Source organism: Primulina tabacum, chromosome 7, assembly GCF_025594145.1.
Source record: "Primulina tabacum isolate GXHZ01 chromosome 7, ASM2559414v2, whole genome shotgun sequence".
NCBI lineage: Eukaryota > Viridiplantae > Streptophyta > Magnoliopsida > Lamiales > Gesneriaceae > Primulina > Primulina tabacum.
In genome coordinates this window covers 20,281,510-20,418,472 of record NC_134556.1, presented here as the reverse complement: position 1 = coordinate 20,418,472, position 136,963 = coordinate 20,281,510, and the positions used below count along the sequence as shown (strand labels likewise).

Below are 136,963 nucleotides of genomic sequence, written 5' to 3'. Positions count from 1 at the left end.
CGAAGAATCTTCTTCCTTCAGCTCAAATACTTGTGGAAGATTAGATTCAGATGAAATTTCTACATGATTTGAATCACTCTCCAAACCTTTATTGTTTGAGTTGTCATCATTCCCCCACCGCCACACCGCCGCCGCCCCCCACACAGGTGCCCGGACCACTCATGCGAACTGGGTGTACTTTGGGGCCCCCCACACAGGTGTATTTTACCTGATTGGTCATTAATTGATCGACAAAAATCGCTTCGTCCTCTTGGTTGATTTCGGACACTAGTTTCATTAGAAGCTCAATCTGTTCATCGATGAAACACAAAGAGTTGACCATCTTCTTCCACTGGGCTATGATTTCATCTAAATGTGCACTACGCTCTTCTTGTTGTTCAAATGGTTGGTTTACAAAATCGGGGCAAAATTGTGGAGGATATTGGTGACTCCAACCCTGCAGTGAAGGATCACAATGCCAGTGGTAGTCGAAATCTGCCATATCATTTAACAAGTGCATCGCACTGTTGTATTCTCTATTAAATAAGTGACTACCAGTTGCCAAAGCCCCATAATTTACCCAACTTCTTGTTGCCTCATCCAAACCAAAATAGAAAAATTGAATAAGAGTGTAGTTTGACAAATCATGAAACCGAAAGTTGTTTGCTAGATCATTGAATCTCCCCCAAGCAGCATAGAATGGTTCTGAGTATTGTTGGGCAAAATTCGTGAACACTCCCCGATGATCCATCTTGAAGTACCTCGCAATAAAATAAAAATAAATCAAATAAAATAGAAAAAATTCGAAAAAATGTCTAGTCTCAAATAAGTAATTTATTCTAATATTAAATAAATTAATCCCCGACAACGGCGCCAAAAACTTGACCGACGATTTCGGTTGGGAATAAATCTAGCAAGCGGACTAGGACAAATTATAATAATGGATGATGAGTCCAATATCGATCCCACAGAGACTAATATTAATTACTAGAATTTATATCACTTAACTTAAGCTAGACAAAATAAATAAAAAGATGATATGTGGATTATTAATCTAAACTTTAAATAAATAATTGCAATTAAAAACTACGAATTCAGATATCAAAGGAGAGATTCAAATTCAAATTCAAATAAATAACTAAGACACACAACGTTACCAAATTCTACTATGTTGACACGTGTTTAAATTCAATTAATTATTTAATTCTTGACAATCACGGTGAAATCCCCAAATTTATTTATTAAATGATTCCTCGAGTTAATAAACCTATTTAAGTCTAACAGTCCAATTATTTCTAATTGAATTTAATTAGATTTAAATGCATTAAATCTTCGTGGAATTTCAGTTTTCACCTAAAACCGCACACTGAAACCGAATACTATTTCTAGTCAGTTTAACCATGTGTTGATGACGTCTTTGTTGCTATATTTAATCAATCATCTTCCGATTCGTGATTAATCAACATACATGTAAATAGTTGATCAGGCTATTAACAAGAAATATTAAACTAACATCAATCAATAATTAAAATATAGAAAAATAATATAATGAAAATAAAACAAATATCAAATAAAGTATTGTTTGGTCCTATTGTGGTCTTAGCCTAAAGAAAATTATTCCATTAATTCAAAATAGAAGTGAAAAGTCATATTAAGTTCATAGAAGAAAACAAAAGAAAGAAATAAATAAGAGGAATTCTCTGTGATTTAGGCGTGTGTGAGGAATTCCTCCAGCTTTTGTCACAGTAGCTTCTGTTCCTTTCTTCCGCGGTCTTCTGCGCTTCTTTCTTCCTGTACGTTCGTTCTTTCTTCCTCATCCTTCTACGATGCCTTCTTCCGTCTCTTCACTCTATACGCTTCTCTCTTCTCTCCTCTCTTCTCTCCCTTCCGCGCTGGTTTTTTTTCTTTTGTTTGCGCCTCTCCTCTTCTGCTCACGTACTCTGCTTTTTATAATTCTTCATGGGCCTAATCCTCCAATTTCTTTTTAAGCCCATCTCAACTTAACCCTTGTAAATAAGATTGTAGATTTTATTTTCAAATATGAGACTCAATCTTTATCAAAACTTCAATAATATCAAGATAATAAATATAAGAATATTTATTTCTTTTCCTTTGGTATTTCTTTCTTTGAAGTCTTGTAGATTTATTTTATTTCCAAATTTAATCATTTTTCCTCTTTTATTTAAATCTACAATTATTATTCAATTAAGCATATGATAGGGATAAAAAGTCTAGATAAGGACAAATATTATCAAATCAAATCCCTAAAATCTTTGTAAGATTTGGCCTTATCATCTATCATCGCATAGCATCATATAATCTTATTTTTGTTTTGTAATATTTTTCTTAGACATAAACCCGAGTCTTTCGATTTATAACTTAATAGATAAATCGTGAAGCGTTTTAAACCCCAATAATTTCAAAAATAATATTTCCTTCCAAAACTTTAAACATAAGCTTTTCATATCTAAAATACCCCTGTGAACCACGAACTATCCCCATGAACCACGGTTTGAGCCTATTCCCTTTCCCTAGCAAAACCGAACCCTAACCTCCATCAAATTGTTCGCCTCACCCAAACCATGAGGCTGACTTGCGCACCATCCCCCAGCCGTCCGCAGCCAGACCATGCCAGAACCCCCGCCAGACCATGCCAGACCCTCCTTGACCCCTACCTGACCCAGCCATGACCAGCGCACCATCCCCCAGCTGTCCGTAGCCAAGCTAAGCGCACCATGCGCGAGAAACCCTAGGGCTCGCGGCTTTCACTCTCTTCGAGCCATCGTTTCATCCCCTAGGAATCTTCCTAGCCATCTTTCCCTAAGCCACGCGTAGGGCCCTGGCCGAGCCCTAGTGCGGTTCCTTCCTAGCTGTCCCATGACCACAAGGAAACTCATGAGGAAACCCTAGGTTCAACCTCCTCACCATTCACGGCCCTCGCGCTACTGTCCAGACCTCTTTGCACGTTTAAAAAACTCCTTTTTACAATCCTTTAACATTCCCTAACGGTAGTGTGTTCTTTAGAAATCATAACACGTCACATATATGCGTATAAACGTCAAAACTTTGAAAATAATTGTCAAAACGTTTAATAATCTGATAGACATAGTTTTCATGCTTTCAAGTATGAAACACACATATTATGATTTGAATGGTGAAAAAAAAATTAAAGCGTGCCTTTGCATTGATAACGCTCGAATATTCAATCGTTGGCGCATGTTGCGAAGAAGAGCAAAAGGGCGACGAAAAAACCTTGGATTTTGCTCTCGAAATTTTGAAAATCTTAGTGTGCGTGTTTTGTGTAATTTGAGGCCACTAGAAGTCTTTAGAACCCTAGTGTTGATCTTATGAGTTTCGAAAATCATTCGTTACAAAGTTGGGGTTTCATGGTTTTTTATTTGAAAATAATTAGGCCCATCGATCCTTGTGAAATTAGGCCCAATAAGGCCTTTTTAATTATAAAATAAAAGTTTACAAAAATAGTTTCCAAAAATAATAACTTTCAGCCCTTTAAAAGTTTTTTGTTTGACTAAAAATGACTTCCTAGATAAAATAGGGCTCGAATCGTAAAATAATTTGGATTCCAGCATTTTTAGAAAATTTTCATTCTATTTAATCATTTATCAAGCCTTAAAAATATATATTTCCATAGTCTTCAAATACCGAAATGGAATTGGGACCATATTGCTATGGAGTTTGTGGCTCATTTACCTCGTTCGCATATGGGCTGCGATGTTATTTGGTTATTATTGATCGACTTTCGAAATCTGCATATTTTATTTCCGTATGAGCGGACTTATCCTTAAGAGAATTGCCCGTTTATACATCAAGAATATTGTGAGACTGCACGGTGTTCAAGTCTCAATTGTATCTGATCGTGATCATAGATTAGCTTCTAAATTCTGGGGTAGTTTCCAAGAAGCGATGGGTACGCGTTTGGCTATGACTACTGCATATCATCCTCAAAATGATGGCCAGAGTGAGCATACAATTCAAACGTTAGAAGATATGTTACGTGCAATTGTGATGTATTTCAGAATGTGATGGCAAGATGCCTTACCATTAGTGGAATTTTCTTACAATAATAGCTTTCAAACGATTATTTGTATAACACCGTTTGAAGTCCTATACGGGAGACAATGTAGATCACTGTTGTTTTGGGATGAAATTCGTGAAAAAAAATTGACTGGACCTGAAAAGATACAGGAAATGAACGATAAAGTTCAAGTTATTCGACGGCGAATGAAAGCTTCTCAGGATCGTCAAATGAGTTATGCGAATAAACGAAGACGACCATAAAAATTCCTGAAAGGTGATAAGTGTTTTTGAAAATATTTCCCTTTAGGGGCACTGTTCGATTTGGCATGCGTGGGAACATATCTCCTCGATATGTTGGTCCATACGCGATCCTTGATCGAGTTGGGAATCTTGCTTATCCATTGGCATTGCCGCCATCTTTATCTGTCATTCACGATGTATTTCATGTTTCTATGCTGAGGAAATATGAACCAGATCCTTCACATGTGCTTCAACCTCATGAAGTTGAACTTGATCCTTCTCTTTCCTATGTGGAACAACCTGTTTGTATTATGGAATGAAAGGAGAAGATATTGTGTAATAAATCGATTCCTTTAGTTCGAGTACAATGGACACAACATGGTATGGAAGAATCAACGTGGGAATTGGAGAGCAAGATGCAAGAATCTTATCCACACCTGTTTGATTCTATTCCTTCTGTTCCATTGTATTCAATGTATAATGATCCATTTAATGATTTTAGTTTTGATATATATTATAACTGGTGATAGATATATTATATGTTTACCGATGTTATGTACATTGAGATTTGAGGACGAAATCTTTTAAGTGGGGGAGAAATGTGAGGCCGTGTATTGTATTATCGTAAATCTTATGTTGATTATCGATAACTCATGAAATTATCATTTGATTACGTATATGATGTATATCATGACAAGAAAATGAGAAAATAGGTTGTGAGGATGAAAGATTGTATTAGAAATTGAATTGTGCTTGAAAAGTATGCTAAACTGCGACAGAAAAGTAACACATGTTATGGTTTTTAACATAATTAAGTGAGTATTAGTCCAAATGACATGAGACAAATTTAATTGGAAAGCTAATACACAGTACTAAAACTTTCATGTCTTGAGATTTGTCCAAATCCAATTGGAAATTGGGGCAAAATCATCCCGAAGTGTATCGTGTGCATTGCCGTTTCTGCACTAACACATTGTGGGAGAATGTGCATATCTCTCGCATCCGATATCCAAATTGAGTGAGATCAGTGGAAAATGAAAGCAAAGAATAGATCTACAACTTTTATGTTTACCACTTGTGCTAATTCTGAACCTAAAATAGCGTTTTGGACAGAACAAGACGCGCACCTGCGCAGACCCGCGTGCACGGGCAGAACACATGCGCGAGTTCCGGTGCGCACCGCCCTCTTGCACACGATTTAAGAATTATAAGGATGAGTTTTTTCGACAGAAATCTCTTCCTTCCCTTTAAAGTTTCGAGAGGAAAGTTGGAGACCAAGGTTCTATCGTCCGAATCTATATCGAAGCATTGCCCAAACTTGAAACAAATTATATATTCGGAATCCTCGCATCGAGAGCTTTCTTTTGAGGTACGATTCTTCTTGTTTAAGCACCTTTATTTGTTGAAGTGGTGGAATAACATGTATTTGAAGTCGAGATCCATATATGTGATAGAATAACCGACAAAAAACTCGTATTTGAAGTTGGAATTGAATTATGTTATGACTTTGATTTGAAATGAATTTTCAAAGTTTCAAAAGATATTTGAAACTTATATTGTTGAATTTGAAAGAAATTATTGATTGAAATGAACGTGTTATTGATGTAGATAGATTATTATACTGATATCTTCAAGCTACATCAACTGGAAACGAAGAATTGAGGTATGTTGCGACCGGGTAACATACGACTGGTATCTGTATCATATGATATATGTTTGATTGATATGATTGAGAATATATGTCTATATGCATTATTTGTTGAGTTGATGTGGCATACCTGACATACACGTTGAGCTATGATCCTTGGATACCTGGATATGATTGGATTTGATTCTGGGGTTTGTGAACACGATGCTATTTTTGGCATTACGTGGCCCTTAAAGCATAGTCATTTGTGGCCCCAATGATTGATTGAGATTTGGGATTTGATGGCGTTTTGTCGACGCTATCATACAAGTATCCCTGATTGAGGCCGGTGTGCCAGCTCGAGCATTGATTTGATAGCGATTCGATTGATTTTGATATATGCTCATTGGATGGGCATTTGACTAGATATATCCTCGAGATACTTGCATTGCATAGCATATATCATTGCTTAAATACTTGTGGTATATATTGTGGTTGTTTCAGACTGAGCTTTGCTCACCCCAGAGGGGGCTGTTGTTGTCTTTGTATGTGGACAATGACATGTACTCCAGGATATCAGGAGACCGGAGAGGGTGCTTCTGGAGAAGTCATAGTTTGAGTTGAGGTTTAGTGGTCTATCCCAGTATATATATATATGTATCCATATATCGGGGCATGTCCCGAGAATATGATTGTTTGTATTTGGGTTTGATTATGTGTGGGCATATTTTATGATGTGAGAAAAAATACTATTTTTAGTATTCAAATAAGATGTTTTGGACTAATTGTAAAGAAAAATTAAACTCATTTTCTGCTGTAATTAATTAAATCTAATCAAATGACATTGTAATAACGTTTTGGAGTTAAGAGCCCACACAATCTCTAACATGATGTGGAACTTTTTCAGTGTATGTTTGGATAACTGATAGGACGTCGACTCATTTGGTTTCACAACAACACTAGTGTTGTCGTAGTACGCAAGACTGAATCAACCCCGTTTGAAATAATGCCCAACTCTTGGATGAAATACCTCATCCAAACAACTTCTTTTGTTGCAGTTATGTATTCGGTCTCAGTGGTTGAATCCGTAGTGGTGTCTTGTTTAGAACTTTTCCTAGAGTCAGAACCACATTTGAGCTTGAATACAAATCCAGTTGTTGTTTTTGAATCATCCACATCTTATTGGAAATCAAAATCAATATAGCATTCCAATTTTAATCTTCTGCCCTGTATACCATGAACAAATTCTTAGTCCTTCACAAATACTTAAGAATTTTTTTCATGGCTTTCCAATGTAGTAGATCGTGGTTCGACTGATATCTGCTTGCAACACTCAGTGCAAAGGCTATATCAGGTTGAGTAGATATTATACCATATTTAATAATACCAAAAGCATAATCATATGGGATGCATGTCATGGATTTTATCTCCTCTTCAGTCTTAGGGCACATAGACTTGGATAGAATCACACCATGACATATCTGTAGATATCATCTCTTGGACTTCTCCATAGAGAATCTCCTCATTATGGTATCAATATAATTGGATAGGTTAAGCTCTAGCATTGTAATAGCCCGAGAATTGTAGGTTGATAACATGAAATTATGAAAGTGTGACATTGAGGAGAACCTCCCCCGCACCCTATCTTTTACCGCACTCGCGGTGTGGTGGCAGAAAGTTAAGAGTTTGATTTCGAGAGTACACTGCACCCGCGCCTCTGGTTCTACCGTACCTGCGGTGGGGAGAGAGTAGGGTAGGATAATGGTACAGTAAGGTCACCGCACCTGCGGTCCAAGAAGCAGCGCAACCGCGGTCGATTATTCTGAATTTCTGAATTGTGGTGCCGTGAGCTGAGCGCGCCCACGGTGCAAAGGTGGCGCACACCGCGGTGCGACGTGTTTGACGAAAATTTAACCATGTGTCACTTGCCATGCAATTTAATGAGTTGTCCTTCATTCTTCATTCCTCAACAGAAAGAACCGAGAGAAGCTTAAGACAATTCCTTCAAATGCATTCTAGCTTAGAATTTGAATTATGCAAGATTTATCTATCCAAATTTCAATCCAAGCATAGATTCTTGCTCCTCTCATCAAGTGCTATCAAAGGATGTAAGTATTGTTAGATTTCAGCACGATTCAGATTTCAGATGTTAGGGAAATTATGATATCATGGTTTATGATGTGTTATTATGTTTATGGTGAATGTATATTCACAATCGGATCGAAGAAATGATATAGTATGTGAATATTGTGAATTTCAGCATGTCTTGAGTTGGGTATATGCAGATTTCAGTATGATAGATTGTGTTCTTGAGAATTAGGAGTTATTGTGATGATATGGTATTGACTATTCAGGGTTGAGAGTTGATTATTGTTGATCGGTATTGCAAGTTTATGCCGTTATGCCATCGAATTGTATCGAGATTGATTATTGATTTGTATATGTGTTGATTTGAGTTAGAGATTGATAGAATACATCTTAAATGTACCATTTCAGAGTTGATACTGACAGATTCGGCATCGAGACTTCGATTATGACAAAGATTGTGCAACGAAAGGTATAATTCACGTGAATTCGGGAAGATACACTCGAATTAGATTTGATTTGAGTTTCCCAAAATCACATACTAGATTATTGTTTATATCTTGTTATGTTTATGCTTTGTTTATAGATGTATATTCAAGCAATAAGATAGAAGAGTCATTGGCAGATTTGCCAAATTTCTAGATGTTCGGTGTTATCGGCGCATAGGAGCAGATTTACTCCGATTGTAGACATTCGATATAGACAGGATCGAAGTCTAGGAATAAGACGTACCGTCACCCCAATTGGGAGGGTAGGTGGCAGACTGTGACGTCTTATTCACACCGGGATCCCTAGAGTTAGATACGAGTCGAGTCCAAGATCTGAATTGATTTCAGTTGCATGCTTATATTGATTTGGTTTCATAGATTATGGAACCTATTACTATTGATTTTATTCATAATGGTATGTTTCATGATTTATATTGTGTATATGCATGTATACCATGTTTATACTGAGATTTGTTCTCACCGGAGTTTTCGGCGTTGTTGTGTCTGTATGTGTGCATAACGACAGGTGGGACAGGATCTGGGTCGCTACAGAGATGAGAGATCGAGATAGCGTGGAGATTACGGGCCAAGAAGAAGGACTAGTGATGTAATACTAGACATGTATTAGATCCTAAACAATAGTAGAATACTTGTAGTTGAACATGTGAATGTTATTTGGAGTTCAATAATATGACAACATTGTGTATGGTATATGATTTATATACATTAGTTTATAATGTTTAAAAGAAATTTTTTTTATGACCCACAATTTCTAGCAAAGATCCAATTAATCCCAAAAGGAATTGAGTTAGACCCGGGTCCCCACAACAGGTGGTATCAGAGCGATAGATCCTTTAGACTGAGATAGAGTAGAATGAGCGGGGTAGATTGAAATTTCTTCCTGCTTTTGTGGTGCTAGTATGATTTATTGCTTCTTATTACATGTTGTCTCGTTATCTGAGTTGATTTACCGCATGTATTCGGCCCAAGACTGAATCAGAACCGATTCTGGATCAAGGGTATATGATCAGAGGAGGGCGAGACAGATTATATAGATTGTATACTAATCTGTTTGATAATCAGAAATGCCGCCTCGATGAGTACCGCAACCAGTAGCAAGGTCGAGCACCAGAACAGGGCAGTAACATCCAATGATCCGACGGACGTGACCGCTACATCGATGGAGACTTTACTTAAGAGGTTTCAGTCATTTAGACGACCGACACTGAAAAGTACAGAGAATGCTATCGATTATGAAAGTTGGCTCGATGACATCGAGATGTTATTTGATTCCCTTGAGTTACACCGATGATCGACGAGTTGAAATTGATTGCGACATCAACTGCAAGAAGTTGCAAAGAACTGGTGGCTTACCACGAAGAGAGCATTGGAGCATCGTGGCACCGCAGACTACAGGGAATGTGTTCAAGACTGAGTTTTATCAGCAATTTTTCCCCGTTGTCCTACCGAAAAGACAAATGGTGCTGAATTTTGCCAATTTGAGACAGGGACAGTCTGAACATTGAGGAGTATGTTTCTAAGTTCTCTGTATTGCTCCGATTTGCTCCTCATGTCGCAGAAAATGACGAAGCCGTTGCGGATCATTTTAATAATGGTCTGAATCCAGAAATCTATACCTTGGTGATATCGGTAGGCCCAATAAGTTTGCTGTAGCATTGAACCGGCCAAGGGGCAGAAGCTGGATTGCTTAGGCAACGAAGCACTTCCTAAGTCGCTCCTACTCCGAGACCGCCACAACCTTATTTCAACCCCCTCCAGATTCGAGAGCGGTGGTAGCAGCAGGAAGGAAGAAGCCAGTTGAAAGCAAAGGGCAAACAGTTTAAGAGATCAGGGAGCAGTTCGTCGAGCTCCAGTGGGTCTCGACAGAGAGGTCCTGGCCAGAGTAGAGTATACAGGTGTATTGCAGTTCTTGTGGAGGTAGACATGCCACTAAGCAGTGTCAGGGTGTGATGGGTCGCGTAATATTTGCAGAGAGCAGGGACACTTCGCCAGAGTCTGTCCACAGAGAAAGGGAACACAGCAAGCTCAAGTGTAGAGCATCTAGTTCAGTAGTCTAAGCCTGAGCGGAAAGCATCAATCTGTCCATTCTTTTCAGCCGCCACCCTGCACAGACCGCAGTCCCGAGGCAGAGGTAGGCAGACAGGAGCCAGCCTCCCAGACAGCAGGCTCGAGTATTTGCACTTACCTGAAGAACAGGCCCCAAGATGCACCAGATGATGTGATTGCAGGTAACTGTTTTCTTTGCGATTATCCTGCCTATGTATTGATAGACACGGGTGGCATCTCATACTTTCATATCTGAGCGTTTTGCATTGTTGCTTCATTGCCTGTCGAGTCAGTTATCTGCTGTAGTGTCTATTTCTTCTCCGTTGGAAGTGGTCTTATATTGTGACTTCAGTTAGACATTGTATACTACAGTTTGAGGGTCACGAGATTGATTTAGATTGTATTGTGCTTGGGTTAGCTGATTTTGATTGTATTGTTGGGATTGATATGTTAACCAAGTACCGAGCCACTGTAGACTGTTTCCAGAAGATTTCAGGTTCAGACCAGAGATGGCTGATGAGTGGAAATTCTACGGTAAGGGTTCCAGATCTCGGATTCCCTTAGTATCTGTTTTGACGATGACTAGATTATTGCAGAAAGGAGCAGAGGGGTTCCTTATATATTCAGTAGATCTACTGAAACCGAGTCCGTCATTGGCAGATCTGCCAGTGGTACGTGAGTTTGCGGATGTATTCCCAGACGAGATTCCAGGGTTACCTCCACCCCGAGAGTTGATTTCACATTGATCTTATACCAGGTACAGTCCCTATATCTCGAGCTCCCTATCGAATGGCGCCTATTGAATTGAAAGAATTGAAAGAACAGCTCGAAGATTTATTGGCCAAGGGTTACATCAGACCGAGTGTATCTCCTTGGGGTGCTCTGGTATTATTTGTTCGAAAGAAAGACGGTTCGATGAGATTGTGTATTGATTACCGACAACTGAACAAGGCAACAGTGAAGAACAAATATCCATTGCCTCGTATCGACGACTTATTTGATCAGTTGCAGGGATCCTCTATCTATTCCAAGATCGATCTGAGATCTGGATATCACCAGCTGAGAGTCCGAATGTTGATATACCGAAGACAGCGTTCCGAACCAGGTATGGACATTACGAATTTATTGTCATGCCTTTTGGTTTAACGAATGCTCCAGCGGTGTTTATGAGTTTGATGAACCGTTTTTCAGAAGTATCTAGATGAGTTTGTTATTGTTTTTATTGATGATATTTTGGTATATTCCAAAGTGAGATTGATCATGCCGAGCATTTAAGAATTGTGTTGCAGACATTGAGACAGAGAGAAATTGTATGCTAAACTGTCAAATGTGAGTTTTGGTTGAGACAGGTTGTCTTTTTGGGTCATATCATATCTGAGACGTATTTCTATGGATCCGAGTAAAGTTGAAGCTGTGATCAGTTGGCCTAGACCGACTTCTGTACCAGAGATACGCAGTTTCATGGGTTACAGGATATATCGACGATCATTAAAGATTTCTCCAGTATCGCGAAACCGATTACCCAGTTGACACAGAAGAATGCGCCATTTGTGTGGTCTGAAGCTTGTGAGTCTAGCTTCTTGGAGTTGAAGAAACGACTGACTAGTGCTCCAGTGTTGACGATACCTTCAGGTACTGGTGATTTCGTCGTATATTGTGATGCATCTCACAGGGGGCTAGGATGTGTTCTTATGCAGCGAGGACATGTGATTGCATATGCCTCGAGACAGTTGAAGCCACACGAGATTCGTTATCCAATTCATGATCTTGAATTGGCGGCCATCGTATTTGCTCTGAAGATATGGCGACACTCTCTATGGCGAGAAGTTTGAAATCTACTCTGATCAAAAGCCTGAAGTATCTGTTTTCTCAGTCAGAGTTAACATGAGACAGCGTAGATGGCTCGATTTGTTAAAGGACTTTGATTGCGAGATCAAATACTATCCAGGAAAGTCGAATGCAGCAGCGGATGCCTTGAGTCGAAAGGTATGTTCCCTATCCTTATCGACGATAGGTGTTTCGAATATGATTGAAGATTGTTGTTTGTCTGGATTAGCATTTGATACAGATAGTAGACCACTACGACTTGCTACGATTCAAGTTGAGCCAGATTTGATTTTGAGAATTAAAGCAGCACAAAGAATTGATCGAATATTCAGAAGTCGATTCAGATGGTCAGATCAGGATATCAGTCAATATCAGGTACATGATCATTTGTATGTGAATAACCGTCTTGTAGTGCCAGATGTTTCAGATTTGAAACAACAGATATTGTCAGAAGCGCACTGTAGTCGGTTCAGTATTCATCCTGGTGGCAGGAAGATGTACAACGATCTGAAGACACAATTTGGTGGAAACAGATGAAGTCAGATATTGCAGAGTTTGTGTCTAAGTGCTTGAATTGCCAACAGGTGAAGGCCGAGAGGAAGAAGCCCGGAGGTTTACTTCAGAGTTTATCTATTCCTGAATGGAAATGGATCACATTTCCATGGATTTGTTACGAAGTTACCACGATCATCCCGGGGCTGTGATGCGATTTGGGTCATTATTGACAGATTGACCAAATCAGCTTGTTTTATTCCGTACAGAATGACGTACCGACATGATCAGATGGCCGAGATATATATCAGAGAGGTAGTCAGACTGCATGGTGTGCCGAAGTCGATCGTATCAGATCGTGATCCACGATTCACTTCTCATTTCTGGCACAGTCTGCAGCAGGCTTTAGGTACGACATTGCATCTAAGCACTGCTTATCATCCCCAGACAGACGGACAGTCAGAGCGGACTATCCAAACATTAGAGGATATGTTGAGAGCTGTAGTGCTAGATTTTGGCACTAGTTGGCAAGATTCACTACCACTTTGTGAATTCTCGTACAACAACAGCTATCAGACGAGTATCGAGATGGCACCGTTTGAGGCGTTATATGGCAAGAAGTGCAGATCTCCTCTGTATTGGGATGATGTATCTGAGGTACCAGAACTTGGGCCTGATATGTTCGTGAAATGACTGAGAAGGTGAAGATCATTCAAAGAGAATGAAGACGGCACAGGATAGACAAGCCAAGTATGCGAACATCAGACGTAGACCGTTAGTATTTGAAAGAGACAGAGTATTCTTGAAGATTTTCCGTTCAGAGGCGTTGTCAGATTTGGCAAACGCGGGAAGTTATCTCCTAGATACATCGGTCCGTACGAGATTCGAGAAGATTGGCGATCGAGCATATCGACTTGCTTTCCTTCTTTATATGGGATACATGACGTTTTTCATGTATCGATGCTGCGTAGATACATGCCTGATGCTTCTCATGTCATTCAGCCTGATGAGGCCGAGCTTGACGATACACTGAGTTATTTTGAGCAACCATTACAGATTTTGGATCGAAAAGAAAAGCAGCTCAGAACGAAGACTATTCCGCTAGTGAAAGTCCAGTGGAGTCGTCATGGCATTGAAGAAGCGACTTGGGAGACAGAATCAGAGATGAGACAAGATATCCCGAGCTATTTTCATGATGTGAGTATTTATTCAGTTTTGATGATATTGTTTCTGTTATATACTTTGTATTGATTGCCTGTGAGTTCGAGACGAACTCATATCTAAGAGGGGGAGAAATATAATGCCCGAGAATTGTAGGTTGATAACATGAAATTATGAAAGTGTGACATTGAGGAGAACCTCCCCCGGCCCTATCTTTTACCGCACTCGCGGTGTGGTGGCAGAAAGTTAAGAGTTTGATTTCGAGAGTACACTGCACCCGCGCCTCTGGTTCTACCGCACCTGCGGTGGGGAGACAGTAGGGTAGGATAATGGTACAGTAAGATCACCGCACCTGCGGTCCAAGAAGCAGCGCAACCGCGGTCGATTATTCTGAATTTCTGATTGTGGTGCCGTGAGCTGAGCGCGCCCACGGTGCAAAGGTGGCGCACCCGCGGTGCGACGTGTTTGACGAAAATTTAACCATGTGTCACTTGCCATGCAATTTAATGAGTTGTCCTTCATTCTTCATTCCTCAACAGAAAGAACCGAGAGAAGCTTCAGACAATTCCTTCAAGTGCATTCTAGCTTAGAATTTGAATTGTGCAAGATTTATCTATCCAAATTTCAATCCAAGCATAGATTCTTGCTCCTCTCATCAAGTGCTATCAAAGGATGTAAGTATTGTTAGATTTCAGCACGATTCAGATTTCAGATGTTAGGGAAATTATGATATCATGGTTATGATGTGTTATTATGTTTATGGTGAATGTATATTCACAATCGGATCGAAGAAATGATATAGTATGTGAATATTGTGAATTTCAGCATGTCTTGAGTTGGGTATATGCAGATTTTAGTATGATAGATTGTGTTCTTGAGAATTAGGAGTTATTGTGATGATATGGTATTGACTATTCAGGGTTGAGAGTTGATTATTGTTGATCGGTATTGCAAGTTTATGCCGTTATGCCGTCGAATTGTATCGAGATGATTATTGATTGTATATGTGTTGATTTGAGTTAGAGATGATAGAATACATCTTAAATGTACAATTTCAGAGTTGATATGACAGTTCGGCATCGAGACTCTCGTCATGACAAAGACTGTGCAACGAAAGGTTAATTCATGTGAATTCGGGAAGATACACTCGAATTAGATTGATTTGAGTTTCCCAAAATCACATACTAGATTATTGTTATATCTTGTTATGTTATGCTTTGTTTATAGATGTATATTCAAGCAATAGATAGGAGAGTCATTGGCAGATTTGCCAAATTTCTAGATTGTTCGGTGTTATCGGCGCATAGGAGCAGATTTACTCCGATTGTAGACATTCGATATAGACAGGACCGAAGTCTAGGAATAAGACGTACCGTCACCCCAATTGTGAGGGTAGGTGGCAGACTGTGACGTCTTATTCACACCGGGATCCTAGAGTTAGATACGAGTCGAGTCCAAGATCTGAATTGATTTCAGTTGCATGCTTATATTGATTTGGTTTCATAGATTATGGAACCTATTACTATTGATTTTATTCATAATGGTATGTTTCATGATTTATATTGTGTATATGCATGTATACCATGTTTTATACTGGGATTTGTTCTCACCAGAGATTCCGGCTGTTGTTGTGTCTGTATGTGTGCATAACGACAGGTGGGACAGGATCTGGGTCGCTACAGAGAGAGATCGAGATAGCGTGGAGATTACGGGCCAAGAAGAAGGACTAGTGATGTAATACTAGACATGTATTAGATCCTAAACACTAGTAGAATACTTGTAGTTGAACATGTGAATGTTATTTGGAGTTCAATAATATGACAACATTGTGTATGGTGTATGATTATATACATTAGTTATAATGTTTAAAAGAAATTTTTTTATGACCCACAATTCTAGCAAAGATCAAATTAATCCCAAAAAGGAATTGAGTTTAGAGCCCGGGTCCCCACAAGCATCATCTTTTATCTATCCATACATATCTATATTCCTATTACACTTAATGATTCACTCATATCCTTCATGAAACATTTACTAGCTAATAATATTTTAGTTGATTGCAACATTCCTACATCATTCCCAAGTAGTAGAATGTCATCATCGTAAAGTACTAGTAATGTCATTCTACTCCCAATAAATTTTTTGTACATACATGATTCCTTCTTAACAAAATCAAACTCTTTGATAGTGTTGTCAAATATGAGGTTCCAACTTCTTGAGTGACTCTTTGAGTCCATAAATGGATATCTGAATTTTGTATATTTTATGCTCACTTTCCACTTATGTGAATCATTCAGGCTGAGTGTAACGCCCAAACATCAGTCACATATAAATCGCATGCATATAAATTATTTAAAATTGCTTATTATTTTAAATGCTTAGATGATATATTTAACTTGATTAAATGTTTAAATTGCATGATTCATTAAATTAAGGATTTTGAACATCTACTCCTTAAAAATTCTACTATTTTTTTTTGTAAACTTAATTTCGGAATTTAAAATCTTGCTGCATTCACTATTCCTGAAAAATACACCCTTAACAAAAGATTCGTGTCAATCAACAGATAAAACACTGCGTTTAAATTTGCCAACTCGGCCCACAACATAGCATTAACAAAATAAAACGAGTAAAATCCTGAAAATCAACATCATATTATAATAACGTATAAAACCGATCATGTCTACTCAAGCTCATAAAAATGTGATGTGCGGAAAAAGTGCGGTCCTTTGGTCATTTGAACATTATCCAGCTCTGTCTACTCAGAGTTCGGCAACTCCAGGTCTCCTCCTCAAACTTCTCACCTGCATCACGCACGCTATAACGTTAATAGTGAAATACATATACATAACATGCACCAATGGAAAAGTACTGTAATCAACATACATTTCATGAGCATAACGTAAACATGTCATGGAATCATATCGTGATAAAAACAGCCCATCATATTGTCATATACTTACATTTACTTTGATTGATTCAGTTCATTAGTTGTGATTTTCGTATCAACTCTACTTGATGAATCCATCTACGCATAACCGTGGTACCCGAGGGCTGTCGAACAACAATGACAATATTACCCATCCACTGTGCCTTGACCTCATCATCATCGTATACATATATCATCGGTCACAAACCAACTCCCATCCTTCAAAAAACATCATCATTTTCATTACTTACAAAATCATGCATATACAAATTTTTTCTTTAAAACCAAGCATGCAACGTATATATTTTCAAAATTTCATTAAAATCATATACATAATCGTAAAAATATATTAAAATATGTAAAATCGTGCTTAGGGCGCAGCCATGACAAAAATCTCGACTCAGGTGCATATGACTATTTTGTCCCTCGAAACCCAAAATGACTATTTTACCCCTGGACCTTTACATTTTGACCCGAAGCTTACCAAGCTCCTTAAAACATCCCAAAACATATTTAAAAGTATTTCTAGACGTAAACTCGAGCCCATTACCAAACGTAAACGATTCGTTATAAAACTTTGACCAGGGTCCCGGTTTTAACCCGAATCAACCCGAATCAACCCGAAACTTAACTAATTTTTTTCCCAACTCAATTCATGTCTTAAATCTACTAGACCAGGCCCTAAACCAACAATTCAAGACCCCTTATGACTCCCAAACCCTTGATGAATGTTGATGGAAAAATCTGCAAGTTAACACCTCGAAACCCTAGACGCACCACATTTCATATTTTCGATCCTAGCCTATGACCGATGGAACCAGCCATGCACCAGCCCCACCTAGCCAACCTTAGGACCCTAATGGACCTACCTGACTCATGGCCACAGCCCCATGCAGGCTGCCAAAATGTCAAAAGCCGAGTATCACCAAAGAACCCCTACCCGTGGCCTACTTGACTCACACACACTCGTCAGATTTCCCTACCAACTCCAGCCATGATAGAGCCACCCAAGGAGCCACCAGGGTCTGGTCCAGGGCTAGGGACGACCCTTGCACAGCCATTGCACCCAAAAACTTCCAATCGAGCCACTCTTAACCCAAGAAACCATGTTGTAACCTTCAGCCTATGCACAATCTCAACCCTCTCCATAGTCCAACCCTTTGACACCATAATTTACAACGTGCATAGCCCTTTAGTAACCAAACTCACCAGTCCCCTTGCACAAGAATAAAAAACGTGAGCATGAGTCGTGTAGAGGCAAATTTTTATGTCAAACTTATATAAAAATGCCAACACAAGGTTGTAATAAAATTTTCATTAAAATACATAAACTTCAGCATAATTATGACTTGTATGAGGAGAAAATGAAAATACAAGCATGCCTTAGGAAAAAAGTGATCGAAAACACGAAAAACTACGCGCGAGAAATTGAACCGGAGAGACGGGGAGAAGCTTTCTTGAAGGGACAAGCTATGGCCGAAGTTGCTGCTGTTTTCTTGCAGTAAAAGCTGATGGGAGGCTGCTATAAGAGGGGATGGCGGCCGCTAAGAGGAGGATTAGGTTTAGGGTGGCTTAATTGGGTTTTTAAAATGATTAATTAAGCACTAATGGGCCCTAGTATGAAAATTAAAGGGTAAAAAGGGTTTTGAGCCCATTAAGATTAAAAATAAACCCAACAACCCCAATAACACTCTCGAAAAAATATTTCGTTTTTGATACATTTTAGGAAATATTGTCCGAGCCCTCAAAAAGTCCCCTGAATCGTTAAAATTTGCGTACCAATTAAAAATATAACCGGGCGGATAAAAATACCCAGCCAAAGCCCATTTTCAAAAGTCATGCTTAAAAGACCTCATATCAAATAAATAAAAATAATTATTCAATAAAAATATTTTTCCTGAATATCTCTGGTCTCCGTTCGTCGTTCGAGCGCGAAAGTCAACTTAAACCCTAATACATGAAACTTTAAAATAAACGTGTAATAAATCCTAACCATGAAATAATTATGAATAAAATCATTAAACACATAATTTAAATAAAAACCCTAGATTGCATGCATTCAGTTTACGTACTTTAAATTTCCTGGACCTTACAACTCTCCCCTCTTAAAATAAAATTTCGTCCTCGAAATTTAAGACATACCGAATAACTCCGGGTAGCAACTCCTCATCTCGGCCTCTGTCTCCCAAGTAGTCTCCTCCTCAGAATGATTAAGCCACTTGATTTCGACAATGTAGATCACCTTGTTTTGGAGCCTCCTCTCGTGTCTGTCTAGTATCTGAGTGGGCCTCTCCTCGAATGACAGGTCCTGTGTCAGCTGTAACGGCTCGTAGTTCAATAAATGTGAAGGATTCGACATATACTTCGGCAACATGGAGACATGGAGCACATTATGAACTCTTGCCAGATTCGGCGGTAATGCAACTTTGTTTGCAAGTGTCCCAACTCTCTCAGAATCTCAAACGGTCCTATGTATCTCGGATTGAGCTTGTCCTTCTTCCCAAATCTCATCATCCCCTTCATCGGTGTGACCTTCACAAACACATGATCTCCTATGGCAAACTCAAGATTTCGGGGCCGCTGTTCTGCGTAACTCTTCTGTCGGCTCTGAGCTGTCCTCATCCTGTCCCGAATCCTTACCACTAGCTCTGTGGTCTATCTGACAATATCCATTCCCAACTCGCCTTCTCTTCTATCTCATCCCAATACACTGGAGACCTATACTTCCTCCCGTACAATGCCTCATAAAGAGCCATACCGATAGACCTAAAAACTATTGTTGTACGTGAACTCCACTAGAGGCAACCTCGGTTCCCAGCTGTCATGAAAGTTGATCATGCAAGCTCTGAGTAGGTCCTCCAGGATCTGAATCACCCTCTCTGACTGTTCATCAGTCTAATCTAAGGATGGAAGACAGTACTGAATAACATCTTAGTACCCAAGGCCTGGTGTAGACTCTATCCTAAAAAACGCATACGTGAACATCGGATCCCTGTCTGAAACGATGGACACTAGAATCCCATGCACTCTGACAATCTCTCTGATGTACAGCTCTGTGTAATATTCATGGTGAAAGTCTTCTTGATTGGTAAGAAATGAGCTGATTTAATGAGCCGATCAATGACCACCCATATGGCATTATATCCACCAGTCGTCCTCGGAATCCCTGTCGCGAAATCCATGGTGATGTTCTCTCATTTCCACTCAAGAATAGGGAGTGGTCTAAGCTTTCCTGGAGGTCTCTGATGCTCTGCCTTGACCTGCTGACATGTCAAACACTCGGAGATGAATCGCAGAATATCTCTCTTCATGCTCGGCCACCAATAAAGAGACTGAAGATCCCTATAGATCTTCGTACTCCCTGGATGGATGGAGTACGAGGTGCTGTGAGCCTCGCTCAAGATATTTGATCTCGGGGAATCACTGTCAGGAACCCACAACTGATCCCTCTATTTGACTATGTCATCCACAACTGTATACAGTCTCCGGCCTTTAGCCTCGTCCCTCTGCCTCAACTTCTGCAACTGTTCGTCAGAAGTCTGCCCTGCTCGAAATCTATCTCTCAAAGTCGGCTGTACTGTCAGAGTAGCAAGATTTGGGGCATTGCCCCTAGCATAAACTACAAGCTCAAATCTCTGAATCTCCGCTTGCAATGGTCTTTGTACCAAAAAATGAGCAATCACTGCGTGCTTCCTGCTCAGGGCATCTGTAACCACTTATCCTTACCCAAATGGTAGCTAATGTCACAATCGTAATCCTTCACTAGCTCTAACCATCGCCTCTGCCTCAGGTTCAGCTCTTTCTGTGTGAAGAAGTACTTCAGGCTTTTTTGGTCAGCGAAAATCCTACACGTCTCCCCATACAGATAATGTCTCGAAATCATCAAGGAAAAAACCACTATAGCTAGCTCGAGACAACCAGCCGGATAATTCTTCGCACGGACCATCAGCTGTCTGGACGCATAAGCTATAACTCTGTCATGTTGCATCAACACTGTACCCAAACCTAGCCTTGAAGCATCAGTATATACCACAAACTCACCGTGCCCCGATTGCATAGCTAGAACTGGTGTTGTGGTCAATGCTTGCTTCAATCTTTTAAAGCTCTCCTGATACTCTGCTCCCCAGATAAACTTGTCATTCTTCTTCATCAAGGCGGTCATTGGCACTGCAATATAAGAGAAGCCCTGAATAAACTTCCTGTAATAACCAGCAAATCCCAAGATGCTACGGATCTTTGTGACGCTCTTAGGCACTGGCCAATCTCTGACTGCCTCCACTTTGCTGGGGTCAACCTATATAACATCCCGAGATACAATGTGGCCCAAGAATGCCACTATGTTAAGCCAGAATTCGTAGTTACTGAACTTGGCATAGAGCCGTCTTTCCCGTAGAGTCTGTAGTACGGTCCTCAGATGCTGACTGTGCTCCTCTCGGCTCCTCGAATAAATAAGTATTTCATCTATAAAAACTATGACAAACTGATCCAGATATGGCTGAAACACGCGATTTATGAGATCCATGAATATTGCTGGTGTGTTCGTCAAACCGAATGGCATCAGCAAAAAATCATAGTGCCCATAACGCGTCCTGAATGTCATCTTATGCACGTAAGGTTCTCTAAACTTCAGCTGATGGTATTCAGACCAGAGGTCTATCTTCCAAAATACCGATGCTCCTTAAAGCTGATCAAACAAATACTCAACCCTCGGCAGTGGATATTTGTTCTTGATCGTGACTCTGTTCAGCTATCGGTAATCTATGCAGAGTCGCATGCTGCCATCTTTCTTCTTGACAAATAGTACCGGTGCACCCCATGGAGAAAATCTAGGGCGAATGAAACCCTTATCTAGAAAATCCTGTATCTGATCTTTCAACTCCTTTATCTCAGCAGGTTCTAGTTGATAGGGCGCCTTAGAAATAGGCACAGTACCTGGCATAAGCTCGATAGAGAAATCCACCTCTCTGTCTAGTGGAATGCCTGCAACATCGTTAGGAAAAACACTGGAGAAATCTATGACCACATCAACGTCCTCTAGCCTCTGACTGGTTGGCTCAGACACTGATAAAATACAGGCCAAAAATTCCTGGCAGCCTCTTTTCATGAGCTTCCTCACACACATGCAGGAAATGATGTGCGGCATCTGCTGGTGTCTGGCTGCCTAAAAAATAAACGGCTTACCGCTGGGCGGTCGGAAAGATACTGACCTCTGTCGAAAGTCTATGACATCTCCGTTCAAAAAAATCAAGTCCATACCCAGAATGATATCAAACTCCAGCAATGGTAAAACAATCAAGTCTGCCTGCATCGATTATTTCTGTAACCAAAGCTCTGATCCCCTCACTATCTTAGAAGTGAACATCTGATCCCCGAATGGAATCGATACCCTGAATCCTGAATCCATTGCCACTGGTATGATTACTAGTCGTTGGACGAACGTCTCATATATAAAATAATGTGTAGTTCCGGAATCTAGTAATGCATGTGTGGCTACACTTGAAACATATATCCTTCCTGCGACAAAACATACTATCAAATCTATTCGTGTTTAAACTTACGAAATTTTATACCAGCAATTATCCCAAAATCCTCAAAAAATTACGAATTTAACCCAAGTATTCCTCGAGAAATTTCAAATTTTGTAGTTTAGCCCTTAGAGTTTCGAAAATTACAAATTTGGCCCTACAAAAATTTTCGAAAATTACATCTTTGAACTTTCACAATTTCGAATTTTAGCCCCTTATAACTGTAAAATTCTCTAAAACTAAGAATTTATTACCAAAATTAAGAAAATTGTAAAATAGCCTCTTAAAAAATCGAATTTTTGCGAATAGGTCCTCATATTATTGATTTACTACACTTAGGTCCTTACAATTTTTAATTCATGCAATTTAATCCTTAATTCAAACTAGGTAGAACATGTAGCCTAGATAAATTCTATGTTTTCAATCCCAAAATTATTTCTCATACCAAACACATAATCCATGCAATCAAACGATAAATTAATATCTTAAACATAAGGGTTAACAGTTATCAACGTCGAATCTGGCTCCGCCTCAGCTTCCTCGGCATGCATCACATATGCCCTGCCGATAGTGGGACTCCGATTCCTAGGGAATTCTGCCGCCTTGTGACCCTCCTGCCTGCAAATGAAGCATTTGTAGGTCCCCCATAAACACTTACCGAGGTGGAACCGGTTGCACTACTTGCATGGATGACGATCCTTTGTCTTAGGCGCCCCTGGCTCCTGTGGTGGTCTCTGCTGTTGGGGCCTCCAAACCTGTCCCTGGGTTTCTGCTGCCCCTGCTACCTCGGCGGCCCTGTAAACTGCTTTTCTGCTGCATCTCAAAATCAATGTCCCTCGAGGTCTGCTTCGCCCGAAAAGTGCAGGCGATGGCCTCATCGTAGCTCACCGGTCTAATCAACATCACGTCCCGGCGCAAGGTGGGCCTCAGTCCATCCATAAAATGCCTCAGGTTTTCGGTGGCATCTCTAGCAATCATGGGCACAAAGTGATAGCCCCTGTCAAACTTCTCGATGAACTCTGCCACGGACGAGTCCCCCTGTCGGAAACTCATGAACTCCCTCATCAAGCAACTCTTACATCAGCTGGGAAATACTTACCATAGAACGCCACCTTGAACTGATCCCATGTGAGGGTAGCTAGGTCCAGCCCGTTTGCGGCTCCCTCCCGCCATAGGGATGAATCATCTCTCAACATATATGCGACGCACCTGACCCAGTCGCCATCCCTCATATCCAGGTACTGAAAGTGTAGCTCCAAGGATCAAATCCAACACTCTGCCATGAATAGATCAAAGGTGCCTCCGAATTCTTTCGGGTTGAGTCGCCTAAACTGCTCATATATATCAGTATAAAGTCGGGGAGAATGTTGCACCTGCTCCAAAAGCCTAGCCATACCCTCCAGTATACGGGTAGCTACATCCATCGACGGTGGTTATGGTGGAGCGCCTCTGCAGCCTCCAGGAATATCATCATGTAGATCTGTACTGGGGGTGCGTCTAGGAGGCATGATATCTGAATACAATCCAAATTCTAAACGTAACCCATCTTGCAATTTAATATAGTTTTTTTTTAAACTTTAAATGCTTAAATCGTAAAAGCATCTAAACATGTGCTGCTAATCATCTAAATATGCAGGTGATAGCAGTAAATCATTTAAAACATAAAAGCTTAAGGACTTGAGGCTGGAAAACTGCGCTGCGGAAGCTGACGACGGCACAACCCTAAACAGGAAATTGCGCTGATGCCAACTGAAACATCTACTGCTTAAAAATACTACCAATTTTTTTTTGTAAACTTAATTTTGAAATTTGAAATCTTGCATGCATGCAATACTGCTGAAAAATACGTCTTTAACAAAATAATTGTGGTCAATCAAAAGATAAAACACCGCAGTTTAAAATTTGCTAACTCGGCCCTCAACCATGCATTAAAAAGATAAAACAAGAAAAATCCTGAAAATCAACATCATATCATAACAGCGTATAAAACTAGTCATGTCTACTCAAAGCTCATAAAAACGTGATGTGCGGAAAGTGTGGTCCTCGGGTCGTGTGTGCACATCCAGCTCTGCCTACTCAGATTTCGGCACATCCAGTCTCCTCCTCAAAATGCTCACCTGCATCACACATGCCTAGTGAGTCTAAAGACTCAACACACCTGTACCGTTAATAATAAATAAATATACATAACATGCAACAGTGAAAAGTACTGTAATCAACATACATTTCATGAGCATAAACGTAAACATGTCATTGAATTCATATCGTGTTAAAACAGCTTATCATATCGTCATATACTTATACATTTACTTTGATTGAATTCAGTTAATTAGTTTTGACTTTCGTATCAGCTCTATTTTATGGATCCATCTACGTATAACCGTGGTACCCGGCGGCTGTCGAACAACAGCGAGAGTATTTCTCATCCACTATGCCTAGGCCTCATTATCATCGTATACATATATCGTCAGTCACAACCAACTCCCATAGTAAGGTCTAGTAAATTAAATTTACGTAACCTGAATGCGTGCAATCTAGGATTTTAATTAAATAGTGTGTTTATTTATTTTTATGCATCTAACGCATACTTATTGAATGATAGGATTCATTTCACGATTATTTTAAAAGTTCATGCATTAGGGTTTCTAGATGCATATCGCGCTCGATCGAGGAACTAAGACAAGAGAAATATCAGGAAATTTTTTTTATTACATATTTAATTTTTATTTATTAATATAAGGTGTTTTAATTTTATTTTTCAAGAAATGAGCTTTATTGGGTATTTTCACCCCTTTGAATCGGTACGTAAATTTTATCGAATCAGGGAACTTTTTGAAGGCTCAGCCAACATTTTCAAAAACTTACCCAAACAAAATATTTTTTGAGAGTATGTTTGGGCTCGATGGCCTATTTTTTAACCTTGGTGGGTTCAAGACTCTTTTTAAACTTTTTAAAATTAATTAAGGGCCCATTATCTTGTAATTAACTATTTAAATATTACCCTAATCTACCTTAAACCTAAACCTACCCCATCAGCCGTCCACCCCTCTCAACCAGAAGCCATTTATGTGAGTTACAATAGCAGCAAGCATTCCCTCATTGTTTCTTTCAAACAAGCCTCCTTCCCCGCTATTCCGGTGCCTTCCCGACGCGCAATTCTCCTCGTTTTCGTCCATAAAACATCAAGGCGCGCCATGTACTTTTACTTTTGCATCATACATGCTATATGTATGTTGTTATGGGTTTATTTGTTTGATAAATTCTCGATCCACCGCATAGCTTGGAGATCCTTCGGTTTTGTTTAAATTATGCATCTTTTTTGTTCACCACTCACGTTTTCTTGTAATGGTTGCAAGGGGCAGCTGTCCTTGATGCGTTTTATAGGCTGCTCAATACTTTAAGATCGTGTCTTGGTGCTGGTGTCGATGCTTAGTGGAGATAAGAGGGAGGCCGCACGTTTTTGTTGGTGGTGCGATCAGGTTGGAGCGCTCGTGTGTGTTCGTGTAGCTGGTGGCATGAGGAACCATTCCAGGCCCTGGACCAGACCCTGGTGTGTTTGAGTCATGGTCTAGGGTGGTCGCACATTGCCGGTTTTGGGTAGAATTCGTTGGAGCCATAGAATCCCGAGGGGACCCAGGTGTGTTCCTTTGGAGACTAGCGAGTGATCGCAATTTCCAGCGTGCATGGGGCTGAATGCTTGGGTTGGTTCAGCCCAGTAGGGTCCTAGGGTGGTCTAGAAGTGGTTGGTTAGGAGATGGTCCATTTGGTTTTGAGCTCGGGGAGAAATTATGGAGGGTAGTGCACCTACAGTTTTCGAATGGGACTTGGCTGAAAATTTCAACACATTGTGGCCTTGTTTTCGGGTGTTTTAGTGGGCGGAAAAATGTGGTTTATAGGCTGGTGGTATGTATTTTAAGAATGGTTTAATTTTGAATTAATTTGGTTAAAGTTCGGGTCGATTCGGGTTAAAACCGGGACCCCGGTTCAAGTTTTAAAACGAATCAGTTAAGTTTTGTATCGGGCATGAGTTTAAATCTAAGAAACACTTTTTAAAATGTTTTGGGATGATTTAAGGAGTTTGGTAAGCTTCGGGTCGAAATTTAGAGGTCTGGTAGTAAAATGGTCATTTTTGGTTTCCAGGGGCAAAATAGTCATTTTGCACTAGAGTCGAGATTTTTGTACTGCAGTGACCTGAGCACATTTTATCATGTTTTTAAGTTTTTATACATCATGATCATGATTTTTATTAATTTCTGAAATATACTTTGCATGCTTGGTTTTAAAAAAATTTACACATGTGCATTATTTTTATAAGTGATGAATATGATGATGTTTTGAAGGATGAGAATTATTTGTGGCTATGGAAGTATATGTAAATGCTTAAGACGTATATGTAAATGATGATGATGAGGCCTAGGCAAAGTGGATGGGTAACACTGTCACTGATGTCCGACAGCCACCGGTTCCGTGGTTCTATGTATGATGGATCCATCATAAATGATGAATGATATACGACAGTCACAACTAATGAACCGAACTCACCAAAGAGAATGATGTATAATGGTGAATGATGATAATGAAAAGCTGTTTTGACATGTAATGATTTCATATGGTACGTTTGCCACTTACTCTTTTTAAGTGCATGAAAGGTATGTTGATTACAGTATATTTTCACTGATGTGTGCTATGTATATGTACTTGTTATTTTTGGTACAGGTGTGTTGAGTTTTTAGACTCACTAGGTGTGTGTGATGCATGTGAGCATGTTTTTTAGGGGACTTGAGGTGCAGAACTCTAAGTCGGAGGACTGGATGTGCGTACATGACCCGAGAACCACATTTCTTCCACACATGATGTCTTTATGAGTTTTGAGAGAGCATGAGCATTTTTATACACTAGTTTTTAAACGCTGTTAGTTTTAGGATTTTTATGCGTCTATGTTTACGCATATATTGTTGGTTGAACTTGACCATTTTAAACTGATATATTTTTACTGTCAATTATTTACAATTATTTTTAAACGATATATTTTTCAGTAGAGTTGCATGCATGCAAAATATTTAAATGGGATTTTCGAAATGTAAGCTTTTAAAAAAAAATTTAAAAATTTTCGCATTTTAATTAAGTAGATGTTTGACGTTCTACCCATTCTTCAAAAACATCATCATTTTCATCACTAAACAAAAATCATACATATACAAAATTTTTCCTTAAAACCAAGCATGCAACCTATATATTTCAATAATTTCGTAAAAACTATATACCTAATCATAAAAACATTTTAAAACATGTAAAATCGTACTTAGGGCACTGCTAGGACAAAAATCTCGACTCGGGTGCAAAATGACCAATTTGCCCCTGGAAACCCAAAATGACCATTTTACCCCTGGACCTCTACATTATGACCTGAAGCTTACCAAGCTCCTTAAAACATCACAAAACATATTTGAAAGTATTTATTAGATGTAAACTCAAGCCCATTACCAAACGTAAACGATTCATTTTAAAACTTGGACCGGGGTCCCGATTTCAACCCGGAACTTAACCAATTTTTTTCCCAACTCAATTCATGGCTTGGATATACTAGACCAGCCCCTAAACCAACAATTCCAGACCCTGTATGACTCCCAAACCCTTGCTGAAAGTTGCTGGAAAAAATCTGCTAGTTACCACTCGAAACCCTAGACCCACAACCTTCCATATTTTCGATCGTAGCCTACAACCAACGGGACCAGCCACGCACCAGCCCCTCCTAACCCACCTTAGGTCCCTAATGGACCTACCAGAATCACAGCCACAGCCCCATGCACGCTGCCAAAATGTCAACAGCCGAAAATCACAAAAGAAACCCTACCCGCGGCCTACTTGACTCACACGCACTCGTCAGATTTCCCTACCAACTCCAGCCATGTTTGAGCCACTCTAGGCCACGGATCATACCCACCAGGGTCTGGTCCAGCTCTAGGCACGACCCTTGCACAGCCGGTGCACCCAAAAACTTCGATCGAGCCACCACCGACCCAAGAAACCATCATGTAACCTTCGGCCTATGCACAATCACGACCCTCTCCACACTCCAACCCTTTGACACCATAATTTACAACGTGCACAACTCCTTAGTAACAAAACTCACCGGTCCCCTTGCACAAGAATAAAAAATGTGAGCATGAGTCATGTAAGAGGCAAATTTATATCAAACTTATATAAAATGCCAACACAAGGTAGATCATAAAATTTTCATGTAAATACATAAACTTCAGTATATGTATGACGTGTATGAGGAGAAAACAAGAATACAAGAGTGCCTTAGCAAAAACGTGATCGAAAACTCAAAGAACTACGCACGAGAACGTGAACCCGAGAGACGGTGAGAAGCTTTCTTGAAGGGACAAGCTATGGCCGAATTTGCTGCTGTTTTCTTGCAGTAAAAACTGAGGGGAGACTGCTATAAGAGGGGAGGGGCGGCTGCTAAGTGGAGGATTAGGTTTAGGGTGGCTTAATGGGGGCTTTAAAATGATCAATTAAGCACTAAATGGCCCTAGTATGAAAATTAAAGGATAAAAATGTTTTTGAGCCCATTAAGCTTAAAGATAAACCCATCAATCCCAATAACACTCCTGAAAAAATATTTCATTTTGATACATTTTAGAGAATATTGCCTGAGCCCTCAAAAGTCTCCCGAATCGTTAAAATTTGTGTATCGATTAAAAATATAACCCGACGGGTAAAAATACCCGCCCGAGGTCATTTTCAAAAGTCATACTTAAAACACCTTATATTAAATAAGTAAAAATAATTATTCAATAAAACTATTTTTCATGACTATTCTCGGTCTCCGTTCCTCGTTCGAGCGCGAAATGCAACTTAAACTCTGATTAATGAAACTTTAAAATAAACGTGAAATAAATCCTAATGTGTAATAATTATGCATAAAATCATTAAACACATAATTTAAATAAAAACTTTAGATTTCTTGTATTCAGGTTACGTACTTTAAATTTCCCAGATCTTATAGATTTTGTCCGAATATTCGATATTATGCTGAGGAAAGGAGACCGTAGACGACCAAGATGAAAAAAGATAAATCCTCCAGGTTTCATTCTCTCGGCTTTCACTTGTTGTCAGACAAGACATTTAGAAATAAATTCAGCAATGTCCTTCTTCATACGTCTCCATCAGAATTGAGGTCTCAATGTCAAATCTTTAAAGCAAATACAATGGCGGCCAATTCAAGATCATGAACAGGATAACGCGTTTCATTAGATTTTAACTTACGAGACGCATAAGCAACCACATTGCCATGTAGCATCAGAACACAGCCCAAACCTTTATCAGATCCATCTGTACACACTACAAATCCTCAGGTACCTAAGGGAATAGTAAGCACAGGTGCTGTGGTTAATATCGTCTTCAATTCAAGAAAACTAGCTTCACATTCATCTGACCAAATGAATCTTTGATTCTTCTGTGTCAGTTGAGTAAAAGGTTTAGCTATTTTCGAAAATCCTTCAATAAAACGACGATAATAAAACGCTAAATCCATGAAGCTACGGATCTCAGGAAAATTCGTAGGTCTCGGCCAATTCAATATAGCTTCGACTTTAGTAGGATCAACAGATATGCCATGTCTCGAAATGACATGGCCTAAAAATACTACTTTATCCATCCAGAATTCACATTTGGACAATTTAGCATATAAATGTCCATTACGAAGAGTTTGTAGTACCAGTCTCAGACGTTCAGCATGCTCCTTTTTCTATCTCGAATGTTCTAGAATATCATCAATAAACACAATAATGAATCGATCAAGAAAATCTCCAAAGACACGATTCATTAAATCCATAAAAAAAGTAGGAGCATTTGTGAGACCGTAAGGCATAACCAAGAACTCATAGTGGGCCATACTTGGTATGAAAAGCAGTCTTAGGCACATCTGCTTCTCGAACTCGTACTTGATGATAACCAAAACGAAGATCAATCTTCGAGTAAACAGAAGTACCCTGAAGCTGATGCAATAAGTCATCAATACGAGGAAGTGGGTACTTATTCTTCACAGTAGCCCGATTCAGTTGCCTATAATCGATACACATTCTCATGGTACCGTCTTTCTTTCGAACAAATAAAACAGGAGCTCCCCAAGGTGATACACTCGGTCGAATATATCCCTTATCGAGAAGATCCTATAATTGTTCTTTCAATTCCTTCAATTCCAATGGTGCCATGCAATAAGGAGCTTTCGAAATAGGTGCGGTTCCCGGTACAAAATCAATATTAAATTCAACTTCTCGATGAGGTTGAAAATCAGAAATCTTATCGGGAAGTACATCCAGAAACTCGTTCGCAATAGGAATATCAGATAAAGAAGGCTCTTATTTGGAGACATCAATAGCGTAGATAAGATAATTATCATCTCCGCTAGTCAAAAGTCGAGACATTTCTAAAGAAGATACCAATGAAATTTTGGCTTGGGAACCCTTGCAAAAAAAAATTCCACTTGGGTCCAGTAACAGCTCTAAATCGAACCACTCCATGAAAACAATCAACAGTAGCTCGATTTGTTGTCAAGATATCCATGCCAACATTAAAATCAAATTCGTACATTGAGAAGACAATCAAATTCAAGAACATCACATTATCCTCGTATATCAATACACAATTATGCACAACTTTCTCAAACAAAATAATCTTTCCTATTGGCGTGGCTATCAATAATATATCATACAACGGGGGTACAGTCAATACCATGAGATGCAACAAATGCATGAGATATGAATGAGTGAGATGCTCTTGTATCAAATAAAACACATGCAGGATAGTCGCAAATCATGCAAATACCTGCAATCACAACACCAGGAGCTTCTTTCACCTGATCCTTGGTCATAGCATACACTCAAACTTGAGGACGGCCTTGGACAGTCTGGCTACCGGGTCCTCGATATCGTGGAACATGCGATTGCTGAAAAGAAGGAATATGAACAGCAGGTCTCATCATACTGAGGCCACCTCTAAATCCTGGCTGGGGTTGAGAAGAAGTCGTACCCCTATTCAGAAATACACGAGAGAAATGGCCTTCCTGTCCACAATGATAACAAGTACCAAACATACCTCGACATTGCTCGATAGTATGTTTGCCTCCAAAATGGCTACAATAAAGAGCAATAACGGGACTCCCTCTCTGGAATCCACTGGAACTTTAAGAAAATGAAGAAGCAGAACCAGTCTTCTTGAACTTCTTACCTCTTGGATGCAAAGTAGGTTGCTAAGCTGACACTTGAGGTGAAGGAGTGTACTAAAGACCTCCTCGCCTTAGTCCAGCTTCGGCTGCCTTTGCTCATTCAACTGCCTCTGGGTAGCTCGTAGGTAAATCTGAAATGACAAAAGTATATATAGCAGGATGTAATCCATTCACAAACCTGTTATATTTCGCTTTTGCATTTGCCGCTACGTGAGGTTCATATTTCAACAACGTAGAAAACTTCGAAGCATATTCGGCAACAATCATCGTTCCTTGTTGCAGACTATTCAATCAATTTTCTTGGGCAGTATAGTAAGAAGGAGGAGAATACTTCTCCAAAAACTGGTCCTTGAAGACATCTCATGTGACTTCAATCCCGGCCTCTTTCAATCCAATCTCAGCGGCTTCCCACCAAGATTTTGCTCGGTCCTTTAGTTTATAAAGGGCAAGTTTCATTCGCCGAATCTTAGAATATTCAAAAATATTAAACAAGTGCCCGATATCCCTCAACCAAGTCTCTGCCCTTTCTGCACTCTCGGTGCCAAAGAACCTCGGTGGTTACAAATCCTGGAATCGAGCCATCACTAAGTCCATGGACATTCCTTCGAATTGTCCAACTATCCTCTCAGTACTGCTACTCGCAGTTTCATTTGTGGGATCCATCAACAAAATATAGTATGAATATCACAAACAAATATCAATTTCACATCATCATCATCTCATATCATTAATGTCATCAACTACTTACTCAAACTAAATCAAGTAGAAGCAAGTAATACAGATAAAACAAACACAAGCGCACAATTCTTTTGTGTCTATTACGTGTACACAAGACTCAATCAAGAATTCCCATCTATGCTCTGATACCATGCAGTGTGGGACCCTTCTATTCGTTATTACAATGTCACTTGATTAGGGTTAATTAATTACAGCGGAAAATGAGTTTAAATTTTCTTTACAATGATCCCAAAACATCTTATTTGAATACTAAAAATAGTATTTCATCTCACATCATAAAATATGCCCACACATAATCAAACTCAAATACAGACAAACAATCATATCCTCGGGACATGACCCGATATAAAGATACATATACATATATACTGGGATGGACCACTAAACCTCAGCTCAAACTGTGACTCCCTCCAGATGCACCCTCTCCGGTCTCCTGATATCCTGGAATACCTGTCATTGTCCGCATACAAAGACAAAAATAGCCCCCTCTGGGTGAGCAAAGCTCAGTCTGAAACAACCACAATATATACCACAGGTATCTAAACAATGATATATAGTATGCAATGCATGTATGTCGTGGAGGTATCATGTCAAATGCCCATCCACTGAGCATATATCAGAATCAATCGAATCGCTATCAAATCAATGCTCGAGCTGTCACACCGACCTCAATCAGGGATACTCGTATGACAGCGTCGACAAAGCGCCATCAAATCCCAAATCTCAATCAATCATTGGGGCCACAAATGACTATGATTTAAGGGCCACGTAATGCCAAACATAGCATCGTATTCACAAACCCTAGAATCAAATCCAATCATATCCAGGTATCCAAGGATCATAACTCAACGTGTATGTCATGTATGCCACATCAACTCAACAAATAAGGCATATTGACATATATTCTCAATCATATCAATAAAACATATATCATATGATACAGATACCTGTCGTATGATACCTGATCGCAACATACATCAATTCTTCATTTTCAGTTGATGTAGCTTGAAGATATCAGTATAATAATCTATCTACATCAATAACACATTCATTTCAATCAATAATTTCATTCAAATTCAACAATATGAGTTTCAAATATCTTTTGAAACTTTGAAAATACATGTCAAATCAAAATCATAACATAATTCAATTTCGACTTCAAATACGAGTTTTTTGTCGGTTATTCTATCGCATATATGGATCTCGACTTCAAATACATGTTATTCCACAACTTCAACAAATAAAGGTGCTGAAACTAGAAGAATCGTACCTCAAAAGAAAGCTCTCGATGCGAGTATTCCGAATATATAATTTGTTTCAAGTTTGGGCAATGCTTTAATATAGATTCGGTCGATAGAACCTTGGTTTCTAACATTTCTCTCGAAACTTCAAAGGGAAGGAAGAGATTTCTGTTGGAAAAACTAATCCTTGTCATTCTTAAATCGTGTGCAACAGGGCGATGCGCGCATGTGCGCGCCGGAACTTGCGCATGTATTATGCCCGCGCGCGCGGGCCTGCACAGATGCGCGTCTTGTTATGTTCAAAACGCTATTTTAGGTTCCGAATTAGAAAAGGTGGTAAACATAAAAGTTGTAGATCTATGTCTTGGCTATCATTGTCCTCTAATCCCATTCAATTTGGATATCGGATGCGAGAGATATGCTCATTCTCCTAGAATATGTCAGTACAGAAACTACAATGCGCACGATACATTTCGGGATGATTTTGCTGCTATTTCCAAGTGGATTTTGACACATCTCAAGACATGAAAGTTTTAGTACTATGTATTAGATTCCCAATGAAATTGTTCTGCAGTCATTTGGAATAATACTCAGTTAATTATCTTAAAAAACGTAACATGTGTGACTTTTCGATCGTGGTTTAGCATACTTTTCAAGCACAATTCAATTTCTAATACAATCATTCTTCATCACCACCTATTTTCTCATTTTCATTGTCATGATATACATCATATACGTAATCACATGATAATTTCATGAGTTATCGATAATAAACATAAGATTTACGATAATACGATACACGGTCCTTAAAGATTGTGGGAGGAGTAGATATATTAGTAAAAAGACTCGTCTCTGCAGATAGCGTTGTTGATTCACTTAAGAAGTCGTTGTCAAGAACATTGTTTGAAAAGCATCGTTAAGTAATTAATTTAAGATATATGGGTAGTTGGTTATTAGGAAAGTGAGAGACTGTTAGAGTAGGTGTATAGTGAGCCAACTTGTGGGTTGAAATTTATTGACTTTTATGTAAAAACATTCGTTATTTTAATAATATTTTAATATTTTATCCAATGATGACATTTACTTTATCTATATACCAATGCAAGCTGCATACATAAAGCATTTGGATATATTATAGTATCATTAGGTCTATCTCGCAACGTAGATTATGAAATGAATTAAAAAGTGTATTGTATATTCTAAATTCATTCCAAGTCGATTCAGCCCCCTAAAAGAAGGAGAAAGGAAGCTCGAGCACGAGTCTAAGATTTGTGATGTAAACATCATGTTTCATAGGCAAAGGCATGGAGATGTTTATTCATCCATATGGGTGATCATTGGATGATTCATTGAATAACCTACCTCGGACTTTCCAATTGGTTATCACTTAACGAGTTGATTAGTCCACTATTCTATTTGTACTCCATTAGTCCTTTTACCAGGGATAACATGAAGGCTCTACGTATTAGAAGTGCGCTTTGATTTGTATACCAACTTCACGAGGGTCATTGAGTGGAGAGGTTGAGTGTAGTTTCGACATATGTACATGACAAAAAAAAGATAAAGAAAACGGTGAAAAATCGTTGTCGTGGGTCTTGTAAAACCGTTGTTAAAGGCCATGTGATTAAAGGGTGCGGTAAAAGACAACGGTGAAAAACCGTTGTCGTAGACGTCTAAAGACGACGGTGAAAAACCGTTGTCGTAGGTCTTGTAAAACCGTTGTTAAAGACCATGTGGTTACCATTGTGATTGAAAATGTCGCTAATTAGCGATGGTCGCTAAAATTAGTGACAGTTTTAAAATCAGTCACTAAGTACAAACTTAATCCGTCATTAATATTTTCAAGAGAATAAAAAAAATTGTTTTATAATTTAATAAATCTAAAAAAAATTACAATATGACAATGTTAACAATATTCATGATATTAAATAACACTTACAACTTTACAAAAAATTGAAGCGAAAAACTACTAAAACCGTATAAGAGAGAAAATTTTTAAATGTTGTGAAGAGGTGTGGATGAAAATTGACTGAAAATGCGTATATTTATAGACAAATTGCGATGGATTTTGATGAAATCGTCGCTATTAGCGACGAATGTTGTTTAAAATGTCGCCATTAGCGACAGTTAATCCTAAACCATTGCTATTAGCGACAGTTGTTTATTAAACCGTCGCTATTGACGACGGTTATGAGCAAACCGTCACTGATAGCGACAGTTTAACCAAAATCCGTCGCTAATTTAAAAAATTCGATGGTTGTAATAAATTTAGCGTCAATTTTTGCTTAGATTGTCGCTATACTGTCGTAATTTAAAACATTCGACGCTTTTGCTTAAACCATCGCTAAATTTAGCGACGGTTTAAGCAAAATCATCGTTAAATTTAACGACGGTTTTATTAAAAATGTTTCCGTAGGTGCGTTGTTGAACGAAGAGAAACTTAAACGGTTTTATTAACAGACGACGCTTTATAAAACCGTTGTCTTAGCGACATAAAAACGCGCTCACAGACAACGATTTTCAAAACCATTGTCTTAGCTACTAAAAAAACCCGCTTATAGGCAACTGTATAAAAACAGTTGTCGTAACCCATAAAAGACAACGGTTTTAACAAAAACTGTTGTCTTAGCTACATAAAAAACCAGCACAAAGACAACGGTTTTGAAAATCGTTGTCTTTGAAACCTAAAACACGTCCATAGACAACGGTTTACTAAAACCTTTGTCGTTGACCCATAAAAGACAACGATTTTTAAAAAACTGTTGTCTTTGACAAGGAAAAAATACACAAAGACAATGTTTTTCGTTAAAACCGTTGTTAAAAGGAAAAAGACAACGGTTTCTGATAAAACCGTTGTCTTTTGAGTGTGGTTGAATGTGGAATTTCTCGTACTGGTAGGAGCCGATGCATTGTAGTCGGGGATTCGTCGCTCACTTATGGGTGTGTGGATATCATATGTAACACATATACATTATGGAAATTTTCTTCCTTAAATGCACATATGATGCTACTATGATTACTCAAAGATACATCACATCGTTATTTAATCTATTTACAACTCTCGATGTACCAATGATTGCAGATTCGATTGATATTTATGTGTTCAAGGAACCGTACTATACATTAACCATAACTTGCTGATTCTTGCAGGCATTATCAATGTTATTAGGAGATCATGGGACGATGCTACTAGATGCTCTTAGCATGATCTGATAGGTGTAATCAGACTTGAGTTCTGACATTCTTAATCAAGGATTTGACAAAAAGAATGAGACAAATTAGGGTAAATCCGAATAAGGAAAAATTTTGTTCTGAATCCATGACTAGCTGTATCCCTGAATCATTAAGGGTTATATAAGTATTGAATTATGAGTTTTCGTTGAGATAGTCGAATTCATGGACTTGAATTTGTCCATTGTAATTTGATGTAGATCAAACAGATAGCTTAAACGAGTTTACAAATGGATCACAATATTTGGAAATTGTGAAAGTTTGCATGATTGCTAATTTTGATAGGAGAGTGCAACTGCGTAATTTAGTGATCCAAAATAGACAAATACAAAAAATGAGTTAGTGAAAAATTTTCGATTTTTATTATAATAACGAGATTTGTACCCTTGTTATATTGGCATTGTCTGATTGTCAGTCAAGATTATAATGAAGTCACAATTATTTAATCAATAAATTTAGAATATGTTAATGAAATATTAATCAAGTAGTTTGATACTACCTAAAATTCTAATTTGAAAATAGGATTGAAATCACTATTGGGAATATGTCTTAATCATGGATTATTTAATTAATAAATTGAAAAATTATAATACAAATTTAACTAGTAAGAGTCCTAGTTAAATAATAAAACTTAGTGTAGATTTTTGACAAGGTGAAAAATCGATCAAGTTAGAAACTTATAAGGATTCTAACTTTAGAGTCTTAGGAATGACAATGGGATAGGGCGGGGCCGAGTTTGTCATCACCATCTCCGTCTCGAAATTCCATCCAAACCCTAATATCCACCCCGATCTCCGCTTTTTTGGTCCCCGAACTGAAACCACAGTGATCAAAATCCTTGTTTTAATGAAATCATGCAATTTAAACATTTAATCATGTAAAATATATCATCTAAGCATTTAAAATAAATAAGGAATTTAAATATTTATATGCATGCGATTTATATGAAATGATTTTGGGACGTTACACTCAGCCTGAATGATTCAAATAAGTGGAAAGTGAGCATAAAATATACCAAATTCAGATATCCATTTATGGACTCAAAGAGTCATCGAGAAGTTGGAACCTCATATTTGACAACACTATCAAAGAGTTTGATTTTGTTAAGAAGGAATCTTGTATGTACAAAAAATTTATTGGGAGTAGAGTGACATTACTAGTACTTTGTGATGATGACATTCTACTAATTTGGAATGATGTAGGAGAGTTGCAATCAACTAAAATATGATTAGCTCGTAAATGTTTCATGAAGGATACGAGTGAATCATCAAGTGTAATAGGAATATAGATCTGTATGAATAGATAAAAGAGGATGTTAGAGCTCAGCCCATCCAATTATATTGATATCATAATGAGGAGATTCTCTATGAAGAAGTCCAAGAGATGATATCTACAAATATGTCATGGTATGATTCTATCCAAGTCTATGTGCCCTAAGACTAAAGAGGAGATAAAAACCATGACATGCATCCCATATGATTATGCTTTTGGTATTATTAAATATGTTATGATATCTACTCAACCTGATATAGCCTTTGCACTGAGTGTTGCAAGCAGATATCAGTCGAACCACGATCTACTGCATTGGAAATCTATATTGATTTTGATTTTCAATAAGATCTGGATGATTCAAAAACAACCACTTGATTTGTATTCAAGCTAAAATGTGGTTCTGACTCTTGGAAAAGTTCCAAACAAGACACCACTACGGATTCAACCACTGAGACCGAATACATAACTGCAACAAAAAAAGTTGTTTGGATGAGGTATTTCATCCAAGAGTTGGGAATTATTTCTAACGGAGTTGATTCAGTCTTGTGTACTACGACAACACTAGTGTTGTTGTGAAAGCAAATGAGTCGATGTCCCATCAGTTATCCAAACATACACTGAGAAAGTTCCACATCATGTTAGAGATTGTGTGGGCCCTTAACTCCTAATCGTTATTACAATGTCATTTGATTATGGTTAATTAATTACAGCGAAAAACGAGTTTAAATTTTCTTTACAATGAGCCCAAAACTTCTTATTTGAATACTAAAAATAGTATTTCATCTCACATCATAAAATATGCCCACACATAATCAAACCCAAAAACAGACAAACAATCATATCCTCGAGACATGTCCTGATATATAGATACGTATACATATATACTGGGATGGACCACTAAACCTCAGCTCAAACTGTGAGTCCCTCTAGAAGCACCCTCTCTGGTCTCCTGATATCCTGGAGTACATGTAATTGTCCACATACAAAGACAACAACAGCCCCCCCTGGGGTGAGCAAAGCTCAGTCTGAAACAACCACAATATATACCACAAGTATTTAAGTAATGATATATGATATGCAATGCAAGTATCTCGTGGAGATATCTAGTCAAATGTCTATCCAATGAGATTATATGAAAATCAATCGAATCGCTATCAAATCAATGCTCAAGCTGGCACACCGGCCTCAATCAGGGATACTCGTATGATAGTGTCGACAAAACGCCATCAAATCTCAAATCTCAAATCTCAATCAATCATTGGCGCCACAAATGACTACGCTTTAAGGGCCACGTAATGCCAAACAGAGCATCGTGTTAACAAACTTCAGAATCAAATCCAATCATATCCAGGTATCCAAGGATCATAGCTCAACGTGTATGTCATGTATGCCACATCAACTCAACAAATAATGCATATAGACATATATTCTCAATCATATCAATCAAACATATATCATATGATACAGATACCAGTCGTATGTTACCCGGTCGCAACATACCTCAATTATTCGTTTCCAGTTGATGTAGCTTGAAGATATCAGTATAATAATCTATCTACATCAATAACACATTCATTTCAATCAATAATTTCATTCAAATTCAACAATATAAGTTTAAAATATCTTTTGAAACTTTGAAAATTCATATCAAATCAAAATCATAACATAATTAAATTCCGACATCAAATACGAGTTTCTTGTCGGTTATTCTATCCCATATATGGATCTCGATTTCAAATACATGATATTCCAGCAATTCAATAAATAAAGGTGCTTAAACAAGAAGAATCGTACCTCAAAAGAAATCTCCCGATGCGAGGATTCCGAATATATAATTTGTTTCAAGTTTGAGCAATGCTTCGATATAGATTCGGACGATAGAACCTTGGTTTCCAACTTTCCTCTTGAAACTTCAAAGGTAGGGAAGATATTTCTGTTGGAAAAACTCATCCTTATCATTCTTAAATCATGTGCAATAGGGCGATGCGTGCCGGAACTCGCGCACGTGTTCTGCCCGCGCACGCGGGTCTGCGCAGGTGCGCGTCTTGTTATGTCCAAAACGCTATCTTAGGTTCCGAATTAGCACAAGTGGTAAACATAAAAGTTTGAGATCTATTCTTGGCTTTCATTTTCCACTAATCTCACTCAATTTGGATATCGGATGTGAGATATATGCTCATTCTCCCACAATGTGTCAGTGCAGAAACGGCAATGCACACGATACACTTCGAGATGATTTTGCCACTATTTCCAATTGGATTTGGACAAATCTCAAAGCATGAAAGTTTCAGTACTATTTATTAGCTTTCCAATTAAATTGGTCTCATATTATTTGGACTAATACTCAGTTAATTATGCTAAAAACCGTAATATGTGTTACTTTTCTGTCGTGGTTTAGCACACTTTTCAAACACAATTCAATTTCTAATACAATCTATCATCCTCACCACTTATTTTCTCATTTTCATTGTCATGATATACATCATATATGTAATCACATGATAATTTCATGAGTTATCGATAATCAACATAAGATTTACGATAATACGATACACGGTCCTGACATTTCTCCCCCACTTAAAAGATTTCGTCCTCAAAATCTCAATGTACATAACATCGGTAAACATATAATATATCACCAGTTATAGTACATATCAAAACTAAAATCAGTAAACGGATCATTATACATTGAATACAATGGAACAGAAGGAATAGAATCAAACAGGTGTGGATAAGATTCTCGCATGTTGCTCTCCAATTCCCACGTTGATTCTTCCATACCATGTCGTGTCCATTGTACTCAAACTAAAGGAATCGATTTATTACACAATATCTTCTCCTTTCGATCCTTAATACAAACAAGTTGTTCCACATAGGAAAGAGAAGGATCAAGTTCAACCTAATGAGGTTGAAGCACATGTGACAGAGCTGGTTCATATTTCCTCAGCATAGAAATATGAAATACATCGTGAATGACAGATAAAGATGGCAGCAATGCCAATCGATAAGCAAGATCCCCAACTCGATCAAGGATCTTGTATGGACCAACATATCGAGGAGATAATTTCCCTCGCATGCCAAATCAAACAGTGCCCCTAAAGGAAGATATTTTCAAAAACACTATATCACCTTTCTGGAATTCTAAGGGTCGTCTTCATTTATTCGCATAACTCGTTAGACGATCCTGAGAAGCTTTCATTCATCGTCAAATAAATTGAACTTTATCATTCATTTCCTGTATCATTTCAGGTCCGGTCAATTGTCTTTCACAAATTTCATCACAGAATAACGGTGATCTACATCGTCTCCCGTATAGGGCTTCAAACGGTGCCATACTAATACTCGTTTTAAAGCTATTATTGTAAGAAAATTCCACTAATGGTAAGATATCTTGCCATCACATTCTGTAATCCATCACAATCGCACGTAACATATCTTCTAACATTTGAATTGTATGCTCAGTATGGCCATTAGTTTGAGGATGATAATCAGTAGTCATAGCCAAACACGTACCCATCGCTTCTTGGAAAATACCACAGAATTTAGAAGCAAATCTATGATCACGATCAGATACAATTGAGACTGGAACACCGCGTACTCTCACAATATTCTCGATGTATAAACGGTTCATTCTCTTATAAGGATAAGTTCGCTCATACGGAATAAAATTTTCAGATTTCGAAAGTCGATCAATAATAACCCAGATAGCATCGCAGCCCATAGGCGAACGAGGTAAATGAGCCACAAAGTCCATAGCAATATTTCCCAATTCCGTTTCGGTATTTAAAGACTATGGAGTAATCCTCCAGGTTTCATTCTCTCGGCTTTCACTTGCTGTCAGACAAGACATTTTGAAATAAATTCAGCAATGTTCTTCTTCATACGTCTCCACAAGAATTGAGGTCTCAATGTCAAATACATTTTTCGATCTCCAGGGTGAGTATTGTATTTGCTACAATGTGCTTCACGAAGAAGGTCGGATTTCAAATCAGAATTATCAGGAACTATGAGTCGACCATTAAGTCGTAAAGAACCATCAGAAAAAATATGAAATCCAGAATGATGTCTTGCAGATACAAGTTCTTTCGACTTCTGGATCTGAGCATCACTTCGTTGGACCTTTTGTATTTTAGATATCAAATTCGGCTCAATTTTTAATGCTGAGACAGTGATAGAATTCCAATTCGAGTGAAAAGTCCAACCAGAAGTATATATATTGTCGTGTACTTTGGCGACATTGACAGAAGCTAAAACAGAATCATAAACTTTACGACTAAGGGTATCCACAGTAACTTTCACCGATCCCGGGTGATACTGAATCTCACAATCAAAATCCTTCAAGAGATCCATCCACCTGCGTTGCCTCATATTCAAATCAGATTGAGAAAAGAGATACTTCAGACTCTTATGGTCCGAATAGATAACAAACTTTTCTCCGTACAAATAATGGCGCCAAATCTTCAAAGAAAATACAATGGAGGCCAATTCAAGATCATGAACAGGATAACACGTTTCATTATATTTTAACTGACGAGACGCATAAACAACCATCTTGCCATGTTGCATTAGAACACAGCCCAAACCATTACCAGATTCATCTGTACACACTACAAATCCTCAGGTACCTGAGAGAATAGTAAGCATAGGTGATGTGGTTAATCTCGTCTTCAATTCAAGAAAACTAGCTTCACATTCATCTAACCAAATGAATCGCTGATTCTTCTGTGTCAGTTGCGTAATAGGTTTAGCTATTTTCGAAAATCCTTCAATAAAGCGACAATAATAACCCGCTAAACCCATTAAGCTACGGATCTTAGGAACATTCATAGGTCTCGCCCAATTCAATACAGCTTCGACCTAAGCAGGATCAACAGATATGCCATGTCTCGAAATTACATGGCCTAAAAATACTACTTTATCCATCCAGAATTCACATTTGGACAATTTAGCATATAAATGTCCATTGCGAAGAGTTTGTAGTACCAGTCTCAGACGTTCAGCATGCTCCTTTTTCTATCTCGAATATACAAGAATATCATCACTAAACACAATAAAGAACCGGTCAAGAAAATCTCTAAAGGCACGATTCATTAGATCCATAAAAACAGCGGGAGCATTTGTGAGACCGAAAGGCATAACCAAGAACTCATAGTGGGCCATACTTTGTACGAAAAGCAGTCTTAGGCACATCTTCTTCTCGAACTCGTACTTGATGATAACCAGAACGAATATCAATCTTTGAGTAAACAGAAGTACCATGAAGCTGATCAAATAAGTCATCAATACGAGGAAGTGGGTATTTATTCTTCACAGTAGCCCGATTCAGTTACCTATAATCGATACACATTTGCATAGTACCGTCTTTCTTTAGAACAATTAAAACTGGAGCTCCCCAAGGTGATACACTCGGTCGAATATATCCCTTATCGAGAAGATCCTGTAATTGTTCTTTCAATTCCTTCAATTCCAATGGTGCCATGCGATAAGGAGCTTTCGAAATAGGTGCAGTTCCCGGTACAAAATCAATATTAAATTCAACTTCTCGATGAGGTTGAAAATCAGGAATCTCATCGGGAAGTACATCCGGAAACTCTTTCGCAATAGGAATATCAGATAAAGAAGGCTCTTTTTTGGAGACATCAATAGCGTAGATAAGATAACTATCATCTCCGCTAGTCAAAATTCGAGACATTTCTAAAGAAGATACCAATGGAATTTTTGGCTTGGAAACCCATGCCATAAAAATTCAACTTGGGTCCAGTAACAGGTCGAAATCGAACCACTCCATGAAAAAATCAACAGTAACTCAATTTTCTGTCAACATATCCATGCCAACAATAAAATCAAAGTCGTGCATTGGGAGGACAATCAAATTCCAGAAAATCACATTATCCTCGTATATCAATACACAATTATGCACAATTTTTTCAGACAAAATAATCTTTCCTGTTGGCGTGGCTATCGATAATGTATCATACAATGGGGTACACTCAATACCATGAGATGCAATATATGCATGAGATATGAAAGAGTGAGATGTTCCCGTATCAAATAAAACACATGCAGGATAATCGAAAAGCATGCAAATACCTGCAATCAAAACCCCAGGAGCTTCTTTCGCTTGATCCTCGCTCATAGCTTGCACTCGAACTTGAGGAGGGCCTTGGACAGTCTGGCTACCAGGTCCTCGATATCATGGAACACTCGATTGCTGAAAAGAAGGAACAGGAACAGTTGGTCTCATCATACTGAGGCCACCTCTAAATCCTGGCTGGGGTTGAGAAGAAGTCGTACCCCTATTCAGAAATACACGAGAGAAATGGCCTTCCTGTCCACACTGATAACAAGTACAAAACATACCTCGACATTGATCGATAGTATGTTTGCCTCCAAAATGGCTACAATAAAGAGCAATAACGGGACTCCCTCTCTAGGATCCACTGGAACTTTAAGAAGATGAAGAAGCAGAACCAGTCTTCTTGAACTTCTTACCTCTTGGATGCAAAGTAGGTTGCTGAGCTGACACTTGAGGTGAAGGAGTGTACTAAGGACCTCCTCGCCTTAGTCCAGCTTCGGCTGCCTTTGCTCATTCAACTGCCTCTGGGTAGCTCGTAGGTAAATCTGAAATGACAAAAGTATATATAGCAGGATGTAATCCATTCACAAACCTGTTATATTTCGCTTTTGCATTTGCCGCTACGTGAGGTTCATATTTCAACAACGTAGAAAATTTCGAAGCATATTTTGCAACAGTCATCGTTCCTTGCTGCAGACTATTCAATTCATTCTCTTGGGCAGTATAGTAAGAAGGAGGAGAATACTGCTCCAAAAATTTGTCCTTGAAGACATCCCATGTGACTTCAATCCCGGCCTCTTTAAATCCAATCTCAGTGGCTTTCCGCCAAGATTTTGCTCGGCCCTTTAGTTGATAAAGGGCAAGTTTCATTCGCCGAGTCTTAGAATATTCAACAATATTAAACAAGTGCTCGATATCTTTCAACCAAGCCTCTGCCATTTCTGCACTCTCGGTCCCAAAGAACCTCGGTGGTTACAAATCCTGGAATCGAGCCATCACCAAGCCCATGGACATTCCTTCGGATTGTCCAACTATCCTCTCAGTACTGCTACTCGCAGTTTCATTTGTGGGATCCATCTACAAAATATAGTATGAATATCACAAACAAATATCAATTTCACATCATCATCATCTCATATCATTAATGTCATCAACTACTTACTCAAACTAAATCAAGTAGGAGCAAGCAATACAGATAAAACAAACACAAGCGCACAATTCATTTGTGCCTATTACGTGTACACAAGACTCAATCAAGAATTCCCAGCTATGCTCTGATACCATGCAGTGTGGGACCCTTCTATTCGTTATTACAATGTCACTTGGTTAGGGTTAATTAATTACAGCGGAAAATGAGTTTAAATTTTCTTTACAATGATCCCAAAACATCTTATTTGAATACTAAAAATTGTATTTCATCTCACATCATAAAATATGCCCACACATAATCAAACTCAAATACAGACAAACAATCATATCCTCGGGACATGCCCCGATATATAGATACATATACATATATACTAGGATGGACCACTAAACCTCAGCTCAAACGCTGATTCCCTCCAAAAGCACCCTCTCCGGTCTCCTGATATCCTGGAGTACCTGTCATTGTCCGCATACAAAGACAAAAACAACCCTCTCTGGGGTGAGCAAAGCTCAGTATGAAACAATCACAATATATACCACAAGTATCTAAACAATGATATATGATATGCAATGCATGTATGTCGTGGAGGTATCAGTTCAAATGCTCATCCACTGATCATATATCAGAATCAATCGAATCGCTATCAAATCAATGCTCGAGCTGGCACACCGACCTCAATCAGCGATACTCATATGATAGCGTCGACAAAGCGCCATCAAATCCCAAATCTCAATCAATCATTGGGGCCACAAATGACTATGATTTAAGGGCCACGTAATGCCAAACATAGCATCGTGTTCACAAACCCCAGAATCAAATCCAATCATATCCAGGTATCCAAGGATCATAACTCAACTTGTATGTCATGTATGCCTTATCAACTCAACAAATAAGGCATATTGACATATATTCTCAATCATATCAATCAAACATATATTATATGATACAGATACCTGTCGTATGTTATCTGGTCGCAACATACCTCAATTCTTCGTTTTCAGTTGATGTAGCTTGAAGATATCAATATAATAATCTATATACATTAATAACACATTCATTTCAATCAATAATTTCATTCAAATTCAACAATATAAGTTTCAAATATCTTTTGAAACTCTGAAAATTCATGTCTAATCATAATTCAATTCCGACTTCAAATACGAGTTTCTTGTCGATTATTCTATCGCATATAAGGATCTCGAATTCAAATACATTCTATTACAACACTTCAGTAAATAAAGGTGCTGAAACTAGAAGAATCTTACCTCAAATGAAAGCTCTCGATACGAGGATTCTGAATATATAATTTTTTTCAAGTTTGGGCAATGCTTCAATATAGATTCGGACAATAGAACCTTGGTTTCCATCTTTCCTCTCGAAACTTCAAAGGGAAGGAAGAGACTTCTGTTGGAAAAACTCATCCTTATCATTCTTAAATCGTGTGCAACAGGGCGATGCGCGCATGTGCGTGCCGAAACTCGGGCATATATTATGCCCGCGCGCGCGGGCCTTCACGTGTGCGCATCTTGTTATGTCCAAAACGCTATTTTAGGTTCTGAATTAGAAAAGGTGGTAAACATAAAAGTTGTAGATCTATGTTTTGGATTTCATTTTCCACTAATCCCACTCGATTTGGATATCGGATGCGAGAGATATGCTCATTCTCCTACAATGTGTCAGTGCAGAAACTGCAATGCACACGATACACTTCGGGATGCTTTTGCTTCTATTTCCAATTGGATTTTGATACATCTCAAAGCATGAAAGTTTTAGTACTAGGTATTATATTCCCAATTAAATTGGTCTGCAGTCATTTGGACTAATACTCATTTAATTATGTTAAAAACTGTAACATGTGTTACTTTTTTGTCGTGGTTTAGCATACTTTTCAAACACAATTCAATTTCTAATACAATCTTTCTTAATCACCATCTATTTTCTCATTTTCATTGTCATTATATACATCATATACGTAATTACATGATAATTTCATGAGTTATCGATAATAACCATAAGATTTACTATAATACGATACACGGTCCTTACAGATTGTGGGAGGAGTAGATATGTTAGTAGAAAGAGTCGTCTCTTCAGATAGCGTTGTTGATTCAATTACGAATTCCTTGTCAAGAACATTGTTTGAAAAGCATCGTGAAGTAATGAATTTGAGATATATGGGTAGTTGGTTATTAGGAAAGTGAGAGACTGTTAGAGTAGGCGTATAGTGAGCCAACTTGTGGGTTGGGATTTATTGAATTTTGTGTAAAAATATTCTTTATTTTAATAATATTTTAATGTTTTATCCAATGATGATATTTATTTAATCTATATACCCATGGAAGCTGCATACATAAAGCTCTTGGATATATTATAGTATCATTAGGTCTATCTCGCAACGTAGATTATGAAATGAATTAAAAAGTGTATTGTATATTCTAAATTCATTCCAAGTCGATTCAGCCACCTAAAAGAAGGTGAAAAACCCTTGTCGTAGACGTCTAAAGACGACGTTGAAAAACCGTTGTCGTAGGTTTTGTAAAACTGTTGTTAAAGACCCTGTGGTTAGCGTTGTCATAGAAACCGTCCCTAATTAGCGACGGTCGCTAAAATTAGCGACAGTTTTAAAATCAGTCGCTAAGTACAAACTTAATCCGTCACTAATATTTTCAGGAGAATAAAAAAATTGTTTTTATAATTTAATAAATCTAAAAAAAATTACAATATGACAATGCTAACAATATTCATGATATTAAATAACACTTAAAACTTTACAAAAATTGAAGCGAAAAACTACTAAAATCATATAAGAGAGAAAATTTTTAAGTGTTGTGAAGAAGTGTGGATGAAAATTGACTAAAAATGAGTATATTTATAGACAAATTGCGACGGATTTTGGTGAAACCGTCGCTATTAGCGTCGGATGTTGTTTAAATCGTCGCCATTAGCGACAGTTAATCCTAAACTGTTGTTATTAGCGAAAGTTGTTTATTAAACCGTCGCTATTGGCGACGGTTATGAGCAAATCGTCACTAATAGCGACAGTTCAACCAAAATCCGTCGCTAATTTAAAAAATTCGACGGTTGAAATAAATTTAGCGTCAGTTTTTGCTTAAACCGTCGCTATATCGTCGCTAATTTAAAACATGCAACAGTTTTGATTAAATCGTCGCTAAATTTAGCGATGGTTTAAGCAAAATCGTCGCTAAATTTAAAGACGGTTTTATTAAAAATATTGTCGTAGGTGCGTTGTTGAACAAAGAGAAACATAAAACGGTTTAATTAACAGACGACGCTTTATAAAACCGTTGTCTTAGCGACATAAAAATGCGCTCATAGACAACGGTTTTCAAAACCGTTGTCTTAGCTACTCAAAAAACACGCCCATAGACAATGGTTTACTAAAACCTTTGTCGTTGACTCATAAAAGACAACGGTTTTAAAAAAATGTTGTCTTTGACAAGGAAAAAATACACAAAGATAATGGTTTTCGTTAAAACCATTGTTAAAAGGAAAAAGACAACGGTTTCTGATAAAACCGTTGTCTTTTGAGTGTGGTTGAATGTGGAATTTCTTGTAGTGGTAGGAGCCGATGTATTGTAGTCGGGGATTCGCCGCTCACTTATGGGTGTGTGGATATCCTTTGTAACACATATACATTATGGAAATGTTCTTCCTTAGTTGCACATATGATGCTACTATGATTACTCAAAGATACATCACATCGTTATTTAATCTATTTACTACTATCGATGTACCAATGGTTGAAGATTCGATTGATATTTATGTGTTCCAAGAACCGTACTATACGATAACCATAACTTGCTGATTCTTGCAGGCATTATCAATGTTATAAGGGGATCATGGGGCGATGCTACTAGATGCTCTTAGCCTGATCTGATAGGTGTAATCAGACTTAAGTTCTTACATTCTTAATCAAGAAGTTGACAAAAAGAATGAGACAAATTAGGGTAAATCCGAATAAGGAAAACTTTTGTTCTGAATCAATGACTAGCTGTATCCCTGAATCATTAAGGGTTATATAAGTATTGAATTATGTGTTTTCGTTGAGATAGTTGAATTCAAGGAGTTAAATTTGTCCACTGTAATTCAATGTAGATCAAACAGATAGCTTATAAATAGTTTACAAGTGGATCACAATATTTGGAAGTTGTGAAAGTTTGCATGATTGCTAATTTTGATAGGAGAGTGCAACTGCGTAATTTAGTGATCCAAAATAGACAAATACAAAAAAGATTTAGTGAAAATTTTTTGGTTTTTATTATAATAACGAGATTTGTACCCTTGTTATATTGGCATTATCTGATCGTCAGTCAAGATTATAATGAAGTCACAATTATTTAATCAATAAATTTAGAATATGCTATTGAAATATCAATCAAGTAGTTTGATACTACGTAAAATTCTAGTTTGAAAATAGGATTGAAATCACTATTGGGAATATGTCTTAATCATGGATTATTTAATTAATAAATTGAAAAATTATAATACAAATTTAACTAGTAAGAGTCCTAGTTAAATAATAAAACTTAGTGTAGATTTTTGACAAGGTGAAAAATCGCTCAAGTTAGAACCTTATAAGGATTCTAACTTTAGAGTCTTAGGGATGATAATGGGATAGGGCGAAGCCGAGTTTGTCATCACCATCTCCATCTCGGAATTCCATCCAAACCCTAATATCCACTCCGATCTCCGCTTTTTCGGTCCCCGACCTGAAACCACAGTGATCAAATCCCTATCTCCGTTACAAAAATTTTAATGAGGCAGGACGGTAGCGTCCTGAACCAAACTTATTATTATATATTATTATTAATTATAATATTAATATCAATATTGATAATAATTATATTATTAATATTTTAAGAAATATTATTATTATTAATTTTTTTTGGTGCGGAATCGGGGATGTGGATAGTATCCTCATATCCACCTCGAACTATTTCAGAGATTCTAAAAAATCCCCGAACTCGAAAAAATGGGGAATCTCCGTCCTCGTTTTGAGTTTTCCTCGATGGCCCCCAAACTCGTGAGGAAATTGCCATCCTTTTTGATTCCTTACAAAATTCTACTTAATTACATAAAACTTATAATTACAAATATACGTATTATATTATGGTGCTATATTTTTTCTCCCTATTATTGTCCTCCCTCGACAATACAATTCGGCCACTTTGATTTTGTTTTTAAATATAAAAATAAAAATTCGGAGGAAAAAAAAAATCAAAAGCAAGACTTGGGCAATTTTTATTGGTAAATCAATACATGCCTCGGCCATGGGAAATCAAAACATGTCTCGGCCATGGAAAATCAAAAGCGAGACTTGGGCAAATTTAATTGGTGAATCAAAGCATCTCTCGGGCATGGGAAATCAAAGAAAGACTTCGCCAATATTTTTATTGGAATCAAGAGAAGACGGCCCCCGGAGTTGTTGATCTGAACGAATGTTTTTTTCTACAAAACAAGTTCAAATTAGAAAAAGAACATGGTCTTCAATTATGAACAATTCAGATAATTGAAGACTGTTTATAGATATTTATAAAAAGGAATTATCTCTTGTTAAAATCCGAAATAGTTTGACGTTCATTATTTAGGACGCAAATGTAAAAACACTAAACAATATATATGTATAGATTAGAATAATACAAGGTTCAAAAAAAAATTTATTGTCAAATTACATTTTTTTAAAAAAATTTAAACTTACACTACATCTTATTAAGTACGAAAAAATACGAAAAAAAGGTACTCAAACATGTTAATTATTAACATAAATTATGACATAGACTACCGAAAAAGTGTATATTTGAAGGAAAATCAAATGGGAGGCTGCATGCATGCTATTCTAGTTCACCAAACACTTCCTCTATTTTCTCCCATCCATTCTTCCATCAACACAAACCCATTTCCCCTTCTCAATCTTGGATCTTATCTTTTTTCCTACTTTGATTTCGGAAGATGGGTTTTTTTCATTGATTCAGAAAAAGATTTTGACGTTCATGCATGATGGGGCAGCAGTCGTTGATCAACAGCTTCGTGGCGAGGGACACGGTGATTTTAGCGGAGTACACGGAATTCACGGGGAATTTTACCAACTTGCCTCTCAATGCCTGCAGAAGCTGCCTGCTTCGAATAACAAATTCACCTACAATTGTGATGGACACACGTTTAATTACCTTGTGGATAATGGATTCAGTAAGTTCCTAGATTTGGTTTCTTTCCTTTTTAAAACCAAAATGAAATTTGAATGATTGATATTGTTTATGTTTCTGGTTATCACAATCCCGTTTTGGTTTTTGCCGTTTGTTTGTTTGTCGTTCTGTTTGCTGTATATATTTTATATTGTATCGAATTGACATGAAGCTCAAATAAATATGTTCAAACCTCAGGTGTGGAATGTTCACGGTGAAAATTTTCCGTGTGATTCGATGAAAAATAAGTTTAACCAAAAATAATCAAATTTCCTACCTATTAGCTAATTTTTTCAAAAAACGAAATTGTGTTTTTAATCATGTATATTTGTTTGTTTGCAATTTTGTTATTCTTAGCTGCTAAACTTGAGTCTTAATCATGTATCTTTCAATTTTGGGACATTATGATCATACTTGACACGACCCTTGTTTTTTTTTTCTTTGAAATTCTATTAATTTTTTTTTATATTCATTAATTTTGAAACCAACACTTAAAAATAACTTATCATTTCCATAAATCAAAATAATTTAACAATTTAAATCTCAAGTGCACAAAATCCCTAAAATTGTTAATTACCAAACTTCAACTTCTACCTTTAACATAATCAAAATTAACTTCAAAATAAAGCATAAAATCTATACTAAAATCCTTCACAAAAAAATCCTTTAAACTTTGTCTATCAATCTAGTGCAGAAATAAATATCCCTCGTGAGTGTACTGCTATTCTCGATCCACTCAAACATCAACGCCTCCCTCAATATCATCACCTGCAGCATTCAAACCTAGTGAGTTTAATAATTCAGCACGTTCTAAACATGAATAGCAACCATTGAGGACAAAACCTAGTGACTTTAATAACCCATTCGTCATTTGTCCCCTAAATTATCACATTTAAATTCTGGAATCTTATAGGACAAAACTCCCAACATTTTTGATATCATAGCAACCATTGATCCCATAGGTATTTTGTATCTTAACATAAAATCTAAAATAATAATATTGTCGATTAAATTTTATTTCCAATATTTATATCCTTTTTCCTTTACGTCATAAGCTTATAACACCTGTAATACAATCGTAATTCTCTATAATCCCCTATGATACCAAAAAATTATCAGTGTGATGAATTATAATTTCTCCTCGAAATTGCTATTACCCATATTTCTCTTTCCTCATAGGACATCCTTATACTTTCATATCTTTCTAATCTCCTCAATCGCAATTCTTTATGTAACCCTTAATTTGTAATTTACTTGCTGACTACAATCAAATAGACCCTTTTATTTTTCAGTAAATTGCAACCTAAATCCCAAAGCTCTTGGATTATTAGATTAGCCTCACTTCTCGCATTCCTAGCTCCTCAAACTTTCGAATTTAATCCAAAACGGCTCCCATAGATTTCGAAAATTGCTAAAATGACCCCATAGTTTTCCTATAATTTGCAACTAAGAACCAAAAATTCTTGAATTCTCCAATTTAGCCCAAAAAATTTCGCATTTTAGCCATCCAAGTTTTCAAACTCTTACATTAAGCCCTTTAGATTTTTTGAATTATAGCAAAATCACCCTCAATATTTCCAAAAATTTGCAATTAAGTCCCTCGAATTATTCTAATTAAGTCTCTAAGTTCACGATTCTTAAAATTTAACCCATAGCCATCAAGTTCGAAATCGCCTTCCTACACAGTGTAAAGTGGAAACATGTAGTTCTAAATCACCAAGTTCAATTCACCTCAACTTAATTTTAGATAGTGCAAAACTCGAGATGAACAAAACCAAATTCTCCTCACGACTCGAGGGCATAACTTTACACACCGTCCAAACCACGTAACAAACATGTATTTAATTTAAAAATATGATGCACCTAACCTCTATGTCATGCATCATGAAAGCATTAAGATTTCAACATATAAAAATTTAAAGCAGTAAAAACTCACATGCTTCAGGTGTGACTTCTTGAAATTCTCAAAGTTGCAGTATACAGTCCACTTAGGAAAACCTGGCTTTGATACATACTGAAACGACCCTTATTTTTTTTTGAAATTCTTCTTATTTTTTTTAATTCATTAATTTCGAATCCAACACTTAAAAATAACTTAGCATTTATATAAATCAAAATAATGTAACAATTTAAATCTCAAGTGCATAAAATCCCTAATATCGGCATATTACCAAATTTCAACTTTTATCTTTAACATGATCAAAATTAACTTCAGAATAGAGCATAAAATCTCTAATAAAATCCTTAACAAAAAAATCCTTTAAACTTTGCTATCAATCAAATGCCCCTCGTGAGCGTACTGATGTACTCGATCCACTCAAGCGTCTGCGCCTCCCTCAATATCATCACTTGCAGCATTCAAACCTAGTGAGTCTAATGACTCAGTACGTTCTAAACATGAATAGCAAAAAATACATATATCAACACATGCATTAAAATCATACTTTTTTTCAAAATAATTTTAAGCATAAATAAATCATATATCGTAAATCATAAAATCGTAAAGCTTTGCATCATTTATCATTTTGGGTGAAGTTTGATCCTTGGAAGTGACAAGCCTTTTATCCTCTGATCAACTGATCAGTCTTAGCTAACCATAGCGCATGGGGACGGGCACTAAGCACCGCCATGGAAATATGATCATCAGGATTTCTCTTGGGCCTTGTCCCGTAAACAGGCTCCCTGTAACGTACCGTATTTAAATCTACTTAAAATTTGCGGAAAAATAAAAATTCTCTTAAATTATTAATATTCTCTCAAAAAACAGTAGTAAATAAAATGCATGACTAAATATTTGAAATGTAAACGAGCTTGAAACAAGTACTTGTTTAAAACCACATAAAGTAATTTCGTTAAAATCAGAGTGAATGAATTGAACATGCATAAAATTCTTGAAACTTTAGCAGTCCACGGGTAAGGCCTCTGCACAGTCCGAGCCAACTCACTGGTCCCTACCTCTCACCCCTTCGTACTCGTCCTCACCTGCATCGATCAAGTCTAGTGAGTCTAAAAATTCAGCATGTTTAGAGATATTCTGTTGATTTCATGCTGGTTGTATTTATGATATTTTGATATACTTGCAGCATCTAATTGACTGAATCGAATATCTGAAGATTGTATTGAATACTCTGAAAACTGTAATTATTGTATACAGAAATTATTCAGATATGAATTCCGCTTGAAACAGATTGTATTCAGAATATGCGATATCTGAAGTTAGTATACCGATTTATTTTGACACAGTTGAGATCAGAATCAGTGACTGAGAATGATACCGATAGCAGATAGATCAGAAATATTAGAAATTTCAGAAATGTCAGAAATTTACTTTTGGTCTGAGTTGGCAGATTATCTTATACGATTGTTATTTTGTGTCTGCCTGAGTATTGTTATATTTTTACAGCAGTATTTAATACAGATCATTGTGAACCGTTGAGATTATATACAGATTATTTAAAATGAATCAGAGCTGAATTCGAGAATTACGGCAGTTCAGAGATTTAACCCGAATGTTCAGAACTTAATTTCGATAATCAGAGCAGAACATCGATCCGAGTGACAAATATGTGATTTTTACTGTATAAGAATGATTATCTTGTGACGTCAAATATTTCAGAATTGTACAACCGAATTTGATATCGATAATCAGAACCGAATACCAGGTAGGTATTTTTCTTTAGTTTATATTATTAACTAATTTCTTGTGCTGCATAGTTCGAATTTGAAATGACAGATAGGGTCAGAAGCGCACAGAAATGGATTCAATAGTCGTTCAGGTAACAGAAAGTGTATGATAATTCGAACAGACAGTTTTGATATAGACAGATTAAATCAGTATTCAGATTACCAGATGGACAATGAGATAGTTACAGATGACACATTGTACAGGGAGTACTGCAGAGTTCTTTGATATAAGAATAATATCTCAGAGATACCTGAGTTAGGGTCTGATACGGTCAGAGATATGACAAAGAAATGGTAGCTAATTCAGAAAAGAATGAAGATCGCTCAGACCAGACAGACTTAATATGCCAACGTCGGATGGTGACGATTGGTATTCGAGGCTGAAGATTTAATATATCCTTGAATAGGATAAACATATTTGATAACAGCTGATGGTAGTGATTTGTTATGGGCTGTGGTTTGGTATATACGGATGTTACATAGCCAGTATTGCGAGATTGATTTTGTCAGAGCTATTTTGAGAGATAGAATCTAATATAAGATTGAGATTTCAGAATGAATTCATTAAGATGAGTTTCTGATTTAAACTCGTTATACGTTTCTTCTGATAGATCTGAGTTGATTACTTACGAGTTCGAGGACGAACTCAGATCTAAGAGGGGGAGAAATGTAAGGCCCGAGATTTTATTACTGTAATCTGAGATTAATTTGAAATGATTTATTTATTAATTAAGATGATTATAAACGGAACGGATCAGACCGGGAGAACCGAAAGAAGATTTGACATGAAGTACAAGAAGAGTCCCCGCGCACATGCGCGACAGGTATCGGCGCACATGCGCGAAGATTACAGAAGCAATGACACACATGCGCGAAGAAATGCGCGCATATGCGCGACACGTCCAGAAACATTGGCGCACATGCGCGAGATAAGGCGCGCATTTGCGCGACACCTCCACAGACTTTGGCGCACATGCGCGAGATGAAGCGCGCATATGCACGAGTATTGAAATGCTGAGACAGTAGGTCTCACGCATATGCGCAAGTAGAGGACGCGCATATGCGCGAGCTGATAAATATGCGGACAGAGCTCTCGGCGCATATGCGCGGCACTTGGGCGCGCATATGCGCGAATCATGCAAAGCGAAAGGATGCCACTTGCCCTTACATGTGCAACGTGTATATATATATATATATATACATACAAAGGTGATTCAACATTCGGAGGAAAGAAAGAAAACCGAGAAAAAGGGTCAGGGGAAATGATAGAAAATCCTTACGCCTTTTGTGAGAAATTCGTCTGTCCGATTTTAAATCCGACTTCGGTACTGAGTTCCTATCGACGCAGGCTACAACTGGACGTAAGTTTTGTTACATTTGGACATGATTTGAAATTATGATATTGTCAGAATTGAATATGAATCAGATATGATGTTCCTGCTACAGTAGGCATTGTATAATTGAAGTCAGATTAAAGAATAGACTGGTTATACAATTATTATGAATTTCAGAGTTGATTTAGTTGAGATTCTATATCAGAGTTGTGTAATTATTCAGATTATGAATTGTACTGATACTGATTATGACTTCTGATATTATATCTGTGATGTTGAGATTGACGGGGTTATCAAGACTGTAGTATTATGCCGTCGAAACATCAGTTGATTGATGTTGATCAGATTCAGTATTGATTGAGATTGTATTGTTATGTCATTGACATTAATCAGATTGTGTTTGATTTGAGTATTGATCAGAACATGTTTTGAATCAATTTATACACTGATATTGTATTTATGCGATTTTCATTGCCAGACTGGGTATGGACAGATTGGAATACGAGCCTTCGTCTTCATCAGACCGAGAAGAGAAAGGTATAAATTGATGTTAATTGGGAGATCGACTTGAGTTAGATTTACCTCGAGTTTCCCTAAACCACATACTTGTATGGTATTGTTTTTATACCTTTGTGTTTTAATGATTATGTTTATTCTATTGAATTAGAAGTAGAAAGCAGAGAGCTATTGAGTGAGAGTCACTGACAGAGGGGTTAGATTTTGACAGTATAGTCACTGACCCATTGCACATTGTCAGACTAGGCTTAGTCTTGGTAGATACGCCAAGGCACTGGACGTTTGGTGTATCGATATGCTTAAGATACAGACATTGTTCTTATTGTAGATTATTCGATACAGCTAGACCAAAGTCCAGAAATAAGAACGTACCGCCACTGCGACTGGTAGTAGTAGGTGGGAGACTTGTTACGTTCTTATTCATCGGGATCCCTAGATTAGAATGAGAGATGAGTCGAGTCTTAGATATTGAGACTAGAATTTGATTTACAGATCCGTATTGATTTATGTTTCGTAGATTACGATTCATGTTTTATTTACAGACTGGTATTGATACATGTTGTTTGACTATGCTACATGTGATAAGATATAATTCAGGCTTTTCTGTTAATTCAGTTAACTGCATGTATACATTATTTATACTGGGATTTATTCTCACCGGAGTATCCGGCTGTTGTCTTGTTTGTATGTGTGCATGATAACAGGTGGGGCAGGATCAGGGTCAAGAGGATGATGAGAAATCGAGATTAGAGTGGTGATTCCGAACTTGGATGTAGACTTGGTTTAATACTAGAAACTAGTAGTTGAACCTTAGACTAGTTTGAATAATTTTTGTACATTATTGTACTTTTATACTGAGATGTATATTAGTTAAATTCCATTACGTTCCGCACTTATATTTTAAAAAGAAAAATTTTTAGACCCTGTTTATCTTAATTGATAATTAAATCCCAAAGATGATTAAGAAGATGATTAGCGTCCGGGTCTCCACAACAGGTGGTATCAGAGCAATAGATCCTTTAGACTGAGATAGAAGAGAATGAGCGAGGTAGATTGAGTTTTCTTTCCTTGCATGTGATTGCTAGCAAGAGATTTATTTTAATGTTGACTTCCATGGTGTGTGCTAGCATGACATTATGCTTTACTGCTTTAAAATACATGTTATCTAATTATCTGATTTGAATTGGTAATATGTATTATTGAGTATGAATCAGATTTGATTCTTGATCAGCAGTAAGATGATCAGAGAAAGATTGGAACAGACTTGTAGTATTTGGGTTACTAATGGTTTTGGTAATCAGATATACCTCCTAGAAGAATTCCAGAACGGGGCAGTACCTCGGTTGAACAGATAAATGTATCAGAAACTCAGATGGAAATACAGTTGGAAGAGTTTCAGTTATTTCAGCCGCCGATTCTGAGTGGTATCGAGACGTCTGAAGATTGTGAGAACTGGTTTGATGACATAGAAATACTGTTTGATTTACTTGATTATTCAGATGAGCAGAGAATTAAACTGATATTCCACCAGTTACGAGAGACTGCCAGGAGTTGGTGGATTACAAGTAAAAGAATGCTAGAACAGAGAGGTACAGTGATTTCGTGGGAAATATTCAGAACTGAATTTTATCGAAGATTTTTCTCAGTTTCGTACCGGGAGGACAAGAAAGCAGAGTTTGAGAATTTGAGACAAGGTCAACTGAATATTGAAGGATATGTTGCTAAATTCTCTACTCTACTGCGTTTTGCTCCTCATGTAATTGGGAATGATGAAGCTGTAGCGGATCAGTTCATCAGAGGATTGAACTCGGAGATAGTTGCATTGATGAATATGCAGCGACCTTACCATTTTGTCGATGCCTTGAGTAGAGCGAAGAGAGCGGAGGCGAGTCTGATTAGACAACTAAAAAGGGTGTGTGCGATGCAACCCCAGATACAGCAATCCCCTCTCCGATTTGATCGCGGCAGCACGAGTGGAAAGCAAGATTTGCTGAAAGCTCGAAAGAAGCCATTCAAGAAGTTAGGTAGCGGACTGAGTGGTTCGTCTAGCTCCAGTGGTTCCAGCCCGAGTTATACTGGAGTTTACTGCAGAATGTGCGGAGGAAGACATCCCATGGAGCAATGCCAGGGAGTGACTGGTAGTTGCCATATCTGTCGACAGTCTGGACATTTTGCAAGAGTCTGTCCACAGAGAGTTTCCTGCAGATTTCAGAGAGCTGGATCATCTGGGTGTGGCGATCGAGGAACAGACCCAGGGCGCACTTGATGATATAGTAATAGGTACTGATCTTTTACGATTATGTGTCTTATGTATTGATATATATACTAATGCATTTTCTACGATTATCTTTGACTGAGTTGCATTGATATATGCTGTACCTGTTGGGTCTGTATTTACTGTAGTATTGATTCCCTTATTTTGTGGGAAAGAAAGATTGATATTGGAGATTTCTGTGAAATACCGTATACTACAGTAAGATGAGAATAAGATTGAGTTAGATTATGATGTACTTGTGTTTGCTGATTTGACCGTATTATTGATATTAATATGCTGGACAAGTACAGAACTATTACAGATTCCTTTCAGGAGAGTATAAAATTCAGACCAGATATGGCTGATGAGTAAAGATTTCACGGTAAGGATTCTAGATTTAGAATTCCTTTGATATCTGTATTGTCTATGACTCGATTATTACAGAAAGGAACAGATGGTATCCTTACGTATTCAGTAGATGTACCGAAGTCGAGCCTAGCATTGGCAGATTTGCCAGTGATGTACGAGTTGGCTGATATTTGCCCAGATAAGATTTCATATTTGCCTTGTATTTGAAAGATGAATTTCAGAATTGAATCGATACCAGGTATTGGTTGTCGTTTTAGAATTCAGCACAGAATGATATTGAATGTATAGAATGACACTGAATGAAGTGAAAGAATTAAAAGATCAGTAGAAGAGTACCAACCAGGAGTTACATCTGATTTAGTGTTTCTCTATGGCATGTTTCAGCATGTTTAGAGATATTCTGTTGATTTCATGCTGGTTGTATTTATGATATTTTGATATACTTGCAGCATCTAATTGACTGAATCGAATATCTGAAGATTGTATTGAATACTCTGAAAACTGTAATTATTGTATACAGAAATTATTCAGATATGAATTCCGCTTGAAACAGATTGTATTCAGAATATGCGATATCTGAAGTTAGTATACCGATTTATTTTGACACAGTTGAGATCAGAATCAGTGACTGAGAATGATACCGATAGCAGATAGATCAGAAATATTAGAAATTTCAGAAATGTCAGAAATTTATTTTTGGTCTGAGTTGGCAGATTATCTTATACGATTGTTATTTTGTGTCTGCCTGAGTATTGTTATATTTTTACAGCAGTATTTAATACAGATCATTGTGAACCGTTGAGATTATATACAGATTATTTAAACTGAATCAGAGCTGAATTCGAGAATTACGGCAGTTCAGAGATTTAACCCGAATGTTCAGAACTTAATTTCGATAATCAGAGCAGAACATCGATCCGAGTGACAGATATGTGATTTTTACTGTATAAGAATGATTATCTTGTGACGTCAAATATTTCAGAATTGTACAACCGAATTTGATATCGATAATCAGAACCGAATACCAGGTAGGTATTTTTCTTTAGTTTATATTATTAACTGATTTCTTGTGCTGCATAGTTCGAATTTGAAATGACAGATAGGGTCAGAAGCGCACAGAAATGGATTCAATAGTCGTTCAGGTAACAGAAAGTGTATGATAATTCGAACAGACAGTTTTGATATAGACAGATTAAATCAGTATTCAGATTACCAGATGGACAATGAGATAGTTACAGATGACACATTGTACAGGGAGTACTGCAGAGTTCTTTGATATAAGAATAATATCTCAGAGATACCTGAGTTAGGGTCTGATACGGTCAGAGATATGACAAAGAAAAGGTAGCTAATTCAGAAAAGAATGAATATCGCTCAGACCAGACAGACTTAATATGCCAACGTCGGATGGTGACGATTGGTATTCGAGGCTGAAGATTTAATATATCCTTGAATAGGATAAACAGATTTGATAACAGCTGATGGTAGTGATTTGTTATGGGCTGTGGTTTGGTTTATACGGATGTTACATAGCCAGTATTGCGAGTTTGATTTTGTCAGAGCTATTTTGAGAGATAGAATCTAATATAAGATTGAGATTTCAGAATGAATTCATTAAGATGAGTTTCTGATTTAAACTCGTTATACGTTTCTTCTGATAGATCAGAGTTGATTACTTACGAGTTCGAGGACGAACTAAGATCTAAGAGGGGGAGAAATGTAAGGCCCGAGATTTTATTACTGTAATCTGAGATTAATTTGAAATGATTTATTTATTAATTAAGATGATTATAAACGGAACGGATCAGACCGAGAGAACCGAAAGAAGATTTGACATGAAGTACAAGAAGAGTCCCCGCGCACATGCGCGACAGGTATCGGCGCACATGCGCGAAGATTACAGAAGCAATGACACACATGCGCGAAGAAATGCGCGCATATGCGCGACACGTCCAGAAACATTGGCGCACAAGCGCGAGATAAGGCGCGCATTTGCGCGACACCTCCAGAGACTTTGGCGCACATGCGCGAGATGAAGCGCGCATATGCACGAGTATTGAAATGCTGAGACAGTAGGTCTCACGCATATGCGCAAGTAGAGGACGCGCATATGCGCGAGCTGATAAATATGCGGACAGAGCTCTCGGCGCATATGCGCGGCACTTGGGCGCGCATATGCGCGAATCATGCAAAGCGAAAGGATGCCACTTGCCCTTACATGTGCAACGTGTATATATATATATATATATATACATACAAAGGTGATTCAACATTCGGAGGAAAGAAAGAAAACCGAGAAAAAGGGTCAGGGGAAGTGATAGAAAATCCTTACGCCTTTTGTGAGAAATTCGTCTGTCCGATTTTAAATCCGACTTCGGTACTGAGTTCCTATCGACGCAGGCTACAACTGGACGTAAGTTTTGTTACATTTGGACATGATTTGAAATTATGATATTGTCAGAATTGAATATGAATCAGATATGATGTTCCTGCTACAGTAGGCATTGTATAATTGAAGTCAGATTAAAGAATAGACTGGTTATACAATTATTATGAATTTCAGAGTTGATTTAGTTGAGATTCTATATCAGAGTTGTGTAATTATTCAGATTATGAATTGTACTGATACTGATTATGACTTCTGATATTATATCTGTGATGTTGAGATTGACGGGGTTATCAAGACTGTAGTATTATGCCGTCGAAACATCAGTTGATTGATGTTGATCAGATTCAGTATTGATTGAGATTGTATTGTTATGTCATTGACATTAATCAGATTGTGTTTGATTTGAGTATTGATCAGAACATGTTTTGAATCAATTTATACACTGATATTGTATTTATGCGATTTTCATTGCCAGACTGGGTATGGACAGATTGGAATACGAGCCTTCGTCTTCATCAGACCGAGAAGAGAAAGGTATAAATTGATGTTAATTGGGAGATCGACTTGAGTTAGATTTACCTCGAGTTTCCCTAAACCACATACTTGTATGGTATTGTTTTTATACCTTTGTGTTTTAATGATTATGTTTATTCTATTGAATTAGAAGTAGAAAGCAGAGAGCTATTGAGTGAGAGTCACTGACAGAGGGGTTAGATTTTGACAGTATAGTCACTGACCCATTGCACATTGTCAGACTAGGCTTAGTCTTGGTAGATACGCCAAGGCACTGGACGTTTGGTGTATCGATATGCTTAAGATACAGACATTGTTCTTATTGTAGATTATTCGATACAGCTAGACCAAAGTCCAGAAATAAGAACGTACCGCCACTGCGACTGGTAGTAGTAGGTGGGAGACTTGTTACGTTCTTATTCATCGGGATCCCTAGATTAGAATGAGAGATGAGTCGAGTCTTAGATATTGAGACTAGAATTTGATTTACAGATCCGTATTTATTTATGTTTCGTAGATTACGATTCATGTTTTATTTACAGACTGGTATTGATACATGTTGTTTGACTATGCTACATGTGATAAGATATAATTCAGGCTTTTATGTTAATTCAGTTAACTGCATGTATACATTATTTATACTGGGATTTATTCTCACCGGAGTATCCGGCTGTTGTCTTGTTTGTATGTGTGCATGATAACAGGTGGGGCAGGATCAGGGTCAAGAGGATGATGAGAAATCGAGATTAGAGTGGTGATTCCGGACTTGGATGTAGACTTGGTTTAATACTAGAAACTAGTAGTTGAACCTTAGACTAGTTTGAATAATTGTTGTATATTATTGTACTTTTATACTGAGATGTATATTAGTTAAATTCAATTACGTTCCGCACTTATATTTTAAAAAGAAAAATTTTTAGACCCTGTTTATCTTAATTGATAATTAAATCTCAAAGATGATTAGCGTCCGGGTCCCCACATAAACTTTGAATGAAAACATATCATAATGATGCATCAACTTTAAACATAAACATTTTCATAAACATTTTCGTAAACCTTTTCTTATCCTCATAAACATATTCATATGAACATGCAAAACATAAACCTCAACATTTTCATTTTTATCATTTATCCTTTTATCATGAGCATATACATTTTTCATTTTCCTAATTTCATAACATAAATTCTTTCATCATGAGTATATGCATATTTTCTTTTTATTGAATTCAGATCGTTAATTGTGACTTTCCTCATCTTCAAAAGTCGATGGATCCATCTACATGAAACCACAGTACTGGGCGGCGGGGACATCAGCGACTCTCTCGTCGAATGAGTCTTGGCCTATCCTCATCGAATGGAAATACGATCGTCGGGCTCCCTCTGGGTCTTATCCCATAAATGGGCTCCCTCTATGGCCTTTTCCCTCACGATATCCCCATTCTTATCCTCATATCCTCAATAGTCACAATTAATTCATCCCTCCAATGTTTCATATCTTCATTACTTTATAAAATTATGCATTTAATATCATTTTTCTTTTAAAACAAGCATGCAACATATCTTTTAACGTTATCGTTTTATCATAAAAATTCATAATCGTTTAAAATAAATATTTGAACATATTAAAAATTTATAACATTTAAAATAACATTTTAACATCATAAACCTTTAAAATAACATTTTGACATGTTAAATCATAAACATTTTGACATAAAAATTCCGAAACATGTAAAATTCCATAAACATTTAAAATAATTCTTTTAACATATAAAATTTCATAAACATCCATAACCATTGAAAATAATCATATTAGCACATAAAACAGCATTTAGGGCACTGCCATGACGTTTACTAATTTTGGGGTGTAAAATGACCGTTTTACCCCTAGACATAAAATTTCACATTTTTGACATTTTCTTAATTTATTTACTCTAACATGTTTGAAATAATTATTTAAGCTTAAATTAATTTTCTCATATTTTTATTTAGCTTAAACCGAGAACTTTTCAATTATTCTTTAAATAAAACATATTACTGCGTTATAAATCCCGAATTAACTCAAACCTTAATATAAAATTACCACATTAAAAACTTAGACTTTTAATAATTATTTGAGCTTAAATATAATTTTCCATAATTTGATGAACCTTAAACTAGGCTTTTCAATTAATTGTTTAATTAATATTTTGCGCGGCGATTAAATCCGTAATAAATCCAAAACTCATTATTTTGATCCCAAACTTTAAACATAGCATTTTTATTATTTATTCTACTCTTCCAAGTCATGAGCCACCCCCGTGGACTCATGGATTCAATTTTCCCTATTAAATTCGAAATATTGACCCATTGGCGAACAACCCGAGCCATCTCCCAATTTACTCAAACCACGCCCGAGCCACCTCGAGCAAAACCCAATCCAATCCACCCAGGGACCCTACTGAGCAAGCCCAGCCCAAAGAACTAGTCCTAGCCCGCACAAAAATCTCCTGAAACTTGACCCACGTTTCTGCCTGTGTGTCTGCATGTGTTCCCTTGAAGAAAAGGACTCCCACCTAGTCTAGGACCCTTCCAGCCCTTAACCACTTGACCTCTAATGACCCTAACCTTCCCTGGACCATGCCCAGACCAAGCATAGACCAGCCCAGCCCTAGAACCCAAGCAGTGATCTACTGAACCTTGACAGCAACCTCACACACAACTTGCTGCCAAGAGCTTCTCCCTCACGTTTTTTGTGTTTGGCTCGAGCCTCATCAAGCCACCCTGCACCAACTCATGACTAGACCCTCTAGGCACCCTCTTGAACCTTTAGAATGCATAGGACATGACCCCAGCTCCTAATACCGAAGCCACAACACAGCTACAAGAAGCAGCCGAGAAACCCACATGAAAATGGACCCTACGCGTCTGTTGCTAGGACCACCACACTAGACCTTGAACCAGCCCCTTGTGCCCCTTATTAGGACCCTAAGGACCTAACCTAGCCCAGCCCAGCCCAAAGCCCCTGGCCGAGCCCTCTATCCATCTGCGCGCTGCTGCACCCAAGAGCGCAGCATGTGCTGCTGTGCACGGGTGGAGTCCTAGCATGCTAGGACTCCTCCCCAGCCCCTTGACTCAAGTCCTAGCATGTCTAGGACTCTTTCCTTGACCCTTCACGGACCCTAGCCAAGCCCTGGTCCCAACCAAACCCAAGCCCAGTAGCAAATCCCTTACAACCGATCCCCTCAAGCACCATGACAAAAAAGTGATTCTAGCTTGTGTTTGTTTTCATGTGCAGCTTTTTTGTTGAGTTTTGGGACCCTAAAGCTTCGTAAAAACATCCTTGATCATAATCCTAACATGGAAGCCCCCTTAAACACATAAAAACATGAATTTGGAACCACAAATCAAGAGTTTAATACACATGTAGGCCTAGTTTCGAAAATATCAAGTTGTGTGCCTTGTTTTCTATAAAACATGTTCAAATAAATATTATGGTGTGACAGATGTTTGAAAGAAAGAAATATGACGTGTCTTTACATTTTAAATGCACGATTATACGTTGATGACGAATAACGACGACAAGAAGACGATGGCTTGAACCCTTGCAATTTTCGAACTTCACCCTTCAAAAATATTGTGTGTGCCTTGTAATTGAGATGAAATAAGAGTTTGAAGTGTGTAGGGGATTGAGGCGTGGCGTTCTGATGATGTAGGGTGGGATTTTGAGTTTTAAATACTTAATTAAATCATTAACAAGGCTTAGGCCCACTAAGTATGTAAATTAGGCCCATTAGTGCTTAATTAAAATATTAAAAATAATTTTGTTGAAATAAGTTTCTGAATTTATTAGCCGGGTTGCCAATAAGTTCATATTTTTGTTGAAAATCCAACATCGATAAAAATTACGTTCCGACATATAAAATCACCTCAAAACTCGTTATTTTCAAAAATAAGAAAAAACATTACCCATTATTTTAAATAATTAAAAACAATTATTTAATAAAAATATTTTCTAATTTTCAGCCATCTGTCTCCGTTCCTCGATCACAACTCGAATAACCTTTAAAAAATACATTTTATTGCAACCATGTAGAAAAATATATTTTAAACATGCAAATATGCACAACATAATTAATTCATGCAATTAAAACATTTATTTAAAATACAAGAAAATTTAATAATTTGCGTGCATGTGGTTCGCGTGGACCTTTAAATTTTCGGGACGTTACAGTCTTCCTCCCTTAAATTGAATTTTGTCCCCTAAATTCGCTTATCCTTGATAATTCAAAGTTTAGATTCAGTTCTAGTATCCTCAAAATCCAAGCCTCCGTTGCGCTACTATGATAAAACTTAAGTTCTAAAATTTCCTTACGTCTCATTGATCCCAATTAAATTTTCTTTCTAAATCCTTATTTGTGAATTGCAACCTAAAAAGACCCATAATCATTTAGTGCTGTTACTATTATAACCTCGAATTTCAACTTTTCTTACAATTCCCAACATTAAAAGATGGACGACCGCAATTATCGTATATTATTTTCCTTATTTTATACCCAAAATATTCATCAACTTATCATATTTCAATCTTAAAATCCAAAACACCTCTACAATTTCTTAGATTTTCGAGCTTAATATTCATTCATCCTTAAAAACCCTTGATTAACATTCATTATAACGTTATAATCCAAGATATTTCAAGGTTCTAAATATTCTTTTGAGCCCAAATCAACAAAATTCTTATCAATTAACACATTAAATTCTCACGTATTGCAAAACTAGTCACCAAATTCCTTAACAATTGCAAAATTAATTCTTAATTTCCTAAAAAATCATCACATTTGATCCTTACTTTCAAAAATCCTATGATTAACCCATAAGTTTTTGGCGTTCTTAATTTTCTTCTACATGTTTGCCATATCATAATTTCGAAAATTTTAAACTTATTTACCCAAAAATCAACTCTTATAGTCAATCTTACTTTTCATCAAAAGTTAAAATCTCAATTTATACATTTTCTTATTTCCAAAGATAATCGCAATCTTCGAATCACTATTACTTATGAGTAATTCCCAAAAATTAATTCAACTAGTAACCACGAATCATAAATATTTTCTTAGAAAATCTACGTGTCCCAAAAACATTCATAATATTACCGATTAACTTATGACCCAAAAAGTAGAACGTCAATACTAAAACCCAAAAATCAACATAGTCTAATTCCACCACGAAGCCAACATGCGTTGAAATCAAATAATTTCTTATTTCATATCATATCACGTATAAAAATTTTAGAGCATATAAAACATATATCATCATAATGCTATTAAACATGTGAAAAAAACATATAATTCATGTAGTCATGTATGTAACAAAATATAAATCATATAAAGCATGTAAGACTTACAAATTGAGGCTTGACGACTGAGCTTTCCAGCGCTGATGGTGGCACAACTCTTTACAGGACCTTTGTTCTAATACCAACTGAAGCGTCTGTTACTCGTTTTCTTAAAACGTACTAGAATTTTTTTTAATCTCCATAATTCAAAATATATATATATATATATATATTTTAAAATACCTTGTCACCATTTTTAAAATAAAACAACCAACTAACATTTGAAAATCCCAAGGAGATAGTTTTGAATCGTAATATCGTCAAACGTTTTACCAAACCTAAAAACATTATTTGAAAAGTGTAATGCCCGAGATTTAATTATTGTAATCAGATGTTGATTAAGTGACAAGATTGTGATGAATGAAGGTTTTAGGAGTTCAAGTGACAAAGCCGGGTGTTGGTTTATTTTAAGCCAAGATGTTGAACCGAACATCTCAAGATGTTGGGCCGAACATCTCGCGCCCGAGCGGTAGAAAAGAACCGCCCGAGCGCCAATTTTACTTCTTGGACAGAATGTTTGGCGCCCGAGCGGTAGAATATTACTGACCGAGCGCCAGGAGATGTTCAGCCGAGTATCTCGACAGAAACTGTCGCGCCCGAGCGGTAAGTTTTAACCGCTCGAGCGCCGAACAAGCGCCCGGGCGGAAATTCATGACCGCCCGAGCGCGAGACATGAAGAAGGAAAAGGTGCCACTTACCCCTTACATGTGCAACGTGTATATATATATACATATAATCGTACAATTCCTTAGAAACAAAAGGAAGAAAAGCAGAAGGAATAGTTGGGAAGCCAACTTAAGACTCTTCGACGTTTATTTTGTGATTTGCGAGAAATCCGCTCGTACGATTTTGAATCCGACTTCAGTACTGAGTTTCTATCAACTCAGACTACAACCGGACGTAAGTTTTGTTACGTTTAGATATCGTTTGAAATTATGATAGTGTCAGAATTGAATAGGAATCATGTATGATGTTTCTAAGACAGTAGACATCGTATATTTGAAGTCAGAATGAAGAACAGACTGTTTATGTAATTGTTATGATTTTCAGAGTCGATTTGATTAAGAATCGATATCAGATTTGTATTATCGTTGAGATTATGATTCGTATCGATATTAATTATGTGTTCTGGTACTACATCTGTGATGTTGGGACTGACGGGGTTATCGAGATTGTATTATTATGGCGTCGAAACATACGTAAATTGATATTGATTAGATTCGGTATGTGTTGAGATTATAGTGCGGTACCATATGTCGATTGACATTGATCAGATTATGTTTTGATTTGAGTATTGATCAGAACAGGTTTTGAACTGAGTTATATACTGATATTGTATTTATTCGTTTGTCATTATCAGATTGGGTATGGACAGAGTTGAAGTCGGAAATTCGTCTTCGTCAGACCGAGAAGATAAAGGTATAAGTCAATGTGGTATTGGGAGATCGACTTGAGTCGGTTTAGACTTGAGTTTCCCTAAATCACATACTTATTATTATGTTTTATGATTGTGATTATTGATTTGATTAAATGCTTGTTCTATGGAGTTATAGAAGCACACATTAGATGAGTAATCTTGTGACAGAAGTACCTGATAGTGGCGGGATAGCCACGGGCACATTGCACGATGTCACAAGATAGTGTATTGGTGATAGGACCACAGTCCATGACGGTTAGGTCAGGACACTGGATGTTTGGTTATATCGACGTGGATAGAACTAGAGTCTTTTCTATTACTGTTGGTCGATATAGGAATACCACATCTGGAAACCGGGATCCCTAGACTAGGATTGAGTCTAGTCTTAAATGTGGAGTCGTGAGTATAGTTGACAGTTTATATTGAGTTACGTTGATTATGTTCCTGAATATGGTACATGATGAATTATGTTCCTGGAGATGGTACATGTTTAGAATAGAATTTATTCTTGTTATGGATTTATATTCTGATTTGAATACATGTTTGACATATCTGTTATATGCTTTTATATTGTTTTATGATTGCATGTATACATGATTTATACTGAGAATATAATTCTCACCGGAGTTATCCGGCTGTTGTCTTGTTTGTATGTGTGCATGGCAACAGGTGGGATAGGATCAGAGTCAAGAAGAGAACGAAACTGGACTAGATAGCGTGGAGATCCAGGCTTCGAAGCAACTTAGGATTCAGCACTGATATATAGTTGAACCTAGTTGAATTCTTGTAGAATAATACAAGATTTATATGTTTATGTTTAGTATGTAATCTGAATTGAATTACATTAAGTTTCCGCTTTGTATTTAAAAAAAAAAAAAAATTAGACCCTGTTTATTATATAATTGTTTGAATTATTCCTAAAGACGATTAAGGAATGAATTAGCGTCCGGATCCCCACAAAAATTATAACCCATACTATAACCTCTTAAAACCACTCATAAACATAAATAAATTGTCATAAAAATATTCTTTAACATGACTTAAAATCATAACTCATAACTAGTACGGAAAACTAGCGTCGGTCCTCGGGTTATGTGCACCTTCAGTCCAGTCAGATCAACCATCAAGACCTCCATTAACATTATTTTCTTAATCACCTGCATCAATCACACCTAGTGAGTCTAAAGACTCAACACACCATAATCTTGATAACAATTACTACATACAAATATCACATCCGTCAAAATACTTGTACTTAAAATAACATTTTCATTAAGATGCATAATCTTTAAACATAAACATTTTCGTAAACATTTTCATGAAACATAAACTTTGAATGAAAATATTTTCATAATGATGCATCAAATTTAAATATAAACTTTTTCATAAACATTTTCGTAAACCTTTTCATATCCTCATAAACATATTCATATGAACATGCATAACATAAACCTCAATATTTTCCTTTTTATCATTTATCCTTTTATCATGAGCATATACATTTTTCTTTTTCCTCATTTCATAACATAAATCCTTTCCTCATGAGTATATGCATATTTCCTTTTTATTGAACTCAGATCGTTAATTGTGACTTTCCTCATCCTCAAAAGTCGATGGATCCATCTTCATGAAACCACAGTACTGGGCGGCGGGATCATCAGCGACTATATAATCGATTGAGCCTTGGCCTATCCTCATCGAATGGAAATACGATCGTCGGGCTCCCTCTGGGCCTTCTCCCATAAATGTGCTCCCTCTGGGGCCTTTCCCTCACGATATCCCCATTCTTATCCTCATATCCTCAATAGTCACAATTACTTCACCTCCTCCAATGTTTCAAATTTTCATCACTTTATAAAATCATGCATTTAATATCCTTTTCTTTTTAAAAACAAGCATGCTACATATCTTTTAACGTTATCGTTTTATCGTAAAAATCCATAATCGTTTAAAATAAACATTTGAACATATTAAAAATCCATAACATTTGAATTAAAATTTTAACATCATAAACCTTTAAAATAACATTTTGACATGTTAAATCATAAACATTTACAATAAACATTTTAACATAAAAATCCCTAAACATGTAATATTCCATAAAACATTAAAAATAATCCTTTTAACAAATAAAATTTCATAAATATTCATAACCATTGAAAATAATCATATTAGCACATAAAACAGCATTCAGGGCACTGCCATGACATTTACTAATTTTCAGGTGTAAAATGACCGTTTTACCCCTAGACGTAAAATTTCACGTTTTTAGCATTTTCTTAGTTTCATTGACTCTAACATCTCCCAAATAATTATTTAAGATTACAAGAATTTTCTCATATTTTTATTTAGCTTAAACCGAGAACTTTTCAATTATTCTTTAAATAAAACATATTATTGTTTTATAAATCCCGAATTAACTCAAACCTTAATATAAAATTTCCAAATTAAAAACTTAGACTTTTCATAATTATTTGAGATTAAATATAATTTTCCATAATTTTATAAGGCATAAAACTAGGCTTTTCAATTAATTCTTTAATTAACGTTTCGTGCGGCGATTAAATCCCTAATAAATCCAAAACTCATTATTTTGATCCCAAACTTTAAACATAGAATTTTTATTATTTATTCTACCCTTCCAAGTCATGATCCACCCCCGTGGACTCATGGATTCAGTTTTCCCTATTAAATTCGAAATAATGACCCATTAGCGAACAACCCGAGCCATCTCCCAATTTACTCAAGCCACGCCCGAGCCACCTCAAGCAAAACCCAATCCAACCGACCTAGGGACCCTACTGAGCAAGCCCAACCTAAGTAACCAGCCTTGGCCCGCTCAAAAACCTCCTAAAACTTGACCCACGTTTCCGCCTCTGTGTGCGTGTGTTCCCTTGAACAAAAGGACTCCCACCTAGTCTAGGACCCTTCTAGCCCTTAACCACTTGATCCCTCATGACCCTAACCTTCCCTGAACCACGCCCAGATCAACCCAGCCCAGCCCCTAGAACCCAGCAGTGATCTACTGAACCTTGACAGCAACCTCACGCACAACTTGCTGCCAAGAGCTTCTCCCTCACGTTTCCTGTGTTTGGCTCGATCCCCATCGAGCCACCCTACACCAACTCATGACCAGAACCTCTAGGCACCCTCTTTGACCCTTAGAACCCATAGGACTCAACCCCAACTCCTAAAATCAAAGCCACAACACAGATACAAGAAGCAGCCGAGAAACCGACATGAACCAGCGCCTAGTTGCCCGTAGTGCAGCGCTAGATAAGCGCCTATGTGAGGACCCGAGCCTAATTCATTTTCTTAATCATTATTAGGATCAATTAATTAATCTGGGTCTAAAATTTTTTTTTAAAATACATGAGTGCGCAACATATGAAATAATTCTTATTTCATTTTCAAGATCAACATCCAGATCTAAAGTACAAGTCTTGTACGAAAATAAATCATAACAAACTACTGTTCATTCACTACATATCAGGTGATGAAACAAATCTACTTCTAAGTCCGGATCTCCACGCTAATCTTGATCTCTCATCCTCTTCTTGACCCTGATCCTGTCCCACCTGTTGTCATGCACACATACAAACACAACAACAGCTGGATAACTCCGGTGAGAAATACATTCATAGTATAATCAACGTATACATGCAATCATATAAACAATATAAAAGCATGGAACAGTTATCAATAACATGTATCATAATCTGAAAGACATGAATCGATAGAAAACTGTAAATCAACTCTCGACTCATAATCTCTGACTCGACTCTTCTCTAATCTAGGGATCCCGGTCTAACTCAGACTTTGGCATTCTGTATCGAATCTCCGCAATAAAAGTCGATCTACTCCTAAGCAACATCGATACACCAAAAGTCTAGTGTCTTGGCGGTTTTGCCGAAGACTTGGCGGCTCTGCCAATGACTAGGCACAACTGCCTAAAACTATAACTCATGCTTTGTTATAAATCAATAGATTAAGCATATCAATCTCATGAATTGCAAACATCAATGCAATAAATAAAGTATGTGGTTTTGGGAAACTCAAGTCAAATCAAACTCGAGTCGTATCTTCCCGGTTCAACATTGATTAGTACCTTTCTTTTCGTAGATCAATTCTGATTAAGTCGAAGTCTCGAATTCGAAGCTGTCAATACTCAATTTGGCAATGACAATATTGAGGAGTACAATATCAACATACAACCCAATCAATACTGGATATAATCAGAACTCAATCTAAATCTATTTCAACGGCATAACGGCACAATCTCAATATACCCAACAATACAATATCATCAGATACAAATCTCAACAACTCATAATCGATAACAAACTAAATCTGATTTCAAATCTGTATAATCTCAATCAAATTCAATCTGAAAAATCATAACAATTTCATACGGTATCCGTTCTTCGATCTGGTTTCGATTATACTATGTCTAAATTCTCAGGAAATATAACATCAGTCATATCAGGATTTCTTCCATATCATATTTTCAAATCATATCAAAACATAAAAAAACTTACGTCCACTTGAAGTCTTTGTCGATAGGCACACAGTACTGAAGTCGGATTAAAAATCAGACGGACGGATCGTTCGCAAACCAAATTCTAATATCAAAGTAACTTGAAGCTTTTCCCTGGACTTTTCCTCGTTTTCTTGCCTTTTCATCTGAAGGAATGCAGCTTGATATATATCAACTTGCATAGTCAAGACATGCGGCTTCATCTTTGTGCTGCACGTCTCGCGCATATGTGCAACCTTCCTCGGCGCATATGCGCGAGACCTACTGGTCTCGGCAATCTTTCTTTCCTCTGCTCGCGCATATGCGCTTCCTCTTCCGACGCATATGCGCGAGGTTCTCTGCCATACTCGCGCATATGCGCAGGTCCTGGTTGCGCATATGCGCGATGTTCTCTGCCTACCTCGCGCATATGCGCCCTGCTCGGTCGCGCATTTGCGCGAGGGGTTCAGTCCTCGCACATAATTCAAGTCTTCTTTTACCTTTCCCGGTCTGATCCTTTCCGTTTATAATCACATCAATTATCAATAAATCATTTCAGATTACAATAACAAAATTCTCGGGCATTACATTTCTCTCCCTTTAAGATCTGATTTCGTCCCCGAAATCACAGGCAATCAAATCAGATACAAGAAGGAGATATACAGAAGCTAAATAAAGAAACTCACATCAATGAAATAACTCTGGAAATTTCTGTCTCATGTCTGATTCAGTCTCCCAGGTAGCTTCTTCAATGCCATGACGACTCCACTGATCTTTCACAACCGGGATATTCTTCGTTCTGAGCTACTTTTCTTTACGATCAAGAATCTGAATTGGTTTTTCAAAATAACTCAGTGTCTCATCAAGTTCTGCCTCTGGCTGAATAATATGAGATGCATAAGAAAGATATTTCCGAAATAAAGATACATGAAAGACATCATGTATTCCAGATAGAGAAGGCGGTAAAGCGAGTTGATAGGCACAATCTCCTATCTTCTCCAAAATCTCATACGAACCGATATATCGTTGAGACAACTTCCTTTCTTGCCAAATCTGACAACGCCTCTGAAATGAGAAATCTTCAGAAATACTCTGTCTCCTGCCTCAAATACCAACGGTCGACGATGAACATTGGCATATTTGGCCTGTCTATCTTGAGCTATCTTCATTCTCTTCTGAATCAGCTTCACTTTCTCAGTCATATCTCGTATCATATCAGGCCCAATCTCAGGTACCTCAGATATATCATCCCAATAAAAAGGGGATCTGAACTTCTTGCCATACAACACTTCAAATGGAGCCATCTCTATACTCGTCTGATAGCTTTTGTTGTATGAAAACTCACAAAGAGGCAAAGAATCTTGCCAACTATTGCCAAAATCTAGCACTACAGCTCTAAGCATATCTTCCAATGTCTGGATAGTCCGCTCAGACTGTCCGTCAGTCTGTGGATGATATGAGGTACTCAGATGTAACTTCGTACCTAGAGTTTGCTGCAAATTGTGCCTGAAGTGTGAAGTAAACCGATGATCACGGTCTGATACAATCGACTTCGGCACTCCATGCAATTTGATCACTTCTCTGACATAAATCTCTGCCATCTGGTCATGTCTGTACGTCATCTTGTACGGGATAAAACATGCTGATTTGGTCAATCTGTCAATCACAACCCAAATCGCATCACAACCTCGGGAGGAACGTGGTAGCTTCGTCTCAAAATCCATAGAAATGTGATCCCATTTCCATTCAGGAATAGACAAGCTATGCAACAAACCTCCTGGTTTCTTTCTTTCGGCTTTCACCTGTTGGCAATTCAGACATTTTGATACAACCTCTGCAATATCTGCTTTCATCTGTTTCCACCAAAATTGTCTTTTCAAATCATTATACATCTTTCTGCCACAAGGATGAATACTTAATAGACTACTGTGCGCTTCTGACAATATCTGTCGTTTCAAATCTGAAACATCTGGCACAACGAGACGATTATTCACATACAGTACATGGTCACGTACCTGATATTCTGATTGATGCACTGCTTTCACTATCAATATCGAGTTCTGAACATTCTGATCAACTTTTTGAGCGTCATTAATTCTCAAAATCAGCTCTGGTTCGACTTGAACAGCAAAAAGTCTCAACGGTTGACAATCGGTCTCAAATATCACTCCAGAAAGACAGAAATCTTCAATAAAATTCGAAACACCAATCGTCGATAAGGATAAAGAAAATACCTTTTGACTCAGTACATCAGCAGCTGCATTAGATTTCCCCAGATAGTATTTGATTTCACAATCAAAATCTGTAGAACCCGTAAGTCAGTAGACGTATAAGCCATGCATAATTCTAGATTTTTAAATTTAATTGACTTCATTGCATGATTATTTTAAATGCAATTGTTTGAAGTTAATTATTTTATTATTTCAGTTCAGTAGTTTGATTTTTAGCATTTCAGTTACTTCAGTAGGCCGGACCGGAGTTGGAGTTTTGAGATAGAATTTAAGATTCGAGAAATATTTTCAGAAGTTAATTTAGCTAGCAACCAAGTTCATTTAAGTTAGAAAGGGAGGTTTGAGGATTTAATTTAATTATTTGAGGTGATTAAGAAATGAACTCATTTAAGTTATTTAATTAAGGGGTTAGCTCACTAAAATTATTTAAAGGATTAGTAAGTCTTTCAAGGATTATTAGTTGACTAGATAATCAACATTTCCCTTTATTTTATCATGCATTTTTCGGCCACCCTTAGTGCTAGAAGATTAATTTTCCAACTCATCAACTTTGACCAATTCTTTGCATGTAATTAGTAGGATAATTCTAGGATTTTTGGGAGCACAATTTAATTAATTAATTGACATATCCTAGACTAGAAAATAAGCAAAATTTCGGCCACTACCTCCTAGAAGCATCCACCAACTCATTTGATATCAATTCAAAATTTAAAATTCAAAGGGGAGTGGACTTGGTCTTGATTCTTCCTTATATTGTACACCCTTCTCCTCACCCCTCATAACCATTTTTCCCCCCTCTCCTTTTCGAAAATTCAGAGTGAATTCACACTCATTTTCAGTAGAAAAATCGTGAGGTACCTAGCCAAAAAGAAGAGAGAAAAATCGAGAGCAAGGTAAGGTAGAAAAGAGAAGCGCTCCACCTCCTCCGTGCCGCGTCGTCGTCGTTTCGTTCGTTTTCTTTCGAAACGAAATCAGGCATGTCTAGATTTCTTTCTAAACCTCAATCAAGTCATATTATCATTTATTTTTCAGTACATGATCATGTTTATTCAAGTAAAAATCGAGATCCATGTCAAAACATTTTGAAACCACACATGCAGAATTTTCGAATTCCTTGGCAAGCTTCACGGTTTCGTTTGGTTTGTGAGTTTCAGGTATTGGATCGACTCCAGGCTCCCAAGGCGGCTTATATACATGTAGTAGGATGCATTAGGACCATGTTGGTCCATTCAAACCAGCCCCATGCTTGCTGGAAATTCAGAATGACTGCAAGTCCCCATAGGTGCAGAAATGTTGTTCGAAAAATTCAGTTTCTTGTCATGGAGGAAGGATCTGATCTTGGCTGCCCCAAAGGCCTATAGCCATGGTTGGATCACTTCCCTAGCAAGTCTAAGACATGACTAAGTTGCCCTTTTGGTGGCTTGGTCCATGGTTCATCGGTTTTTAATAAAAACATTACAACAGCCCCTATACCCCTTCGGCTACTTCGGTTGGACAGCTTTTGGTTTCGGTTTGTGTTTGCTTGGTGTGGATCTTGGTTGGCCTATGGCCCTTAGCCACGGTTCATATCATGCTCCAAGATGTCTAGATCGTGCCATGGTCAATCAAATGGCCATTGGAACGACACGAGACATCGATCATAGCATAAACACTACACACGCATGCACGTTCCTCTCGGTTGGACCCTTCGGTTGAGTTATGGTGTGATGCGGATTGTGGCTGGCCTAGGGCCCTTAGCCATGGTTCAAACCATTCCTTGGGATGTTGGTAAGAGTCTCTGGTTGGTGGTTCACTCCCCTAATGGCCGATAGTCTCGAAATCAACGCAAGTCTTGTAGTTGCGCAGCTGCTGGAAATTACAGCAAGTTGCTGTGTCGGTTCAGAGGCTCGTTCGAGTTCATGGTTGGCTTTTAGCCCATGGCCGTGGACTGGACAGTGCCTCATTGAGTTAGGAAGGTCATGTTTTTGACCGTTTGTCATTTGGATCATTTTTGAGGTCGTACGAGAATTTACGGTGCAATGTGCCAAGTTGACTCTCGAAAGAGCGTTTCGTGTTTTGGCCTCCATTCGACCTAGATTTCGACCCTATCATTTTAGGAACATTATTTTATGATTTTTCAGCGTATTTTAATCATGACTATACGTCGGTTCAGTGTCGGTTCAAGTTGGCTCGGAGTCATGATTAAATGCGAAGTCATTAGGCGTCATAGTCGCATCTTTTGAACGTAAATTGCATAGTTGGTCATGTTTAAGCTATTGCATATTTTTCATGGCATAGTTAGGTTGCAGCGAGCCTGGGAACGATCCAATCCAATCCAGTTGGTAAAATTACAGGAATTTTCATTACGCCAGTTAATTATTTTACGTGCATTAAATAGAAAATGATTATTTTTGAGATTTATGCGATATGGCTTGTGGTTCATTCACTATGTGGGAGTGTTATTTTATACGGTCACCAGTGACCGGCCAGTTCAGTATGGTACCACCCGGTCGCCAGTGACCGGCCAGCTCAGTTCAGTTTCAGCCTCCCCTGTAGCCAGTTACCGATCAGTTCAGCTTAGTGCAGTGGCCACAGGCGTAAAACATAATCTCAACAGAAAATTTTATCAGTTATTTCAGTACAGGCTCCAAGGAGCAAACATTTTTACTGTGATTATCAGTTCAGTTATGCACGTAATATAATTGCTCAGTACAGATTATTTTCAGTATGCCTCAGGACAGGATATGTTAACTCATGCATATTTTAATTCAGATTTTTACTCGTTACCTGTGATATATGCATGCTGAGTCTTTAGGCTCACTAGACTTGATTGTTGTAGGTACTGATGAGGCCAGGGCCGAGGGCGGGGACCAGTGAGCCAGCTTAGGTCGGCAGTAGTGGCACCCGAGGACCTCAGAGCAGCAGTTGTTATTTTTTTCCGCAAACAATTTTATCAGTCGTTGGATATTTTTAAATCGTTGTTGTTGGCAAAACTTTAATTTTCTTCCGCTTCAATATTTTGAAATATTGAACTTGATTCACCAGTGATTTTATGAATGAGGCCATTTAAGTTTTTTTAAAAAGAAAATTTTTAATTTTCCGCAAATTTTCAAGAAAGGAGTTTTAGGCCCTTCACAAAATCTTTCAATAAATCAAGCCATATTCGTTGCCTCATATTCAATTCAGACTGTGAAAACAGATATTTCAGACTCTTGTGATCAGAATAAATCTCAAACTTCTCACCGTATAGATAGTGTCGCCATATCTTCAATGCAAATACAATGGCTGCCAATTCAAGATCATGAATTGGGTAGCGAGACTCATGTGGCTTCAATTGTCTCGAGGCATAAGCAATAACATGTCCTCGCTGCACCAAAACACCTCCCAATCCTCTGTGAGAAGCATCACAATAAACAATAAAATCACAAGTACCTGACAGAATAGTCAATATCGGAGCATTGGTTAATCTCTTCTTCAATTATAGAAAACTGGACTCACACTCTTCAGACCAAACAAATGGTGCATTTTTCTGAGTTAACTGAGTAATAGGCTTAGCAATACTCGAAAAATCTTTAATGAATCGACGATAATAGCCTGCTAAACCCATAAAACTGCCTATCTCTGGTACAGAAGTCGGTCTAGGCCAGTTAATCACTGCCTCAACCTTGCTAGGATCAACACAAATACCATTTTAAGATATAATATGACCAGAAATATCACTTGTTTCAGCCAGAATTCACATTTCGACAGTTTGGCATACAATTTCTCAGCTTTCAGAATTTTCAACACAGTTCTTAGATGCTCAGCATGATCAATCATATTATTCGAATATATCAGAATATCATCGATAAATATAATCACGAAATCATCAAGATACTTCTGAAATATACGGTTCATCAATCCCATAAATACAGCTAGAGCATTCGTTAAACCAAACGGCATGACAATAAACTCATAATGGCCATACCTGGTTCTGAAAGGTGTCTTCGATATATCAGAATCTCGGACTCTCAGCTGATGATATCTAGATCTCAGATCGATCTTGGAATACACAGAAGAACCCTGCAACTGATCAAATAAATCATCTATACGAGGCAAAGGGTATTTATTCTTTACCGTAGCCTTGTTCAGTTGCCGATAGTCAATACAGAGTCTCATTGAGCCATCTTTCTTTCTCACAAACAGTACTGGAGCACTCCAAGGAGAAACACTTGGTCTGATGTAACCCTTGGCCAGTAAATCTTCCAACTGATCTTTAAGTTCTTTCAGTTCAATCGGTGCCATTCTGTACGGAGTTCTAGAAATCAAAACTGTACCTGGTACCAATTCAATGCTGAAGTCTATCTCTCTGACTGGAGGCAAACCCGGAATCTCATCTGGGAAGACATCAGCATACTTACATACCACTGGCAAATCGGCCAATGATGGGCTCGATTTCAGTACGTCTACTGAATACACAAGGAATCTCTATGATCCTTTCTATAATAATCGAGTCATAGATAATGCAGATATCAAAGGAATTCTCGATCCAGAACCCTTCCCGTAAAATTTCCACTCATCAGCCATCTCAGGTCTGAATCTCACGATCTTCTGGAAACAATCTACGGTAGCTCTGTACTTGGTCAGCATATCGATACCAATAATGCAATCAAAATCAGACAACCCAAGTACAATACAATCTAACTCAATCTCATGCCCGTCATACTGTAGCATACAATATTTCACAGAATTCACTGATATAAGACCTCTCCCAAAAGGTGAAGAGACAGATACTACAGCAGATAATGACTCAACAGGCAATGCATGAATCAATACAAATCGCTCAAAAATAAAAGTGTGGGATGCACCCGTATCAATCAATACGTAAGCAGGATAACCACATAAAGAACAGTTACCTGCAACAACATCATCTTGTGCTTCCTGGGCCTGTTCTTCAGTCAAAGCAAATACTCTGGCCTGCGGTTTCGGAGGCTGGCTAACAGTCTGGCTTCTTCCTGGCCTCTGCTGTGACTGAATGGTAGTCGGTGGAGGCTGTAAAGAGTGTACAGCAGATGCTCATATATCAGTCTGAGCCACTGATCCAGATGATTCTACTCCCTGGGATCTTTGGGAACTTCTCTGTGGACATACTCTCGCAAAATGTCCCTGCTGTCTGCAGATGTTGCAACTACCTGATACTCCTTGGCATTGCTCTGTGGGATGTCTCCCTCCGCAAGTCCTGCAATAAGCTCCTGTATAACTCTGTCTAGAACCACTGGAGCTAGAGGAACTGCTCCCTGACTTCTTGAACTGTCTTTCTCGGGCTTTCAAATAATCTTTCTTCCCACTGCTGCTATTGCCACTCTCAAATCTGGGAGGGGGTTGGTGGAATTGAGTGGGAGATTGTTGCTGTTTCGGTACTGGAGGAACATACGAAGCTCCTTTCTGCCTAACCAGGCCGGCTTCTGCTCCTTTTGCTCTATTCAGTGCATCAGTAAAATTATTCGGTTGCTCGGTATTCACCAGTGTAAAAATCTCAGGATTCAGCCCATTAATGAACTGATCAGCAACAGCTTCATCATTCTCAGCAACGTGCGGAGAAAAACGTAACAAAGTAGAGAACTTGGCCACATATTCTTCTATATTCAACTGACCCTGTCTCAGATTAGCAAACTCTGCTCCCTTGTCTTTCCTGTACGATACTGGGAAAAATCTTTGATAAAACTTAGTTTTAAAGATTTTCCAAGTAATGACTGTACCTCGATGCTCCAAAGCCCTCTTGGTCGTGAACCACTAATTATTTGCAATGTCATGCAACTAGTGCCCAATCAATCTAACTATGCGCTCGTCTGTATAATCCAAGGAATCAAACAGCATCTCAATGTCATCGAGCTAACTCTCACATTCAACAGAATTCTCTGTGCCCTTCAAAGTCGGCGGTTTGACTTATTGGAATCTCTTCAGTAAGGTTTCCATCGGAGTTGCTGTGACATCCATCGGATTAGTTGAGGTACTACCCTGTTCTGGGATTCTTCGAGGAGGCATATCTGATTATCAAAAGGGTTAGTACCCAAATACAACAATTCTGTTTCAGTTCTCCTCTGATCATCTTACTACTGATCAAGAATCGGTTCAGATTCATTCTCAAATCATACATGTTTCCAATCAAGTCAGATAATCAGGTAAACATGTATTTAAAGCAGTAAAACATCACAACATAATGCAATGCTAGCATGTAAAAGCAGGAAAGAAAACTCAATCTACCCGCTCACTAGCTTCTATCTCAGTCTAAGGAACCTACTGCTCTGATACCACCTGCTGTGGGGACCCAAACCTAATTCATTTCCTTAATCATTATTGGGATCAATTAATTAATCTGGGTCTAAATTTTTTTTTTTAAAATACACGAGTGCGCAACATATGAAATAATTCTTATTTCATTTACAAGATCAACATCCAGATCTAAAGTACAAGTCTTGTACGAAAGTAAATCATAACAAACTACTGTTCATTCACTACATATCAGGTGATGAAACAAATCTACTTATAAGTCCGGATCTCCACGCTAATCTTGATCTCTCCTCCTCTTCTTGACCTTGATCCTGTCCCACCTGTTGTCATGCACACATACAAACACAACAACAGCCGGATAACTCCGGTGAGAAATACATTCCCAGTATTAACAACGTATACATGCAATCATATAAACATATATAAAAGCATGGAATAGCTATCAATAACATGTATCATAATCTGAAAGACATGAATCGATAGAAAACTGTAAATCAACTCTCGACTCATAATCTCTGACTCGACTCTTCTCTAATCTAGGGATCCCGGTCTAACTCAGACTTTGGCATTCTGTATCGAATCTCCGCAATAAAAATCGATCTACTCCTAAGCAACATCGATACACCAAAAGTCTAGTGTCTTGGCGGTTCTGCCGAAGACTTGGCGGCTCTGCCAATGACTGGGCACATCTGCCCTAAAACTCTAAATCATGCTTTGCTATAAATCAATAGACTTAGCATATCAATCTCATGAATTGCAAACATCAATGCAATAAATAAAGTATGTGGTTTTGGGAAACTCAAGTCAAATTAAACTCGAGTCGTATCTTTCCGGTTTAACATTGATTTATACCTTTCTTTTCGTAGATCAATCTGATCAAGTCGAAGTCTCGAATTCGAAGCTGTCAATACTCAATCTGGCAATGACAATATTGAGGAGTACAATATCATTACACAACCCAATCAATACTGGATATAATCATAACTCAATCTAATTATGTTTCAACGGAATAATGGTACAATCTCAATATACAAGCAATACAATATCAGCAGATACAAATCTCAACAATTCATAATCGATAACAAACTAAATCTGATATCAAATCTGTATAATCTCAATGAAATTCAATCTGAAAAATCATAACAATTTCATACGGTATCCGTTCTTCGATCTGGTTTCCATTATACTATGTCTAAATTCTCAGGAACATATAATATCAGTCATAACAAGATTTCTTCCATATCATATTTTCAAATCATATCAAAACATAAGAAAACTTACGTCTAGTTGAAGTCTTTGTCGATAGGATCACAATACTTACGTCGGATTAAAAATCAGACGGACGGATCGTTCGCAAACAAAATTCTAATATCAAAGAAACTTGATGCTTTTCCCTGGACTTTTCCTCATTTTCTTGCCGTTTCATCTGAAAGAATGCAGCTTGATATATATCAACTTGAATAGTCAAGAAATGTGGCTTCATCTTTGTGCTGCACGTCTCGAGCATATGCGCGACCTTCCTCGGCGCATATGCGCGAGACATATTGGTCTCGGCAATCTTCTTTTCCTCTGCTCGCGCATATACGCGTCCTCTTCCGGCGCATATGCGCGAGGTTCTTTGCCATACTCGCGCATATGCACGGGTCCTGGTCGCACATATGTGCGAGGTTCTCTGCCTACCTCGCGCATATGCGCCCTGCTCAGTCGCGCATAGGTTCAATCCTCGCACATAATTCAAGTCTTCTTTTACCTTTCCCGGCTGATCCTTTCCGTCTATAATCACATCAATTATCGGTTGCGCATATACGCAAGGGGTTCAGTCCTCGCACATAATTCAAGTCTTCTTTTACCTTTCCCGGTCTAATCCTTTCCGTCTATAATCACATTAATTATCAATAAATCATTTCAGATTACAATAACAAAATTCTCGGACATTACAGCCTAGGTGCTGCATCCCAATGCCCCGGTCCTACCAGACGCGAAGCACTAGCACTGCTGCGCTCCTAATACAGCGCTGCGGCACTAACCCTGCGCGAACCAAACCCCAATAAGTCATCTTCTACCCATTCGCTTCCCTACGACTTCTATTGTAACCAAACCCTTACCGACCCGAACGAAACACCAATTTGCGTCTGACCATAACACATGACATACCTACACGTAGCATTGATCACCCGATGGTTCCCAACAAAGCCTGCAACCAATAAATCTCCAGAAAACATGAAGAACATATTTTGATAACAATACAGTTTGAGCAGTAACACAAGAATGATCATAACTCACTCATCTCTTATCCAAAAAATATGAATTTACTGAAAAATCAAAGATATCAAAAATTACTACGTTTTATATGTTGAAAGTTTTTCCAGAAAACCGACCAAAAATTCGCAATTTTCAAAATGACAGCCGATTCGCTTTTTGAGATCTAAAACTGTTCAAAAATCGTTTCAAACATCATTGCTCAAACTTTGCATAACATTAACGGATTTTTACACACAATATGCATCAAAATATTTAGTATGACAAGATCGATGCTAAAAAATGAAAAATTATACATGCCTTGATTATTTATACTCATGAAACGACGAATATCGAAGCGATGACTGATCCGAGACGATTTGCGGAAAGATTCTTGTTGTTAAATAAACGTGAGTTTGCTGAAAGAAATCAAAGGGTAAAGGGTACTGATGGAGAACTCTAAGAACCCTAGTTCTATCAAAAAGAGATAAATGTCAAGTGTGTGTGTCGAAGGGTGTGTGAGAGTGTAACGTGTGAGAGTGTGTGTGTGTGTGATTAAGGAGTTAATTAAGGGATTAATTAGATTAATAAAAATACTGGTATGTAATTAACATGCTAAATAAAATATTAATCCCCCACTAACTTACTAGAACCCCTAATTTAAAATAAAATGCACAAATGTCAAATTTTCAAGATTTAAAATCTCCAACTAATCAAATTAGTATTTTTGAAAAGTTTACAATCTTAAAATCAACTAATAAATTAAATTAGGCTTCAAAATGCTTAAAATTTCATAAATTTAAAATACCAATTTCTTGACTTGAAATAAAATACCACAATATTCATAAATTGCTTAAATCGTCACCGGTCTCTTTTCTCGATCCCGTATCAAATATTATCCGGAAACAAAAAACTCAAGAAAACGTTTTAACGTGTATCACATAAGCATGTAATAATTTAAAATAATGCAAATCATAAATCATGCATCGTTAAAATCATTTTAAAATTAAATAAATAATTTAACAAATTAATAAATATATGGGTTTACGTATACTGATTTTGTGCTCTACAATTCCTCCCTCACTTAAATAAATTTCGTCATCGAAATTAAATCTTACCAAACAACTTCGGGTAGATACTTTTCATATCTGCTTCGGCCTCTCAAAATGGCCTCCTCCACAGATTGATTCAGCCACTAGATTTTGACCAACTTGGTCACTTTATTGCGAAGTTTCCGCTCCTATCTGTCTGGAATTCGGACAGGTCTTTCTTCATATGACAGATCTGGAGTAAGCTGCAACGGCTCATAACTCAAAACATGCGAAGGATTTGCCATATACTTCCTCAGCATCGAAACGTGGAACACATTGTGTACTCCAGCCAAATTCGGCGGTAGAGCTACACTATAAGCATGTGTCCCAACTCTGTCAAGAATTTCGAATGGCCCAATGAATATCGGACTCAGCTTGCCTCTCCTCCCAAACCTCATAACATTCTTTATATGTGTTATCTTCACGAATACGTGATCTCCCATGGCAAATTCGAGATCCCTTTTTCTCTTGTCAGCATAACTCTTTTGGCGACTCTGGGCGTTCTTCATCCTGTCTCGGATCTTGACCACTACGCTTCCAGACTGCTGAAAAATCTCTGGACCAAGTTCTGATCTCTCACCAACTTCATCCCAATGAATCGACGATCTGCACTTCCTTTCATAGAGTACTTTGTAGGGAGGCATATCTATAGATGATTGAAAACTGTTGTTGTATGTAAACTCCACTAGGGGTAATTTTGATTCACAATTCCCATGGAAATCGATCACACATGCTCGCAACAAATCTTCCAATATCTGAATCACCCGCTCAGACTAGCCATCTTTCTGAGGGTGGATTGCCGTACTGCATAGCAACTTCTTACCCATAACTGTATGTAAACTCTTCCAGAAGGATGATGTGAATCTCGGGTCCCTATCAGACACAATAGAAACTGGGATTCCATGCAATCTGACTATCTCCCGAATATAAAGCTCTGCATACTGCGTCATGGAGAAAGTCGTCTTCATCGCTAAGAAGTGTGCCGATTTATTAAGTTGATCCACTATAACCCAAATGGCATTAGATCCTTTGACTGGCCTCTGATGCTCTGATTTCACTTGCTGACAAGTGAGGCATTTAGATACAAATCGACGAATGTCCTGCTTCATCCGTGGCCACCAATACAGAATCTGTAAGTCCTTGTACATCTTGGTACCTCCCCGGATGGATTGAATACGGAGATGTATGTGCCTCTGTTAAAATATCCTCTCTAACCGAATCAACACTAAGCACCCACATTCTTCCTCTGTACCTCACAATACCATCGGACATTGCGTAGAGTACAATGCCCTTGGCTTCATCCTTCAGTCTCCACAATTATTCATCTGAAGGCTGACCTCTACGGATTCGGTTTAGCAAAGAAGACTAGACTGTCATATTAGACAACCTGGGAGCTCTGCCTTAGGATAAACTTCTAGGCCAAACCTCCGAATCTCTGCTTGAAGAGATCTATGTGCTGATAGCTGTGCTACAACTGTTACTTTCCTGCTTAAAGCATCTGCCACAACATTAGCTTTCCCTGGATGGTATCTAATTTCACAATCGTAGTCTTTTATAACTCCAACCACCATCTTTGTCTCATGTTTAGCTCTTTCTACGTGAAGAAGTACTTGAGACTCTTGTGATCAGTGAATATCTGGTATTTATCACCGTACAAATAATGTCTCCATATCTACAGCGCAAAGACAACGGCAGCTAACTCGAGATCATGAGTGGGGTAGTTCTTCTCATGCACTTTCAACTATCTGGAGGCATATGCTATAACTCGACCATGCTGCATCAATACTGCGCCTAAACTAAACTTAGAAGTATCGGTGTATAGCACAAAATTGCCTTGCCCTGATGGCATGGCTAAAACCAGCGTTGTGATAAGAGCTTGTTTCAAAGTATCGAATCTCTTCTCACATTCTTTCATTCACACAAATTTAGCATTTTTCTTAGTCAATGAAGTGAGTGGCGCTGCAATCGGGGTAAACCCCTGAATAAATTTCTTGTAGTAGCGTGCCAAACCTAGGAAACTACAGATCTCTGACGCATTTTTCGGCTCAAGCCATTCTTTTACCGCTGCAACTTTAGCTGGATCCACCTCAATCCCGCTGCTAGATATGAGATATCCCAAAAATGCTACTTTCTCCAACCAGAATTCACGCTTACTGAATTTTGTAAACAACTTGAGGCTCTACAAGACGTGCAAAACTGTACTCAAATACTGACTGTGTTCCTCATGGCTATTAGAGTATATAAGAATGTCGTCAATGAATACTATGACGAATTGATTTAGGTAGGGCTGAAATACTCGATTCATTAGGTACATAAAAATCGCTGGAGCCTTCGTCAGTCCAAATGGCATCACTAAAAACTCGTGGTGCCCATATCTAGTTCTGAAGATTGTCTTATTAACATCTGCATCATTTACCTTCAGTTGATGATACCTAGAGCGTAGATCTATCTTGGAGAACAGTGTAGCTCCCTGCAACTGATCAAATAAGACCTCGATCCTTGGTAATGGGTATTGTTCTTGATCGTTACCTTGTTCAATTCTCGGTAATTGATAAACAACCTAATGTTTCCATCTTTCTTCTTTACGAAGAGAACTGGTGCGCCCCATTGTGAGAAACTAGGCGGATGAATTCTTTGTCAAGCTCCTGAATTTGCTGTTTGAGCTCCAACATCTCTACATGAGCCAAACAGTACAGTGCCTTAGAGATTGGCACAGTGCCTGGCACAAGGTCAATGACGAACTACACCTCTCTCTCTGGTGGAAGGCCTGTGACGTCGTCTGGGAAAACGTCAGAAAAGTCTCTGACAACTTGTACATTAGATATAAACGGGGTGGGTGCGTCAGGTGTTGAAATATACGGGCCAAGAATTCCTGACACCCCTTATGTATAAGTCTCCATGCCTGCATGCAAGAGATCATGCGAGAGAAATCTCTCCACCTGTCCGGCTCAAAAAGAAATTGCTCCATGCCCAACGGTCTTACCAACACTGATCTTCTCTAAAATTCAACGAGAACTCTGTTCTTTAAGAGCCAGTCCATCCCCAAGATAACATCAAATTCTGGCATTGACAACACAATCAGATCGGCGTAAACTATGTGGCTTTGTAGTTCAAGTTCGATTTCTCTGACCAGGCTAGTAGCTGATAACTCCTCCCCTGATGGGACTGTGATGGAGTAGCTCACGTCGAGTCAAATGGACTCGACCTCCAAATAATTAGCGAACATCTCTGAAATAAAAGATGGAGTAGCCCCGGAATCTAACAAGGCATTCGTGTCTACTATCTTTATGAAGATATTTTCTGAGGGACGTTAGCACAACACATAAACTTATAACCCAAAATACAAATCTTAACCTCACGCATAGTTGGAAATTTCTAACCAAAGTTTCCAAAATATGAAAACAACATACTAATATTCCAAAGTAAAATTTGAATCATGTATGACAAAAATAATACGGTGCTGAATTAAATATTTTACTAGTCATTAGGGTCGTGTCTTGGTTCACCTCCTCGGCATGCATGGCGAACACTCTTCTCTAGGTCGGCTGCCTCCACTGTGGCAGCCCTTCAGCATGTGATCACTGGCTCAACACTTGAAGCATTTGCCTGAACCCCATAAACAAGGTCCCACATGATGATGGTTGCATTTCGGGCACGCTGGATACTCACTAGGATTTTGAGAGCCTTCTTTTGCAGAATATGACCTTTGCCCTTCGGCGGTCCTTGAAACGGCCTTTTTCCCTGCTGTCCCTGGAAAGGTCTCTTAAAATGCTGCTGCTGTGATTGATGCTGCTGGGGTGCATGATAGGGCCTCTTGCCCTGCCTGTCATTCTCGATATCCCTTTTGTCCTGCAATGCCATCAAGGCTCTCGACACGACAATAGCATAAGTGGTAGGACCAGCAACTCTAACATCAAGGTGCAAGATCGGCTGTAAACAATCAAGGAAGTGCCTCAACATGCAAGAACATACTATCCATATCATAAGATGAACGTAAATCGATTTTAAACATGCACATGTTGAAATCGTGACCTTGATGCTTACTACATGAAGGAATTTTAAAACTTTAAAACTTACAGACTTGAGGCGTGAATTTGTGAGCTTCTCGCAACCGGCAGTAGGCATAACGTTTTACAAGAACACCGCTCTGATACCAAGTGTAACGTACCGTACTTTAAAACTACTTAAAATTTACGGAAAAAAGAAAATTTTCTTAAATAAGTAATAATCTCTCAAAAAGCCGCAGTAAATAAAATGCTTGACTAAATATTTGAAATGTAAACGAGCTTGCAACAAGTACTTGTTTAAAACCACATAAAGTAATTTTGTTAAAATCAGAGTGAATGAATTGAACATGTATAAAATTCTTGAAACTTTAGTGGTCATCGAGTTAGGCCTCTACACAGTCCGAGCCAACTCACTGGTCTCCGCCTCTCGCTTTCTCGTACTCGTCCTCACATGCATCGATCAAGTCTAGTAAGTCTAAAGACTGAACGTGTAGAAATTGAGAATACCAAGTAATACATAATAAACCCACATGAATTTTAAAGTAGTACATAATACTCAAAATTTGAACATGCTTACATAAAATTAGACGTGCCATCAATTCATAAACATGCTGCATCATACATACTTAAACATGCATAATCATCATCATTTTGCGTAGAGATATGTTTCAAAGCAAGTTACCCATAACATAATGCACCTGATCAGAAGAAATCACAGTACTGGTCTGGCAGGGATCATCACAGCCTTTTGACCAAACGTCCACTCCCACATACATAAGATCCCTGGTCATGATTTACCGGGTGGATTGATCCCTGTTCATGCTTTAACGCTTTCCAATCATGATCAAAACCCGATCATGCTTTTCCAGGGTGTGGAGAGGTCCCCAAACACATTCTACGGCTTCAAAACCCGTAACATAATTGGTCACAAGACATTTCGCATACATCAAAAACAAAAACATTTACTTTTTGCACGTTGAATATACTTACATAACGTTGAGGGCTTCATTAGATCTCGCTTGGGCTACTGCTGCACATACATACAAACACATTACTCATGCAATCTAAATTCCATAACTTAAACGTACCAACATACTCACTACCGAAGTAAATAAATAACTTGTGACTTTCAGACCACTTCAGACTTGATCATGTTTAATCATCATACTAGACCATGAAATCGAACCTCGAAACATTCCTGATATAGAGTATGAACGTTTCCCAAACAATAGAAGACACGAACCCCGTTTAAACCATAATTAAACGATTCCTATTCAAACTTCTTATCAGCTAATCTAACCCTCACCAAGCTTGATCATAACTATGTATTAATACCCAAACGAGGCAATAGAACTTAAACTTAAAGCTCTTCAATCCCTGAACCAGCGCCTAAGTGCCCGTAGTGCAGCGCTGGATAAGCACCTAGGTGTTGTAGCACCGCGGCGCTACCAGGCGTGAAGCTCTGGCACTGCAGTGCTCCAAATACAGCGCTGCGGCACTAACCCTGCGTGAACCAAACCCCTAGAAGTCATCTTCTACCCATTCGCTTCCCTACGACTTCTATTGTAACCAAACCCTTACCGACCCGAACGAAACACCAATTTGCGTCTGATCACAACACATGACATACCTAAACATAGCATTGATCACCCGGCAGCCTGAAACCAATAAACCTTAAGAAAACATGAAGAACACATTTTGATAACAACACAGTTTGAGCGGACGCACGAGATTGATCGTAACTCACTCGTCTCTTATTCAAAAATTACGAATTTACTATCAAATCAAAGGTATTAAAAAGTACTAGGTTTTACATGTCTAAAGTTATTCCAGAAAACCGACCAAAAATTCGCAAGATTCGAAATGACAGCAGATTTGGTTTTTGAGATATAAAACTATTCAAGAATCGTTTCAAACATCATTGCTCAAACTTTGCATAACATAAGCGGATTTTTACACACAATATGAATCAAAATATTTACTAAGACGAGATTGATGCATAAAAATGAAATATTATACGTGGCTTTATGATTTATACTCACGAAACGACGAATATCGAAGCGAGGAAGTGCGAGAACCGATCATGTACGATTTGCGGCACGATTCTTGTTGCTAAATAAACGTGGAGTTTTCTGAAAGAAATTGAAGGAGAAAGAGTGGCTGTTGGAGAACTCTGAGAACCCTGTTTCTATCAAAAACAAAGAAATACCAAGTGTGTGTGAGTGCATGTGCCGGTGTGTGTGTGTGTAACTTGTGATTAGAGAGTTAATTAGGGGGTTAATTAGATTAATAAAAAAACTAATAACCAATTCACATGCTAAATAAAATTCTAATCCCCTACTAACTTACTAGAACCTTTATTTTAAAATAAAATGCACAGGTGTCAAATTTTTCAAGTTTTAAAATCCCTAACTAATCAAATTAGTATTTTTGAGAAGCTTAAAATCTTAGAATCACCTAATAAATTAAATTAGGCTTTAAAATGCTTAAAATTTCATTAATCATTTAAAATACCGATTTTTTGACTTGAAATAAAATACCACAATATTCATAAATCGCCTAAATTGTCACCTGTCTCTTTTCCCGATCCCGTATCGAATATTCGTCCGAAACATAAAACTCAAGAAAACGTTTTAACATGCATCAAATAAACATGTAATAATTTAAAATAATGCAAATCATAAATCATGCATCGTTAAAATCATTTTAAATTTAAATAAATAATTTAAAAATTTAATAAATTCATGGGTTTACGTGTACTGTTTTTGGCCTCTACACTCCCTCTAGGCCTTTCCATCACGACATTCCCATAAAATTGTAAGTTCACCGTTCCTTCTTAAAACGGATCTCCCACATATCCTCTATCCTCCTTGTCACAGTCAATTCGCATCCTTCAAAATATTTTTCAGTTTTCCTTTTTAAATCATAAAATACCACGACTTTTCAAAAATAGCATTTTAACAGTAAATATTGCACAGCTTTAAATAAAATATCATATTTTCTTCAAAATTATCATTTTATGTCATTTATCATGAATTATGATCATTCAGGACGCTGTCAAGCCTTTTCATACTACCCAGTTGTAAAATGACCGTTATACTCCTAGATGTAAAATTTCTCGATTTTGACTTTTCCTTACTTTTATTGACTTTAGACTATCCCAAATAAATATTTAAGATTAAATTTAATTTTTTTTATTTTTATTTGGCTTAAGTTCGAGGTTTTTGATTTAATTTTCTATTTGCTAATTCGAGAAGCGTTTAACTCTCGAATTAATTCAAACTTTAATATTTTAATCCCAAACTTTTCTCATGAACTTTTAAAACCTAAATTACCCTCTTGTACCATGACCCGACCCCCGTGGACCATGGTTCGAACCTTTCTTTCTTCCTAGCCATAATTCGAACCTTACTTCCCTATCGAGCCATTTGTCGATTTTTCTTGGACCATGGCCAGCCACCTCAAGACATCCCCTGCCCAGACCTCATATTATGTAAGGACCCTTGGAGGTACAGACACCACTGCCAGGGGTGGTGAGTCCTGTGATTAAGTGCAAGCTAGGCCAGGTCCAGGAACTGTGATTGCAGGGTCCATAAGTGGCAGGCCTAGGGCCTTACATATTAAACATAATGAACCTTCTCGGACCAAAACAGCCCCCAGCCCATGCCCAAGCCACCTGCACAAGCCACAAGCCACGGCGCCCCTCCCCCATGCTCTCCTTGGAGTCTATTCGAATTTGGACTCTTCTTCTCCAGAAACTACCAATCATACAACCTCCCAACCATCCTTGGACTAGCCTCAGAACCAACCTATCCCATCCCCGAGCCCCTCCCCACGCATGAAGCTGCTCACACCAGCCCCCACGCACATATGCATGCGCACAAGGGCGGTAGGGTTTGCGGTCCGTCTCCTTTGAGCCAGCCTACCCCTAACCTTCTTAGGACTCACCTATGACCCTACTTGAGCCTTTCTAACCATCCTCGAACCCCCATGCACGCCCCTGCCCCCTGGCCGAGCCGCGCGCACAACCTAGCCCCCCAACCCTTCGACTTTGCTTTCCACTTGGGGTGTCGCCATGTATAGCCTCCCTGGAACTCTTCCTATTATCGCGTTGCATCCGAGAGCACAGGCCTCTGCCCAAGCTTGGATGTGGCTGCCCCTGAACCGAGCCCTAACCATAAGCATGTATCCCCAAAACCCATAAAACCCTAGGTTTCCTCCTTCCCTTGCCAAGCTTGGTTCCAGCCCTCTTTTCCTGCCTAAACGTCTTGTTTCCCATTCCTTAACTATATTCTAATGGCAACGTGTCCTTAGGAATCATAACTTTTTTCAAACAATCGTAAAGTCATCAAAACTTTGAAAATATTCGTCAAAACGTTACGCTATTTGAACCCAAATATTTTTCATGCAAAAATACATAAACATGCATAATATGGTTTGAATGATGCGTCAATAATTTAGAAGCGTGCTTTTACATTTTAGAACGCTCGAATATGCGATCGTCGGCGTGGGGTGCGAGGAAGAACGAAATGATGACGAAAACTCCTTGTTTCTTCCCTTGAAATTTTTGAAATTTTGTGTATGTGGTGTGTGTAGTATTTCCGCTGGTTGCACCAAAAAGCCTAGGTTTTCTTATTTTAAAGATTTTAATTTGCATAATAATGGGCTTAGGTTTTGGGCCTTCAAGTATATGGGCAATTGAGCCTACTCAAATTAGTTAAATTAAGCCCAATAACACTTATTTAATTGAAAAATAAAAGTTATAAAATTTTGTTTTAAAGAATAATGCATTTGATCTTTTAAAAGTCCATTGTTTGCCCAAACCGGCTTTCCAGGTATAATCGAACTCATCTCGTAAAATAATTCGAACTCTATCATTTTTTAAAAAATTTAATCATATTTATTCATATTAATAAGCCTTGAAAATATTTATTTTGTCTTGATCGTCACAGGTCTCTTTTTCCCAGCCTATTATCAAATTCGGGTAAAATCATTCAATTTCATGAAATCATGTATTTTAAATATTTATGCATGTAAAATATATCATTTAAATATTTAAAATCATTTAAGAAAAATAAATATGCAATTTAAATCATTTGAATGCATGCGGTTTACGTGCACTAATTTTTCGAACGTTACAATACTCAAAGTTATAAGATATTTAGTAGCTACGTGGAAGAGGTAGGTGCCTCATTGATTGTTTTAAGGTGGCAACGAAAAATTAATGTTTATTCAAATATGATATTTGGTTTATCTGGTTTCGAGTTAAATAATACATAGCTGCGTTTCTTTGAGGTTTGTTAAGATTTTTGTCTTGTCAACCATATAATCACAAAAAAATAAAATGGATTGACTAATGGATTGTAATGCCCGAGATTGTAGGTTGATAAAATGAAATTATGAAGTGTTGCATGGAAGAGGCACCGCACCCGCGCCTAGCATTCTACCGCACCCGCGGTTGTGGCTCATGAAATGTGGAAGATCTACAGTACCTTCACCGCACCCGCGGTCCCCGATGTAGCGCACCCGCGGTGAAGAGGCAGTAGGATATGATGTTGGTACAGTAAGGTCACCGCACCTGCGGTCTAAAAAGCAGCGCACCCGCGGTCGATTATTTTGAATTTATGAATGTGGTGCCGTGGGGTGAGCGCACCCGCGGTGAGAGAATGAGCGAACCCGCGGTCGCTGTTTCTGAATTCTTGGGATGAGCCCCGTGAGCTCAGCGCACCCACAGTAAGAAGTGAGCGCACCTGCGGTCTTGCGTGTTGAACAAAGAATGAAACATGTGTCCCTTCTCATGCATACTTAATGTGTTGTCTCTCATTCCTTACCATTTCCAGCAGGCAGACCGATAGAGATTATCTTGGCAAGTTCATGATTCCTTGCATCTTAGAAATTAGATTGTGCAACATTTAACCAACCGAATTTAGTTCCGAGTTCAGATTTGTGTTCCTTGCATCATAAGCTTCAAAATGATGTAAGTATTGTTCATTTCCAGCATGTTTTGAGATTTATATGTTGGAGAAATTGTGATTTTATTAGAGATTTATGTCCTTGAGTAGCTAGAGATCATAACGCCGTAAACGGATCGATTATCGGATGTCGTATGCAATTTGTATGATTTTCCAGCATATAGTGAGTTGAGATGGTGCAGAATTCAGTCTTGTGGATTGATGTTGATAAGAATTATGAGTATTGATATTTGAGTTGATCGGTATCGAAAGATTACGTCGTTATGCCGTCGAAAGTTATTGAAATTACATATTGATCTGTTTGCATATCCTACTTGGAGTTGAAAATTGATATGGTGCATTTATACATGTTATTCAGATTAGGATTGACAGATTTTATATCCCGACTTCGAGACTTCGATTGAGTCCAACAAAAAGAAAGGTATAATTCATGTGAATTCGGGAAGATACAACTCGAATTAGATTTGATTTGAGTTTCCCAAAATCACATACTAGATTGTTGTTTATATCTTGTTATGTTTATGCCTTGTTTATAGATTTATATTCAAGCATTTAAGATAGGAGAGTCATTGGCAGATTTGCCAAATTTCTAGATGTACGGTGGTATCGACGCATAGGAGCAGATTGACTCCGATTGTAGACATTCGATACAGACAGAACCGAAGTCTAGGAATAAGACGTACCGTCACCCCGATTGGGAGGGTAGGTGGCAGACTGTGACGTCTTATTCACACCGGGATCCCTAGATTTAGATACGAGCCGAGTTAAAGAGTAAGAGTCGAATTGTTTTATCTGTATTCACTAATGTGTCATAATTACCGAAACATGTGTTATGATTATTATGAAATCGCATGACATGCATGTATACATGTTTTATACTGGGATTTGTTCTCACCGGAGTTTCCGGCTGTTGTTGTGTCTGTATGTGTGCATAACGACAGGTGGGACAGGATCTGGGTCGCGACAGAGATGGGAGATCGAGATAGCGTGGAGATTACGGGCGTAGAAGAAGATTACTAGTGGTTGCTTACTAGACATGTACTACATGTGGTTTGTAGTTGGTATTGAACACTAGTTTGTATATATGAAATGAAACAAGACATGGATTTATGTTGTTGAAATAAAATAGATAAAGACCTTGTGCATGTTTATATGCATTTGTTTATGATATTGTTAAAAGAAATTTTTTTTATGACCCACATTTTCTAGCAAAGATCCAATTAATCCCAAAGAGAATTGAGTTAGAGCCCGGGTCCCCACAACAGGTGGTATCAGAGCGATAGATCCTTTAGACTGAGATAGAGTAGAATGAGCGGGGTTGATTGAATTTTCTTCCTTGCTTTTGTGGTGCTAGCATGATTTATTGCTTTCCCTATTACATGTTGTCTCGTTATCTGAGTTGAATTACAGCATGTATTCGCAAAGACTGAATCAGAACCGATTCTGGATCAGAGGTGTATGATCAGAGGAGGGCTGAAACAGATTATATAGATTGTGTACTAATCTGTTTGATAATCAGATATGCCGCCTCGACGAGTACCGCAACCAGTAGCAGGTTGAGCACCAGAACAGGGCAGTACATCCAATGATCCGATGGACGTGACCGCTACACCGATGGAGACTTTACTTATGAGGTTTCAGTCATTTAGACCGCCGACACTGAAAGGTACAGAGAATGCTATCGACTGTGAAAATTGGCTCGATGACATCGAGATGTTATTTGATTCCCTTGATGTAAGGCTTGAGATTCATTAGTCTTCATTGATGTGATATTCGAAGATATGAGAATGCATGACAGGTAATGAGAGGCATTAAATGAGATTATGAAGGGTTGCATAAAGTCTAGACCGCACTCGCGCTACGAACAAGACCGCACCCGCGGTTGATGGACAGAAAGTTGGCTATTTTTACAGTAGGGTCACCGTACCCGCGGTCCAAGAAAGAGTGCACCCGCGGTTGATGGACAGAGAGTTGGAGATTATTTACAGAAATGACACCGCACCCGCGGTGCAGAACTGACCGCACCCGCGGTCGACGTTTATGCAAATTTGGATGGACCGCCGAAGCTTGAGCGCAGTCGCGGTTCATGAACTACCGCACCCGCGGTCTTACGTGTTACTTGAAAAATATGACACTTGCCCCTCAACATGCAAGATATATATATGATTTGTACTTAATTCCTTCATTCTTCAGCTGCAAGGAACGAGAGCAAGGTTCAGAACTCCTCAACTCTCATTATAGCTTAGATTTTGAATTGTGAAAAATCGAGCCACCCGAATTTCGATCCGACTTCGGCTCCGTACTCCTCTTGTTACCATCTACAAAAGGATGTAAGTATTTCTACATTTCAACATGTTTTGAAGTTGAGATGTTGGAAGAAATCAGACATGATTATTATTAGATGTTCTTGAGATTATAAGCAACGTATATTCGCAACCGGATCAAAGAACGGACATCTTATGATATTTTTATTATTTTCCAGCACATATATGAATAAGAGTATACAGATTTAGAGGTTATGGAACATATTGGTGATGATTATGAGTTATTGTTATGATTATTGATGTTTGAGATGACCGGTGTCGCAAGATTACGCTGTTATGCCATTGAAATGTACCGAGATTGAATATTGATCCGTATGTGTATTGAATTGAGTTAGAGATTGATAGAATGTATCTTGAATGTGTCATTTCAGATTGATATTGACAGATTCGACATCGAGACTTCGACTAGGACCGATTGTTCGACGAAATGTATAATTCATGTTTTGTTTGGGGAAGACACAACTCAAATAAAATTCAATTTGAGTTTCCCAACCAAATCACATACTAGAATTGTTGTTTATCTTTTGATATAAATTTGATTTGTTTATAGATTTATATTCAAATATCTTGATATGATGATGTCTTGTGTATAGAATTATATTCAAGCCTCTGAGATAGGAGAGTCTTTGGCAGACTTTCCAAACTAGACGTTCGGTGGTATCGACGCTTCGGATCAGATTTAATCCGATTGTAGACATTCGATACAGACAGGGCCGAAGTCTACGAATAAGACGTACATTTACCCCGATTGGGAGGGTAGGTGACAGACAGTGACGTCTTATTCACACCGGGATCCCTAGAGTAGAGTCGAGTCGAGTCAAGACATGATTTGATTTGAATTGCATGCTCATATAGATTGGTTTCATAGACTATGGAACCCATTGTTATTGCTTTGATGCGTGATTTATGGTTATGTAATAGCATGCATACATGTTTTATACTGGGATTTGTTCTCACCGGAGTTTCCGGCTGTTGTTATGTCTGTATGTGTGCATAACAACAGGTGGGGCAGGATCTGGGTCACGACAGAGATGAGTTCAAGATAGCGTGGTGACTTCGGGCGCAGAAGATTACTAGTTGTTTCTTACTAGACTTGTACTACTTGTGGTTGTAGTTTGTATTAAACACTGGTTTGTATGAATGTATTAGAACAAGACATGTAATTATGTTTATTGAAATAAAATGAAGAACTATCTTATGCTTGTTTATATACATTTGAATTAATGTTAAAAAGCAAAAATTTTGACCCACATTTTTGAATAAAGATCCGATTAATCCCGAAAAGAATTGAGTTAGAGCCCGGGTCCCCACAACAGGTAGTATCAGAGCAGTAGGTTTTGTAGACTGAGATAGAATAGAATGAGCGGGGTAGATCGAGTCTTCTTCCTTGCTTTTGATGTGCTAGCATGATTTAATGCTTTCCCTATTATATGTTGTATTGTATCTGAGTTGATTTACAGCATATAATTGTAAAGACTGAATCATAACTGATTCTGGATCAGAGGTATATGATCAGAGGAGGACTGAGACAGATTGTATAGATTGTATACTAATCTGTTTGATAATCAGATATTCCGGCTAAAAGAATGCCACAACCAGCTGCAGGTCAAGTGCTAGAACAAGGTAGTACGTCAGGGACTCAGATGGATGTTACTGCGACACCAATGGAGACTTTGTTGAAAAGGTTTCAATCATTCCATCCACCTACCTTGAAGGGCACATAAAATGCAGTGGATTGTGAGAGCTGGTTAGACGATATAGAGATGTTGTTTGAATCTCTGGCTTATACAAACGAACGGAGAGTGAAATTAATTGGGCATCAGTTGCAAGAAGTGGCCAAGAGCTGGTGGCTTACAACGAAACGAGCATTGGAGCATAGAGGTATCGATATTACTTGGAAAGTATTTAAAGATGAATTTTATCATCGTTTCTTTCCAGTGTCGTATCGAAAAGACAAAGGGGCCGAATTTGCCAACTTGAGACAGAGGCAGTGGAACATAGAAGAGTATGTTGCCAAGTTTTCTTCTTTGCTCCGATTTGCGCCACACGTGGCAGGAAATGACGAAACCGTCGCGGACCAGTTCATCAACGGTTTGAACCCGGATATTTTTACTTTGGTGAACACGGGACGACCTAACACCTTTTCTGATGCATTGAACCGAGCAAAAAGAGCAGAGGCTGGCTTGATCAGGCAACGAGGAGCTTCTTATAGTGCTCAGAGTCAGAGACCGCCACAGCCCGCCGCCCAGTTTCCACCACCTCCTCCTCGATTTGATAGTGGAAGCAGTAGTAGTGGCAAGAAGGATTTTCTGAAAGCAAAGGGCAGACAATTTAAGAAGTCAGGGAGCAGTTCGTCGAGATCCAGTGGGTCAAGACAGAGAGGTCCTGGCCAGAGTGCAGAGTATACTGGTGTTTATTGCAGTTCTTGTGGTGGTAGGCATGCCACTGAGCAGTGTTAGGGAGTGATGGGCAGATGTAACATATGCAGGCAGCAGGGACACTTTGCTAGAGTTTGTCCCCAGAGAGGTGTCCAGAGATTTCAGAGTGCAGGGTCATCTACATCAGTGACTCAGCCTGAGAGGCAAGCTTCGTCTGTCCATTCATTCCAGCCCACGCCTACACAGTCCCAGCCTAGAGCCAGAGGTGGCCAGACAGTGAGCCAACCTCCCAGACAACAGGCTCAAGTGTTTGCATTGACGGAAGAGCAAGCCCAAGATGCACCGGACGATGTGATTGCAGGTAACTGTTTCCTTTGCGGTTATCCTACATATGTGTTGACAGACACAGGTGCATCCCATACATTAATATCTGAGCGTTTTGTATTATTTCATTCATTGCCTGTCGAGTCATTGTCTACTGTAGTATCTATTTCTTCTCCGTTGGGAAGTGGTCTGATATCTGTGACTTCAGTTAGACATTTTATACTACAGTTTGAGGGACATGAGATTGATTTAGACTGTGTAGTACTTGGCTTATCTGATTTTGATTGTATTGTTGGGATTGACATGTTAACCAAGTACAGAGCCACTGTAGATTGTTTTCAGAAGATTGTCAGGTTCAGACCAGAGATGGCTGACAAATGGAAATTCTACGATAAGGGTTCCAGATCTCGGATTCCCTTAGTATCTGCTTTGACTATGAGTAGATTGTTGCAGAAAGGAGCAGAAGGATTCCTTATTTATTCTGTAGATCTACAGAAATCGAGCCCGGCATTGGCAGATTTTCCAGTAGTACCGGAGTTTGCAGATGTATTTCCTGACGAGATTCCAGGGTTACCCCCAGCCCGAGAGGTAGATTTTAGCATTGATCTTATTCCAGGTACCGTTCCTATTTCGAGAACTCCGTATAGAATGGCACCTATAGAGTTGAAAGAATTGAAACCACAACTAGAAGATCTGCTAACCAAGGGATATATCAGACCCAGTGTATCTCCTTGGGGCGCTCCAGTTCTATTCGTGCGCAAGAAAGATGGTTCGATGCGATTGTGTATCGATTACAGGCAACTGAATAAGGCAACGATAAAGAACAAGTATCCTTTGCCTCGCATTGATGACTTATTTGATCAGTTGCAGGGATCATCTGTTTATTCTAAGATTGATTTGAGATCTGGATATCACCAGCTGCGAGTACGAGATATTGATATACAAAAGACAGCATTTCGAACCAGGTATGGACATTATGAGTTTGTTGTCATGCCTTTTGGTTTAACAAATGCTCCAGCGGTGTTTATGGGATTGATGAACCGTGTCTTTCAGAGGTATTTGGATGAGTTTGTGATTGTTTTTATTGATGATATCTTGGTTTATTCTAAGAGTCTGACTGAGCATGCCAATCATTTGAGAATTGTGTTGCAAACATTGAGAAATGAAAGATTATATGCTAAACTGTCAAAGTGTGAGTTTTGGCTGAGACAAGTTGTCTTCTTGGGTCATATCATATCTGGAGACGGTATTTCTGTAGATCTGAGTAAAGTTGAAGCTGTGATCAGTTGGCCGAGACTGACTTCTATGCCAGAGATACGCAGTTTCATGGGTCTAGCAGGGTACTATCGACGATTCATTAAAGATTTCTCCAGTATTGCGAAGTCGATTACCCAGTTGACACAGAAGAATGCGCCATTTGTGTGGTCCGAGGACTGTGAGTCTAGCTTCTAGAGTTGAAGAAGAGGCTGACCAGTGCACCTGTCTTGATGATTCCTTCAGGTACTGGCGATTTCATTGTATATTGTGATGCATCCCACAGAGGGCTAGGATGTGTTCTTATGCAGCGAGGTCATGTGATTGCATATGCCTCTAGACAGCTGAAGCCACACGAGACCCGATATCCAATTCATGATCTTGAATTGGCGGCTATTGTTTTTGCATTGAAGATCTGGCGTCATTATCTTTATGGCGAGAAATTTGAGATCTACTCTGATCACAAGAGCCTAAAATATTTGTTTTTTCAGTAAGAATTGAACATGAGACAGTGTAGATGGCTTGATTTGTTGAAAGATTTGATTGCGAAATCAAATATTACCCAGGGAAGTCAAATGCAGCAGCCGATGCCTTGAGTCGAAAGGTATGTGCCCTATCCTTATCGACGATAGGTGTTTCGAATTTAGTTGAAGATTGCTGTTTGTCTGGTTTAGCATTTGACACAGATAGTAGAACGCTGAGACTTGATTTGATTCAAGTTGAGCCAGATTTGATTATGAGGATTAAGGAGGCACAAAGAACTGATCAGAATGTGCAAAAGTCGATTCAGATGGTCAGATCAGGACATCAGTCTGAATATCAGGTACACGATTTTGTTCTGTATGTGAATAACCGTCTTGTAGTGCCAGATGTTTCAGACCTGAAACAACAGATTATGTCAGAAGCGCACTGTAGTCGGTTTAGTATTCATCCTGGTGGCAGGAAAATGTACAACGATTTGAAGACACAATTCTGGTGAAAACAGATGAAGTCAGATATTACAGAATTCGTGTCTAAGTGCTTGAATTGCCAACAAGTGAAGGCTGAAAGAAAGAAGCCCGGAGGTTTACTTCAGAGCCTATCTATTCCAGAATGGAAATGGGATCACATTTCCATGGATTTCGTGACAAAGTTACCTCGATCATCCTGGGGCGGTGACGCGATTTGGGTCATTATTGACAGATTGACCAAATCGGCTTGTTTTATTCCATATAGAATGACATACCGACACGATCAGATGGCCGAGATCTATATCAGAGAAGTAGTCAGATTGCATGGTGTGCCGAAGTCTATCGTATCAGATCGTGATCCCCGATTCACTTCACACTTTTGGCACAGTTTGCTGCAGGCCTTAGGTACGACATTACACCTGAGTACTGCTTATCATCCTCAAACCGATGGACAGTCAGAGCGGACTATCCAGACTTTAGAGGACATGTTGAGAGCTGTAGTGCTAGATTTCGGCACTAGTTGGCAAGATTCATTACCGTTGTGTGAATTCTCGTACAACAACAGCTATCAAACGAGCATCGAGATGGCACCGTTTGAAGCTTTATATGGCAAGAAGTGCAGATCTCCTCTATATTGGGATGATGTCTCTGAGGTACCAGAACTTGGGCCTGATATGATTCGTGATATGACTGAGAAAGTGAAGATAATCCGGAAAAAAATGAAGACGGCACAGGATAGACAGGCCAAGTATGACAATATCAGACGTAGACCGTTAGTATTTGAACAGGGAGACAGAGTATTCTTGAAGATTTCACCTTTCCGAGGCGTTGTTAGATTTGACAAACGCGGGAAGTTGTCTCCTAGATACATCGGTCCATACGAGATTCTTGAGAAGATTGGCGATCGAGCATATCGACTGGCTCTTCCTCCTTCTTTATCTGGGATACAAGACGTTTTTCATGTTTCGATGTTGCGTAGATATATACCAGATATTTCTCATGTCATTCAGCCGGACGAAGCCGAGCTTGATCAGACGTTAAGCTATGTTGAGCAACCGATACAGATTCTTGATCGGAAAGAGAAGCAGCTCAGGACGAAGACTATTCCACTTGTAAAAGTCCAGTGGAGTCGTCATGGCACTGAAGAAGCGACTTGGGAGACAGAAGCAGATATGAGACAGAAATATCCCGAGTTTTTTACATGATGTGACTATTTATTCAGCTTTTGATTATATTGTTTTTCATTTATGATATGATCGATGGCCTGCGATTTCGAGGACGAAATCATTTCTTAGAGGGGGAGAAATGTAAGGCTTGAGATTCATTAGTCTTCATTGATGTGATATTCGAAGATATGAGAATGCAAGACAGGTAATGAGAGGCATTAAATGAGATTATGAAGGGTTGCATAAAGTCTAGACCGCACCCGCGCTACGAACAAGACCGCACCCGCGGTTTATGGACAGAAAGTTGGCTATTTTTACAGTAGGGTCACCGCACCCGCGGTCCAAGAAAGAGTGCCCCCGCGGTTGATGGACAGAGAGTTGGAGATTATTTACAGAAATGACACCGCACCCGCGGTGCAGAATAGACTGCAACCGCGGTCGACGTTTATGCAAATTTGGATGGACCGCCGAAGCTTGAGCGCAGCCGCGGTTCATGAACTACCGCACCCGCGGTCATACGTGTTACTTGAAAAATATGACACTTGCCCCTCAACATGCAAGATATATATATGATTTGTACTTCATTCCTTCATTCTTCAGCTGCAAGGAACGAGAGCAAGGTTCAGAACTCCTCAACTCTCATTATAGCTTAGATTTTGAATTGTGAAAGATCGAGCCACCCGAATTTCGATCCGACTTCGGTTCCGTACTCCTCTTGTTACCAGCTACAAAAGGATGTAATTATTTCTACATTTCAACATGTTTTGAAGTTGAGATGTTGGAAGAAATCAGACATGATTATTATTAGATGTTCTTGAGATTATAAGCAACGTATATTCGCAACCGGATCAAAGAACGGACATCTTATGATATTTTTATTATTTTCCAGCACATATATGAATGTGAGTATACATATTTAGAGGTTATGGAACATATTGGTGATGATTATGAGTTATTGTTATGATTATTGATGTTTGAGATGACCGGTGTCGCAAGATTACGCTGTTATGCCGTTGAAATGTACCGAGATTGAATATTGATCCGTATGTGTATTGAATTGAGTTAGAGATTGATAGAATGCATCTTGAATGTGTCATTTCAGATTGATATTGACAGATTAGACATCGAGACTTCGACTACGACCGATTGTTCGACGAAATGTATAATTCATGTTTTGTTTGGGGAAGACACAACTCAAATGAGATTCAATTTGAGTTTCACAACCAAATCACATACTAGAATTGTTGTTTATCTTTTGATATAAATTTGATTTGTTTATAGATTTATAATCAAATCTCTTGATATGATGATGTCTTGTGTATAGAATTATATTCAAGCCTCTGAGATAGGAGAGTCTTTGGCAGACTTGCCAAACTAGACGTTCGGTGGTATCGACGCTTCTGATCAGATTTAATCCGATTGTAGACATTCGATACAGACAGGGCCGAAGTCTAGGAATAAGACGTACAGTTACCCCGATTGGGAGGGTAGGTGACAGACAGTGACGTCTTATTCACACCGGGATCCCTAGAGTAGAGTCGAGTCGAGTCAAGACATGATTTGATTTGAATTGCATGCTCATATAGATTGATTTCATAGACTATGGAACCCATTGTTATTGCTTTGATGCGTGATTTATGGTTATGTAATAGCATGCATACATGTTTTATACTGGGATTTGTTTTCACCGGAGTTTTCGGCTGTTGTTATGTCTGTATGTGTGCATAACAACAGGTGGGGCAGGATCTGGGTCACGACAGAGATGAGTTCGAGATAGCGTGGTGACTTTGGGCGCAGAAGATTACTAGTTGTTTCTTACTAGACTTGTACTACTTGTGGTTGTAGTTTGTATTAAACACTGGTTTGTATGAATGTATTAGAACAAGACATGTAATTATGTTTATTGAAATAAAATGAAGAACTATCTTATACTTGTTTATATACATTTGAATTAATGTTAAAAAGCGAAAATTTTGACCCACATTTTTGAATAAAGATCTGATTATTCCCGAAAAGAATTGAGTTAGAGTCCGGGTCCCCACACTTGAGTACACCGATGATCGACGAGTGAAATTGATTGGACATCAACTGCAAGAAGTAGCAAAGAATTGGTGGTTGACTACGAAAAGAGCATTGGAGCACTGTGGCACGCAGATTACTTGGAAGGTATTCAAGACTGAGTTTTATCAGCGATTTTTCCCCGTGTCCTACCGAAAAGACAAAGGTGCTGAATTTGCCAATTTGAGAAAGGGACAGCTGAACATTGAGGAGTATGTTGCCAAATTCTCGTCATTACTCAGATTTGCTCCTCATGTTGCCGAGAATGAAGAAGCCGTTGCGGATCAGTTTATCAATGGCCTGAATCCGGAAATCTTTACCTTGGTAAATACCGGTAGACCCAACAACTTTACTGATGCGTTGAACCGTGCCAAGGGGGCAGAAGCTGGATTGCTTAGGCAACGAAGCACTTCCTATGTCACTTCGACTCCGAGACCGCCACAACCCTTATTTCAACCCCCTCCCAGATTTGAGAGTGGTGGTAGCAGCAGCGGAAGGAAAGACCAGTTGAAAGCAAAGGGCAAACAGTTTAAGAGATCAGGGAGCAGTTCGTCGAGCTCCAGTGGGTCTCGACAGAGAGGTCCTGGCCAGAGTACAGAGTATACAGAGTTATATTGCAGTTCCTGTGGAGGCCGACATGACACCGAGCAGTGTTAGGGTGTTATGGGTCGCTGCAACATCTACAAACAACAGGGACACTTTGCCAGAGTTTGTCCCCAGAGAGGTGTACAGCAGGCTCACAGTGTAGGAGCATCTGGTTCAGTAGCTCAGCCTGAGAGGCAAGCTTCATCTGTTCATTCCTTTCAGCCCACTCCTACACAGACACAGTCCAGAGCCAGAGGTAGCCAGACTGTGAGCCAACCTCCCAGACAGCAGGCTCGAGTATTTGCACTGACTGAAGAACAGGCCCAAGATGCACCAGATGATGTGATTGCAGGTAACTGTTTTCTTTGCGGTTATCCTGCCTATGTATTGATAGACACGGGTGCATCTCATACTTTCATATCTGAGCATTTTGCATTGTTGCATTCATTGCCTGTCGAGTCATTATCTACTGTAGTGTCTATTTCTTCTCCGTTGGGAAGTGGTCTTATATCTGTGACTTCAGTTAGACATTGTATACTACACTTTGAGGGTCACGAGATTGATTTAGATTGTATTGTGCTTGGGTTAGCTGATTTTGACTGTATTGTCGGTATCGATATGCTAACCAAGTACAGAGCCACTGTAGATTGTTTCCAGAAGATTATCAGATTCAGACCAGAGATGGCTGATGAGTGGAAGTTCTACGGTAAGGGTTCCAGATCTCGGATTCCCTTAGTATCTGTTTTGACGATGACTAGATTATTGCAGAAAGGAGCAGAAGGGTTCCTTATATATTCAGTAGATCTACTGAAACCGAGTCCCTCATTGGCAGATCTGCCAGTGGTACGTGAGTTTGCGGATGTATTCCCAAACGAGATTCCAGGGTTACCTCCAGCCCGAGAGGTTGATTTCAACATTGATCTTATACCAGGTACAGTCCCTATATCTCGAGCTCCTTATAGAATGGCGCCTATTGAATTGAAAGAATTGAAAGAACAGCTCGAAGATTTATTGGCCAAGGGTTACATCAGACCGAGTGTATCTCCTTGGGGTGCTCCGGTATTATTTGTTCGAAAGAAAGACGGTTCGATGAGATTGTGTATTGATTACCGACAACTGAACAAGGCAACAGTGAAGAACAAATATCCATTGCCTCGTATCGACGACTTATTTGATCAGTTGCAGGGATCCTCTGTCTATTCCAAGATCGATATGAGATCTGGATATCACCAGCTGAGAGTCCGAGATGTTGATATACCGAAGACAACATTCGGAACCAGGTATGGACATTATGAATTTATTGTCATGTCTTTTGGTTTAACGAATGCTCCAGCGGTGTTTATGAGTTTGATGAACCGTATCTTTCAGAAGTATCTAGATGAGTTTGTTATTGTTTTTATTGATGATATTTTGGTATATTCCAAGAGTAAGATTGATCATGCCGAGCATTTAAGAATTGTGTTGCAGACATTGAGAACAGAGAAATTGTATGCTAAACTGTCAAAGTGTGAGTTTTGGTTGAGACAGGTTGTCTTTTTGGGTCATATCATATCTGGAGATGGTATTTCTGTGGATCCGAGTAAAGTAGAAGCTGTGATCAGTTGGCCTAGACCGACTTCTGTACCAGAGATACGCAGTTTCATGGGTCTAGCAGGATACTACCGACGATTTATCAGAGATTTCTCCAGTATCGCGAAACCGATTACCCAGTTGACACAGAAGAATGCGCCATTTGTGTGGTCTGAAGCTTGTGAGTCTAGCTTCTTGTAGTTGAAGAGACGACTGACTAGTGCTCCAGTGTTGACGATACCTTCAGGTACTGGTGATTTCGTCGTATATTGTGATGCATCTCACAGGGGGCTAGGATGTAATCTTATGCAGCGAGGACATGTGATTGCATATGCCTCGAGATAGCTGAAGCCACACGAGATTCGTTATCCAATTCATGATCTTGAATTGGCGGCCATCGTATTTGCTCTGAAGATATGGCGACACTACCTTTACGGCGAGAAGTTTGAAATCTACTCTGATCACAAAAAGCCTGAAGTATCTGTTTTCTCAGTCAGAGTTAAACATGAGACAGCGTAGATGGCTCGATTTGTTAAAGGACTTTGATTGCGAGATCAAATACTATCCAAGAAAGTCGAATGCAGCAGCGGATGCCTTGAGTCGAAAGGTATGTTCCCTATCCTTATCGACGATAGGTGTTTCGAATATGATTGAAGATTGCTGTTTGTCTGGACTAGCGTTTGATACAGATAGTAGACCACTACGACTTGCTATGATTCAAGTTGAGCCAGCTTTGATTTTGAGAATTAAAGCAGCACAAAGAATTGATCAGAATATTCAGAAGTCGATTCAGATGGTCAGATCAGTACATCAATCAGAATATCAGGTACATGATCATATTCTGTATATGAATAACCGTCTTGTAGTGTCAGATGTTTCAGATTTGAAACAACAGATATTGTCAGAAACGCACTGTAGTCGGTTCAGTATTCAAACAGATGAAGTCAGATATTGCAGAGTTTGTGTCTAAGTGCTTGAATTGCCAACAGGTGAAGGCCGAGAGGAAGAAGCCCGGAGATTTACTTCAGAGTTTATCTATTCCTGAATGGAAATAGGATCACATTTCCATGGATTTCGTTACGAAGTTACCACGATCATCCCGGGGCTGTGATGCGATTTGGGTCATTATTGATAGATTGACCAAATCAGCTTGTTTTATTCCATACAGAATGACGTACCGACATGATCAGATGGCCGAGATATATATCAGAGAGGTAGTCAGACTGCATGGTGTGCCGAAGTCGATTGTATCAGATCGTGATCCACGATTCACTTCTCATTTCTGGCACAGTCTGCAGCAGGCTTTAGGTACGACATTGCATCTAAGCACTGCTTATCATCGCCAGACAGACGGACAGTCAGAGCGGACTATCCAAACATTAGAGGATAAGTTGAGAGCTGTAGTGCTAGATTTTGGCACTAGTTGGCAAGATTCACTACCACTTTGTGAATTCTCGTACAACAACAGCTATCAGACGAGTATCGAGATGGCACCGTTTGAGGCGTTATATGGCAAGAAGTGCAGATCTCCTTGTATTGGGATGATGTATCTGAGGTACCAGAACTTGGACCTGATATGATTCGTGAAATGACTGAGAAGGTGAAGATCATTCAGAAGAGAATGAAGACGGCGCAGGATAGACAAGCCAAGTATGCGAACATCAGACGTAGACCGTTAGTATTTGAACAGGGAAACAGAGTATTTTTGAAGATTTCTCCTTTCCGAAGCGTTGTCAGATTTGGCAAACGCGGGAAGTTATCTCCTAGATACATCGGTCCGTACGAGATTCTTCAGAAGATTGGCGATCGAGCATATCGACTTGATCTTCCTCCTTCTTTATATGGGATACATGACGTTTTTCATGTATCGATGCTGCGTAGATACATGCCTGATACTTCTCATGTCATTCAGCCTGATGAGGCCGAGCTTGACGATACACTGAGTTATTTTGAGCAATCATTGCAGATTTTGGATCGAAAAGAAAAGCAGCTCAGAACGTAGACTATTCCGCTAGTGAAAGTCCAGTGGAGTCGTCATGGCACTGAAGAAGCGACTTGGGAGACAGAATCAGAGATGAGACAGAGATATCCCGAGCTATTTTCATGATGTGAGTAATTATTCAGTTTTGATGATATTGTTTCTGTTATATACTTTGTATTGATTGCCTGCGAGTTCGAGGACGAACTCATATCTAAGAGGGGGAGAAATGTAATGCCCGAGATTGTAGGTTGATAAAATGAAATTATGAAGTGTTGCATGGAAGAAGGACCGCACCCGCGCCTAGCATTGTACCGCGCCCGCGGTTGTGGCTCATGAAATGTGGAAGATCTACAGTACCTTCACCGCACCCGCGGTCCCCGATGTAGAGCACCCGCGGTGAAGAGGCAGTAGGATATGATGTTGGTACAGTAAGGTCACCGCACCTGCGGTCTAAAAAGCAGCGCACCCGCGGTCGATTATTTTGAATTTATGAATGTGGTGCTGTGGGGTGAGCGCACCCGCGGTGAGAGAATGAGCGCACCCACGGTCGCTGTTTCTGAATTCTTTGGATGAGCCCCGTGAGCTCAGCGCACCCGCAGTAAGAAGTGAGCGCACCTGCGGTCTTGCGTGTTGAACAAAGAATGAAACATGTGTCCCTTCTCATGCATACTTAATGTGTTGTCTCTCATTCCTTACCATTTCCAGCAGGCAGACCGAGAGAGATTATCTTGGCAAGTTCATGATTCCTTGCATTTTAGAAATTAGATTGTGCAACATTTAACCAACCGAATTTAGTTCCGAGTTCAATTGTGTTCCTTGCATCATAAGCTTCAAAAGGATGTAAGTATTGTTCATTTCCAGCATGTTTTGAGATTTATATGTTGGAGAAATTGTGATTTTATTAGAGATTTATGTCCTTGAGTAGCTAGAGATCATAACGCCATAAACGGATCGATTATCGGATGTCGTATGCAATTTGCATGATTTTCCAGCATATAGTGAGTTGAGATGGTGCAGAATTCAGTCTTGTGGATTGATGTTGATAAGAATTATGAGTATTGATATTTGAGTTGATCGGTATCGAAAGATTACGTCGTTATGCCGTCGAAAGTTATTGAAATTACATATTGATCTATTTGCATATCCTACTTGGAGTTGAAGATTGATATGTTGCATTTATACATGTTATTCAGATTAGGATTGACAGATTTTATATCCCGACTTCGAGACTTCGATTGAGTCCAACAAAAAGAAAGGTATAATTCATGTGAATTCGGGAAGATACAACTCGAATTAGATTTTATTTGAGTTTCCCAAAATCACATACTAGATTGTTGTTTATATCTTGTTATGTTTATGCCTTGTTTATAGATTTATATTCAAGCATTTAAGATAGGAGAGTCATTGGCAGATTTGCGAAATTTCTAGATGTTCGGTGGTATCGACGCATAGGACCAGATTGACTCCGATTGTAGACAATCGATACAGACAGGACCGAAGTCTAGGAATAAGACGTACCGTCACCCCGATTGGGAGGGTAGGTGGCAGACTGTGATGTCTTATTCACACCGGGATCCCTAGATTTAGATACGAGTCGAGTTAAAGAGTAAGAGTCGAATTGTTTTATATGTATTCACTAATGTGTCATAATTACCGAAACATGTGTTATGATTTATTATGAAATCGCATGACATGCATGTATACGTGTTTTATACTAGGATTTGTTCTCACCGAAGTTTCCGGCTGTTGTTGTGTCTGTATGTGTGCATAACGACAGGTGGGACAGGATCTGGGTCGCGACAGAGATGAGAGATCGAGATAGCGTGGAGATTACGGGCGTAGAAGAAGATTACTAGTGGTTTCTTACTAGACATGTACTACATGTGGTTTGTAGTTGGTATTGAACACTAGTTTGTATATATGAAATGAAACAAGACATGGATTTATGTTGTTGAAATAAAATAGATAAAGACCTTGTGCATGTTTATATGCATTTGTTTATGATATTGTTAAAAGAAATTTTTTTTTATGACCCACATTTTATAGCAAAGATCCAATTAATCCCAAAGAGAATTGAGTTAGGGCCTGGGTCCCCACATGGATTGACGACAATCAATCGAGAAAAAAGAGTTAACGTCTAGATTATGCAAACATACTTTTGCCACCAAAACACAAAGATGAGTGATATTTAGGGGTGTCAAAATCAGACACGATCCACCAATCAGACACGGTTCAACTCGAAAAAAATCAGGTTTGGGTTTAAGTTTTCGGGTCGGGTCAGATCGAGTTGGACCTGATAGCTGACCCGAGAAAATGAATGGGTTGGGTTGGGTTGACTCGGAAATTTAATTTTTTTTTAAAATTTAATTAATAAATATTGCCTATATTTTTATATATTATATGTCTGAAAATATTTATTGTATATTTATAACATAAATGTTCATAATTTAATATTTATTTTGAACATGTTATTTTGACTTGTTTTTAGCCTGACATTTTCTTGGTGATTTTTTGAAAAAAAGTGTATTAAGTTTTATAGAATATCGATATTTAATTAATGTACATTTAATTAAACATATTATTGATTTTATATTTAAAAAATTCATCTAGAAATTATAATTTTTTCACCTTTTATTTTCTTAATTTCATTCAATCAACTCATCTTTCGAACATTATAATTATTATAAGATTGCATTGTAATAATTTTTGGTATTTTAGTGAATGAACAAAATAAATTGTTTTCTTCATAAAAAATACAGAAATTATCGTGTATCAAGTTCAAATATTTTTCTGGCTACGTCTCCGATCATTGGTATTATTCTAATCATCTAGAGCTGGTAAACATCTCTTTTAAATATTTTAAGATATATATATATATATAAATATATAAATTAGCACTACAACAATAAATGCTTATGATGACATTCATAAATGTCATCAAGTTCAATATTTAGTCACATTTAAGTTTTAGTGACACCTCCAACAAATGTTGTCTTAAACTTCCTGACATTTTTTAATGTCATTATAAGATGTTAATGATAACTTCATACGTGTTACTAATTATTCATATAATGACAATTTTAAATGTCAAGAAAACTCATGTTTTAAAGACATTTATACATGCCTTGTTATTATAGCAATAATGAAAAATTTATATGTCAGTTAACATAATTTATAATGACAACTAAAAGTGTCGTGTATATTATTTATAGTGACAATAAAAAATGTCACTAATGATATGTTATAAGGTTAATTTAAAATGTCTCATTATGTAATCTGTAATGACACTTACAAATATCTTCTATACTAGTATATAAAGACATTGAAAATTGTCATTAATAGTTGTTTATAATGACTTTTTGAAATGTCTTCATATGAGTTTTACAATGACATTTTTTATGTACATGATTCAATTTTCTATTATGACATAAAATGAAACGTCTCACTCATTTTTAAATTTCTACTAGACTTTTTTTTTTTAAATAAAAGCTCGCATTTTCGAAATAACATTAAAGCTCACATTTTTCAAATATCATTTAAAATAATCGTCTTTATTTTACAATAAAAATATCATAGTTTAAAATGACCAACATCAAACGTAAACGTAAAGGAGTAAAAATCGTAATAGAAAAATATAACATTTAAAAAAATGATCTTAAATATTTGTCAGTAAAAATAGCGCAGTTTAAAATAACTCAACTCGTCTAAAATCATACGTAAACATAAACGTATAAAATTCTTAAAATCATCAACGTATGAAAATATTCATTTCCTCTCAATCTCATAAATCGTAATGCGGAAAACGTGCGGTGCTCGGGTCGTGTCACCTTACCAGGTCTGTCTACTCAGAGTTCGACACCTCCAGTCTCCTCATCACTAAGTTCACCTGCATCACACACGCCTAGTGAGTCTAAAGACTCAACACATCTGCACCGTTAATAACAAGTACATATACCTAGCACACAGCAGTGAAAAATATCATACTCAACATATATTTCATGAAATTAAAAGCATAATGTAAACGTGTTGTGTAAAATCATGTCATGTCAAATCATGTCATCTGATATCATAATATATGTAAACATATCTTTCATGAACTTTAAAAGCATGAACATCAACGTCTTGTGTAAAATCATGTCGTGTCAAAGCATGTCATCTCATATCATCATATACGTAAACATATCTTTCATGAACTTTAAAAGCATGAACATCAATGTCTCGTGTAAAATCATGTCGTGACAAAGCATGTCATCTCATATCATCGTATAAGTAAACATTTTCTTTTTTATTGAATTCAGTTCATTAGCTGTGACTTTCGGATCATCATGTCAGTCGATGGATCCATCTACGTGTAACCACAGTACTAGGCGGCGGGGACACCAGCGACACTCTCACCCGTCAACTGGGCCTTGGCCTATCATATCATCATATCATGTCAATGGAAATACGATCGTCTGGCTCCCTCTGGGGCCTTCTCCCGTAAACGGGCTCCCTCTGGGCCTTTTCCCTCACGATATCTCCAATCATACCATCATGTCATCGTGTCATCGTATTAGTCACAACTAAATCACTTCCTTCAAAACGTCTCATCATATTCATCACTTAATAAAATCATGCATATACGTAATTTTTCCTTTAAACCAAGCACACAACATATTTATCGTAATTACATAAAAATCCTGAACGTGATGCATAAACATTTAAATCATGATAAAATGTGCTCAGGGCGCTGCCAGGACCAAAATCTCACCCCGGGTGTAAAATGACCATTTTGCCCCTGGAAACCCAAAAATTACCATTTTGGCCCTAGACGTAAAATTTCACGTTTTTGACATTTTCATAATTCCATTGACTCTAACATGTCCCAAATAATTATTTAAGCCTAAATGAATTTTCCCATATTTTTATTTGGCTTAAATCGATGACTTTTAAATTAATCTTTAAATATAACATATTAATGCGCTTTAATTCCGAATTAAACCAAACCTTAGCATAAAATTCCCAAATTAAAAACTTAGACTTCTAATAATTATTTGAGCTTAAATAAAATTTTTCATAATTTTATTAAGCTTAAATCTAGGCGTTTCAATTAATTCTTTAATTAACCTTTCGTGAGGCGACTAAATCCTGGATAAATCCAAAACTTATTATTTTGATCCGAAACTTACCAAACTCCTTAAAATGTCCCAAAACATTTTAAAAACATCCCTAGACGTAAAATCGAGTCAATTTCATAACTTAACCGAAATGTTTTAAAACTTAAACCGAGGTCCCGATTTTACCCGAATCGATCCGAAACTCAACCAAATTTTTCCCAACTTTTTACCACCCATTATAAACACTAAAAAGGTCCTAAAACCATCAAGACTCAGCCCTTAAACATCTCTGAAAGTACATAAAAGTTGCTGGTCTGTTTCAGCTATCCTCTTATCAAGTCCTCAAAGCACCAACCGAACTCCACCAGCCCCATGCTCGCACCAGCTCGCACCAGCCTTGAACTAGCCTACCATGGACCTAGACTAGACCCTAAAGAACCTACCTGACCCACGGACCCGCCTCCATGCAAGCTGGAAATCGCGATCGACCGCTCATCCTCAAGAAGCACAAAGAGCGACTCTTTCTCCTAAGCTCGCTCGATCGGTTTCATGGGTGGCTCCAGCAGTGTTCGAGCCATCCTCAGCTATGACTCAGACCCCACATGGCCTGGTTTAAGCCTTGGATCGCCCCTTTTACCGCCGGCTCCAACCATTCACGCGATATCCTCAAAATTTAAGACAACCTAAAGCCAAACTCCTATCGGCTCTCTCTAAGACCAGCACTCCAAGTATTCCAACCTGTTGACAGTATGCTCAAAGACATTAACCCACCAGCAACAACACATCACAGCCATCCCTTTGCACAAAACGTGGAAATGTGAGTAGTAGAAACAAGGAATGCATATACTTGTAGCAAAACCAAAAATCTCCTTGTAACTCGTTGGATCGAGACTTTCAGACCAAATAAAAACATAACAGCATGTATATGACGTAAATGATGCAGAAATAAAAGTACGGGGCGTGCCTTTGATGATTCCTACGCAAAAACGATGAAGAAAAGAGCAACGAGGAGGCGCCGGAAACTTTCTTTTGCAAGAACAACCATGGCCGAAGCTTTCTCTGATATAACCATGAAAATGGCTGCTGGAACCCATGAAATAATGAAGGGGAGAGGGGTTGTCGGTAGGTGAAAGCAGTTGTTATGGTTGTAGGGTCAATTATATAATAATTAACTAGTTAACAATTAAGTTAATTATCTTTTATTTTAAATTAAAAGAGTTTAAGGCCAATAAACTTAAAAGTAGGCCCATTAAATCCAAACACACTCCCGAAAAATATTTCGTGTTGGAAAGTTTTTGAAAACATTAGCTGAACCCTCAAAAAGTTCCCCGATTCGATAAAAAATATGTATCGTTAAAAATTAAAATCTTGCGGGTAAAAATACCCAATAAATCTCAATTCTTGAAAAATACATTTAAAGCATCTTATATTAATTAATAAAAATTAATCTGTAATAAAATAATTTTTTCTGATAATTCCCCGACCTCCGTTCCTCGTTCGAGCGCGAAATTCAAGTTAAAAATTTATAATGCATAAACCTTTAAAATTTCATAAAATAAATTCTATTATGCATGAATTATGCATAAAATGCATAAAAATATTCAAACACAAATTAATGAAATAAAAATACATTTAAGGCTTTAAAACAATTTAATAAAATACCAAAGAAATTTAATAATTTGCATGCATGTGGTTCACGTGCACTTTTCGATTTTTGGGACGTTACATAAAATGTCATATTTTTTGAAATGTCATCGATTTTCAATATTTTCATGATATAATATTCAAGGATGTAACAAATTAACATAAATACAAATATAAAATTTTAAAATAGAAATTAAATTGCTAATCAATAATTGTCATTAATTTTGCAATCATTAATGTATAAGACTGACAAATTTGTTACCTTGAAAAACATCAATACCCCAACAAATGTACCAAATGTACTAAATGTATTTAGTTTAAGAACTAGCAAACAATTAAGTCTTGTAAAGCAAAACATAAGCAAACTTGTGACGCGCGCATCTTCATTCTTCAACCATCTCATCTTAATCAAAATCCAATATTCTTGTCACCTACAATAAAAATTCATATATTTGTATGAATGAAATAAAATTAAAGAAGCACAAAATAAAGACATTAAAATTTAATTCAAACTAGTGAATATCATACCAAATGATAAACTGAAAAATTATTATTTATCCAAATGCACCTAGTAGAAATCTTCCCCATTAACTGTCAACTGCAAATATAATTGATATTGGTTTAAAAAGATATTAACATTATAGACATAACAATAAGTACTAGTTAATTGAAAAGTTGAATATCATACCAAATGACAAGGCCAAACTATCTTTCCTCCAAGTGTATCCCCAATCTTTTGTAAAAGATTATATGGCCTAATCAAACTCTCTTCCCGTTCTAGGACAACTAGAATTGTATTTGTAACGTACCGTACTTTTACAATTCAAAATTTGTGGAAAAATTAAAAATTTTCTTGAATACGAAAATAAAATCAATACGGTCGTCACTACATCATCCATTCACAATAAAGATCTTGTTAAAAGAAAGGTCTTCTCAAAGCATCTCGCATCAAACATAAAAATCAGAGTATTTTAAACTTGCATAAAAACGTTAAAATAACGTGGGCGGTCCTCGGGTCTAGCCTCCCGCTCAGTCCAAGCCTGCCCCTGAGTCGACACCTCCTGTCTCCTCATCAACATACTCACCTGCATCGATCGAGTCTAGTGAGTCTAAAGACTCAACACGTATAAACTGAGAAATAGCGAGTACTACATAATAAAACCGCATGCAACTTTAAAATAGAACATACATACTTGAACTTGAATTTGCGTACTAAAACTTGAACATGCGAACATAACATAGACGTGCCTTAACGTGAAAACTTGTCATAAACATAATGCATACTAGAACATACATAACTTCATCATTTTGCGTAGATGATTATTTCAAAGCAAGTGACCCATAACATAATAAATGCCTGATCAGACAAACCACAGTACTTGGCTGACAGAGACGTATCCACTGCCACATACATGAGATCCCCGTTCATAATTTAACGGGCTGGTTGGTCCCCGTTCATAATTTAACGCTTTCCAACCTCGATCTAACCCGTTCATAATTTAACGGGCGGATTGGTCCCCGTTCATAATTTAACGCTTTCCAATCCTAAACATAATTTGGTCACAAGACATTTAGCATACCTCAAAACTTAAAATATTTTCTTTTTGCATGTCAACATACTTACTTGGCGTTGAGGGATTCGTTGGACTTCGATCGGGGGCGTTGCTGCAACTACTAATCATGAATTGGCATGCTTATCTGCGTAACTTAGACATAATTTCAAGCTTACATAAGAACTCATTCAATTCCTTATGACGTTGTAAATTCCCATGCCTCGACTGCGTAAATCACTGAACTAAAACAATGCCATCAACCCCCCCCGAAGCATACTATAGAAATTTTCCCCAAAGTTGTGAAGGACACGGACCCCGTGCCGACCTCCGTGTAGGGGTCCGCGTAGACTCGGATGAGAAGGCTCGAAAGGGAAGGTGGACACGGACCTCGTGTCAGGATTCGTGTGGGGGTCCGTGTAGGCTCTGGAAAAGGCACTTCGGTTGAACAAGGGCACGGACCCCATGTGGGGGTGGGGGTCCGGGTACCTACTGTAAACGCGAACTTACGAAAATTTTGTATATGTTACGCTTAACTTTCTAGACTCGATTGCGCGGACTATGAATCGGCACTCCAAGGCTCATCCTAGCACGCCATAACCTCAAACCAAATTCGTACAAATTCCCAAGGCGACTATGTTCACCCTACGACACATACCATTCAAAACATTGTAATTGACATCAAAAGTTACCCACGACTTTTAATTAAATCGAGCGCCTATTGACATGAACCGAAACCTCAAAAATACTCCCAACATCGAACTAACCATACCTAAACGCAGCAACGATCATCCGACGATCCCCAACGAAGCCTGCAACAATAAAGTCTCAAGAACACATCAAAACATAATTTCTGAAAAACGCAGTTTGAGCAGTCCCACGAAAAACGCCATAACTCACTCAATTTTTGTCCAAATATTTCGAATTTCCTGTCAAATCGAAGGTATCGAAAAGTTCTACAATTCTCCAGTTGAAAGTTTTATCAAAATATCGACTGAAAACTCGCAGTTTCAACCAGAACAGTAAAGACGTGATTTTTGATCCCTAAAATGGTTTCAAAAGTGATCCCAACACAATTGCTCGAACTTCTACACATCGTACACATGGTTTTACGCATAAATAACAATGCACGCATAATATGACATGATCGATGCATCAAGAACAGATTATACGTGCCTTTTGATGATAAAATTTACCGAAACGGCGACACCGAAGCGGAGATAGAAGCGAGGTTGATCCGGGACGAACGTGACGCGATTTTCTTGCAATAAAATCGATCAAAACTTGCTGAAAATTGACAAGGGAAGGGGCGGCTGCTGTTCTCCTCTTAGAACCCTAGGTTTTGCTCTTTAAAAAATAAAAGAAGTGGAAATCTGAATGTGTGTGTGTGTTTAGGCGTTATTAGTGTGTGTAAAAGTGTGTGTGTGTGATTAGTAAATCAGGAAAATCACTTAATTAAATAATAAATAAAATTATTTAAAATACTAACACTCTTTAAACTTTAAATAAAATCCCTCAATTAAAATAATGCACAAAAAAGAAAGAAGCTAATTTTAAAAGTTTCAAATTCTTAAATCACTAAATAAATAAATTTAGGCTTTAAAATACTAACAACTTAGTAAGCTCTTTAAAATGCCTCATCCTCAACTTAAAATAAAAGTATCACATTTTAAATTGCCAAGAATCGTCCCCGGTCTCTTTTCCTCAATCCCGCCTCGAATAATCGCCTGAAACATGAAACTCGAAAAACATTTTAACGTGCATCCCAATAAACATGAATAATTTAAAATAATGTATTTTCATAATTATGCATGGCTAAAACTCTTTCAAAATTAATTAAATGATTTAATAATTAAATGAATGCATGGATTAAACGTGCACTGAATTTGGGCACTACAGTTCCTCCCCTACTTATAAAAATTTCGTCCTCGAAATTAAGTCTTACCGAACAACTCCGGGTAGCGAAGTCTCATATCTGCTTCTGATTCCCAAGTGGCCTCTTCCACCGATTGATTTACCCACCGGACTTTGACTAGCTTTGTCACTTTGTTCCGGAGTCTGCGCTCCTGTCTATCTAGGATTTGAATTGGTTTTTCCTCGTAAGACAAGTCTGGAGTCAGCTGCAACGGCTCATAACTCAGAATGTGCGAAGGGTTAGCCAGATATTTCCTTAGCATCGAGACATGGAACACATTGTGTACCACGGCCAGATTCGGCGGAAGAGCAACACGATAAGCTAATGTTCCAACTCTTTCCAAAATCTCGAATGGGCCAATAAACCTCGGACTCAGCTTGCCTCTCTTCCCAAATCTCATAACACCTTTCATAGGTGCTATCTTGACGAATACGTGATCACCAACGGCAAATTCGAGATCTCTCCTCCTCTTATCAGCATAACTCTTCTGACGACTCTGGGCGGTCTTCATTCTATCACGAATCTTGACCACCACGTCTGCAGTCTCCTGAACTACTTTTGGTCCAAGTTCCGCTCTTTCTCCGACCTCGTCCCAATGAACTGGTGATATGCACTTTCTTCCATATAAGGCCTCGTAAGGAGCCATACCAATGGATGCTTGGAAACTGTTGTTATATGTGAACTCCACTAGAGGTAGCTTAGACTCCCAAGTTCCCTGAAAATCAATCTTACAGGCTCTCAGCAAATCCTCCAAAATCTGTATCACACGCTCAGACTGGCCGTCTATCTGCGGGTGAAACGGTGTACTAAATAGCAACTTGCTGCATGTAAGCTCTTCCAGAAGGACGATGTGAACCTCGGGTCCCTGTCGGACACTATGAAAACTGGGATTCCATGCAATCGAACGATCTCCCTGATATAAAGCTCCGCATATTGCGTCATGGAGAAAGTCGTCTTCACTGGCAAGAAGTGCGCTGACTTAGTGAGTCGGTCCACTATAACCCAAATGGCATTAAAACCTTTGACTGATCTAGGCAATCCAACGACGAAGTCCATCGTAATGTTCTCCCATTTCCACTCTGGGATGGGGAGTGGCTTAACCAACCCCGCTGGCCTCTGATGTTCTGCCTTCACCTGCTGACAACTGAGGCATTCTAACACAAATCGGCGGATGTCTCTCTTCATCCCTGGCCACCAATACAAAATCTGGAGGTCCTTATACATCTTGGTACCTCCCGGATGGATAGAATACGGAGATGCGTGTGTCTCTGTCAAAATATCCTGTCTGATCGACTCACCACTAGGCACCCACATTCTACCTCTGTATCTCACAATGCCGTCTGTCACTGTGTAAAGAACATTGCCCTTGGCTTCATCTTTCAGTCTCCATTTCTGTAGCTGCTCATCTGAAGACTGTCCTGCCCGGATACGGTCTAGCAAACCAGATTTGACTATCAGATTATACAGTCTAGGAGCTCTGCCCTCACGATAAATCTCTAGGCCAAATCTCTGAATCTCCGACTGAAGCGGTCCCTAAGCTGACAACTGAGCGACAACTGTCACTTTTCTGCTCAAAGCGTCCGCGACAACATTAGCCTTCCCCGGATGGTAGCTAATTTCGCAGTCGTAATCCTTCACAAGTTCCAACCACCGTCTCTGTCTCATATTCAGCTCTTTCTGCGTGAAGAAATATTTGAGACTCTTGTGGTCGATGAAAATCTGACATTTCTCGCCGTATAGATAGTGTCTCCAAATCTTCAACGCAAACACCACGATGGCTAACTCCAGATCGTGAGTCGGGTAGTTTTTCTCGTGCACCTTCAATTTTCTGGAAGCATAAGCTATGACCCGACCCTGCTGCATCAATACTGCGCCTAACCCGAGCTTAGATGCATCGGTATATAACACAAAGTCTCCTTGCCCTGATGGCATGGCTAGGACCGGCGCTGAAATAAAAGCTCGTTTCAAAGTATCGAAGCTCTTCTGACATTCATCACTCCAAACGAATTTAGCATTCTTCTTGGTCAGTGAAGTGAGTGGCACTGCTATCGACGAAAACTCCTGAATGAACTCACGGTAGTAACTGGCTAAGCCCAGAAAACTGCGGATTTCTGATGCATTCTTCGGCTCAACCCATTCCTTAACTGCTTCCACCTTAGCTGGATCCACCTCAATAATACTTCTAGATATTATATGACCCAAAAATGCTACCTTCTCCAACTAGAATTCACACTTACTAAATTTTGCAAACAACTTGCGACTCTGAAAGGCCTGCAAAACTGTACCCAAGTGCTGACTGTGCTCCTCGTGGCCCTTCGAGTAAATAAGGATATCGTCAATAAATACTATGACGAACTGGTCGAGGTAAGGCCGAAATACTCGATTCATGAGGTCCATGAAAATTGTTGGAGCATTAGTCGCTAAAAACTCGTAATGTTCATATCTAGTCCTGAAGGTTGTCTTAGTTTTACTTTACTATGACCTCGAATTTTGAGTTTTCTCACAATTCCCAATATTAGAAATGGAGGTTCAAACTTATCTTATCTCACTTTCCTTATACTATACCCGTAATGTTCATCGATCTATTACCTTAGCATTTATGCAGTTCAACCTAAGAAATCTTACCACCAAAAGTTACTGATCAACTTCTATCCTTGGTTCAACACTCAAAAGTTAAACCTTATCTTAACTCAGTAATAACATTGACCTACGATCCTTGAATCGAATCTTTACCTTACGACACCAAACTTACGTAACTTAGCCATTTATAAGTACATCCCAAATAAAGATTGTTGCAAATCTTAAATTTCGAGTAACATTAATCCATAAAACCCCAAAATATACATTATCGATATTCTACTTAGATAATAAAACCTTCCTAGCATCAAACACATGCTCAAACTATTTTCTTCCCAATTACATTATAGTTGAGGCCTAAGAAACTTAAACCCTCCTCATTGGAACGAATGTCACACTTCGACGTATCCTCAGTACTAAATTCATTCTAACGTATAAAGCTTAATAAGTTTCCCCATGTTAATGATGGACTAATTCTAATAAATCAACTTCGCTTATAACCCACAGAATTCAAGAATCCTCGTATAAAGATTTTAAATTTCTTACTCGATAAAAATCTTAATATTCGACCATTGCTAACCTATGTTGAATACAACTAATTCCCTTTTGTTTTTATTTCATCAAATATCCCCGTATAATCACCTATTTCATAAACTTGAAATTAAAGCTTACACAACCAAAGTAGTCTTAGATAACCTAATTCCAGTACTCGTATCCACTTAATCCTAAGTTTCTTAATGACTTACGAAGATTCCTTAAGACGAGGTGCCTGATAGGGCCTCTTGCCCTGCCTATCGACCTCAATGTCCCTCTAGTCCTGCTCTATCGCCAAAATTCTCGACACGGCAACTGCATAAGTCATCGGACTAGCAACCTTCACATCACGACGCAAGATCGGCCGTAACCTACAATAAAATGCCTCAACTTCTCCCGCGCATCATTCGCAATCAGGGGTACAAAGTGACACCCCCTCTCAAACTCTGCAACGCTGCTATCCCCCTAACGCATCGTCATAAACTCCCTAGTCAGTCTGGATCGTACTTCCTCATTGAAGTAATTGGAGTAAAAGACCTCCTTGAAACCATTCCAAGGCAGCACCTGCAAATTGACTGCCACTGACGCACTCTCCCACCATAGTCTAGCGTCTCCTGTCAATAAGAAAGTGGCACAACGGACCCTGTCAGCATCTGTCAGCTCCATATAGTCGAAAATTACCTCGATGGACTTGATCCATCCCTCAGCTGCCATCGGGTCAATGGTACCCGCAAACTCCTTTGGGCTCATCCTCCTAAACCGTTCATTCACTGCCTCTGGTTGGGGCCTCGCCCCTGCACCTACCGCTGCAGCCTGGTTCCCCGCAAACTGTGCGAAGAACTGCGTCATACCCGCAAGCATCTGCGCCTGCATATCTGGAGGTGGTGGTGGTGGAGGATTGTCCCTCTCCTCAACTCGAGGCTCTCTGTCCTCCTCCCTTGTTTCACGGTCGATCACACGTCTAGGAGGCATCTGTTCCAATAAATTACCCAGCACGTAAACCCAATATGCATGAACATATATCAATATTTTATGATGCACGTAACTCAAACTTAAAACATGCACATACTGAAATCATAACTTGATGCTTACTACATAACATAATGCAAAACTTTAAACTTACAGACTTGAGGTGTGACTTCGTGAGCTTCTTGCGACTGGCAGTAGGCGTGACCCTTTACAAGAACACCGCTCTGATACCAACTGTAACGTACCGTACTTTTACCATTCAAAATTTGCGGAAAAATTAAAAATTTTCTTGAATACGAAAATAAAATCAATACGGTCGTCACTACATCATCCATTCACAATAAAGATCTTGTTAAAAGAAAGGTCTTCTCAAAGCATCTCGCATCAAACATAAAAATCAGAGTATTTTAAACTTGCATAAAAACGTTAAAATAACGTGGGCGGTCCTCGGGTCTAGCCTCCCGCTCAGTCCAAGCCTGCCCCTGGGTCGCCACCTCCTATCTCCTCATCAACATACTCACCTGCATCGATCAAGTCTAGTAAATCTAAAGACTCAACATGTATAAACTGGGAAATAGCGAGTACTACATAATAAAACCGCATGCAACTTTAAAATAGAACATACATACTTGAACTTGAATTTGCGTACTAAAACTTGAACATGCGAACATAACATAGACGCCTTAACGTGAAAACTTGTCATAAACATAATGCATACTAGAACATACATAACTTCATCATTTTGCCTAGAGGCATGTTTCAAAGCAAGTGACCCATAACATAATAAATGCCTGATCAGACAAACCACAGTACTGGGCTGACAGGGACGTATCCACTGCCACATACATGAGATCCCCGTTCATAATTTAACGCTTTCCAACCTCGATCTAACCCGTTCATAATTTAACGGGCGGATTGGTCCCCATTCATAATTTAACGCTTTCCAATCCTAAACATAATTTGGTCACAAGACATTTAGCATACCTCAAAACTTAAAATATTTTCTTTTTGCACGTCAACATACTTACTTGACGTTGAGGGATTCGTTGGACTTCGATCGGGGGCGTTGTTGCACCTACTAATCATGAATTGGCATGCTTATCTGCGTAACTTAGACATAATTTCAAGCTTACATAAGAACTCATTCAATTCCTTATGACGTTGTAAATTCCCATGCCTCGACTGCGTAAATCACTGAACTAAAACCATGCCATCAACCCCCCCCCCCCCCAGGGCACACTATAGAAATTTTCCCCAAAGTTGTGAAGGACACGGACCCCGTGCCTACCTCCGTGTAGGGGTCCGTGTAGACTCGGATGAGAAGGCTCGAAAGGGAAGGAGGACACGGACCCCGTGTCAGGGTCCGTGTGGGGGTACGGGTACCTACTGTAAACGCGAACTTACGAAAATTTTGTACATGTTTCGCTTAACTTTCTAGACTCGATTGCGCGGACTATGAATCGACACTCCAAGGCTCATCCTAGCACGCCATAACCTCAAACCAAATTCGTACAAATTCCCAAGGCGACTATGTTCACCCTACGACACATACCATTCAAAACATTGTAATTGACATCAAAAGTTACCCACGACTTTTAATTAAATCGAGCGCCTATTGACATGAACTGAAACCTCAAAAATACTCTAAACATCGTACTAAGCATACATAAACGCAGCAACGATCATCCGACGATCCCCAACGAAGCCTGCAACAATAAAATCTCAAGAACACATCAAAACATAATTTCTGAAAAACGCAGTTTGAGCAGTCCCACGAAAAATGTCATAACTCACTCAATTTTTGTCCAAATAATTCGAATTTACTGTCAAATCGAAGGTATCGAAAAGTTCTACAATTCTCTAGTTGAAAGTTTTATCAAAATATCGACTGAAAACTCGCAGTTTCAACCAGAACAGTAAAAACGTGATTTTTGATCCCTAAAATGGTTTCAAAAGTGATCCCAACACAATTGCTCGAACTTCTACACATCGTACACATGGTTTTACGCATAAATAACAACGCACGCATAATATGACATGATCGATGCATCAAGAACAAATTATACGTGCCTTTTGATGATAAACTTTACCGAAACGGCGACACCGAAGCGGAGATAGAAGCGAGGTTGATCCGGGACGAACGTGACGCGATTTTCTTGCAATAAAATCGATCAAAACTTGCTGAAAATTGACAAGGGAAGGGGCGGCTGCTGTTCTCCTCTTAGAACCCTAGGTTTTGCTCTTTAAAAAATAAAAGAAGTGGAAATCTGAATGTGTGTGTGTGTTTAGGCGTTATTAGTGTGTGTAAAAGTGTGTGTGTGTGATTAGTAAATCAGGAAAATCACTTAATTAAATAATAAATAAAATTATTTAAAATACTAACACTCTTTAAACTTTAAATAAAATCCCTCAATTAAAATAATGCACAAAAAAGAAAGAAGCTAATTTTAAAAGTTTCAAACTCTTAAATCACTAAATAAATAAATTTTAGGCTTTAAAATACTAACAACTTAGTAAGCCCTTTAAAATGCCCCATCCTCAACTTAAAATAAAAGTATCACATTTTAAATTGCCAAGAATCGTCCCCGGTCTCTTTTCCTCAATCCCGCCTCGAATAATCGCCTGAAACATGAAACTCGAAAAACATTTTAACGTGCATCCCAATAAACATTGATAATTTAAAATAATGCATTTTCATAATTATGCATGGCTAAAACTCTTTCAAAATTAATTACATGATTTAATAATTAAATGAATGCATGGATTAAACGTGCACTGAATTTGGGCACTAGAGTATTTCACACCAATTTGGTCTCAACGTCTATCTTCCTACTTCGGTATTTGGATCCATGCTTCGAACAACTTCTTTTGCCACAATTTTCGTCGAATCAAATAGACTTTTTATTGAGACAGAACATCCAATCTACGTGAAAGTGCAAAAGAGAAGGTTTTGATAAAAACAATTATAAAGTACAATCTACAACAACCATTATGCTAATGAGTTTGTCCAGCTAGCCAGAAAACAAAAAAGCATAAAGAAACCTCATTCAAATTAGTTAATTCATTACAGCAAAAGCAAGAGATTTTACTTAACAATACAAACATCAGATAGAAAATTTCATTTAGAAAAATTAGTCAACATATCCAAGTCTTTGAAACAGTAAAACACAGCCCAACAATAATCAAGAATGTTTCTAACATATACTGCTTTGCAAAATAAAAACCATGGTTATGAGTTCCACAGACATGAACCCAAAGATGAACAAACAGATCCACATAATAAAACATATCACATTGCAGTTGTTTGACCATCTTTAGTTTTGTTGTATAAATATTGGAGGAGAGAAAGTAGTTGATATCTGGAATATAGACTTGTCCCTCATACTTAGCAGAAGTACGAACAACTTTTACTCTTGGAAAACAACTTAGGCTGAGGGACTGGGAAATGATAGAAAATGCTCCGGATATCATAGCTTGACTGGCGATAATTGCTGCAGCATTAGCCACAACAAAAGTTGGCCAATATTGTGGACCTGTATCATATCTAGATATAGATCATGTTCAAATTTTGAATGGAAAATTAGATGAGATTTAGATTTAGAATAGTGTTTTTAATATAAGAACTTGTAGGAGAGAAATAATTAACCTGGTATGGAGTCATAAAATATGTGCTTTACATGATCAGGGAATTTGGAAAGATATGCAGCTTGTCCACTATATGCAATTAGGAGAGCAAGAAAAACCATTCCCGTGAAACTAATCTGAAGTGACACAAAAAGGAAAAATATATATGTTTGGTTTTGGGACGAAAAAGAGTAGATATAACTTCAAATAGCAGAATGCATATTTTGTATTTAACTTGTCATTCCTCAAATTCAAGGATCCGTGAAAACATTATGCATTACAACAATAATCAACTCAAGTTACTAAACACATCCACTCCCGATATTATTAAACAAACAATATAATTCAATTTGGATAATTCTAATGTAGTGCACAATATGCATGCAAGATAATTATAATGTAATGCACAATAATAACAATACTTACTTGCACAGCTGTTACGTTGAAATGGCCTAAGTCAGCAAACATGGCCTCAGAATCATGCTGTCTAACATTCGATCCAGAATCATCGATCTATGCGTGAACAGGTGACAACCCTGTCAATTAAGAACTCATGCCTAATCACATGTGCATGTATAATCAATCAAAAGAAACAGCAAGAAAACTAAATCATAGACTATTTTACAGCCACGTATCCCAGTTTTAGGCAGGATGCTTTATTCCATCTTATCATAAACCCAAATATAAGCAAATGCAATAAAACAAGATGTTTCTCGCCCACAAGAATTCAATGTCTTCTTCACCGACAGACTAGCGAGAAACAATCAAAATTTGTGGGGCTTGGCTGAGTCATAACAAAAGAAATCCACACAAAGATGATCAAATGGGCTGGCTGACTCTTCGATTAATTATATTCACCCCTTTCAGTGGATTAGATAGATTATATCAAAAATTGAGAGGAAAAAATACAACCAACTGTAAATAGGCTTCAAAATTCTTATCACTGTAAATGCACAAAATCTGATTATGTAAACTTGTCACTGTAAATGCAAAAAATTCTTGTAGATATTACCGCAGAAATCTCACCTTAGATGTTGAAAATGTTGTCGGAGAAGTCACCGAAATCTCATCGGAAGCAAGCTAAAGTGGCTGGAAAAGTGGGGAAACACATAGGCTTCAAATACTTACTGAATACAACATAAACAACCAAGAATCAAAGAAAAATTTAACCGGAATCGAAGAAGAACTTGTGCGCACAGTCAACTTTGAACAGGGCTGGATCCACTCGATTTCTTCTAGATTCAGTGTAGAAAAGAGGTGCAGGGGCTTGGGGAAGAACATACTGACCTCGACGCTTCTTGTCCGGTGGTCTGGGCGGCGTCGGCGGCAGCTGGGGTGGTGAGGGAGAGAGCCAACGGTAGTAGCTTTCGTTCATTAATCGAGAATGATAATTGGGCGTGGGATGGTTCTCTCCAGCTTTTCTCGATTTTTCATTTAATTAAGTTTTTTTTAAAAATTGGAGAGCAGGGTGAAAATTTTTGGTAGAAAAATAGATAAAATAAAGGTCAGATATTTGGGGTTGGATAAATATTGGAAGAGAGAAAATAATTGTTTCTCATGACATCAATTAAAAATGTCAGGATAACTAATCTAATATATTTTTTATTTTACACATTATTAATTTTTTATAAGTGTCATTATTAAGTATTTGTAGCAACATTTAATTAAAAGTGTCTACAAAAAAGTGTCACAATAGCCATTTATTGTTGTAGTATAGCAGTAAACACTTGCACATATCTTGTAAGTTCGTTAATATCTTATCTAATTATGGTCGAGCGAGAAAACTTGGCAGTTGTTTCAACTAAATTATTAGACTACATGAAACGTTCGAGTGAAATTCAACTTTTTATTTACGAAGTATCTGATGATTGAAGATCTATTTTGCAGGCTATGATAAAGAAGTAACTGAGCATGTTCCAACTGATTAATTCTTTCATTAGATTTTTGTAACATATGCTCAATTTTTGTAGCCTACTGTGTCGTTGCTGTGGAGTCCGCCTGTAGGCAAATTCCAATGGCCTTTTTGGAGCGAGTTAAAGATGATTTTAGCAAGAGATATGGAGGAGGAAAAGCCTCAACTACCGGTGCCAATGGCCTAAAAGAGAATTCGGGTAAGTTTTTTTCTTTCTCTTAGTTCTTGCTTTCCGACTTGACCATATTCTTTTTGGTATTTTAGGCCGAAACTGAAAGAGCATATGCAATATTGCGTCGATCATCCAGAAGAAATTAGCAAACTTGCTAAAGTGAAGGATCAGATTTCTCAAGTTAAAGGTGTGATGATGGAAAACATTGAGAAGGTAAATAAGTTTATAGAGTTCCTTCGCCTTCAAAAGCTTCAATTCATAATGGTTTACTTACTTATTGCGTTTGTGGTTTTGGTTTACTGTTTGTTCATCAGGTTCTTGACCGTGGAGAAAAAATAGAACTACTTGTTGACAAAACGGAGAATCTCCGATCGCAGGTTAACCACTTTAAAGGATCTTCCATGTGCATATTTCCCTTATAGTCATATTAGCAAATATAGAATATGATGGGTTTTGCACTAGGAACTGTACGTATTTCGCCACTTCTATAATTTCTTGCATAAAATGTTGAACCTAATACAAAATTCAGAGCGCTAAAATTAACATGCCTTAAATGACTATATCATCCACCAAACCACAAGAAATGTACTTTGAGATAAATTAACCTTGGTTGGTCTGTACCCACAGCAATTGCTTTACCTGTCTATAGGAAACACAGATCGAAACCTGAAACTTTAGCTACTTTACGAATCCAATATTTGAATTGCATAGCTATAGTCGTAATTACAAGGGAGATTAAAAAAAAAAACTAAGACAAAAATAAGAAAATTACGACCTCCACACCTTTATGTCTAAAATTTTGAAGGAACAAAAGAACCATCATCAGATTTATCTCCCAGCGTTTCAAGGTCATTCCATTTGAACGTATTCATGCATTGGAATTATCTACTTTCTTGAATCAGGCATGCATATGTAGCCATATATTCTTCTATCAGAGTTTGTGGTTTCTATGTTTTTACGTCGTGTTTCAGGCTCAAGATTTTAGGACGCAAGGAACCAAGATGAGGAGGAAAATGTGGATTCACAACGTGAAGATAAAACTGATCGTGTTTGGTATCATCGTAGCGTTAATTCTAATCATAATTTTGACTGTTTGCCACGGCTTCAGGTGTTTCTAGTAGATGTTAGCCTCTTTTGCCATTTATTCTTTAAGCATGTAAGTAGAATTTAATCTGATGTATAGATCATGTAAATGCGTCACAGAAGGTGAAGAGATTAAAACGTCGCGTTTTTTTTTGTTTTTAAAGAATATTACGTGCCACTGCGTCTAATATATACTCGATCGAGTTCTTTCATAATAATTTCATGGTTCATGTGATTGATTATTAGCTAAACGCATACAAAGTATAGTTTGATTCGGGATACTTTTTTGAATTTATATTTCTTATAACAAAATAATTTTTTCTTAAGCCAAATTAAAGTATGTACTTAAATCCTCTATAACTGTATATTCATCATCAAAAATTTCCCTGAAACTTAATCCATCATACAAAATCATATGGTAATAGATTTCATATTATGCATATATATTTACTTTGATTAAGCATATGCAGACCATGTGATTCGAATACTTGAATTTGTCTGAGTTTCTCAAAAATCATGTTTCTAAACTTGAATGAACATGATAAACAAATATGTGGAAGTTGATCGAGCATTATCTCCAGTCATTGAATGATTTGTAAGTATTTTTTTTCCTCTTGGTTTGAAGCTTTATAAGCACTTCAACCCTCTATAGATGATGTATTATTTTGTTCTTATGTGTGTGTACTCAAGGACCTCAAATGCTCATATTTATAGGCATTCTCATACTCAATGAGTAAATACATAAGCTTGAATGTCAAAAAGAAGAGGCACATGCATGTATCAAAAGTTTAAAGTTGAGGTAATGCATGCACTGCTTTGTCCAAAATTCATACTCTCTCTCAAATCTATATAACTTAATGAATAAATCCTATATTTATTCGAAATCCAAATTTATTGATATTTCTCGAATCAATTTATAATGTGTTCGCAATAAAGATGAGAAAATATCACATACGAGTTTCATTAATTTGTTCTTACAAAAAAATGATATAAAAGAACAAAGTTTATTATTAATTACCAAGAGATTCTTAAATATATTTGTAACGCCTGAAAATCAGTCCACGTAAATCGTATGCATAAAAATTATTAAACTTCTAAAATATTTTAATTAATAATTTTAGATGCATGAATGATATATTTTGATTAACTAAATGATTAATTTTATAATTTTGCTTGATTTTATAATCACTACAACAAAAATGACTTTTCGCAACGCGCAAATTCCCTTTCTGCGGCGCATATTACACGCTGCACAACTGCAAGCGGTTGAAAGTTCAAGATTATCCGCGGCGTGTTGGTGCGTGCCGCGAATACTGTTATCCGCGGCGTGCGTATGCGCGCTGCAGATACTCTTATCTGTGGTGTACATACGCACACCGTTAATACTATTATCTGAAGCGTGCATTCGCACGCCGTTAATACTATTATCCGCGGCGCGTTCATGCACGCCGCAGATACTATTATCGATAGCACGCGCACGCACGTTGCGGATAATATTATCTTCAGCGTGCAATGTTGGATCTGGGTTTTCTCGTGCCCAAAGCGCAACGGAAGTTATAAAATTTTATTTTATTTTGACGTTCAAAATATTTTGGACACTTGTATGGTTTTAATAAACTTACACATTCATAGGATGTTAAAAAATTATACCTTTGGTGAATAATTTCACATTACACCAACTACTCCGGTATTAGCGGACGTAGCTCTTGTTGTAAATCCCTACGAATATTTTTCGATCTACTAATCAGGTCCACGACTGAAATATATGTTCCTCTTCTAACTTGTACTAGAAAGTATAGAAGATTTTGTATTTTGAGAGCAAGAAACAAAATTGGTTCAAAACCCTTTTGAGAGCAAAATTTAGAATAATTGTCGATGGAATTTTTGAGAAAATAATAGAATAAAATCGATGGAGACTTTCCCTTTCTTTTATTCTACTAAAGCTTCGGTCATTGCAATCCCTTTTTAAGGCAATACATATTTTTTATTATTTCAACTAATTGCAATTTCCTTAATTAATCACATTAATTAAGTTATTGGATTTCAACATATATATATGTGATTCTCGAAATTAGCACACCACTATCATGCATGTTTCAAAAATATGCATATATATATATATATATATATATATTATTTTGTTTGTGTGCAAGTTTTAAATTATGGTATCATGAATATTTCCATATTACATAAATCAATACCATATTTTATAAAATTTAATGGGCTATATTTTAACTCAATTAAAATATAATTATTAAAGCTCATTTGAACTTTAGTAAATTAGCATGATTGGCTTATACTCGTACAAGCCCATGATCCATGCTCCCATTATATTAATATCATCATAATCCCGATCGATGATCCGACATCATCGATGTGATAATTTCAACTTATTTGTTATTATGATGCACAGTTTAATTTCGAGATCACCAATGTCTAAATAAGGCAAGTGTACTCCTTTTGACTGTTTTAGCAGTCATGCTCTCAAAATTTCTATAAGCTTTTATAAACTTTATTTATAAGCTTATCTATTGATCGTATCAAACTTATTTCTTATAAATTCAACTCATTGAATTTATTATCTCAACGGGAACAAGTAAACCAGTGCTTGTGTGATCCTCAATGGTTCAGGGATACAGCTAGTCGTGGGTTCACAGCTCTTTGTGATTCAGGACATAATCATTTATTCGGGCTTACCCTAATCTGTCCAATTCCATGCACCAACATTTGATCATGAGAATGTCAGAAACTATTTTCTGATTAAACCCATCGAGTCATGGTAAAAACGTCTAGTAGCATCGCCCCATGACTCCCTAGGTATCACTGATAGTGCCTGCAAGAACCAGTCGATTATGATTAACGTACAGTACGGTCCTCTCATCTCATATATCCCGATCGAATCTGCAATCATTGGTTCATTGAGTGTTGCATAACAATTCGATAACTATGTGACGCATATAATAGTGGCATCGCATATACTATTCGAGAACTCCTTCTCCAACGTACATTTCATACGCTGGCCAGAGATTCTACGCACTATTATTTCATCACCCGTAGGTGAGCGGTGAATCCCCGACTACAATGCACTGGCTCCTATATGTGTCGCAACTGTACCCAATCTCGCCACCTAATGACTCTCCTGGAGTCGGTAAACGAGTCAAAGCACAGCTCTACAATATAGAGCCTCAGTGTTGTCCCGGGTCGTAAGGACTAATGGTGTACAATCATAACCATGGACTTATCCTCTCGATGAATGATAACCACTTGGAAAGTCCGAGGGAGGGTTGTTCGGTATAATCATCATATGACTACCCATCTGAAAGTTTGGACATCTCTATGCCCTTACCAAGAAATGCAGTACACAACATCACAGATGCTAGTCTCAAACTCAAGCGACCTTTATCCTTGTTTTAGACGGTTGAATCGACTAGGAACGAATTTAGATCATACAATGTTTACAAATGAGTTTCAACATCGAATTACGATTCATTTTTATTAAAGTATAATCAAGGTCTTTATCTATGTTTGATAACATGGGTATACAGATAAAGAAATAACAAACCATGAAATATTGAATTATGTTAAAATAAAGATTGTTTATTGCAACAGAGTCAATAAAATCCCTAGCCAACAGTTGGATTGCAGGACATCTATTCTAACAATCTCCCACTTGCCCTAGAGCCAACTACCCATCAACTTTAATCTCATTGCTCCGCGATGCTTCTCAAACAATGGTCCTGGCAAGGGCTTTGTAAGTGGATCAGCAACATTATCTGTAGAGGGGACTCTTTCGACTGATATATCTCATCTTCCCACAATCTCCCGGATGTTGTGGAACTTCCTCAGTATATGTTTGGATCTTTGATGAGACCTTGGTTCCTTTGCTTGCGCAACCGCACCAGTGTTGTCGCAGTACACCGGGACTGGATCAACTCCATTAGGAATGACGCCCAACTCTTGGACAAAATTCCTCATCCAAACTGCCTCTTTGGCTGCAGCAGATGCAGCAATGTATTCAGCTTCAGTGGTGGAATCCACAACGGTGTCTTGCTTAGAACTTTTCCAAGAGACAGCCACACCATTTAGCATGAATACAAAACCAGAGGTCGATTTTGAATCATCTACGTCACATTGGAAGCTAGAATCAGTGTTGCCTTCCAATTTTAATTCTCCACCCCCATGAACCATGAACAAATTCTTAGTCCTTCTCAAGTACTTAAGAATATCTTTCACGACCTTCCAATGCATTGGACCAGGGTTCGCCTGATATATGCTTGTAACACTCAGAGCGTAATGAACATCAGGACGTGTCGATATCATACCATACATGATACTACCAATGGCTGACGCATATGGAATACATGTCATCGTCTCTATCTCTTCATCAGTCTTGGGACACATAGCTTTTGATAGAGTAACACCATGACACATTGGTAAGTATCCTCTCTTTGACTCTTCCATATAGAATCGCTTCAGAATGGTATCGATATAAGTGGCTTGGGTGAGTCCCAGCATCTTTTTTAATCTATCTCTATAGATCTGTATTTCCAATACATAGGATGCTTCACCCATTTCTTTCATGGAGAATTTACTTGCTAACCATACTTTAGTTTATTGCAGTAGTCCTATATCATTCCCAATGAGTAGGATGTCATAAACATATATAAAGTATAATGAATGTCACTGCACTCCCACTAACATTCTTGTACACACATGGTTCATCAGGATTCTTAGCAAAATCAAACTCTTTGATAGTGCTATCAAATCTGAGGTTCCAACTCCTTGACTCCTGCTTGAGACCATATATTGATCTCTGAAGTTTGCATACCTAATGCTCACTTCCTACTGATGTGTATCCCTCATGTTAAGATATGTATATATCTTCTTTGATGTCTCCATTGAGGAACACAGTCTTTACATCCATTTGCCATATCTCATAGTCATACCATGCTGCTATGGCTAGTAGTATTTTAATGGACTTAAACATAGCAACTGGTGAAAAATTTTCCTCATAGTCAATTCCTTGCCTTTGAGTATAACCTTTTGCAACCAGTCTTGCTTTGAAGGTCACTACCTTTCCATCCGCCCCAAGCTTTCTTTTGTAGATCCATTTGCATCCTACAGGAACGATTCCCTCAGGTGGATCCACTAATATCCAGACTTGGTTTGAATACATAGAGTCCATTTCTGACTGAATGGCTTCAAGCCATTTGGTTGAATCAGTATCAGATATTGCTTCTTTGAAGATCATTGGATCACATCCAACACAAGGCTCATCAAGGTCTTGTTCATGAAGAAGCGTATATCTTGCAGATGGTCTAATAGCCCTATCAGACCTTCTAGGAGCTTGTACTTCAACTACTGGTTCTTGGGGATTAGGTTCAACATCTATAGTTGAGGGAGTATCTTGAATTTCTTCAAGTTCTATCATCTTGCCTTTTCTATCTAATAGAAAATCCCTTTCCAAAAAGGTGGCATTTCTTGAAACAAACACTTTTGCTTCATTGGGATGATAGAAATAATATCCAACATAATTCTTTGGA

The 136,963-nt window shown here is 38.1% G+C and overlaps 1 protein-coding gene, 1 long non-coding RNA gene and 1 pseudogene across 11 annotated transcripts; 1 reads left to right on the top strand and 2 right to left on the bottom strand.

The window, feature by feature from the left end:
• The first annotated feature begins 51,271 nt into the window (after window positions 1–51,271).
• Window positions 51,272–131,567, top strand: LOC142551161 (putative vesicle-associated membrane protein 726; annotated as a pseudogene).
• On the bottom strand, window positions 117,289–117,878 carry LOC142551164 (uncharacterized). Its single transcript, XR_012821518.1, has 3 exons — window positions 117,773–117,878; window positions 117,613–117,682; window positions 117,289–117,515 (listed from the first exon to the last, which is right to left on the bottom strand). It is a non-coding gene; the product is annotated as an uncharacterized LOC142551164 (long non-coding RNA).
• Window positions 127,734–129,700, bottom strand: LOC142551163 (potassium transporter 5-like). 10 transcript variants are annotated; one of them, XR_012821514.1, is made up of 5 exons: window positions 129,424–129,700; window positions 129,280–129,342; window positions 128,680–128,789; window positions 128,276–128,390; window positions 127,734–128,173 (listed from the first exon to the last, which is right to left on the bottom strand). XR_012821514.1 is itself a non-coding variant. In XM_075660235.1 (5 exons), the coding sequence occupies exons 3-5, from the start codon at window positions 128,719–128,721 to the stop codon at window positions 127,765–127,767; spliced, it is 555 nt and encodes a 184-aa protein (XP_075516350.1). In that variant the 5' UTR covers window positions 128,722–128,789; window positions 129,280–129,342; window positions 129,424–129,700; the 3' UTR covers window positions 127,734–127,764. The 10 variants fall into 10 exon arrangements, 6 of the variants coding, with proteins under 6 accessions (XP_075516350.1, XP_075516351.1, XP_075516353.1 ...); XR_012821515.1 differs by having other exon boundaries at window positions 127,734–128,162; window positions 128,276–128,343; XR_012821517.1 differs by having other exon boundaries at window positions 127,734–128,120; window positions 128,276–128,343.
• Window positions 131,568–136,963: the final 5,396 nt, after the last annotated feature.

Excerpts from the sequence above, each read along its gene's own strand:
- LOC142551163 (XM_075660235.1), bottom strand. The coding sequence starts at position 128,721 with ATGTTTGCTGACTTAGGCCATTTCAACGTAACAGCTGTGCAA. Across the intron at positions 128,391-128,679 it reads TCAACGTAACAGCTGTGCAA|ATTAGTTTCACGGGAATGGT; the intron begins GTAAGTATTGTT and ends GTGTCACTTCAG. Across the intron at positions 128,163-128,275 it reads ATTTTATGACTCCATACCAG|GTCCACAATATTGGCCAACT; the intron begins GTTAATTATTTC and ends GATATGATACAG.